Source organism: Mixophyes fleayi, chromosome 3, assembly GCF_038048845.1.
Source record: "Mixophyes fleayi isolate aMixFle1 chromosome 3, aMixFle1.hap1, whole genome shotgun sequence".
NCBI lineage: Eukaryota > Metazoa > Chordata > Amphibia > Anura > Limnodynastidae > Mixophyes > Mixophyes fleayi.
The window spans coordinates 271,102,851-271,247,029 of NC_134404.1; the positions used below are offsets into that span (position 1 = coordinate 271,102,851).

Genomic DNA, 144,179 nt, shown 5'->3' on the forward strand with positions numbered 1-144,179 from the left:
ATTTTTATCTCTAGTTCACTTGGGCCAGATTTTAGGAATTTGGTGAAAGGCTAGAGTCTAAGATGACACCTTCAACATGAAGGTGATTTGTTATAGTAATTATCTTTGAATTAATCACTTTTATATTCCCTTCATTAAGGGCCTCATTTAGGGCCTGATTCATTAAGGAAAGCAAAGCAATGAAAAGGAGTAACTTTGCACCTTGGCAAAACCATGTGACATTCAAAGGGGGGTAAATTTAAAATGTGGGGATGTAGATTTAGAGTTGAGAGATGGGCATATCCTAGCTCAACTCTAAGTTGCAATATAAAAAAATATATATAAAGTTACCCAGGATTTATATACTACATGCAAAAGCAGGAATTCTTTTTCCGGCATTTAAAATAAAAATTGCATTTACAACTTGCATGGGTTGTTCAGGTACAACTTTATATGAGTCTATAAATGAGTTACAGGATTGGAGTATAAGCTAAAGATGGCACATAGTCATTATTGGTGGTTAATTGTTTCTGGGGGATGGAATGTAGGGTAGTTTTCATACTTCTAATCAGAGCATTCAGAGAGGGAAGGGGCTGCTGAGAGAAGATTGACTGGGGTCAGAAATTTAAATCCAGGTCTGTATGTCCATTGGCATAGAATAATATTTGGATTGATACTAGAAAATTATCCCTCCTAAATAATAACAGTCTATAGCTGTGCAGGTTGGGAGTGTTCATGCTAGGTGCTTCCAAATGGACATGCTCCAAGCGTTACCCCTGCTAACTTCCCTTCCTCCCTCATTGGATTTATATTAAACAACTGTCCCAGGTCATTGTGACCTCAGATCTCATTGCTGAACAATATGCAGTGTCGCCAAATGGACTGAAGAGTTCAACTGTTAGTCTGGACACACATAAATGCAATCTGTTGTTTTTTATATATATTGCTGACAAGGACTTGAATTATTACCTTATTAGATAGCAATTGAACATTTTATTAAAAAAAACATACAAAATTAAATTGTAGTTGACTCATAAAATCATAAAATACTTTATATTATGTATTTGAAAAACAGTTATCTTGATTATTTAAAATGAATCGTTTTGCCATTTTTGTGTATAATTAAGCGGTGATTAGTGCTTAATGTTTTCATTTAACCTTAAGATTCATGCTAATAATTATATGAAATGTTCAAACATTTAAGACAATTTATAGATAAGAAAATGTTCCTAAATAAATTAACATTATGTAATATTTACAAATGTGCATTCAAAATGGAAGACTGGTAGCCTGGTTTCATCAAGCATTGTGGAACCATGTGTGGAACTAACATCTGATAATAAAAACAATAGAAGCTTACATTTAGCTAACATTTCCTTTCATGGTTTCTCCCTTTCTGTCAACTCACAGCAAGCTATGTTAGTTGCTTAAAATTGAATTACTACAGGGTTCTAGTTTAAATCTCTCTTTTATCCTTAATAAAGTTGAACAACTACAAGTATCACACAGCTCTTGAACAGTGGATAACACTAGGGGCATTGAATAGATATGTGGGACACTAAACAAGTAATCAGGGGTAGAGTGGCCATAGGCCTCACTGAGAATTTTCCCGGGAGCACCTTCAGGTCATGGGGCACTTTTTAAAAACTTTTTTAAAACTTTTTATTTCACTTACTAATCTTAGTTTCATCTTCCGAGTCCTTTAGAGCCTTCCTGCGTAAGAGCTGTACCGTGCTTGCGTCACCTGAGACCTGCTGCATCTGCCTTGCACCTAACACACATTGCCAGGCCCAAATCTCATGCCAGATTGCACCTAGGAGATCCAACCAGCTAACTCCCCCTGCTAGTCTCCTGGCTTTGATATATCACACTAACATCTACAGTGGTGCTCATGAGTTCTAACTGCACAGCTAGTGCATCTGTGTGCATGCCAGGCTTAGGCCTTCACATTCACCTAGTACTCTCAGAGGTAGAGAGACTCAGCAGCCATATTTTTCAGCCCCACATTTCAGTTTACCTTGGCCACTTATTCACAAGCCACGCTGGGCCACATAAGCACGTCATCTTGGAAATGCAACATTTAAACTCTATATTACCCCCATAAGGCATGAGTGGTGGTATTGCTGTCATGTGGCGGTAGTAGTGATATTGCTGTAGTGTGACGGTTGGTATAGCTGTAGTTCGTGGGAGTGGTGGTTGTGGTATTGCTGTAACATGTGGGAGTGGTGGTGGTATTGTTGTAGTGTGAGGGGAGATGGTATTGCTGTATTGCTGTAATATGGTGGTAAAGGGGGTATTTCTGTAGTGTGATCGGGTTGAGTGATATTGCTATAATGTAGAGACAGGTGTTTCTGTAATGCGGGGCAGGGTATTGCTGAAATCCATTTGATCTGCCTACTGACAATTTAACCACATGAGAGTGAATAGAATCTTTTTCTGGGGTACTTTAAATCCCTAATACTCCCCTGCAAACAATTTATCTAGACCAATTGTTAATATGTTGACATGTCTCTGAATGTTATATCTACAGTCCATTCACAGCTTGTAATACAATAGCAGTGTTAAACAGTCTAATTGCAGATAACCATTTATAAGACAAGGTTCATGTTCATCATGTTCCAGGGGAAATTGGACTCTATCTCTCAAACAACCTCAACCTCCTGACAAATTCAAAAACTATATTACACACTCAGACACTGTCTCACCTGCAGCCCTTTCACATGGTGGCCTCCATCTCATCCAAACCTCCAGACCTGGAGACAGAGAAGGAGGTGGGGTTGGAGTACATTTTTCCAACATTGCACATTCACACTTCTGCCAAATAACCTTTCATTCATGATCACATCTTTTGAAGTACATGCTATTTGGATTTTTAACCCATCCTCAATGCGTGTTGCTGTGATCTATCGCCCTCCGTACTACAGGGGGCAATAGAAATGTTTCATGAACATTTCTCTGCATGGCTCCTTCACTTCTTATCTTCCATCATCCCCACCATTGTCATGTGTGATTTCAAAATCATCATTGATATTTTAGGTTTCAATTTTGCTTCCAAACTACTCTCTCTAAATTCCTTCTTCAGCTTCTCCCAGTGGGCTGAATCCTCTACACTTCGGGATAGCCACTGCCTTCATCTTGTTTTATCTACACTATTCGCAGTTTCTCCTTCCCCCTCTCAGATCATCACCTTATCAGCTACAAACTTTCCCCCAATACTTTAAACTCTGCTGTCAAGCTCTACCAAGCCTTCTCATAACCATAGAAATCTTAACTCAATTAATTGTAAACATTTCTCCACCTCTTTTCAACACTTTCTCTCCCAAATATCTACATTTCCCTCTCTTGATATGGCAGTATCACACATTTTCAAAACCCTGGCAACAGCCCTTGATCAATTGACTCCAGCAACTCTTCATACTACGTGTCTACTTCATCAGTCTTTGCACACTAAAGTAACACAAAATCTTCAAAAATGTTCTCGCAAAGCAGAAAGTAAATCTTGTACCTCCAATGATTTCTTCACATATACTGCCAATCCTATCAAAATTCTCTGGACACTGCTAAAAAAACAAACTAAATCCTAACTTTCATCTCTGCTCAGGCTTCTAACCCCAAACACCTTTTTAATACATTAAAATCTTTTCTCAAACGTATCACCCCAAGCCTTCTGACTACTACCAGTGCCTAAGGTCTTACTTCCTACTTCAAGGACAAGATTAATAAGATCTGAGTTAAATGGAAGGATCATCCTCGACAAACAACCAGCTCAATTTCTTCCTGGCACCCTCTCTCACAAACGAAGATGAAGTATCTACTCTCCTCTTAACTTCCTACTCTACCTCTTGTCCTCTTGATCCTATACCCTCACAAATTGCTAGATTCCTGTCACCTGTGCTCATCCCACCCCTAACTAAAATCTGAAATCGCTCTCTCTACTGGTATCTTTCCATCATTATTCAAGCATGCAGTAATTTCTCCTATTCTGAAAATTTTTTTTAATTGTGACTCAAACTTACTCTTAATTACTCTAAACGAGCTCTCATGCCACTCCAAGCTTTCTCGAAAGAATTGCCTACACTTGCATCACAAGCTTTCTTTTCTCACACAACCTATTGGCTCCTCTTCAGTAAGGCTTTCGTTCTCTACACTTCAGAGAGACTGCATTGACTAAGGTTGTAGATGATTTGATCACTGCTAAATCTGACTGGACCAATATGAAATATGTAGCACTTTACATAATATATCAAACTCCCATTATCCCATAGATTGTAAGCATACGAGCAGAGCCCTCTTACCTCTCTGCCTGTATAACCCAGTATTGTTTTATTACTGCTTTTGTTCCCAATTGTAAAGCACTATAGAATTGCTGGTGCTATATATTGTAATGGCACAGTCGTGTATTATATTAAGGTTACATTTAATAAACAGCATTCCTCCATGTTAAACTTGTGAGAGGGGGGGCATGGTATTTGAGGGGCTACATTTTAAAAAGTATTAAAGCTATTAAGCTGAAATTTGGCATGTGACTGGAGAACCGTCCAAAGGTGCCGCATGCCAAATATCAGGAAAAAAAAAGAAAAATGCCAAATTAGGAATCAGGGGCGGATCTAAGAAATTGCTATACCCGGGGCGATTTAGGCTCCACCCCCTTTCCGACATCTAAGACTGCCGGCGGCTGCACAGTATGTGCAGGTTCGCTCGGCAGTGACAGTGTGCTGTCCCGCTGCTCTGATTGTGTTTAAAACACAATCAGAGCAGCCGGGCAGCACACTGTCACTGCTGAACGGACCTGCACAGTGTGCAGCTGTCGGCAGCAAGCCCCTGTTAGGGGGGGCGATTGCCCTTATCGCCCCCCCACCCTGGATCCGCCACTGTTAGGAATAATCTAAAACTCAAAATCTCGCCGTTTTTTTCCACTTTGTGTTTTGCAAAAGTCACAGTTTTTCAGTTTTTTGGGGAAAGCATAACTCAGTGTACAGGAGGTTTTTAGACTTGGGATTTGTTTTATTAGAAAGCTATTAGGACTTAAGAGTGCCTCTGAGGGTCTAAAATATTGAGAAACTTATAGTTTTTTACAATTTGGTAAAATATGCCCCATTTTAAAGATAGGGGATATCACAGAATGTCATAACGTCATGCGCATGTCAGATAGAGATATGTGTTGGGTGTACTCAGAGTGGCTTCACTTGCGAGTACAAATATGTCTGACCTCCCTCGCTAAGAGATTTCCTTCTGTGAGCAGGATTATCCATTAGCCATATTTGTGGGGTAAAGGGGGTCTGGTTGCGGTTTTCGGGATGCGGGGGACACACACTAGAAATTTTAGCCCTGGCACTGCTCTTATTTCAAAGTTTAATGCATTGCTAGAAGCGGCTGTTACAGAGCCCATTTTAAACCTCCCGCCCCTCATTGACATCAGTTAATTTATTCACTGCACTGAGCTGGGGGCGGGAGATTTGAAAAGTGCTCTATGTATGTTGAAGGAAAGCTTCTCTCTGTCTCTCCTGTTAAGAATCATGAAGAGTGGAAGATATAGATAATATAGTGTGTGCTCCCTCCTGTCTAATCCCAGTGTACTTTGTAGGTATGAAACCCTCTCCCTGCTGCCCAGTGTTAGTCTCTGCTGCCCCAAGACTCAGTGACAGCAGCTCAATGTAATACAACAGCATAAACATAAGCAGATAATTACCTCTAGCTGGACCGCAGCTTCTCTTGCTGATCGGATCGCTGGCAGGCTTGTGGTAATGTAGTCTTGCGCTAGCCTTTGTATCCGTTCTCTGCTAGCAGGGTCCTATGTACATAGTGTCCGATCAAAGTAATGTGCAGAGCCCAGAGCAGTGTATAGGAGGAGGAAAGAATAAAGAGATCTCTTTTTCCTGTGTTGATCAAGATTAACCTACGTGCTTCACTCACAACAATAGGCTTCTACAGGAATACAATGTTCAGTGGGGTTGTGGTTGCGCTCTTAATTTTTAAACAACTGAGATTTAAAGGTGCTCTATGCTGCACCATACCATATCTGTCCCCCCCCCCCAAATGCCCTGGGTCATCTGATCTCTCCCCCCTTTCTGCTCTGGGGGATCAACCCGGAAGTAAATTCATACAACCCAGGCACTGAGGGCACATCACCAGCTGGTGCCCAATCGGAGCCACCAGGACAACTTGAGAGGAAGCTAGTGCACAGGTGGTGATGAGACAAAAGCTGGTGAGCAGGTGGTGACATGTGAGAAAAAAGCTGGTACGAAGGTGGTGATGAACAAACAGACATACTTCACCCCATCACTGCCTACAAGAACATACGTTACATACTGCACCCCATTACTGCCTGCCAGAACATACATACTGCACCCCATCATTGCTTGCCAGAACATACCTACAATCATCCTGCACCCCATCACTGCCTGCCAGAACATACATATATTCATAGTGCACCCCATAACTGCCTGCCAGAGCATACATACTGCACCCCATCACTGCTTGCAAGAACATACATACATTCATACTGCACCCCACCCCTGCCTGTCAGAATATACATACATATATATTGCACGCCATCACTGCCTGCCAGAACATACATACACAGATGCTGCACCCCATCACTGTCTTCCAGACCATACATACATACATACTACACGCCACCACTGGCTGCCAGAAGATACATACAGACCGCACCACTTCCTGCCAGAGCAAACATACATACCCCACTACTGCCTGCCAGAACATATATACTGCACCAATGCCTGCCAAAACATACATACTGCACCCCATCACTGTCTGCCAGAACATACATACTGCACCCTATCACTGCCTGCCAGAACATACATACTGCACTCTACCACTGCCTGCCAGAACAAACATACATGTGTGACATGTGACAAAAGCTGGTGCGCAGGGGGTGACAGGTGGAATAGGCATCTAACAGAGGTGATAGAGGCTAATATAATAGAGCAATATAAACCATACTTGCCAACTTTTTTCATATGGCTTCCGGGGAGCTGCAGGAGGGAGGTGGGCGTGTAGGGGGGCGGGGCTCCGGAAATCGCGTCATTTTAGCCCCGCCCCCGTGAAATAATGACGCAAATCGCGTCATTTTACAGCTGGGGGCGGGGCCAAATGCCGCGATTCCCGGTGAATGGCGGCGTTTGAACAAAATTCTGTCCACTTCACTAGGAAGTGAAGTAAGTAAGGTCTAACTGAAAAAGAAAAAAATTAAGGTAGCTCTGACATAATTAATAAAGATTTAATTACATAAATTGATCACAATTAATTAACAAGATTAAAAACATTCAATACATAAAAAATCAGTAAACTGGTATAAAACAATTGCTTAATGATTTTATACTTATAATGTACACCTTCACTTGAGCTCAAGTGATGTAATGTCCATAAAGTCTTGATGTTAAATGGTAGATCAATATATGTCAAAACCTTCAAAGGTCAAATACATGAATCATAATGCTCTAGTGAGTAATTAGCTTCAAGAGCCGTGTAAAAGTGCACTTGATGTTTATGACCTCTCCTTGAGGGCTTCAAATGATTCCAAGGAGGCAAAGTAATAATAAAAAGGAGCAAGTATAGTTCACTGCAGTATATCAAACTTGGGGAATTTAGATTTGCTCCACTTATGTGAAATAACCACAAAGTACTTCTTTATAGTGGGTATATTCCAGAGACACAAGATCAATTTCCTCTACTGCAGATTCTTTGGTATTCATGTTTATAAGCTCCAATTACTGAAAATCTCCAATATGTCATGTGAACACTTGAAGGTATGCACTTACCTGTAGCAATGAAGAAAGCTGCCCGCGGCGTCCCAGCTTACAAATAGGCAGTGCTAAATTCTTGAAACTGAGACGTCACTAACTCGTTTCTCCACCCATATATGGCGATTTCATAAGAGGTAAAAACTTTATATTTTATTTTAATTTTTTTATAATTTATACAACATGTAGGTATAAATATGAGACACTGAAACATTTTCTTTTGTGCTATCATGTAACTGTTACTGTGGTATTTGCACATAAGTTTGCATCACTGTGTAATTGTTATATAACATGCTTGTAAGGGGATAATTAATTTCTGTGAAACAGATGATGGGTGATTTGGCATTCCTTTCAGCACCAGCCTTAGGGGTAGATTTATCAAACCCTCTATCAGTTATCTAGTACATTCTAGAAAATCACAGCTAGAATCTGGGCAACACCTTCACTTTTCCTTCTACGAAGGTTTGATAAATCTCCCCATTCAATCATAAAAGATTTTCTTATTTGAGCAAAATATTTAAATGTGCTACAAGCGAAAAGGGACAAGGGATGGAGATGCACATTTAGAGGCTCATGCTGACTTTGAATGGTTTTGCGTTCAAATTTTCAGACCTAAAAAACGCAAGTGCATGAAAATTGCAAAATCTTATAGGTCTACACTAGTAGCATATGCTACAGGCATATGTCAGATATACATACAACTGATTTTTAAAAATTTTATTTTGATAGCAAAATACGCATTCGCTATTAGGTTCCAATGCAATAAATAAATATCGTGGATACAGCAAGTATATCTCTCCTCACCGTGTATGAACAAACGTGTTTCTATGCAGGTCTGCATCTGCTCACAGGTACATAAATACACCTTTGCTGTAATTGGCCCTTCCCACCCCATCCCACTTCTGTTTTGAGGGTGTACACCCAACCCATCATTAGCCCCTTTATGTTTTTTGATATTTTGTTTACAACTGCAGGTCTCCCACTGCCGAAGGCAGGGTTGCCAGATTACACAGTGCTGTATGCACAAACTTGTGGGTTGTGGTGAGAGGGTAAAATAGTGTTAGAGTGAAGTGTGCTTCTTTCTTATTTATGGAAATCCATTACAAGGATCCATACATGCGCTGGACAGGACAATATCATAGGCTATTGTACCACCCAACAATAACCAGTATATAGTGCAAAACAGTAAAAGATACATTAGAGATTTTGAATAGCAATATAAATACATTCATTGACATTTGCACGGTGCTTAGTGGTTAGCACTTCTGACTCACAGCAATGGGGTCATGAATTCAATTCTGTGTGGAGTTTGTATGTTCTCCCCATGTTTGCGTGGGTTTCCTCCGGGTGCTCCGGTTTCCTCCCACACTCCAAAAAAAAAATACTGGTAGGTTAATTGGCTGCTATCTAAATTGACCCTTGTCTCTCTCTCTCTCTCTCTCTTCTAGTCTCTTGTGTGTGTGTGTGTGTGTGTGTGTGTGTGTATGAGTTCTCTGTACAGCGCTGCGACATCAGTGGCGCTATATAAATAAATAGTGATGATGATGATGATTTTACAAAGAGATAAAGTTATAGAGCAGAGATCAACAATTTCCGGCATGACAGTTGTAACTCAGCTGCAACTTCCATCACTGTCGTCTAGTTGAATGCATGGAGGATTTAAGGAAAAGTACTGTAGTTTAGTGGCCTAAGTATCATTGATGATTAAAAAATAATACAGTATATGGGCTATGAAAACTAGAAAATCTTAAAAAATGATGACATATTTCTATAACTGCTACATTTAAGGGTGTCATATGTATAGGTTACATGCAACATAATTCCAAAAATGTTAGGACCTCTATGGATCATATTTTGAATTAATGTTCCTTGAGCCAAGAGCTAAAGGAGTAATGCAACTGAGTGAGAAAAGAGCTGTAGCACACACCATGAATTAAGTTGTGGTCCTCTATAGCACTGAGATACAAATACTATAGTCAATATAATAATGAAGAGAAATACTGCAATATTTGCTTACAAAACCATTTAAGATGAATGCAACTTGCCCCTAGTGGACCTGCCTCAAGAATGAATGAGGGCTTAATACATGCTCATCCATTGAGGGTGCCGAGCATTGGATTGGCTGAGCGTGTATTGCCCCTACCAGGCCATTTGAGTTTATTCATTTTCATTATGGCACCTCTAGAAACAAATTATATATGACATATAGTTTTTTGTTTTCATTCCCTAAGAAGATTCCTTGTGGATTTAGATGTGTAAAAGACAGACCAGAAGATTGTAGGCATTTTATTTTAAATGAAATGTTTTTGCAATAGTGCCAGTGATATGGCTGTGCCGTGTTCCAGTGGGTCCTGGCTGCCAGAGCATAATGACATGCTACTTGCAAGCTCTGGTAGTGACTGGTAATTGTCCTAGAACCCACTGCTGTTTTTGGTTGCATTCAGCAAATTTATGTATTTATGTTAGAATTGCATATTATAAAATGTAATATGTCCCAGTGCTGATGGCATGTTGGGTAGGTGTAGTGACCTCTGTTTGTATAGAGTGTAAATTGTATAATTAGTGATCTTATCTGTTAGATAGAAATGTATCTGCCCAAAAGTAAAGTGACTCTGGAAATGTTGTCAAGTATAATATGGTAACACAATAGAAATAGAAATTTAAACCAACATGTAATTAATTAAAAATCAATTATTGTTGCTATTGTAGAATAAGTAGCATCATAGAAAAAATACACATGGAACAAAATCACATTAATAACACAATTTATTAAAAAATAATCTACAAAATGTAAATTATGTGAATTAGGATATGATTATAGAATAGAAATACAGTAGATAAAAGCAATAAAAATGACTAAAATTCATTCAAAATACAATATAAATCTCTAGGTTAGATAAATAAAACAAACAATAAGAAAAAATAAATAATCGCGCAATCATTAAAAATCATGTTCATTTCCAGTCCAAATCAATTACTAAGAACAATTTGTTGACATTTAGTACAATTCGTACAGCTGTACAACTACATCTGCAGTAGCAAATATATGAGCAGAATGAAATAAAATATACTGTAACATGTGTAATGTAAGGCAACCTAGAGGCGAAATACTCAATTCCTTTATTGCTTTAGATGATTTAAAAAGCTCAAAACATGAGCAATTAAAAAAGGCTGAAATTACTTTTGTAAGTTCACTTAAAATAAGGAAGGATAAAATTAGCAAATATATCTAGTGAAAGACTACACAAACTTACTTTTTTTAAATTAGCCTACCACCTCCTGTGACATTGGTGAGAACCACTTTGTGCAGGCCTCTGAATGGACTTAGAATTATTGCTTTCCAGAGGCACTAAGGGACTTGTCCATATGTGGTACTCTGTGAGTGAACACCAGCTCAGGTTAAAGCTCAGCTCACAGACCTACAGTCCTCATTTTCTTGTATTAGTGTGATGTGATTGTTTTTTCCTTAATAAAGGTCCTTCTTGGTTCCAAGCATAATTACACACAAAATGCTGTGTGACATCACAGGTATTTCCTTGCAGGAACAAAGGCTCTGCTATATGCTTGGGAAAACTGAATCATGCAAAATATTACTATTAGATCAGTGCAAATGTATCTATTAGTAACTGCAGTATGAATTACTATTAGTCCAATTTGTATTGGGTCTATAGCAGCTGAAAAGAGGTTAAAAAAAAAGTACAAAAAGATTAGCATAGAAAAGTAAGGGGAAAATCAGACCATTGCTCCTGTTCCAATAATTACTTTAAATCTTGAGAAAAGTTAATATCTGGGATCCTACGTACTCGGAGAACAAGGTGATACAATTGTGGGGTAATTTTTTGATGTTATGCCAATTGTCCAAAAGTAACTATGAAAAGAATTCAGGAAATGTGTTTTTGTGATATTTCCTCATCTAATGCCCATAACATACAACTATTTTAATCCAATATGATACCAAATCAAAGACCTATATCCTGTTAAAAAATACAATATAAAAGTCACAAAGCACAAAACTGCCATTAAGGTGCACTAAACCTTGTTCATAAAGAGGTATTTATGAGATTATAATTCCCTGAGTGATTTTTAGTGGTGGGGATTTTTTGATGGAGGGTTGATATTCCTACATGGGTCACAAAAGAAGGGTAAATAAATTTAAAAAAAGACTGCTTCTTTTTTTAACAACAATCTGTAATGATTTATTAGCAGTAAAACTGACGCATAGATATTGAATAGCTGGTGTGAAATCAGGCAGTTTTTAGGTCAAATCAACTAATATTGACAACATAAACTCTAGCAATGAGTGAAAATAAGCTTAAAGGTGAAACCAGGCAGTGCTATTTTCTCTAGTCCTAACCCTGCTGCCCCAAACTAGTAGGATCAATGGGGTTCTGTGTTGGGACCTGCACACTTCAAGCGATATCTATTATGCTGCTGGCTGTAGCAGGTAATTCTCCAAACTGTTAATTCTCAGTATGTTAAAGTAGAGATGTTGATAGTGTTAGGGTTAACTGCAAGGAGGCTAGTGCCTGTGCAATGGTGCTGTTGCCTGAACTTTTTGGCTGAGATATGTTCGATGCAGCAGGGGTATATGCAGTGGGGCTGATTGTGTGCACTATGAATGTCAGTATGACTGCGGCTGTGCTTTGTGCTGGTCACTGCAGATTATAATATGGGTGGTTGGAGATCACCTCTGCTTAAAGACACATGCCTGGCTTTGTGTGTGTCATAGCATCTTTGTGTATGTGCATCTAACACACTGGGCACAAAAGCAGATGTTTGTAATTTGTAAGCACTTAGCTGCCAATTTTATTGCTATATTATATGATCCTACATATGCTGTGAGCTTGTGAATCCTCTTCTTTTCATACTCACCGTTTAAACAAATAGACTTTTTTAACTATTTTCTTGTCAACTGTGTTATGTTTACTATATAATTCTTAGAACACAAACACAGGACCCAACAAAGCAAAAAATGTATTAAGAAGTTCTTCTTTTACAGTATTGCCATAATGAAGAAATAAAGCAACTGACATTCATATAACTTCCATCTTAACTCTATCTACCCAGCTCCTGTTTTAATTGTGGGTCCTACTATAGTGATCATATGGCATAAAGGAAATCAATTTTATTTGGCTGAGAAAACGTTTCCCTTATGCAATGTTAGATACTGCAAAATTTATTAAAAAATAAACAGACAATTTTAATTAGAATATAAGATCCATCAACTTTTAAATTACACAGAATATGCACTATTGTACCAGTGTTCTTCAAGAAACACACAGTGGGGGGGGAATTCAATTGACCGCGTTACTCGTGGGAATAACGTGGCCCGCTCACTATTACCGGTACAACGGTAATAGTGCGCATTATTACCGTTAGTATGGTAATGGTGCGCATTATTCTCATGAGTAACGCGGTCAACTGAATTCCCCCCCAATGAAAGCAGAAATCCAGGCAAAACCTGTTCAGCCTAAACTCCCCTTCCCCCAGCTAGAATAACTGAGGCATAGTCATCACTACATGATTATCAGTTACAGATTTTTGGTTCCCAGGCAATGGCTGGACATGTTGGGAGAGGTTCATAGTGATTATAGATAACAAAAGATCACACTATTGTATTCATTAACCAGAGTTTTGATGACTCTGTTTTCAGCTGTCAAATGAATAATGATTTATACCTTGTACAAATTAATAATGTGAAACCATTTCAATATAGTACTCTGAATAATATAAAATATGGCATTTGTAATACTTGGTAGCATTTCTTTTTTTACCTTATGGGCACCATTTAGAGCTAGAAGTAAAGCTATAAAAGGAGCAAATTGGCAACTAGGGGATAACCATGTTGCACTGCAGGGAGGGGCATGTTCTAGCTCAATTCTAAATTGCAGTGTAAAAATAAATTTGTCCAGCATTTGTGTGCTGCATGTACAAAAATTTCTAATAAATGCATTTGCACCCCTTGTATTGCAACATGGTCTGCACTTTTATTTTGCTTTCATCCTAAGCCCTCCTAATAAGGCCCTATATGGTCACACTCAACCAATTGATTATAAAAATATATCTGTATATTTGTATTGGACCACCCAAAAAATCTTATTGATTATAAATTCAAGTTAAGGCTATCAAACTATGTCATTATTTTCTCTCTTATAGCAATGCTGTTTCTTTTGTTATGCACAGGAAATAGCATGATGATGGTGGGTATGGACCAGTCCCTCAAGCCGTTTGATTATTTCATAATCCGGTAGAGCCAAGGCGTTAACATTCAGACCCAGCATACGTGACACCACTTCTCGAAAATCTACCAGCTTTAAAAAAAAATGCAGAAATAAATTGTTAATTTATTCATTCACTTTAAAATTGCTACCAGATTTTTAATGCAGTTATGAACTGACCTTGCATTAAAGACCAAATACTGCCTGTAGCAAAAGAATGGAGGAGAGGGGGGACAATCAGTGCAGTAGAAAGCAGCATGTAATTGATAGTGAGATGCTGACACTGAACACACTCTCCAAGCCCCATCAAAGTTCTCCCATCAGTTAATACAAGGTCACAGGATTCCCCCCCAACACTGTACGTTTCCAGTACTACATGGAAAACTAGGTGTTTATGGGGTTTTTTTGTTCACACGTTTGCAAATTAGTGTTATTTTTTTCTTCCATTATTGTTTACATTCTCTATTTCAAATGTAGTCAAACATTATAACATTACAGTTCAAATGGCATAGATGACATTGTTATTTAGTGAACTTTGCAGGGTGAAAATCACACACAAAAATATACACCCTGAAAATTCAGTGTCGGTAAACTTCATTGATAAATAATGATCCTAAATAGGATCGAGCAGGTCCCCAGATGTGTGCATTGATCAAGCGACAGTCTCCTCACTGCTGTCACTTGCCTGTATCAAATAGGCAGTGGTGCTGTCAATGTCCCTTCTCTGTGATGTTCCCATGTGAAAGGGAACATCATGGGGGAGGACTGACACACTGTGTTTGAAGAAAGGCCTGTCTCAGCAGGTACAAGCGTCACTGGACAGACATTGGAGCAACAAATTGGGAAGAACACTGTGCCCAAGTAATATACAGTATTATTGTTTTACTTACTGAACACCACTAATTATTAAGTATCATTTAAAAAGCAATTTTCTTTCATTTTAATTTTCTTAGGAGTTCAATTTGTTATGAAGGATATAATGAGAAAACAACATTTCTAAAGGCAACATTTAACAACACTCATTCTCTAGTTTATGTTACCATACACGCTGGAGATATATACATTTATTTAATGCTCTAAAAAACCTATCAATGGCTCTTGTCTTAGAACATACTTGTAGCATAAGGTGGTAAAACAAAAATACATGTAAATGATGAATGTTAATAATAATAATTATACAGTAAAGACACTCAATTTACCTTTCTCTGCTCACTTAAGATCTTTCCCTGAGCTACAGTCATAGTTGTGATAGCACCACAATTCCAAGAAAAAATAAAACCAGGAAATCGTTACCATGGGCTGCATTCAAGGGATCAAGTAATTCTGTCATAATAGGAACATTGGGTATATGGGATCCACGCAAAGTCAGCAGGAACTGTCAGCAAAAAGGTGACAGAAAAATTATTTCTATTTGTTCCATGTGACGCTAGCGGGCATTGTTAGCACAAAAGGGTTTAGGCGATAGTTATAGTAAAGTCTACTGCTAATGTGGGTCTTTTTGTCGTTTTCTTTCAATGTAAGTCTGAGTGTTAGTGTCTGTCAGTGTGAGTCTCTCTCACTGGGTACCTAAGCTGGCGATCCTGCTGTGTAAACAGCCTTTAGTGACATCATACTCCTTTTTTGTGTATGATATCACACACCTGTTTTTGAGAAAATACACCACTTTTTAGGGGTAGATAATTTAATCTGCAGGTCAGGACAGTGGAAACAGCATGTTTCAGCATTGTAATCTTCTAAATAAAGGAGTTGGGCTGAGGGGGTGGAGAATTAGCATTTAGGGAGGCGTCCCTCAGTTTACAGGTTTTCCTAACCATAAAAGGATTTTAATTATCCAGGTGGTGTCGGAAACAACAGACTTTGACTTGCCAATCCTACTTGCACTTTTCCTGGAAAGCGCATTTCTAGAGGCATTTTCAATGTAAAATATATATATTCAAACATACAAAAGTGACGTTTAATAAAGACAGTCCTGGGGGTACATTTACTAAACTGCGGGTTTGAAAAGGTGAAGATGTTGCCTATAGCAACCAATTAGATTCTAGCTGTCATTTTGTAGAATGTCAAAAGATAAGGTTTGAGTTCACAAGTGTGCTTCAGAAAGATTGATGCTCGACAAAATCCTATAATGACCATACATCAGTCAATAATGCACAATATAGCATACAACCAGAAGACAGGACACCAAATCAAGCGCTAACCTTTTCACATAGATTAATAGGGAATAAGAATACTTATATTATATGGTGAGTAGGAAGATTTCCACATTTCTTACAGGCGATCCACCTCATGTAAAAGACAAAACAAACAACGTACAAATAATAGTGCAATCCTATTTGTACAAGGTAAAATGTCATACATAATTAAATAAAATAGTAAAAATAACAGAATGTGAGAAAACTTTCACCACACAAAGTTGTAAGTGTGCCTTCATAAACAAATCACCCTTTATCGTGAAGTTTCCCTTTAGGTATAAGGCTTACTAGATATATGCTTAAAAATCGTATCTCTGGAGTTCTTTAAATCTTTGATAAGACCAGTACCAGGTATCCGACAACGTTCTCGAGGGTGTTTTACCAAACTAAAAAATAATAGAAAAAAAAAAAAAACACGATCTAGTGTAATATGTTTTGATTAAATTTCATCGAAAAATTTAATAATTAAAACACTAGACGAACATACTTTTTTTAAAAAAAAACGTAAAAATGAGTGCAAGTACTCCTACCGGATATTGAAAGATAACAGGCACATCATATAAAATGCTGTTTTGGTCCCGGGATCGGCCAATTCCTCTCAAAGAAATAGAGTTTTCGGAAGGTGGACCTTTAGCACATAACTTGCACTTTCCAACGTGTTTTGGCCCAAGTGTGGGTCTTTCTCAAGGTAGGCTGAGAAAGACACCTGTCCACTCGACCCTATTCCCTCCCAACTACTCCACTCCCTCTCCTGCACTGCATGCCCACCTCTAACTCACCTCTTCAACCTGTCTCTACCCACTGGCACATTTCTATCCTCCTTTAAACATGCGCTCATCTCACCTATTCTAAAGAAACCATCTCTAGATCCAGCCTCTCTCTCCAACTACTGCCCTATTTCTCTCCTCCCCTTTGCCTCCAAACTACTTGAGAGATTAGTGTACAAATGCCTGTCTCACTTTCTCTTCTCTCATTCCATTCTCGACTCTCTGCAATCAGACTTCCACCCTCAACATTACACTGAAACTGCTCGCACAAAACTGATCAATGATCTACTTACTGCAAAATATAATGGTAATTTCTCCATACTCATTCCCCTAGACCTCTCTGCTGCTTTTGATATTGTTGATCACCCTCTTCTCCTACACACACTTCACCTTCGTGACACAGTCCTTTCCTGGTTCACTTCCTATTTATCGAACTGCTCCATTAGTGTTTCTACCTCTGGCACATCCTCCCCTCCACTCACACTATCTGTTGGGGTCCCACAAGGCTTTGCTCTTGGCCTTTTACACCTCTTTTCTAAATCGCTCATTCGGCCTCCAATACCACCTCTACACTGATGACACCCAAATCTATATCTCTTCGCCTGACCTCTCTCCTTCTATACTATCTCGTGTAACCAACTGTCTTTCTGCTATCTTCACATGGATGTCTCAAAGCTCACCCAAAGCTCAACATGTCCAAAACAGAACTTATTATCGTCCCTCCTGCCAGAGTCACCACCTGCCCTCAAATCTTCCTCACTGTCAATAACACCACAATTTCATCAGTCTCCCAAGCTCGCTACCTTGGTGTCACACTTGACTCCGCCCTCTGCTTTATTCCTCACATCCAGACTCTCTCCCATTCCTGTCGACTTCACTTTAAAAACATTGCCAGAAAACTCCCTTTTCTTACTCAATATGCTACAAAAATTCTTATCTATTCTCTCATCTCCCATCTTGACTATTGCAACCTCCTGATTTCTGGCACCCATATATCCACACTTCAATCAATCCTACATGCTGCTGCAAGACTGATCTTTCTCTCTCACCGCTCCACATCTGCTGCACCACTTTGCAAAACCCTACACTGGCTCCCTGTGTCCTCCAGAATCAATTTCAAATCACTCTCCCTTACCTTGAAAGTCCTCAGCAACAACACTGCATACATCTGAAATATCATATCAAAATACTCTCCCTCCCGCTCTCTTAGATCTACCTCTGACCTGAGCCTTGTCTCATCTCAGATAACCACCTCTCACTCCCGACTACAAGACTTCTCCCGTGCTGCTCCCCACTTATGGAATTCCCTACCACGCTCAATCAGACTTTCCCACAGCCTTCAAATCTTTAGATGCTCTTTGAAAACCCATGTATTTTTTAGAGGTGACCTTATCCTCGATAACACTAATGCACCCTCACAACTATCCCAACCTCCACTCTGAGTCACACTTGCTCCTCTTGTGTCACCTGTGCCCTCTTCCCTTTAGAATGTAAGCTCGCTAATGAGCAGGGTCCTCCATACCCTTTGTTTTCATGTCTCCATTCATTTTGTCTGCCTTATCTGTTCTTGTTTTACGTATGTCCTGTTTTATGTATGTCCTTGTCTTCCCTACTGTGCAGCGCTGTGGAGCACTGTGGCACCTTACAAATCTACGATAATAATAATAATAATAATAATAATAACAATAATAATAATAATAATCGAGCACTCCTTAAATGGTACACTATTACCCCAAAGACCTATCATCTGAAGTTCCGGGACATTACAAAGAACCTCCACTCCACCCATGAGGAGTTTGTCAACCTGCTGCGGGAGTCTGCCAAGAAGTGTGAGCGTGGAGCAGGTGCCCAAACCATGGAGGAGGTAATAGATTTGATGTGCCAAGAACAGTTTCACTGCCGGTGCACATCGGAGGTGAAAGAATGAGCGCTGGACAGGAAGCCAGGCACCCTTGTAGCAGCTGCCCAGTTGGCTGATCAGTATCTGGCAGTGAGGCCACACTGGCAGAAACGCCAGGCTAACAGCCAAACCCAAAGGACTATACAACCAGGGGGACACCTCTCTTTTACTCACCCCCATAAACAAGTATCCAACCTTTCAGGTACCTTTCGCCAGCCACCACTCCACTCTGTCCCTGGTGGCTATCAGAGTCCATCGGAGCCCAGGCTGGAGAAGAAGTGTTACAGCTGTGGGAAAACCGATCACCTAAGGATGGACTGTCCCATAGCCCTACCACCCCAGACTCATGCCTCTTATCCGAGTCCTGGGGCCCAGCTAACTTGCTTAACTGGCAAAGGTGAGCCAGTAGAGACTGTTTCCACCACTGCCAGCACAAAAAGACCCCCCAAAAACATGTGGAGAAACCTGCAGCCGGTCCTGCAGGGTGAAGGACTGAGAGATTCAGGGTCCTCTATAACTGTAGTGAGCCCCAGTCTTACTGATCCTGCTGCAATATTGCATAGTTGCACTGCCAAACTTACTGTGGTAGATGGACTGGAGAAATAAGTGCCTGTAGCAAGGGTGTATCTGAACTGGGTTGATGGCCAGGAGTTGCAAGATGTTGCCGTTATGGATGGCCTCCCAACCGAAGTGATCTTGGGCAAAGATGTTGGGGGTGGAATTGTGGTCGCATTTCTCAAATCTATTACCCGGAGCCAAGCTGCCAGACTACAGTTCACGATCTACAACTGCACAACCCAGCCCAGAGGAAAGGACCACAGCTGCTAGACAACAGCCATCACCTGCAACCAGTACATCAGCCAGCCCAGAGGAAAAAATTCTCAAGCTGCTATTTCTACAGGAACCAGCCAGCTCTTTGCTTCTGAAAAGATTACATCCCCTACTAACGCAGCGGATGTTTTTTCTGGCCTATCTGATCTTGTGGGGGGCCCGGTGATGCTCGTGCCGCTAGCAGTATGCCAACTCCAGCGTTGAGTATAACTGACCACTGTGACCTCGCTTTGACTGACCCTAGTATCCCCAACATAGACCCATTGTGTAGTGTCCTGACTTAGACGATAGTGAGACTGCAGGAAAGAGTTCAGGGCAGCTAATTTCTCTTATTCCTCACTGGAAGGCATGAGGCGATAAGCAGGCGGCAGCCTTCCAGCGATGGAGGTGGGGAGTGTGACCTGTCGTAAAGGGTTCGTGTACCATGTCGCTAGGATGGTAGATCGGGATAGACCAGTCAGCAAACAAGTTCTACTGGTGGTACCATGGAGCTTTTGCGCGCAACTGATGTCAGTTGCCACAAAATCTCTAGGGCTGGACACCAGGGAAGAGACTAAACACTGAGGTGCCTGACACATGACTTTTTCTGGCCTGCAATGTCAGAAGACATCCGGGCCTACTGTAAGTCCTGAGATGTGTGCCAGCAACTTGGACGTCCCAGTGCTTGTGCTCTCCTCAGGTCCTTGCCAATAGTTGGGGAACCTATTCAGCGAGTGGCTGTTGACATTGTAGGTCCCCTGCCTGTGCCTATTAGACTGGGGAAGAGGTACATCCTCACCATGGTGGACTACGCTACCCGATATCCAGAGGCTGTGGCTCTGTCCACCATCACTGCAGAAAAGGTTGTGTACTCACTGCTAGGAGTATTTAGCAGAGTAGGGTTCCCTATTTAGATCCTAACCGATCAAGGGACCCAGTTCATGAGTGAACTGGTCCAGTGTCTCTGTGCAAAGTGCAGAGTGCGGCAATTTCGTACTGCCCCCTACCATCTTCAAACTAACGGACTGCGCGAGAGGTTCAATGGCACTCTGAATCACATATTACGGGCATTTGTAACTTTGGAGGGGGGGGACTGCCGCACCACCTGTTCGCTTATTGGGAAGTCTACCGGTTTCTCCCCCTTTGAACTACTATATAGCCGCAGAGTCCGTGGAAATCTTGAACTGTTCCTGGAGTCTTGGGAAGGGGAGCTACCCACCCAGGATGTCTCTGTGGTGGAGTACGTGTTAAAGCTCCGAGATCGGTTAGAGAATCTCATGGGACTTGGCAGGCTAACCTAGCAGAAGCGCAGGTAAAACAGAAGACACGGTATGATCAGGGCGCTCGTGCCAGAGTATTTGAGGTAGGGCAGAAGGTCCTTGTTCTGATGCCTAAGCACCAGAACATGCTCCAGGCTGCCTGGGCTAGACCGTACAAGGTCTCAAAACGTCTGAGTGACATCCCTTATGTGGTGTCATTTGATAGCGACAGTAGGTGGCAGCGGTCCTACCACGTGAATATGTTAGAGGCATACCACGAGGATGTGGAGTCGGTTGCAACGGTTTGCTGCTTACTGAGTAACCAGGAAGTGATCCAATTCCTGACCTCCTTGCGGATGCCAGAGGTGAAGGTGGTGTAGAGGAAGTGGGCTGGGATGAGCAGTTGAGTGCCCGCAAGAGGAGCAGCTTGATTCAGTGCTGTGGCACCTTTGCGACTCAGTTCAGTAGGAAGCTTGGTCGAACTTCCTTGGTGATGTATGTGGACACTGGTGAGCATAGGCCAATTAGGCAACCCGCTTATTGGGTCTCATCAGAGGCCAAGGAGTGCATATACAAGTAGGTGTGGGAGATGCTTGAGCTAGGTGTGATTCAGCCACTGCACAGTCCATCCGCTTCCTCAGTTGTATGGAGAAGGACAAGACTATGCGGTTTTGCGTATACTACCACCGGTTCAATAATGTGACCATGTCAGACGCTTACACCTTGCCATGTAATAATGCTTTTGTAGATGAGTTGGTCAGAGCTCAGGGTTATCTAGATGACATTTCCACTTTCAGTAAAACTTGGGAAGATAATCTGAAGCTGGTGTTAGGGAAAACTCTGTGGGCAGGTCTGACTGTTAGGGCAGACAAGTGGCAGATGGGGTTTTCAGAGGTGCAGTACCAGGGGCATGGTTTGGGGGTAGGAAGGGTTAGGTCAGAACTAGCTAATGTAGAGGCAATCCGAGACTGGCCCCAGCCCAAGACCCAGTTACATGTACTGGCATTCTTAACGACTACAGGGTACTACTGACATTCAGTCCCAGACTTTAGTACTGTAGCGAATTCCCTGACAGATCTTAGTTAGAGAAAATTCCCTAAAGTAGTGGACTGGACACCCACTTGTGAGCTGGCATTTTAGTCATTAGAGGAAGCCCTGGTTCGTGCTCCAGTAATGTTGTTGCCCAATTATGACAAGTATTTTATTGTGCAAACTGATGCATCGTAGTGCGGGTTGGGAGCAGTGGGGCCAGATGGGCAGAAACACCCTGTGGCATATTTGAACAGAAAATTGCTAAACCGGGAGGTGGGGTATGCCACAATTGAAAAGGAATGTTTGGCCATTGTTTGGGCAGTGAACTTCAGCCTTATTTGAATAGACGACATTTTACTGTGGTGACTGATCATAATCCTATAAAGTGGCTACAACACACATCAGATGAAAATGGCCGAATACTGCACTGGAGCCTGGCATTTGAAATTTATGACTTTCACATAATTCACAAGCAAGGAAAGGCTCACAGCAATGCGGGTGGACTGTAGCAGCAGGAAGAGCCGGATCCCCCGGGTCACCCCCGTTAACCGTAAGACACTGCGGGACCAGGAGCCAGGTCATGGGGACATGGCCCACTGGTGGCTCACATGGACAAGGGAGTGAGGCTAGATCACTTATAAATAACTTATTGTAATAAAATATTTCAATTATTAGCACAGTGTGCCAATTTATATTGTTGCAAATGTACTGATTCTTGATACTGTGTATTAGAAATGTACTTATTTTATTATATTGTGTTGTATTTCTATATAGAAAATGCATTCATTTCTGAGGTATTGATTTGTAACTTCATTATTTGGTTTTGTAACTTTGCTAGAGGAAGTCTGTTTTGCTGATAGCAGGAAATGCTAAGTAAGTCTTTTCATGTGAAGTGAAAAACATTTGCTTTTGTCTGAAAGCCCAGCAGGGGGTCGTTATCTGTGTACATTTCTTGTTAGACAGACAGGAAACCTGACAATGTAGTCAGCAAATCTGAGGAAATCAGGTTGATGTGAAAGTTAAAGTGTGTTAGATGCAAGATTAGATTATTTCCTGATATTAAATTATCTGATCAGACGTTCCAGTGCCAGCTAGAAAGGGGCAGGGTTAACTCCTGCTAACGTTTCAAAACTGTATAAAAAGACCCCTGTTTGACCATGTAATGTATTACTATTCCATTAGACCTTCTGATCACTGGTACCATAAACCAGCATGAACTGTCCTTATTAGAACACTTGAGCTAATAAACATGAATTGCTTCAAGATAATGCTTTGGCAACTTCTTCCCTGCTGTAACTTCTGTCACCTGCAGACTAGCCCCAAATCTAACCCGTTTTCCGGCTGTTCTGAGGTTGGGACCCAGCATTCCAGTACCAACACTTTGCCCGCTACCTGCAGCTCTGGCCACTGTGATAAGCCAGGGGGGAACCATCCACAGCAACCCTGATCTGAAGACAAGAGGTCAGGGGTACCTACCAGCCCAGATGTACCAGCAAGTGGGTACACTAGCATCGACAGTTAACCAGAATGACGCAGTTCTGAATGCCGCTAAGGAGTCCAGTGGTGGCAGCAGCTTAAGACCCCCCTACTGCAGTTAGAGGGCGCATTTGGGAGAAAGAAAGGGGACAGTGGCAAGGCAAGCCCAAATGGTCCCCAGCAACACAACAAACAGGGTGGCATAGGTGGTCCATCCTGTCACAGTGAAAAATATACTTTGGCATAGCTTGAAATAATAGTGAACAATACAGTAATATCAACAACATAAGACAAAAACATTAATTGTCACAACCATATGCACTGGATCAATATATCAGATGCTAACATTACATTGGGAATAATTTCAAGGGGTGAATGCATATATATTTATCTCTACAATATACTGCCAAGCACACACACACTGGCAGCCCTCAAACACACCACACAGATTGAACAATGCACTGCAAGTTGAGGCCCTTCTGTATGGATGCCAGCATGGCATAGAAGCACCATGTGACCAGTTTGCAGCTTTTAGGGGTCTTTCAATCACTTGCAGTAAGGTATAACAGTCACAGTATGCAAATCCATCTGTAGCAACAACTGTAAATTCTCAGCTTGTATCCTTGCTTACTTGTATCTTGGGATTTGTAGTTCCACAACTTTATTGCTAGTTAACTTTAGCATTGTGGTATAAGCTCAAATGCCGATTAAACAAAAAATTGGTGCAAATTTACCTGTCTACCCATCTATCCCTGACTCTTCAGCCCTTGTGGCCAGATATAGTCCAAACTCCACTTGAATTACTCAAATAGGTAAAGAAACCACAGTTACTTATATGCACCAGTGTGGGTCCCAGGATCTGGACTTGAATCCCTCTAAAATGGCTGACTTGCCAAATATCCTTCCTTAGAGGTGTATGCAAACCTCCTCCTGCAGCTTCAAACTGTGACTTCCTAGCAAGTTCTGTTCACCCCTCCTCTCTGCTCTGATATACCTCAAGTCAGTTTTCTCTGCCCAGATCACCAATCCAGTGCCCTCATGCTTAGGGTCACCTTCTTCGGACTTGTCACACAGCTCAGTCTCTCTCCCCTCTGCTCTGGAATTTTTCCAGTCTCTAAACACACAGACCCGTTTGGCTCTGCCCACTTTTCAAGGTAGCCTTGTTGGAAATGTAGTTTCCTTCTGGTAAACAACAATGTCCACCTCTTTTCATACTGATGCAAATGTGATTAGTAGCCCCTGGGTGCTCAAGTCCAACTGCAGCTTCCCCAGGGGTTACAATACTAAAAAAAATCTTATAGCTTAAACAAGATAAGTAACAGAGAGTTAGGGAACCTAAGTATAAAAACTATAGATATGGGGCCTGATTCATCTTCGTAAGTAAGACCATTTACATGCTGTATTTTGCATGAAGTAGGTCTGCGCATGCTTAGAAATGGACCTTACACCAATGACCACAATTGCATGCAATTGAAGCCCGAATGCAAATGACAAGGTTGAACATAGGCAATGTTCAGTGAGGGCTAACCGAGGCAGTGCCAATGCAGATGTGGCCAATTCAAGTCCTGGGTTTCTCTTAAGTATGTGTTTTTTAGCTGTGTCATTTGCACTAGCTACAGGTCGGGTGTAAGTGCCGATTGATAGTGATGATGGACATGGCATAGTCTTTGTATTAAAAACTACACAAATGCATGTCACTAGCTAGCACAGTATGTAAGTAAGATAGACTATAAAAAAAGCATTGTATGTACAGTAAGCATTAAGAATATTCTGATTTATGTATTTAATGTTCAAAAAAATGGAAACAAAATTCAGCATTATTAGGTCAACAATTCACATGGTGGACAGTTTTATTAGGTCGACAATTCAAATGAACTATTTTGCATTATGGTCTTGGTCTACTACCTCATGTAAGATGCTTTGTGGTCGACAGCTAGACATTTATTTGATCAACATTCAGAAAGTTAACAACATTAGGTCAAGTTTTTGTTTACAAATATTTTTATTAATGATTATAGTATTAAGAGTTGTTCATTTGTTTTGCATTCTGATGTAACCTTATAGTGCACATATGCATGTGTGTATCTTGTGGTCTGTTCTGTGTGTCTACATATGGCAAGTAACATTTAGGCAGATGCGGTGGTGGAGCTAAAACTGGGTGGAAATAAAGCCTTAAGATAGGTTGGTTTAGTGAGACACAGGGCACAGTTGAAAGATAAAAGAATAAATCTGAAGTGGAGGAATTTTTGCAAGTAACGAGTTTATTAAAAATTGCAGGTAGATCTGGCATTTCAAAGACAGGGAAGTGGGATGATATGCATAAGGTTTGCAGGATTGCGGGTACATTAAGGTGGGTGAGATTTGGGTAGGAAGGATTGATGGGAGCAGAGAGTGGAGATAAAGCAGGACCCAGGGATGTGTGAAGAGCTTATTGTAGTAAGAGGGTGAGGAGGGTGCATAGGGGGATAGAATGTATTGTGGGGACTGCGAAAGAAAGGGCAAGACATACTGTGAGATGTGGGTTACCAGAAGGGAGGGAAGGAGCGGGGAAGTATCTGATGAGGGGGTAAGTGGGATAGGGATGGAAAATATATAGGGAGCAGGGAGGAGCAGAAGGTCAAGAGATACACAAAGGGGCAGAAGATATGGAGTAGGATTAAGCCCAAGTAGATGAGCCGAGATGGTAAATAAGGAAGGGAAACCCGCAGTTTAGTAAATATACCCCCTAGTCTTTTTCATGTAAGCTTGTCTGCAAACTTAGTTGCTTTCTGTCAATTTATCATTCAGAAATCTAGTTTTTCCAGAAATCAGAGAGAGCAGTAGTAAGGAGGAAAGTGAGGTGGAGGCAGGGAACTTGACAAGTTGCGGGTGCAGAATTGCAAGGAGCAGAAGTGAGGAGGAAGTAACGGCAGGGGGGAAAATAGGATGCCCCATCTAACACAATCATTCTTATTGTGCAAGTTATCACAGAAATAACACTCTATGTGAAAATGTTGTGAATTATCTGAATGTCGATCAAATATGATTTGCAAAGCATTTAGAACAAAAAATAGAAAAAGTGAAATAAAGAGTATATTTTACTTTTGAAATAGGGGATCTTGCTCAAATGTGCTCTGTGAGTCTCACAACATGTTTCACTGGATGTAAACTAGTATAAATACAAATATTACTGTTCTATATCTGGCATCAACAACATCCAGATTTTATTGTAATATATTAAATAACATTTCATGAAATGAATCAAGTAATCATATGGTGCATTTCTCCTATTATATCGGTGCAGCTATTTCTACAGACTTCCTTGAGAAATAACTGATTGAACTGTTCTTTTTATTGTAGCTGGGTACATTTTGTTTGCCTATTTTAGTTATTTTTGCATTCACCATGTTCTCGCAATGTTTTGAAATAGTGACCGTGGATTGCAGACTCTAATTAGTAGAGTTGCTGGAACAACACAGAACATGGCAGAAAACTACCACTGCATTTCTTCCTTGCCCACCAATCCACCAGTTAATAGAAGGCAGCCACAAACAAACATAAAAACTTCATCAGTGAAACACCTTAGCAAAACAAATTTAATACAAGCAGCCAGAACTCTGGCCAGTAACTAGCCAAGAGACCATTGACCAGTAAAGTTATCTTGCTGTCTTCTGCTGTTGAGTGGCACCAATCACCATCCTCCATTCTGGACATTTCAGAGTCGATTAAGGGGGAAGTTAAAAAAGTGATTTTTTTTTTTAAACCCTGTCAAAGTGAACACACTGTATATTTCTTGTAGATGTATGCCCACATATGTTTCATAGATTGAAGCCACATGATAATAATGTGTATCAGAGCTTTGACATTCAAAAGTAATTATTGCTGAGTTGGTAAAGACCTAGGGGTATATTTACTAAACTGTTGGTTTGAAAAAGTGAAGATGTTGCCTATAGCAACCAATGAGCTTCTAGCTGTCATTTTGTAGCATGCACTAAATGATAACTAGAATCTGATTGGTTGCTATAGGCAACATCTCCAACTTTTCAAACCCGCAGTTTAGTAAATATACCCCCTAGTCTTTTTCATGTAAGCTTGTCTGCAAACTTTGTTGCTTTCTGTCAATTTATCATTCAGAAATCTAGTTTTTCCAGAAATTAGATACCTGCACCAAGCAAATAAATGTGTGTGTTTGAAATAGTCTTACTTTTCCAGTTAGAATTCTGGCTACATCTCCATGCTCTCTATCAGCCAGTGAGCAATACGCATTGTTCCTGGGTTGGTTCCTGGTTCCCATGTTGGTGTGCTTTTCCTTGCCCAGCTAAACAAAGAGTGGTGGTCCAGGTTTCTCACACAGTGTTCCTTGGTTATCACTGTTAGTTCCAGTTACTGGTGTCCTTTGTGTAGATGAATATTTTCTGTTTCTACAAAGTGGCCCAATATGAAAGCTTAAATGGAAGCAAGGTAATCAGCTGTTGGAGATGACAGAGAGGAAGGAAGAATTCTTACTAGAATGTTTGCTGCGGCTAAATTAAAATACTAAAATTTTGGTGGCTGTGGAAAAACGTCTGGCCAAACATGGACATAGTGGACACACTGGACAACCACTGCTATATCAAACTCCATAAGCACTATGTCAGCATTGCCAATAGGCATGGAGAAGAAAGGTCGAACAGTGACAGCTTATTAATGCATATTTAATGACTGCTGTCTTTGAAATTGTAGAATTCCTACCAGAACACCTTCTTCTGCCCTGTTATCATCTGTGCTCTCCTGAAGATGCTTGGTGCTGCACATCCAAGGCTCCCATGTCACCTTTGAACAGTTCCAACATGAAAATGCAGAAGAATATTGGCTGGAAATCTTGTCTGTATATGCTTTAAAGCAGGGGTGTCCAACCTTTTAGCTTCCCTGGGCCACATTGGAAGACGACGAGTTGGTTTGGGCCGCACATAAGATACACTAACAATAACGATAGCTGATCATCCAAAAAAACATAGAAAACATAGTTAACATATATATATATATGAGAAAAAAAGTGATTATATATATATATATCACTTTTTTTTCAAATCCCCCCTATACTTACCTTTCAATCGCCCTGTTCAAAAAATCCTCTCTAGTTATTATACTATAATCACTTTTTGTATTGTTTCGATGCAATATCAATAAAGTGCATTTAAGCCAGGCATTGTATATCAGGCTGCCCTGACCAGGCCTGCGGTACCTGACATATACATCACTGTGACCCCAAATTGTGACCTGTTTTGCTAATTACACCACTATGTTAGTTAAGGGATAACAACTTATAATGGGCCAAAGAGAATAATATATAATGCCCCATTAGTATTACAAGTAGAAGTATGTAGCAGGGAGATAAGGTCCATGATGCTCCAGGACCAGGTGACTTTTATTCACTGGTCAGCGTCCCTTGAAATAATAAAAAAAAAATCCCCCTTAACTTACCTTTTAATCGGCTTGTTCTCCTGTCCTCTTTTCTCCAATTCTGTGCTGCTGATTGTTCTTCTCGCACGGGTGACTCCTCTGTGCTGCGATCCGCAATGGATGTTGGGCGTGATGACATCACACCCGACATTCACTGCGAACACTGCACGGAGGAGGAGACAAGGGAGGGAGCCGGAGTACCAGCTGACGTGACCGCAAGGTAAGTATTTTATTTTCTTTTTTTTGCATGATTTTTTTTTTCCATTAACAGTGCTGCCCCCTTGCCACAACCAAAACTTCTTCTGGGCCACATTTACAGGCGTGCTGGGCCGCATGCGGCCCACGGGCCACGGGTTGGACAACCCTGATTTAAAGCTTTCAGTATGAAATATCTGCATCTGCTCTTGAGGTTTGTTTCAATGGTATCATCAAGCTGTGCACCTCTTACACTCATTGGGAAATGGGCTACAAAAATCACAGCACATAGTGGGAGCAGGTTGGAGGCATCACTCAAACTCACACTAGAATCTTTTCTGTAGCTGAGTGCTGCACAACACAACACTTCAAGGAGTGGAACAACACTTATGGAGGCCGCTGGACAGTCACAAATAAAAGCAACGATTAAAAATATTATAACTCAGGGGCGTGGCTTGGACTTCACGCTAGCAGGACGTGTTGTGCCTGAGCTCCTCGGAAATATATTTCAAAACCCAGCTTACAGGGGAAAATATAACTAATCTCTCCCTCTATCTGGCCTGTCGGTTCGGAGAGCTCCTCTGGCAAACGGGGAAAGTCGTTTTGGCCCGGTATCCTGATCGCACGGACTTAACAACCTAGTGTGGCCTTACCCCACGTGGCAAGTCGTCGGCCTGTCCTCCATACAGCTCCCCGGGACTTCCGCTGCAGTCCAAAACTATCCGCGGGACCCTGCTGACTCAGGACTGCCTGCCGGCACCAAAACCAGGAGAGCGAGAGACCCGACATCGCCCGGAGACCCTCCGCAGAAGGGAGGGCGCAGTCCCTCCAGGCCCATGAGAATAATCCTGGCCGCGGGAGACGGTCCGGACACCGTCAGTTTGAAGCGGGACCCCCGGAATCGGCCCGTTGATGTGTCAGTGCGGATACCCATCCCTTCTTGAACCCCAGGACTCTCAGCTATTTGACGGGACAACCGTGAGTAACAACAAGGTGCCGGGCCCCCGCTACCGCTCGCAAAAGTTATTATCCGTTTGTAGCCCTGCTATGTTGGGGGGGCGAGTCTTGGTCTACCAAGCCCCACAAAGCAGGGTCTGCAAATTCCCCCACTTCAAAGGCTATATTGACTTTGCTCCCTAGGCCTCTAAGGGGTTAATCTCTGTTGAATACAGCCTCTGTTGCTGCAGTTGTTTGTTGCCTGCTCTGAAGTTCCTGCATCTGCCATCTAGTGGTTGCTCTGAAAATTGCTACTATTTATCTCTCAAGCTCATTCTTGTGTGGTGTCACAGCTCCACCTGGTGCTTGCTCTCAATTCTCTGTCCTGCAGTGATCATTCAATTCAGCTCTGACCGGTTTTCAGAAAACCTCATGTAGGCTGTTTCCAGATCCTCTCAACCTGTAATGGTCACCTAGCCCACCTGGGTTGGCCCCCCGTTCATCTGTTTAATTTTCAATATCGACGAATTGTTCGCCAGGTAACCTGCATTCAACATGAATAAGTCAGCGAGCAGAGGTCGCAGGGGCGCAACGGGAGAGATAACACAACATTTTTCACGTCAGGACAAAGCATCTCCTCCTCGTTCACCACAAGGGGCTCATAGCGCTCATGATTCTCCTAATACCACCATCCCTTCCACTAAGGCGGACTTTGCTGAATTACGTAACTTAATAGTGGATCGTACCAACGCCTTCTCCACCCACCTCCAAAAGGCCATTGGAGATCTTAAAGCTGAGATGGTCATAATCTCCAAAAGGACCTCGGTCCTCGAAAACAAGATGGAGTCATCTGTCAAATTTCAAAATGAGGCATCTCATGACCTAGATTTCCTTTTAAAAGAAAACGACTTCTTTAGAGATAAGTTGGAGGACATGGAGAACAGGGAGCGTCGCAACAATCTGAGATTACGCAATATCCCTGAGTCAGTCGAGCCTAAAGACTTAGAAGACTACGTGAGCAAATTCTTCACCTCTTTGGATCCCACAGTTTCCAACCATCCAATGCAGATAGAGCAGGTGCACAGAGCCTTGAGACCTCGTCCGAAGGACACTGAGCGCCCCAGGAATGTGATTCTACGTCTTCTCTCCTTCAAGACCAAGGAACTTATATCTAACGCAGTTAGGAATTCTGCCTACACCCTCTTCGAGGGCAGCCGTATCCAAGTGTTCCAGGATTTGGCCCCGTCAACGATTGCCAAAAGGCGGGACCTCAGAGAGACCACACGAATCCTAAGAGAAAACGGTTACAAATATCGCTGGGGATTTCCTTTCCGCCTGATAATTGAAGTTGAAGGTCGTCAAGAGTCAATTCGTACCCCAAGTGAAGGGAAGGACTTGATTCATAGGCTTAACCTCTTTCGTCACGACAGGATGGCGGAGGGTGATTCTCAGAGTTCATCAGGACAACAACCCCCATGATATGTGTAACTGTATATTCCATTTAGGAGGTTCTAAATTTTCATAACTTCGTTTTTACTGTCTTCATCTCTCCTTGCTCTGTTTACAAATTGTTTAAATGTTGATTTCTTCATGTTGATTTTTTTTTTTTTTACTGCATCATTATCAGGTGCAGATGTTCCTGGTTGCCAGTTTCGTTGATATTTATTTGCATTGCTTTATATACGGATGAACGGGGGACTCTTTTTGTCCTCCTAGCCGCGCACCCACACCCATTGGGATTCATATATTTATTATATTAAGGTCCAAAAGTCTTTAGCATTCCCACACTCTGTGCCACAACATAAATTATTGTACAGGCGTACCTCGCCTGATTGTTTTTTTGTATTTTTTTCCCTTTGGTTCTTAGGCACTGACCCAGTAGGTCTCCCCTCTTCCAGTGAGGGCCGAACCTACGCCCTTTCCCCTTTACACTATATCTTCTCATCCTCCCCTTCTTTGTCTTTCCTAGCTTTTCTTTCCTAACTCTTTTTCCCTTCACTTTTATCTTCTCTGCATTACTGCCCGATAGCTTGCATACCTATACCTGGTGTTTTTTCTCAGAACATTAGACATGTCTCTCACATCTCTCTTTCTTCATGTGAAAGGGCTGAATACCCCACAAAAACGGTCTATGTTATTTCACACAGTTCATAAAGTTAAAGGAGATGTAATTTTTTTGCAGGAAACCCATTTTAAAGCTGGTGGCCATCCCTCCTTGTCCTCAAAAAGATACTCTACGGCCTACTACTCCTCTCACCCCACAAAGAAAAATGGAGTCACCATTCTTCTCCGTAACTCGGTTCCCTTTGTTACGTCAACAGTAAAGGATAATCCCGAGGGCCGGTTTCTCATGCTGACGGGAAAGATTGGGCATCTCGACATAACCTTTGCCAACATATATGCTTCTAACACAGGTCAGACTGCCTTTTTCAAACACTTTTTCTCGGAACTACACCACTCTCGTAAGGGTCTGCTCTTATTAGGAGGGGACTTCAACACTGTCATGTCCCCTCTTGTGGACAGATCAATCGCCAGACACTTCTCCCCACCATCACACACAAAAAATTTGCAACAACATGTCACTGAGGCCGGTCTCTTCGATATTTGGCGAGCGCTGTATCCCACTTCTAGGGACTTTACATTCTATTCATTTCCCCACCAATCCTATTCTCGGATAGACATGTTTATGGGGTGTTCAAACATATTCCAGCACATAAAAAAGGCTGATATTGTCCCTAACACCTGGTCTGACCCCTCCATAATATCACTTTCGGTGGACCTTCTTCAGAACCCCCGGGGCAGAACTTCTTGGAAGTTAAATGAGACCCTCCTCAAACTACCTGGGTTTAAAAACATCATAGCCGACTCCATCACAAATTATTTTGAGAATAATTGTAGTTTGGAGGTCCCGACCCCCACAATCTGGGAGGCCCATAATGCAGTTATTCGAGGTGACATTATACAATTTGCTTTCCGTAGAAAAAAAGATCGCAACGAGACACTTAACAAACTATCTCTTCAACTTAACGAGTTAGATTCGGCACAAAAGGAGTCTAACTCCCCCACAATATTACAAAACATACAAAAGATCAGAGGAGAAATTCACTCGATTCTCGTAGAAAAAACTGAACGTCAGCTAAGATGGCTTAACCAAACCTTTTATGAGAAGGGAAACAAGGCCGATACACTCTTAGCCAAAAGATTAAGGGTTAAGCGAGCTTCTCAAATGATCACTTCAATTAGAAACAAAAGCGGAAACTTGTCCTACGACCCTAGGGTCATTAATAATACTTTCCACAGCTACGATGAAAAGTTGTATAACCTTCATAAGGATCAGACTACCCCGGTAGCTCCCCCTCAAGAGATTAACTCATATTTAGACAAATGCTACCTGCCCACACTAACGCCCCATCAGGCATCATCCCTTAACGAAGTCATTACAGTGGAGGAGGTGACTTACGCGTTGAAAACCCAGAAAAAATCTAAAGCCCCCGGGCCTGACGGATTCATGATGTCATATTATAAAACGTTCTCTAAAGAGCTGGTGCCTCACATGACTCACTTATTTAACAGTATACTGTCAGGAGGTAAATTTCATGATGAATCCACTCGCTCTACCATAGTGGTGATCCCCAAACCAAATAACCTACGTGTTGTTCTAGCTACCGCCCTATTTCATTAATGCGGACATCAAACTTTTCTCTAAAATATTGGCAATTCGTTTAAACGCATATATGCCAGCTCTAGTTTTTCCTGACCAAGTGGGTTTTGTCCCTTCTAGACAAGCATTGGACAACACCAGACGTACAATAGACATAATAGCCTATGTCAACCAGAACAAGATCCCATCAGTTGTTCTGGCTCTAGACGCTGAAAAGGCCTTTGATAGGCTCTCATGGCCCTTCATGTTTCGAACTCTTAGTCATTTTGGACTGAATGGGGCCTTTTTATCGGCCATTCAGGCTTTATATCATCGCCCCTGCTCTTCTGTATTGACAAATGGCTTACTGTCACGGGCTTTCTCTTTAGGTAATGGCACAAGACAGGGTTGCCCTTTATCGCCTTTACTATATGCCTTGAGCATCGAACCATTGGCGGCCGCCATTAGACAAAACCCAGATATCACAGGAATCCGAATAGGTCCCCGTCATTTTAACATCTCGTTATTTGCCGACGACGTCCTCTTAACGCTCTCTAATCCTCTAATCTCGCTCCCAAATTTGTTTAAGGAACTCAAAGAGTACGGTTTTATGTCAGGATATAAGATAAACAACTCCAAGTCGGAGGCTCTCTCCCTACAAGTTTCTAGTGTAACTAAAACTGCACTTGAATCCTCGTTCAGATTCCAATGGCGCCCCAAGGCATTACGGTATTTGGGAGTTCAGATCACGAAGGAAGTTAGTCAGTTGTTTCATGCCAACTTTACTCCTCTTTTTGAATCCATAAAAAAAGATCTTATAAAATGGGACCCGCTTTTTATCTCCTGGTTCGGTAGGATCAGTGTCATAAAAATGAACGTTTTACCTCGAATTTTATACTTGTTTCAAACGCTGCCCATATCAATCCCAGGCACTTTTCTAGCTAACCTGGAAACAATAATTGGTAAATTCATTTGGCAAGGGAAAAAGTCGAGACTTAAGCGTTCATGTTTAGCTAAGTCCTCTCACTCGGAAGGCTTCGGGCTTCCGCTTTTTGACCGCTACTACCACGCAGTTAACCTTAGTCATGTCATTTCCTGGCAGTCTGCCACGGGGACTAAGAGGTGGGTCGACCTGGAGAATTCACTCACTCCAGATTATACATTGAATGCTCTTCCTGGGCTCCCTCAGAGTCAGAGACCGGCCTCAGTCTATGCCCACCCCTCTATTCAGTTCACCCTTAACATATGGGACAAATTGCACACTAAGTGGCAGCTCACCTCGTTCCCCTCTCCTCTCACTCCGCTGTGGCATCATCCAATCTTCCCGGCAGGGAATCACAAAGGCGTTCGCGCGCCCTTGGCAGGAGGCGGGTATCACTCAGTTTACTCATATTCTAGGAGTATATGCTCCCCAGACTTTTTCAGATTTGAGAGAAAAAAAGGGTCTTCCCTCATCCTTGCACTTTGCGTATATCCAAATACGAGGTTTTATACAATCCCTCTGTAGGACTTCTAAGTTACGTTTGCACACACCATTTGAGAGGAGTTGTATGGTCCGCTCTAGAGCCTCCGGATTGATATCTCTGATTTACCACGTCTTCCTGAACCCAGAAACTGGTATGATTGAACCATTGGAGTCGGCCTGGGAGCGGGATGCTGGCAAATCCTTGGGACAGGAGAGATGGTCCCAGCTCAGGCTCAGGATTGCCAAGATATCCATCAACACATCAATAAGAGAAAACACATTCAAAGTGTACACAAGATGGTACCTTGTTCCTTCGAGACTACATATAATCTACCCAGGCACCTCTGATCTCTGTTGGAGGGGATGTGGGGAGGTTGGTTCATTCTATCACATTTGGTGGACGTGCCCCAGCATCTCTAATCTTTGGTCCCAGGTTGCTGACCTTATCACAAAAATTCTAGAGATTGAGGTGTTGCCAGACCCTCTGGTTATGCTGCTGTGTTCTCGGGTCCGGTCCCTTAACAAACATGGAGACAAGCTTGTGCAGCATATTTGTGCAGCAACCCGTTTGCAAATAGCTAAGGAGTGGAAATCCCTTTCCCCTCCAAGTCTCCACAGCATAGTCTCCCGGGTCTGGTATATGGCCTCAATGGAATACATTACTAGTCTTCTTCACGATAAAATACCAAATTTTCATAAGGTGTGGGACTTCTGGTATTCTTTCTATCAGACTTCATTGCCTGCCACTCAGTGAATTGCGTTTTCTACTCATTTTATAGTGTGGGATCTGTTTCCTCCAGGGGGGTTGTCAAGTTATCCCTCTGTCCCTTTCCCCTCTTAACTTTTTTCTCTCTTTATCTTTCTTCCCCCTATCTCCCCCCTCTCTCCTTTTTCTTTTCAATAAAACTTATGAAAAACACAACAACATAGGGTTTCCCATTAACGGGTCTTTCCAAGGCTTACAGTTGGATCATACCATTTATGATTACTGTTTTGTTTTGTATACAGCATCCCTGTATTTTCACTTCGGATTGTTTGTAACTCGTGTTGTTGTTGAAAATAAAGAGTTAAAAATAAATAAATATTATAACTCAATAAAACTGCTACACGCATGAGTGCGAAAAAAAAAGTACAAAAGTCTAAACTTTGAAGCCCAAATTCCATAGTTATAAGTGGAATTGGAGTGCAGGAGTTCAGGGAGCATGGGACCAGCTTCCCGGAAGCTGTTGGAGTGGGCTGATAAACACAAAAAACAGTATTCTGTCTTGTTTATGATCATACAAAATGACCTGAGTCTTCAGTACATTAGAAAAACAACACAATAACCCATTACTGAGTGGTCAATAACCACAACACCGGTCAAACATTAATTAACGTGATGCGTGTTAGGTGGGTCCTGCTTACCTTGTTAAAGACCCATGCGATTATGTGTATTTGTCACCCCTGGGCGGTACATGAGGGTCCGTACAAAATTTTGTTATGTTTCCCATATAAATGTCTAGTTACACCCTGTAGTGATGCATGGCTCTATTCCAGGTTTCCCCATTATTTTTTTTAATTCAGTAACCCAGGGGTTCCCAAACCCAGTCCTCAGGGCTCCCTAACAGTGCAGGTTTTCCATATCTCCTTGCTGGAGCACAGGTGTATTCATTACTGACTGACACATTGTAACAGATCCACAGGTGGTCCTAATTATGTCACATGTGATCCAGAAAACCTACACTGTTGGGGAGCCCTGAGGACTGGGTTTGGGAAACCCTGCAGTAACCATTAAATCATCCCAGCTTTCCCAGGGAAAAACCAAAGCAGGAAAGCACCAGGTGAAATCCTGTTTCAGTCTGTACATTAATAGGTTAACATCCCACCTCCTTGCATGTGAATCATGGATCATCATCACCATTTATACAGCGCCACCAATTCCTCAGCTCTGTACAGAGGATATTTGTCATTAACATCAGTCATTGCCCTGATGAAGCTTACAGTCTAAATTCCCTAACACACACACAGACTAGGGTTAATTTTGTCATCAGCCAATTTACCTACTAGTATGTTTTTCTGGAGTGTGGGAAGAAACCGGAGCACCCAGAGAAAACCCACGCAAACACAGGGAGTACATAACGCAAACACAGAGAGAACATACAAACTCCACACAGGTAATGCCCTGTTTGTGAACCAAGCTCATGACCCCAGCAATGTGAGTCAGAAGTGCTGACTACTGAGACAATGTGCTGTCCCATGGACATGCCTGGAGCCCCTGCTGTTTGGGAGAACTCACTCCACGGGTGCTTTTTCCCTACTGACATTCATCACAAGAGGAGATACAAACAGCACTGTATTAGTTATTAACACAGCCATAGCCCTGTCCAATCAGCTCCTGTGTTAATAGAAACTAAAACTGCTAAAACTGCACTGTCTAAACAAATTATTCTGTGTTGTTAGTGCTGAAAGAAGCAGCATTAGATCTTCAGCAGTGGTGAGTTATGTCAGAAAGGATCCCAGTATGGAAATCTCTCAATTCTTGTGGAGAAGATTGCTCAAAAATAATTTTTGGGTCACTACGGTATTATCCAGTGTTCTAAATTGACATAATTACATATACCTAAGTTTATCTTTCATTGACAGTATGTTTTTGACCAAAACTATGCTGTAATGTTCAACAGGGACTAGACTTCACGCAAATCGATAAATATTATTGTAGCAATTTATTTAGTTAGTCAAACAAAGAGGTCCGACAAGCTGCTATGGTTTACTATGTATGAACACATGGTGGAAACCAGCTTACTGACAGACAGTCAATTATCCTTTCTTTAATTATTGTGTCTGTTCATGCTATTTCCTGACTTCAAAGTAGTAAAAGAACTTTTAAGGTAAACTGCAAAAAATATCCTCTCTATTCCCACCAATGTGCCAGCAGTAAAATTACAATAACGTAGATCTGGGTACACACCTATGCAAGCTTCCCTCAGATGCGATTTCACCAACGATTTAAAGTCTTGATGAGCATGCCAATTTATGCCTACACACCTACACAATTCACCCTGAGACCTTTGATCTTTAGCTTTCATAACTATCTAGCACAGTGATGGGCAAACCAGTCCTCAAGGGCCATCAACAGTTCATGTTTTAGAAGGTGGGATAACTACTGACCCAGCCAAATAGATTAACTCAGCTGTGCATGATTAAAGAAATCCTAAAAACATGAACTGGTGATGGCCCTTGAGGACTGGTTTGCCCATCACTGATCTAGCATCTAATCAGATTCTAGTTATTACTTATTTAGTACATTCTAGAAGATGACAGCAAGAATCTGATTGGTTGTCATATGCAACATCTCCATTTTTTCAAACCTGCAGTTTAGTAAATATGCCCCTTTGAGACCTATTGGGAGAAAAGTGCTATATAAGTAACATTACTATTGTTATTGTTATTCCATGTTTTGTGTGTCTTTTTCTGGCAAAAACACTTGAATCAGTCACGGTTCATGGGTTGCAAACTGCACCTTGAAATGAAAAGATTTTAGCACCACCCATTCTAAGACTCATTTACAAAAGACCAAAAAGAGGGTGACACTGCTTCTTGATCATACGCATGTCTGCCAATCACACTCACATTATTTACCCACTTTCTTTGGAAACATTTTCAGGTTGATGGGTACTCTGGAATATGAGGATAGTGAGAACAATAAAAACATCACATAATGTCCAACCTTCACAACTTTATTTTTCATGTCCTTCTCCTTAAAATACTACTCAGTATAGTCTGGTTTAAAGGTTAATCTATTTATGAGATTGAGGGAACTTCAGAAATGTGTTCAGGGGAGGGCTGGCAAATTTAGCCCGGGGAGCAAGACTCGACTCAATGGCCTATTAGGAACATTCTAAAGTTAAAAAAATGGAGGTGGCCCAGTGGCCCAGTATTGGACCGGTCCGGATCCGATGCCCTCCTGCCCGCCAGCCCAGCCTGCCTCTGACTGTGTTACATGTGTCACTACAAATTTTTTATTACATTGGTCAAAAATCCCCTAGAGTTGCTCTTTTCTGTAAAAATGTAACTGTATCGTGTAAAATGTGCCCCATAAAACGTATAGGGACAAGGTTATGTTTTCAGCACCTCTGTCAACCTGGAGAATTCAGGAGGAAAATACCAGGGACCTGTCCACCCACACCAGTAGTTTTAACTAAGCTCAACCAGCAAATGAAAGCTCATTTTTCTACGTCATTCGCACCTAATCCGCAACTAGCAAGGAACACTTCAGATCTGACCGGCTCCTCACATTGGATAGTGGAAAGTCTTCCGGCAGATGCTCCAAATCCATGTACTTACCCCTAAAACACTAATGCATCTGCACAAAACTAGGAACCTGACATTACAAAAGCCCATTTGCACTACTGAATTGCACTTTTGCACACAATGTAAATGACCCTCACTGTCACCAACATTATGTGATGTTTTAAAGACAGCAGTATAGCTTCATGGCACGGTAATATTAGAAAAATGAACAATGTAAGTTTTATTCTAGAGTTAATGTTAAAAAGCTTCAGTTGCTGTTCAAGCCAGTTGCATAACTTCTGCAAAAACACAGATAACACAGCACTGAAAAATAATTGCTCAAAACAAATTCATTTTACCATGTCCACATACTTGATTGCAGGATACAAAAGAAATAAATGGATGTAAGAAAAATATCAGATTTAAAAGATAACTCCACCCAAATCTTAAAATTCAGTTTTGGGTGGAGTTTACAAAGTTAAAAATAATAATTGAATATTATTTACCTGCTGACCAGTGTACCTTCTGCTTTGGAAGTTTGCCTATAACAGTCCAGAGATGATCTCATCGCTTTTCTGCCGCTTGCCTGTTTCAAACAGGCAGCTGTGTTGTCAGCACCCTCCCCTGGAAACGGAGGTGGGGCACCGACAGCGCAATGTTTTAAGAAAGGCAGGACCAAGGAGAGCATCATTGGACATCAGGGATCAGCTGAATCAGGGAGTACACCAGCCCCAAATAAGTAATTCTCAATATTATTGTTTGACTACATTCAAAACTGAATTCTCAGTTTGGCTGTAGCTATCCCCAAATGAATTGTAGTTCTTGGAGTAATGCAATTTTGACCGCCTTTCTAGATTGTTGTAACTTATGTAATAAGCAGTGGCGGGCTGGCCCGGGGGGCAGGGGGGCAGCGGCCCTGGTAATAAGAATCTGATTATTGCAGCTATATACCAAATATTGCTTAGTTTATAATTTACTTACTAGGTCAGAACTATCCACAGTGGGTCTGATTTATTAAGGAAAGTAAAGCAAAAAAAGGAGTAACTTTTCACCTTAGGAAAACCATGTTGTATTTGGAGGGGGTGTAAATTTAAAATGTGGGGACAGATTAATAGTTGGATAGAGCATGTCCTAGATCAACTTTAAATTTCAGTGTAAAAATATAGCTATCAAGTATTTGTGGGCTACATGAAAAAACAGCCGGTATTTAACTTATGTGCAAAATTATAAACTAATTTGCACCCCTTGTATTGTAACATGGTTTTTTTTCCAGGAGAAAACTTACTCAATTATTTGCCTTACTTTCCTTGATGAGTCAGGCCCAGTGTCATTTATTATTCATAATAAGCAAATGAGGAAAATGCTCTTGTCAATTAAATAACAGTGATTATTTGTAATGATTTAATGTCAGATTATATACATTCCACAAAGTTCATACTATGGTTCCTATTCTCTAGTGATTAACGTGACATCAATTCAAACAAGTGCAACATTTGGTTTCTTGTTGTGTCTTTGCTATACAGAAATAACACTGTACATGCATGCATGCATAAAAACATAATCATTACCTGTTTTTCCCTCTTAGAAACTTCTTCCAAGGTTTTCTTAAGTGTCTTCAATTCACTGGTGACCACATCTATAAAATTGTCTGCCTTTTCTTTTTCCTCTTTTGCCTCCCTTTCAGTAAAGTCTAACTCTGATTTGACAGACAGCAATTTCTTCTGAGTCTTGCCTTTAACTTTCTCAAGTTGGTCCAGAGACTTGTTTAGCTGTTCAATAGTTTTGTGTTGTTCTAGTGTTTTTATCTGAAATCAATGTTTGTAGTATAGAGATAATACCATGCACTGTATAATTAAATTAATAATCAAAAGGGTCATAAAACAAATAATGGTATAAATAGTTTATTTCATGTCAAATTAGATTTTTCATTTCTAGCTAAAGTAGCTCAAAAACACTTTTGTACAGTTCTAAATTAAAAATATAAAATGTCTACTTTTTGTGGGTTCCAAAAGTCACATCTTCCACATCCAGAAATAAAATATTTTTGAATAATTTGCAGCTGATCATAACATGTACATGTAGCGAAGGCGGCTGTATGGAACCTCCATAAGTGCACACCGGTTCTGCCTTTAAGGTACTCTGGGAAAACTGGCAGCTGCTCGGTGCCCTGTTTGGTCACACGTATCAGGGGTCTATTTATGACTACGTAAATTATCATCCATTAACATCCATCATAAGGGATGACGTTTCTTGCCTATTTGTCAAAACGTCATTCTGGGACAGCGCATCCAATAAGAGGCTGTCCTGGCAATGACTCTGTTAGTGACAATGGCAGGTTCTGACACAGAGTCTTTAGTTAGAGGAGGGAGGGGAGGAGCTTCCAGCCTGCTGGGGAGGGATCAGAAGATCCCTCTCCCGTAATTGTCTCTCCAGAGGATAGAGCGGCTAACACCATTTTCAGATGGTGTTAGCAATCGAGGACAAGCTTGGTTAATAGGTCCAGACCACAGGCCCCATTAAGAATAATGGGTACTGCAGTATTCTGTGGTAATTTACCTGATATAAGAGATATATACGATTTTATTAAAATGGAGAGCATTAGTAGTATCGTGAACAGCTTATTTAACATTTTTGATAAAACCTGGCTTTCCTGGCAGCAACACTACAAAGTTGAAAACATGTTCTAGTATGCTATATGGGTGTCAGACACACTTCTACCAAGATTGGCATACTCAAGTCATTCAGACATCTGCGCTGTCCATGAATCCCTTGTGTGCGCACGTTCTTAACCTACCTGATCTGGAGGAATTCACTGCCCCCTTTTTCTCCCTTTTCTACCCCCCTCCCCCTCTCATAGAGTTCCCTCTTGTAATTAACAATCCTCAGAGGTTTTGTCTTTTTTAGTCTCTGAAAATCTTGATTTTTATTTGCATCTTTCTATAGCTGGTGCTAAGGTATTTTATCGAGTAACAATACAGATCTTGCCTCAAAGTGTTTCCTTTGTATTTTTTTTAACAAATGGCAGTTTTCATGGTTTGTTACTAAAATGATGCTCCTTACAACTGCGTTCACGAGTTCGATTCCCGACCATGGCCTTATCTGTGTGGAGTTTGTATGTTCTCCCCCTGTTTGCGTGGGTTTCCTCCCACACTGCAAAATCATACTAGTAGGTTAATTGGCTGCTATTAAAGTGACCTTAGTCTCTCTCGCTCTGTGTGTGTGTATGTTAGGGAATTTAGACTGTGTGCCCCAATGGGGCAGGGACTGATGTGAGCTCTCTGTACAATCCTGCGGAATTAGTGGCGCTATATAAATAGCTGGTGATGATGATTATGCTGCTGATCCAGAATAGAATAATACTACAAGGATAGTCAACTGAAACAAGAGTTTTATCCAAGTACATTTACAGTATGCAATCCTGACCTCTAGTGTTGTATGTGTATGACTCTCACATTAGCAACAAAAACAAGAGTGTCTCCTGTTCATATAAGGCTCTATTAGCAGCCATAGCAGCTACTAATGGACAATAAAGTTATGACGAGGGGATTGACACGTCCCAGGATCAAATCAAACATATTAAATTGATTTTGTCTATTATTTTTGAACTGTATATGCAGTTTGTAGTAGTTTAAATGAAAACAAACAGGTGACTGTTTTAAAACTATTACACAAATCCTAAAATAATAACACTGAGCTCTTTTTTTATTACTACTTCTATTGTTCCCAAGTATGTGATAATTGGTAAGTGCTAGGTTTATTTAGAGGACAAAAGACATGTGTCTGCAATCCTTCTAGTAAAGGAAAATATTGATTGGGGATTTAAAGATGAAAAAAATGCACCAGCTCTACTATGACAGTGTGGATTAGAGCCAAAGAACTAACATTATTAACATTTATTTAAATAGCGCCAGCATACTCCAAATCGTATTATAACTGAGGAAAAACATTATAATAAAACAAGACTGGATATTAACAATAAGACACAGAGGTAAGAGAGCTCTTACAATCCATTTTTATTCTAAGTTGAAGATTTTAAAGTTAGTAGTTGTTTTATGTATTAATATGTATTATATGTATGCTATACATCTATGCAAAAATCTAGTTCACCATCCCCCCCCCCCCCCCCTATGAAAATCAGTTTTTTTTAAACATAAATACTATTGGGGGTTTTTTTTCAAAAAGGACTCGCACCATTTATCAATTGATTTAATTTATTGTAATGTACTTCAGTATTCATTTACTGTAGTGTTATACAGGATGGGCTATGGCTACAAGCAAAGCAAAATAAATAGTAAATATTCACCTTGGTAGAAGCATGTTGCACTGTACGTGTGGCAAATTTAAAATGTGTGGAAATATTAAGAGTTGGGCGAGGGGCTGTCCTAGCTCAACTCTAAATTACAGCTGTCCAGTATTTGTGTGCTAAATGCAAAAGCAACCAGTATTTTCCCAGCATGCAAATGAAAAAAAATGCATTTGCACCCCTTGTTTTGCAGCATGGTTTGTGCTCCTTTTTTTGCTTTGCTTCTAACTCAGGCTCAGTGTGTTCAACACAACAATATTATGTAGGTGGTAGGTAGGGATTCTAAATGGTATTCAATAAAGTAATAAAGTTACAATACACAGATACTGTAAATGCTATACTTGCCTTCAACTCATTAGTATCGGAAAGCCTGGATTTAAGTTCTGTGACGGATTCAAGAGCTGCATTTAACTCCTTCTGCAGTCTCTCCACCTTCTTCTGCAGCCGCCTAACTGTCAAGTTAGACTCGTCTCTCTCCACCGCCAAAGCTGTGCGTACTTGTTTTTCCTCCTCTAGTTGGGCAACCTTTTTCCTCAAAAGTTCCATGTGAAGTTCTTTGCTATCAAACTTTTCCTTCTGGGCTTTTAGCTATATCAATATATAATATAGTATGGTGTTATTTTTTTCACTATAGTCTAGTGGCTATTGCATCTGTCCTAAGCATCATTGGTGATTACATTAAAATATTGGGACTCTAATCTAATTGTGAGGACATCCACAATCCATGTACTGTTGGTGAGCCATAGAACAGGTTTGAAAAACAATGCACAAGCCAGTATTAGTATTTCCACCAATGATGTGTTGTGCCTGAAATTCATTCACAATGTGTTACCATGCCATCAATTGTCAGTGGAATCATTTGATCATAATGTCAGTGCAATAACTATACACACATGTCTCTTCTTTCAGGTCTAACACACCAAAAACTAAACTGGCTGATCCCTTGAACAATTAATAAAACTGCTGCTGTATACAGAGTTCATGCACTCCCTTGCAAGATCCATAAAACAGAGAGTGACTAGAGTAGAGCCATACACGACGAAGGGCATTGTCTATATACATGTAAGCCTACCTTTTGAAAACAAGCAATTTTATATAAAGACTGATGTAATGGGAAAGGACAGTCTTTGTAATAAAGGCACATCAAACAGAATTTGGATTGTGTAGCTGCAAAAGAAAGTTGAGCGAGAGCACCAATCAGAAGCCACAGTGTAAGTAACAGTGTTCTCATTGGTTCTCCCATTCACACTCCCTTCCAAAGTATCACACAGCCTTGTTGTCAGCTGGGGCTATGAAATTAACCGTGGAACCCTGTGAAAAATACTCCAGGTGGGCACTAAGCTATATGCTCCAGGTGGTACTGTAGCTTTAAATGAAGTATTAAATGTAGAAAAAGTTTTAGTCTCTTTATTGTTTGTTTAAATGTCCTCAAACAAAACAGATTTATCCTTCATCCCAATAATGTTTGGCAGCTGCTGTGAGAGCTTTGGTTGTTACAGCTGATTTTAATATTTCCCACTATTAGTGATAAAACAATAATGCAAACACATACAGTCATGTACAAGATAGAGTAATATATCTAATAGGCACTTGATTTCAATAGTATAACTGCATGTCACCCAATATTCATGAATGTCATTATGTCCTATGGAAAAGTTCAGGATAAAAAGGAAGTGACATTTACCTTTCTTTGCAATCCGTGTGCAAGTGTCTTGTTTTCAATGACAGCATTTGATTCTAATTTGACCAACTGATCTGCCCGGGCAAGGATGACATCCAGACGCATGTCATAGCCTACATCAGCAGTTATTCTTTCCAGCTTCATCTTATCAGACAGCTGCTCCAAGAACTTCATGTACTGCAAAAGGTATCAGAGGTAAAAAAGTGAAATAAGCAGAAATGAGCTAGTAAGTGTCTGGTGAAATAAAGCAGAACTTATATTGTGAGTGGTGTGTAAACAGTAGTATGCCATATCCCTTTATCTTCCAGTGATTCAAATGTACCCGATGAACATTCAGCAGATGAGGAATTTACTTAGATGGAAAAATACTATTTAACACTTCATTTATTAAAAAAATCCATTAGCTTAGCACATATGCCAAAATTGGTTTCCAATTGTTAGACACGGAGTCTGTCTGTTTAATATCTATATCATCTATCTGGATTTCATATGAGATAACTGCCATGGGATCCGTCCAAACATATGAATGATCCTAGATGAAAGACAGCCCCCATTGGTATTTGAAAATAAAGAAAAAAATTTTTTTTATGGTAATTCAGTTGCCCAGAGGTGGGGGTGGCCCAGCAACTTCCTGGGCTCTCAAAAGGCTAAACCCCACAAGAGGCACCAAAGGAACAGACAGGTTTATTGCAAGATTATTGTATTCTGAGATTATTGCAATGAGATAAATAGCAAGAGAAGGCACGTTTTCATCAGTGGTACTTGCTGTGCACGACAATCCCGCTTCACAAAATGTAATGGATTATCCACCAGCTCTGGCCGAAATCGAGTCTCATTCTATACTTTTAATGAGACATGATTGCATCTCCATCAGCCCAATGCTGTCCAGCACTGGGGCTGATGGAGAACTTGGGAAGGAACGTACAGTGCCAATTATTTATTTAATTTATTTTAAACAGTACATTGTGCATAGCGGCTGTCTTATTATAGGTGCAAATATGCATCTCTGCCAAATGGGTCCCATTAAAAGTTTAGGCAAGTCACTATCTCCACCAGGCTCACGTCCTATCCTTAGAATCTCTATAGGTTCTGAAATGTGGTCCAGCTCAAGGTGTTGTGTTTTATTACATGGATCTATTCAGCTAGGTGCATGTCCTGACCCCATTGCATATAGGGAATGAAGTCATGTGTCTACTGTGCAATTTGGAAAATCTAAATGGAGGGAGAAAATATATGCTCTAAGATACTTTAACTAGCTATTTAAAATGTCCAGATATGATAGGTTTTTACCTTCTGCTTCTCGTAACTCAGACTGTCCCTCATTACATCTCCAGAAACTAGTTCTCCTTCAGCTAATTTCAGCCGAGCCCACAGGTCTTCCAGATGGTGCTCTGACTTCTTAGCTTTAAGCATTGCTTCCTGGTGCAGATCTGCCTGGTGCTGTAGCTGCTCATTCAGGTTGCACACCCTACTTTCCAGCTGTGTTATCATCTACAGACAGTAATCAAACAGAGGACAAAATTATGTTTAAAAGGGAATAATTACTTTTTTATGCAAACATACAGGTGTACAATATGGAAGGAATACAGAAAAGCTTTCAATGTATGTGAATATTGGGAAAGGAAAAATGGTTTTGAATCTTGCTTTCATACTTCCTTCTAGATGTGGAGCATGCACACTAAATACTTGCCTATGTTGGAAAAGTAATTTTAAGGTGATTGTGCAAATAACCCCTAGGCATTGTGCGAAGAACGGCATGCCGCCAAAGGGTTCCCGTCCTTCTCTGTCCAAAGGACACGTCTAGCTCCATCCATGGGTGTATCTAGTGCCGCCCCGGGGGAGAGTCCACCAAGTAGAATCCTCCCCCCCACCATTTCCATCTAACCTTCACCCTCTCCCCCTCTTCCCCTCTCTCTATCATCCCCTCTCTTCTGTACAGCCTTCTCTCACACACTGGGGAGAAGAATAATTAATGACTAAACACAGGGCCGGATTAACCCTAGGGCTAACTGGGCTACAGCCCAGGGGCCTCGGGCATCCAGGGGGCCCTTGAAAGTGCTCAGCAGCAGTATTGATCGGTCGGGGGTGTCCCCGGCGCGATCAATGCTGCTGAGCACTTTCACTGCGGTCCTTCCCCGGCGCGCTCTAGTCTCCTTACTGAGGAGATCTTGTGAGTCTCACTCTCATGAGATCTCCTCAGTGAAGAGCGTACAGCGCGCCGGGAAAGGACTGCAATGCCAGGAGAAGGAGGTAAGTGTCTTGGGGGCGGCTCGGCTCACCGGGGGGGCCCTCACGGGGGAATGGAGGCCCCCATAGCCCAGGGGCCTCCATTCCCTTAATCTGGCCCTGACTAAACACTGTGCTGGAGAACGGCAAGCATTTTCTTGTAGAGAATAGCCACTACTCTCCACAATGCCTAGGTGGTTCCACCTACCTCAAAATGTACAGTGGCGTTTTCACCTTGATCCAAAATCTAAAGGAGATACGCAGCTGAGAGAGCCCCACTTGAGTAAGGAAGGCATTGCAGCATGTAGCACATACTTACCAACTTTGGAGATCTCGCCTCCGGGAGGGGAGATCTCCATGCTGCGTCTTGGTGGTCCCCCTGCTAAACTGAACCAAATTTGGCCTATTACAGCAGGGCGCGGGGCCAATATGCGGTGTTTAGCCCTGCCCCCACCCACTTCACTAGCGACGTTAGCAGTATACGGGAGTTTGTCCTGCTCTCCCAAAAGTCCGGGAGAACACCAAAAAAAATTGTGAGTCTCCCGGACATTCCGGGAGAGTAGGCAACTATGACGTAGCATGAAGTGGGCTGTAGATCTCTATAGCACTGTGATACAAAGACTGAACCATGGGACAGATTTAGCCGCTTACTGAGCAAATGCTGCCCATATGATTTTCAGATATTTTCACTATACTTTAAACAAACAGCAGTTTGCAAATATATGCCTCAATCCCAGTCACCTAGCAACTCTAGCAAGGCCTTGCTTCTAATAATGTCATGGCCTTACCAACTATTTTAATGAGATGTCACTTGCATCCCTAGATGCACAAGATGAACAGGGCACCCGCTTAATATATGTCATCCCCTACTTTTCTGAGTTTAAAAATCAGTACTGTAGAAATCACCAAATAAAGCTTGCTCCAGGCTTCTTAAGCAGTAGCTGTTTTATTTGCAGCACAAAACAGCAACTCGCAAACATAAATAATCCGTGGCTTCCTGACACACTGTCTCAGCCCACAGTCCCTGACTATTGTCCAGCTGCTTGTCAGCATCGGAAGCCCCGCCCACCAGTTCCCAGAACCCTTTTATACACACACACACACACACACACACACACACACACAGCAATCACACCCACTTTGTGCACCTGTGCATGTGCTCCTTTCTCTAGATACCAGCAGGATCATTAACCCTGGCTGTACCTTTCCCCGCTGGTAACCACCTATTGTGGTTACCTTTTTCACAGTACATTTGAAGAAAACAATAAAATGCCAGTATAATAAAGAAAAATTAAATCAGGGATTAAACAGTGCTTTAACCCAGGCTTTTCTTTGCGTGCATAAAAAAATTAAATTCAAAGCACCATCCAGTCACTAACTATGGCATTGTAATTATATTTGTGTGCCCATCAGCAAAATTGTTTAAGGTTCACCACAAACATGAAGCAGACAATGTGTCACCACCTCCAGCTTACTGTAGCTCCTTCTACTGATCAGTCCGTGGCTGCCTGTTAATCACATATTAATAATATAATATTGCCTATTTTTGCTAAGGCCAAATCTGAACAACAGCAGCACTGCAGCACACAAGATATATATATCATCATGCCAGGCTATGGCAAAAAAACGATATCCTTAATGTGCCATGTATAACACAGTCCAATGAAAAGTCAAATATTTTTGCCACGTGTAATATAGTTAAAAAGATCTTATATTGTGCTGTAAATGTGAATACTAACAGGAGTTTGTGGACATTAAGTTATTGTGCTGCTACCCCAAGGGCAGCGTGGTGACCAAAGGGTTAATTTAGAGTGGTGCAGAAATTGAGGGGGGGGCAGGGAACGGGCATTCAATTTACAGTAAAGGCGTGCCAAACTCAAGTGCATGCAGCCACGTCCAAAACAAGCTCTGGGCATCGCAGAGTTACTTGTTTTTATGCCGTGTCTCTTGCTCCATTTACAGGGCTATTTCAGTCTCCTGGACAAAACCATGTTACAATGCAAGTGGTGCAAATTAGTATTCTGTTCTGCACATAAGTTAAATACTGACTGTTTTTTCATGTAGCACACAAATATCAACTTTAAATTTCAGTGTACAAATAAGTTATCAAGTATTTGTGTGTTACATGAAAAAACAGTCAGTATTCAACTTATGTGCAAAACAGAATACTAATTTGCACCCCTTGCATTGTAACATGGTTTTGTCCAGGAGACTGAAATAAGAAGTTTCTTAAGTTAAGATCCTTAATGAATCAGGCCCTATATCAGTGGATTCCAAACTTTTTCAGTTCAAGGCACCCTTAGGGCCTCCACAATTTTTTTCAAGGCACCCCTAAGCCAAAATAATTACCAAATAGTCCCCTGTCTTGCTTACCACTGGCCCTGGCCGAGGCACTCTTGTTAGATCGCCGAGGCACCCCAGGGAGCCTAGGAACACAGTTTGGGAACCACTGGCCTATATTATTAAATGGTGACATTAATTTCATTCTTTTGCAAGTTTATAATCTACATAGGTATTGGACGTATCTTGCAGTGTCTTGTGTAGTAGATCAGAGCAGTCCTACACCAGAACATGTATCTTCAGATCCGTACCCTGTTGAACTCAGAAGTGCGCCGATTTATGTGGGTTTTAAAACAAACACATGCTGCACTCAGTATGCGCGCCCTGAGGAATATGTATCTCCATATAACCTATATCTTCATATAACCTGCTTGCATGTCACCACATAGCCAACATACATCCATATAGTTTCTGATGCCACAAGACAGATATATCTACCCCATATAGATGATGTGCAGTATCTCTTTATAGCCAATATGCCCCACATGCCATTAATCAATATGTACATGTACCATCACATTATTATAAAGCCAATATACTTTACCTGCCACCATGTAGCCAATGGGCCTCCATATAGGCAAGATGCCTATATAGTTTCATATTCCCCCAATATAGTATAGGGAAATTCTATGATTTAGCCTCATGTCCTTCTATCTCTTCACCCACCCCTCTCCCAGAGTACTCGCTCCCACTATTAAACTGGTGTTTCTGCTTTGTCGTATTTCCCTGCATTCCCCCTCCAGCACCTGCTCATTCAAAAGCAGAAAGTAAATGAAGCAAGAGGATGCTCGGGTGGGACGGCGGTAGTGCAGGAGTCTTGGTTTGGCCACAAGACCAGTTAGTTTAAATTTTGTCAATTTACCATTGCAGGTCAGTATTTACTATAAGTGTTATAATCATACTGCATAACTTGCTGCACAGTATGGTGAAAAGGAAAATTGGCTGTGCACAATGGCACAAAAAGGAAAATTGTGGTGAACACTGTATAATGCAGAGCCCATATTCTGGTGACCACTGTATAATGCAGAGCCCATATTCTGGTGACCACAGTATAATGCAAAGCCCATATTATGGTGACAATAGTACAATGCAGAGCAGTAATAGTTCAGTGGGTCTCTCTGTCTAATTCTCTTACTCTCGCTCTCTCTACTAACCCTACATATTAAATAAAATTAAAACAATGGTTTATTCAACTTCAAATACTTATGTTGCCACCTACTGGACACAAAAGAAAGTTGCACCTTCTGTATTTCAACAGGAAACACCACTTTCATACATATTTATAGATAGCACAGAGTAATTTATAAATATAGATATACTTTCATTCAGGTTCGACACAAGACACATTTATTTTTGACATTACATTACTATGTAGACAGGTGACTTGGCAGGTAAGTATTTACCAATAGCATTATTGCTATAAACTATACACTGCTATAGTGTAATGCATAGTGCCTATTCTGGTGACCACAGTATAATGCATAGTGCATATTCTGGTGACCACTGTATAATGCAGAGCCCATATTCTGGTGACCATAGTATAATGCATAGTGCATAGTATAATGCAAAGTGCATATTCTGGTGGCCACTGTATAATGCATAGTATAACGCAAAGTGCATATTCTGTTGGCCACTGTATAATGCAGAGGCCATATTCTGGTGACCACTGCATCATCTTATTGCTTATATCTCGCTTTCATTCTATCATAAATCTTTCAAGTTCTGTCTCATTCATCTGGCCCGCCTCTCTAATTCTCTCTCTCATTGGCTGAACCTGCTCTGTGTGTAGATTGCTAGGTGGAGCACCCTATGCAAATACTTGAGCAGGAAACCTTGCTGCTAAGAGGCAGTGTTTTGTTAGCGTGACTCCCGAAACTTAGGCAAGTCCTTGTAAAGCATAGTTGCCTACTCTCCCGGAATGTCCGGGATATTCCCAGCCTCCTGGTAGAGCAGGCAAACCTCCTGGTTCCTGGCCGACCATTAGTTTAGTGGTGGGGGCGTGGTATATGGTGCAGTTTGTGCGTCAACATGGCCCTGTCCCCTGCTGTAATTTGCTAAAACTGTGTGATGTAATTTAGGGGTGGGGCCAATTATCCAATTTCTGGAGCCCCACCCCCCAGACGCCCACCCCCACACCCTCATCTCCCGGACGCCAGCTTGCTCAAGTTTGCAAATATGTTGTAAAGTGCACACAGCTCCTGAAAACCGAACTGCTCAAGTCCAGAATGGACAAGTGGCATTCCTAGATATTAAATAAAACTATTAAAAAAATGTATTCAACCTCAGATGCTATATTGCCACCTACTGGACACTAAAGAAAATTGCACACTCTCCATATTGCAACTGGAAACACCGGATTCATACACTTCTATATACAGCACAGGCTAATTCATAAATATAGATACACTTTAATTCAGGTTGTTCACATTGCACTTCTATTTTGATGGGTTTTAATATGGCAGAATAGATCATTCAATCTCTTCAGTGCTAGGAGCAAAACAGGCCATAAATGCTAAGAAAAGTGTGGTTTATTAGCTCATTAAAATAAGAAAACCAGCCTTTAAATATAAGAATGCATATCTATAGATTGAATATAAACTTAAACAATCGTACAGAATAGGCACAAGCAAGTTGCTTTTACAGTTATGCTACGAGGAACAGGATCATTTACAGTACAGAACATTACCCTCCAGCTATTTAACAGTACACAACAGGAATCAGAATTGCAATTATTTGACAAACTCTATGTTGACGTTTGACAGAGTAGGGAACAAAAGAGATGTCATTTTGCAGAGTGCGGTTATTCTATTTCTATTCTGCAAAAGCATTGGGTCTCATCCTATAATTGTAATGCAACCTATTTATTTTATTGAAATAAGTGGTACTAATGTGGTAGCAGGTTGGACTTTCATGTGATGTTTACACTTTTATATGGTGCGTTTCTTAAGAATCTTCCACACATCTAGTTTGTGGATGCATCTGTCCAGATAGAAGTGTAATTTTAAGTGCACTGGACAGACTATCTAGGCCAGGCGTAAGCAACCTGCGGTTCTCCAGGTGTTGTGAAACTGCAAGTCCCAGCATGCTTTGCCAGGAGATAACCAGCAGATAGGTGGCAAGGCATGTTGGGATTTGTAGTTTCACAACACCTGGAGAGCCGCAGGTTGCCTACCGCTGCTCTAGGCGATCCAGTACAGTCTGCATCATAATTGTCTTGCTACGTATTCTAATGAGGAATGCCATACAAAAAATATTTTTTTCTTAAATACTTTACCTCGATTTGTAGAATTGCTTTATGCAAGAAACACCCACAAAGACACTTTCAACCACTGAGGCCTGACACCTAGGAGAAGTTTGAAAACAAACAGTACTATCTAAAGTTGGCCTTTGATAGCTGGTTGAATAGAATCAATGTTTTTTTTTAACTTAAAAGGTTTTTATTAAGTTTTTAGTAAAAGAATATGTAACAAACATGGCAGTTACAACAGAGTACAGTGCATAATGTAGATCCAATAAATCAGTCAGAACTGCCCATAAACAAACAATCAAAAAAGAAACAACAAACAATAACACAAGGAACATTCAAATACACATAAGACAAAGACTTCAAGGGGGAGGAGGAGGGAGACAGACAGGGGGGAAAGAGTCGGAGACTGGCCGTATTAAACCCAATCAACCATAAAAATACATTTTGAAAACGGGACATCTACCCTCCAGAGGGGTATACAGTATGGGAGAGTTAGGTGGCAGACATAGGTCTGTACCCTAAGAAAAATTCATACCATGTAAACCATTTAACCAGGGGTGAGGAAGCCCTTGAGGTGAAGTTAAACCCTATGGTTTCCATCTCATAGCTGTGTTGAACTTTGCTGATGATTTTTGTAAGAGATGGAACCAAAGGGAATTTCCAGCTTTGAGCTATTGCGGCTCTGGCTGAGATGAGAATGTGCCCAGCCACATAGTGATTATGACGCTAAAGATCAGGGGTATATAGGTGTAAAAGCGCCATAGCCGGGGATGGGGATAAATCATCCTTAGTGACCTTAGTAATTAGCTGGAAAATTTCAACCCAAAGTGATTGTAGTTTAGGACAGTTCCAAAAAACGTGTATAAGCGTACCAATTTCCCCACAATTTCTCCAACAGTATTTGGTTTCTGACGGCCAGATTTTATGCAGTTTGTCTGGCGTGAGATACACCCTGTGAACCATTTTAATAAGCATTTCTGAATGGTTAATACACTTTGACATTTTGTATATATTCTTATAGATTTTCGCCCAGACCTCTGGCGATATATCCAAGTCAAGATCTCTCTCCCAGATCCCCTGCACCGAGAGATCTGTGCTGTCCACAGGAACCATCAAGAGTCGATACCAAACTGAGATGCCTCCCGCATGAGAAGTGGGAGAGAGAGACGACATAATACCAGGGGGAGCCGGTTTCAAGGCTGGTGGGAATGAGGGGTGAGAGTGCGCCCAATGTCTAATTTGGAGGTACTTGTAAAAGTCGCGGGCTGGGACATCATATCTCTCCTGAATTTGGGAAAAAGAGAGAAGTGAGCCTCCCTCCATAAGGTCCTGCACCCGACTAGCCCCCTGCCTATTCCAAAAGCTAAGGCGCAGGTCTGCAATCAGTTGAGACAGTGCAATTGTAGAAAGACTAGAGGAAGGGAGATGAAATTCTGGCAAAAGAGTCAGTATCTTATCACAGACAGAGAGAGAGAGAGTCTCTAACACTTCTCAGGGCTTGGGAAGGGCTTGGTCTACTTGGCTTATCTAACCATAGCAGGTCTAGTAGTGGGAATGGGGAAAAACTATGTTGCTCAATGTCAACTCAAGGCTTCCATAGCTGGGGGGGGAGAATCAATGCTTTTTGAAAGTGGTGATGTTCAGGGGGAAACCTTATTTTGTATTAATGCATATTCTTTAAATCAATACTTGTATTTTTTATATGTTTGTGGGTTAACTGTATGAGTTTACAACAAATTATATTAATTATAGACTATATTAAAAATAAATTATCCACCTTATTATCTTTTAATTAAGCTATTTCCTTCCCTTCTTCTGATTTGCCTTTATTTCAAGGGTGAGTACCATTTACTTTAATACACTTATATCATACTAATATTATAAAACATGAGAATTTCAGGTAAAGATCAAGTAAAGTCACTATTTGAAATGAATATATATCATAAGTTGTGTATTGCTGAGCTGTATAATATACATTATTATACATATATACATAATTGGTATTTTTATACAATTTAAATATGTTCACCATCTTCTCTTTCACTCCTCTGCAGCAGGTTGCCATGTTAAGAAGAAGGTACTTGTCTAACAGAAATTCATTTAAAATGAACAAATTATTTCATATAATGGAAAATCTGCCTTACATAAACATAAACTTACATTATTTTTGTTTTCTGTCTTGCTGCATATATCACGTATTCTCTCCAAGATGGCTTCCTCTTTTGGTTTAACAGTAACAGAATTACAGCTCAGAGCTGCTGCAATTTCTTCTTTGAAAGATGCAAATCGGCTATGGACAACCTTGGCCTCCCCTAGACTGCTCTTCACAATTGTGTCCAGCTCAGTGGAGCTCTTCTTTACTTGGCTCAGCTCTTCCTTGCTGGCCTTCCAGGCCCGTTGCGATGCGCTCAGTCTGTCCTGAAGCATAACAGACTCTCTTTCCAGCGTCTGCTTGGCATCATTGGCACTTTCCAAATTCTAAATAAAGGTGGGTACAGCATGCTTACAGTATTTGTTTTTAATATAATGATCAAACAATTATAAAATATTCATAAAGAAAATTCCTGAATCATAATCTACCAATAATATATTAACATCAGCATTTTTCATCAGTTTTTGGGTTCTGTTTCTGGATGACTGTTTTCTGAACTAGTTTTAAACATATCAAAACTTGTCTTCTGGAGTATCTTCATTAAGAAGCTGGTCACTGCTAATTATAACAAAATATCAAGGCAAATACTCAAGAAATGAACTTCCCATGCTTTTAAAACAAAACTACCAAAATTCTTATTCATTTTACCATCATCTTCCGCCTAGACTACTGCAACCTATTCCTATTTGGCACCCTCCCCACCCCCACCCATATATCCCCTATCCAATCTTAAATGCTACAGCAAAACTGATCTTTTGTAGCCTCACATCTTCACATCTGCTGCATCAATCTCATCATAGCTCCCTGTGCACTCCAGAATATATTTCAGATTACTCACCCTTATCTACAGATCCTTCAACAAAAGCACCGCTTCAAATATCTGAAATCTTATCTCCACCTACTCTCCCTGTTCCCCTCTTAGATATACAGCTGTCCGTTGCCTTGTCACCGGTAACCACCAGCATTTACTCTGTCTACCTTGTATGTCCCTGTCTTATGTACGTCCTGTTTCACTGGTGTAGCAGAGCTCTGTGGCTCCTTACAAAGCAACAATAATAATAACAACCACTTGGCTGATTTTAGATATAATCTTTCCCATTGACTGAGAATCAATGAAGCGAGACACAGGAAGCAGATGTCTATCTATAGATTAAACTATGTACTGCCCCGAGTAAGGTCAAATAAAAAGATGTCACCTTACCAACTAGCACACACAGAGAGTCAGACAGAAAGACAGAGACACTGGTACACACACAGAAAGAGAGTAACACACACACACCCTGGCACATAGAGACAGATAATGAAACATAATGACACACATAGAAATATATTGCCTTGACACAGAGATGGACATTGGAAACAATGGCACACACATGAAAAAGGAGCTGCCATACACTGGCACATATAAGCAGCCATGAAAAGACACTGACACCTGTAGACACATATCTCACTCTGTGTACTAGTGTACTGTGTACTTCTATGGCCATCTCTATATACTAGTATCTCCAGCAATTTATTTCTATGCAAAACCAAAATACAAAAGAATCCATCAGAAATATTACGAATCCCTAGTTAATTCGTAGGCTGCACTTTTATTAATATTGGCTAAACCTGCAACATGACAGCGTCCACTGTGTGTATGTAGGTGCATTTTACTAGGAATTTTCCCTTAAAGTAGGTTTATAATTTATTTTTTTAAGTGGATAGAGACCCTTTGTTCTTTCATTATTCTAAGAATAACAAGGTCATACTCTACAACCTCCTTTGAACTTTATTGAGCACCCCATCCACTTACATCCTATTCTCTTTATTCTTATTTTCGTTGTATTTACCATATGAAAAAAATCTTAATTTTTCTGCTCCTGGTCTGTGGGGTTATTTCTGTAAACTCTTGTGCCCCAAAAATAAGACTAGCCTACAAATGACATACATTTCCTCTTCAACAAATTTACTGCTTTTTCCAAACACTTAAACGGGGGAAATCTACTAAAGACTTATTTTTCTTCCCTAATTTTAAATTAACCAAAATCATCATAAAACTGGCAAATAGCCAGTTTCTTTTTTTTTCTAAAAAATAAAAAAAAAAGGTAAATGCTGATTTTGTCGATTTTGATCCAAGTAAACAAATGTGATTTACCGATGTTCAAAAACCTCTCAGAGCTTCCCCCATTCATTTCAAAGGCCCTTTCATGATTTTTTTGTTTCCAGTGTATGTGCTACATATAGAAATCCCTAAAAATAATTGTTAATTATTTTTTTCCCACATCAACAGAGATTCTGTTTATTCTCTACTGATGTGGGATGAAAGAAGGGAATCCCTTTCTTGCCACTAGCCAATCACAAGCATTCAAAGTAAGAATGCACTTGTGATTGGCTGGTGGCAAAGATAGTCTGGGGTGTAAATTTGGAAAACTGGTGATTTGTAGGTTGATTTGCCCTTAACAGATTTGGTGATTAGCAAACCGACATGTAAATTATCAGTATTTCTGCAAATCAATCTTTAGTGGATCCCCCATGTCTCCTGTACATTGTAACTTCATAAGGTCAATGATAGCAATGCATTATGTTTAAGTGTACATTTATGTGATTTGTTAGTATTATAATATCCTTTTCTGTACTACATGTAACAAATCTGAGTTAACTAATATATGAGCCTGAAAATGATCTAACATACATAAAAGTCAATGCTGCATCTTGCCCTTGGTTTTAGTAATACAGCTTAATCCCATGTAATTATGTCTATTTTAGAGATTTAACACACAGACCTTGTGGAGAGAATCTATTTGTTGAATAAATGATGTGCTTTTCTTTTTCTCTCTGTTCACTTCGGAGACCAGCTTCATGATGGTTTCCCTGCTGGCTTTAGATTCCGTCTCATGGACATTAATGGTTTCCGCAAGAGTAGCAACACGGCCCTTTAGTGCAGTATTGTCTTTGTAGAGCTCACCTGCCTAAAAGGAAATAAACAATTCAGTTATAAGTTGGTAGCTCCTCATATGTGGGTATATTCATTACACTGAGTACATTCTATCAAAGTAACTGAACCGATAAGCACAGTAGGTTATTTACTGTCTATAAAGAGCTGTAAATTACTTTATTTTATCACTATTAAAAATATTGCATTCACAATGTTAACAGATATTACTTACTAGTAATTTTCAGATCTTGTATGTCACTAAGGAACTTATTATTATTATTATTATTGTTATTATTTTTATTATTATTATTATTACTACTATTATTATTAGCTTCTTTTTACAAGCCAACTAATTTACATTTCGTGGACCTTCAAAGGATAATTAAGAAAAAATTCTATCCCAATTAGAAAACATCATACGCATTAACTAGTAATATGTATAACGATTAAAAAAGATGCAACAATGAATAATAGGTGTAGTTAGTCATTATGAGAAGTCAATATACAGCATAAATTAAAATGTTTAACTAACATCAAATGTAGAATAAAAGTTTTACTCCAGCTTAAAAAGCAATATTTTAGTCAATATTAACTGTTACCATGCTAAACCTTTGATCTCTATCTAATAACATTTTATTTATTATACATATTTATTACATGCACAGAAATGAACATCATGGTTTAAAGAACCATCTAATGTTATTATTTCAATAGCCCTCTAACCTAATGATCTTCAAACATCATCAGTTCATCTAGTTTTTGATTGCAATGACACAGGTAATATATGTATATTTGTGATTGTGAGTACCTTAGAAAGCAGCAATTCTTCTAGATCTTCTTTTCCCTTGATATCGACACCAAAACAAGCAGACAGTTGAGCCACAAAATGTCCATGACCTCTACTGTATCTAGATGCCTGAGATTTGCTATCCTCCAACTGACCAACATAGGTTCTAGATAATAACAATATATATTTATATTCTTTTGGTTAGTAAAATGGCATAAACAGTTTGTAGCTAGGAAATATAGTGCATTTAAATCAATAAAACAGGTCAATAGTTAGAGTCCCATACACATCTTGTGATTTGTGTGAGACAGCACTGGATTAATCATGCTCACCAGTTAGTCTGAAACACGCAGCACTGTGGCTTAGTGGTTAGCACTTCTGCCTCACAGACTACTGGGGTCATGAGTTTGATTCCCGACTATGGCCTTATCAATGTGGAGTTTGTATGTTCTCCCTGTGTTTGCGTGGGTTTCCTCTGGGTGCTCCGGTTTCCTCCCACACTCCAAAAACATACTGGTATGTTAATTGGCTGCTATCAAAATTGATCCTAGTGTGTGTGTGTGTGTGTGTGTTAGGGAATGTAGACTGTAAGCTCCAATGGGGCAGCGACTGATGTGAAAGAGTTCCCTGTACAGCGCTGCGGAATTAGTGGCGCTATATAAATAACTGATGATTAGGATGATATTACAGGAATGAGTTTCATCACACCTGATGCAGTGAGGAATACAATCATGGCCAAAAGTTTTGAGAATGACACAAATATTATTTTTCACAAAGTCTGCTGCCTCAGTTTTTATTATGGCAATTTGTATATACTCCAGAATGTCATGAAGAGTGATCAGATGTATTGCAATTATTTCAAAGTCCCTCTTTGCCATGACAATGAACTTTCTCTCAAAAACAACATTTCCACTGCATTTAAGCCCTGCCACAAAAGCACCAGCTGACATCAGGTCAGTGATTCTCTCGTTAACACAGGTGAGAGTGTTGATGAAGACAAGGTTGGAGATCACTCTGTCATGCTGATTGAGTTAGAATAACAGAATGGAAGCTTTAAAAGGAGGGTGGCGCTTGAAACCATTGTTCTTCGTCTGTTAGCCGTGGTTAGCTGCAAGGAAACACGTGCAGTCATCTTTGCTTTGCATAAAATGGGCTTCACAGGCAAGGATATTGCTTCTAGTAAGATTGTACTTAAATCAACCATTTATCTGATCAAGAACTTCAAGGAGAGAGGTTCAATAGTTGTGAGGAAGGCTTCAGGGTGCCCAAGAACGTCCAGCAAGCACCAGGACTGTCTCATAAAGTTGATTCAACTGCGGGATCGGGCACCACCCGTGCAGAGGTTGCTCAGGAATGGCAGCAGGCAGGTGTGAGTGCATCTGCATGCACAGTGAGGAGAAGACTTTTGGAGGATGGTCTGGTGTCAAGAAGGTCAGTAAAGAAGCCACTTGTCTCCAGGACTTCAGGGACAGACTGATATTTTGCAAAAGCTACAGGGAGTGGACTGCTGAGGACTGGGGTAAAGTCATTTTCTCTGATAAATCCCCTTTCAGATTGTTTGAGGCATCTGGAAAAACAATTGTCCGGAGAAGGAAAGGCGAGCGCTACCATCAGTCCTGTGTCATGCCAACAGTAAAGCATCCTGAGACCATTCATTTATTTAGTACATTCTACAAAATGACAGCTAGAATCTGATTGGTTGCTATAGGCAACATCACCACTTTTAAAACCCGCTGGAAAACTCTCAGCTTGATACATTTACCCCTAGATGTCCTTAGGCTTACTATAAATCTTTTGTTGCTTTACTCTGGATCACCTGGAAGTTTTTGGGACTGAAGTTGAACTCAATGGAAATATCTATTTTTTAATCCAAACAACTATGTATATATGTTACACACATATACATGATATACATTATCCTGTAGTTAAAGAGTTATGGAGATCATACACAAGCCGATTCTGCTGCTCAGCCCAACATACGCATGGGCTGAGTGTCCAGATCATTCCCAGCTTTAATGGGGCCTGCTAATTTCAGCTAACTGGGATTAAATGCACTGCAATATCAGGTGAATTGCTCCAATATCACTGCTCATATGTCAGTGTGTATTGACAACAAATAGCTCTTGAATTTGTTTATAATGTTACAAACAGGACTTATTAAATTGTTTAATGTCACCTGAAAAGTACAGTGCCCATGTAGAAAATAATATAAAATTCTAAAAATTTAAAATAGGTCAAACAAAAACTATACAACAACCAATAGGATTGTATTATATTGTATTGCATCCTATTCAGATCATGTATTTCACCCCAAGGGTAAAACAAAAATGTTTCTTGCTTTCAACACCTTATGAAGTGCAGTTACTATCATGGGTCCCAAAGTCACCTTATGCTGTATGCCCCTCCCCCCACAACATCCAACCACACACACACAACCCCAAGAATGGGAGAAATGTTAATTATAATCCAGTGTTTCTTGTAAGATGTAATTTTGAAAGTAGACATATCTGCATATGATATACACAGAAGTACTGTTTATGCTGTGGAATGGATTGGATGTAACGGTGTCCAGAAAAAAACATGTATATAACAATGTGTGTGTTTGTAAAAAAAAAATGATTATATATATAGGTGACCGCAAAAAGGTAAGTTTTGGGGTTTTTTGTTTTTTTCCCCCTGGGCACCTGCCCATTGTGCCCAGTCGGAAAGAGGGGCCTGATAAAGAAAGACACATGAGTGACATTTTCTGACATATCTTTTCATAATAATACCAAATATGCAGTTGTTACACCTTTCCTTAATTCTACACAATTGACTAAGTTAATCTAGTTATAGAATTATATGTGACATATTTCTTTATAGCAGTTTGAACACCTTGGTCTGGTAAAAATTGCCCCTGAATTCTACAAGCTACCTATACATAGTTAGCTTCATACTTCATATTCAATATACTTGGATGAGTCTAGTCACTTACAGGAGAGATGCTGAAAGGACATTTTAACCCAAAAGTTAATGTTAATTTTAAGTTAACAACCTCCCTCCCCAACAAGTAGGACTGTATAGGTCCTATGTCAGAGAACCCCCTGCAACCAGCAGAGAGAAAACCCTGTGCAACGGTGGCAGGGAGAGGAGTTCTGCCAAACTGTGGTGGCCCCTAACTTTTGGGTGGAAATATCTTTTTTAACATCCGGTGTATAGACTAGCTGCTGAAGACTGTCATTCTCACAACATATAGGTTTACATGTGTTAAGAAATAATATCTCTCCTGTTTGTCTGATCTGTCAGGTGTGCACTACTGCTGCAACCATGTGTAATATCAATCCTGCAGTTCACTGATTTAGCTGGCTGCTAGGTAAACAGCAATAAGCTTCTCTTCAGCTCCCAGTCTGGCAGCTGTACTATTACTTACCACACCCATGCAGCTAATTATCTTGCAGTTTCTGATTGGTGCTGTTGACTTTATAAACCTCTTCCTGGCAGAATACCAATGCTGGTGATAGTTCCTGCTTGACCTAGTGTGCCTTGTAACCTAACCCGACCTGTTCTGTTCTCTGTATTTGACCCGGATTGTTCTAAGGATTCTGCTGTGTTCTCCACTCCTGACTCCTAGCTTTGTTAAATGGATTTGCTCTCATATCTCTACGTGCCATAACCCCTGGATTGTTTAAAGTATTTTGCTGTCTTCTCTACTCCTGATCCATGTCTTTCTGACTGAGTTCTGTCAAATACATTCTAGTTGCTCACTACCTGCTACCATGTTCTGTCTACTCCACCAGGCAAGTGCTGGATCAACAACTACTGAGCTACTACCTGAGCTAAAATCCTAGGGACAACCGAGTACTGTGTAACATCACTAGTTCCTCAGAAAGAGGGCTACTAAAGGTGAGCATCTCGTGAACAGTTGAGGATCTCACACTAATTACATGTGTAAAAAAACCTTTAATATCCTTAAATAAAAAAAGAGCTTACAAGAGTTCAAAAATGACATACCTTAACCTGGACTCCATCTCTTGGATTCTATCATTCAGGTCTCGGTTTTCCTGAAGAACTGCCTGCATGGCCAATTCTGCTCTTGTCTTGGAGGTAGCAAACAGACCAGACTCTTCCTCTGTCTCCTGCAGCCTTGCTCTTAAAGAGGTGATCATAGAGGCCTGGCGTGCATTGCTTTCTTTATAATTTTCTAATTCAGCCTTAATCTCTTGCAGAGACACTTCCTTGGAAGAGATCTTTGTCCGAAGATCCAGCAACTAAATGAAAATGAATATATAATATGGTATAAATATAATTTTCTTTAGAAGCCCAGGCTTCAAGCTCATATCTAACAGAGGTTTATAATCCTGGTGGACTTCCCAACTTCCTCATATGTTATGTGGCTCAACTGGCACAGTGTATCAAGTGCCATTCTCCGTAGCATCAGTCTGTACTCGCCCTAAAATATGCTACCCGTTGTCCACCTGGACCCACTACAACAGAATGTATGATCTAGCATCAGTTCCCTCTCCCCTGATCCATCTGTGGGGTAGGCAGGACTTTCCTGTTGCACTTATGACTTGGAGCAAGGGGAGTCTAAATTCATCAAAAATATTATAACTGAGCTTGAAATGCAAAATTGTTAGAATACTCTGCTGAAATTCTGCAAACAACATTAAATGGAAGCTGCATAACAATGTCTATAAAAATGTAACTTCAAAGTTTTCCCTTTATATTCTGCAAGGATTAAATGGAACCAGGGTCAGACTCAGACACAAGGCACTAGGAAGGTGCCCTTCGAAAATGGGGAGATTTAGGAGGTGAGCTCCTGTCTTCGTGGTGAGTGATGCCCTGCAAACCTGGTACTGGTTCGGATGGTAGTACTGGAGTATTTTTAGGGGAGGGGATGGGTTTTGGGGTAGCCTAGCACTAAAGAAACACAAGGCATGCCCCGAGAAGACGTTGCCATGTCCTCCGCATCACCCTTCTTTTCATCGAGGGTACACCCATATTAACGTTTCACTTGAAGCCCTCCGTATAGGCATGACATTGACATTGAATGGATATTATGTATCTGAAGCATCAATAAGCAAATTATTATAACAGTGTTGCAGTGGAATCAGGGTTTGACTGAACAATAACATTTCATGAGTGCTTGTTTGTTTAGATAAAAATATATAAATAATTATTTTAAATTTGCCTGACCAATACATATTTATTGTGAATGCTAAAATCATTTGTGAATTTTGACAAACTAAGCAGAGTAGGAAATCTTAAGTTCAACAGAGTTGTATCATCAAAATCATTCTTAATATTTAACATACTAGTGCATTTCCTTTCAAAGTAAGATATCAATTTCACTATATTTATTGTTTTGTTGCCATTACTGTTCAGTATACAGCATTGTTATAGCCTGATTTTGTGACTGTTTCTAATGTTATCCATGAATTGGGTTTAGTCAATAACTAAACCTAGCAAGACATACTGCCATATCATAACCAATATTGGCCATTTGGTAAGAGATCACAGCTTGTGTGGCCATAAAACTACCCAGCTAAAAACCTGATTAAACTTGATCTGTCACTATCGGACATTTTGGTAAATGCTACTGGAAGATGATAACTATAGGCTCTTGGATGCAGCATCTTTTTGCCAAACTAACAGGATCTATCAAAGCCGGGAAAAGATCCGGCTGCTCGGCTCAACAAGAACTGCCTTTGTGTGTCGTCAAACTAAACACTGAATCTGATGGTTCAGCCAAATGACAGAATCAGCACATATTGTCCAGCTTAAATCCCCTTATATATAAAAAAAAGACTGAAGGAGAATCACCACTCCGAATAATGCTCAACCAAACTGTACAATATAAGTTAAGCAAATGCATCACTATCAATATTATTTAATTTTACATGGCACTGAATATAACTGTTCTAACTGAACTTATTACTCATGAAAAAATGATAGTGTTAAGCAATATATTTAATCATCTAGAAAGACAACATGGAAATACAGTAATGTCTTTGGAAAATATATAGGATGGGGTAGAAATTAATTAATATGATTTACAAAAATAAATAACTTCATGCTAAGGACATTGTTGTTTAGATTTGCATTATCCATTGTTTTAGAAAGGAGTGCTTCATAACTAAAAAAAAATTACTTAGAATTATATTGTGATATTGAAAACACTTACCTCCGACTGTGCAGTTTCATATTTTACATGCAGGCCAGCCAGCTCACTTTGGGAATTTTCAGCAATTAGTCTGCAATGATTCATCTGTTCCCGCGAGACCGGAATGTCCACAAAGTCGTAGGCGGACTGGCATAGAAAAACAGAATACCTGTCAATGCCACCGAATGATGTTCCCAGCCTTGCAGAGCAATGCACTATGACTCACAACAGACAATAGCAGAGCTATAGTGATAATATCTATTCATCTGTTTTGCACTATGGGAAAGGCATAAGTACAAAGTACAATTGCTACCACATCAACTTTTTCAAGGCTATGGCATTTTTTTTCAAGGTATAATGAAACCTCTGAATAAAGCAACACGCGGAACTGCATTTTAAATTCTTTTTTATCTTTAAAAAGTATAAATATATTTGAAAATCTTCAATAAAGGGAAATTATACTGAAAAATACTTATATTTAAACACATATAGGAACACTAGGGGGTAAATGTATTAATCTCCGGATTTTTGAACTCCACGCCGAACTCGCGGGAGTTCAAGAATCCGGAGATTAATACATTTACCCCCTGGTCGCCCCTTGGTATTATTCATATTACCACGTGTAGTTTCAATGTACATCCTTCTGATTCAATGCTTTGTTTCGACAACACATGTTGTTATGTAAATAAAGTCATGGCAACAACAAAAGTATTGTCAGTTCTGCTGTTCTTACATATATTGCACCTGCCTGGCAATGTCAACAGGCTTGATGTAACTATTGTACAATCAAATGTTCTTTATTGTCTAAAATTATTGGTGTTGGATACACAAATTACCACTCCAGCAACCTGCAGGGTTCATTAATTAATTCACACATCAGTTTTTTAAGAGTGTCAAGCTAACTATCCATCTGCAAAAGAGCAGTTATTATTGATATTGAACAGATAATGGTATTAACACACGCTGAATAGGTCATATGAAATCTGATGACAAGGACTGATTTACTGCTTGAATTAATTATTGATTAGATATACTAACCAAGGATACTTGAGTCAGCTAAATTTTAATTTGTTTTCAATTTTGTGAGTATGAGGTCATATTTATTCTGCTCTTTTGCACGAGTGAGTGACATCTAAATACATATGTCAGTCATGTAGGTTGAGTGACACAGTGTTGTTGTACTGGGTAGACAAATTTGATAAGGCCGGAACCATATTGATGATGATTATTATTATTATTATTATTTTCACCATTGGCTCAAGAAAGGTGCAGAGGGGAAATGAACAAGGGGCCTGATTCATTAAGGATCTTAACTTGAGAAACTCCCCCCCCCCCCCCCAAAAAAAAACAAAAAAAAAAAACAGCGAGAGAGCGCCCGCGCATGCGCAGCAGCTCCGTTTCGGCAGCACTGTACTATACAGCAGCCGCGGCGCTGTCAAAGAAGCATCCACGTCATAGGTAACATCTACATCTTTTTCAAGCCCGCAGTTTAGTAAATCTAGTCCCATGTCACATTTTCATAGGTACTGCAACATAGGGTATGGCTAAATCCCACCTACATATGTATAATATTGTAAAGAGCTTTTCAATATACAAAATGAATGGGTTAAATTAAAAAAGAACCACGACAAAAATAGGTTTATGTACTTTAGAAAAAAAGTTTTCCAGATGTCCTAATTAATATGTATAAGGATCAGTTTTAAGAAAAGGACCTGGAGTCCAAAAATACATCAGTGAAACGTCACTGCTGCAGCCACAGCCCCCCATTCACAGCAGTGAATGCCATTGAAGTTCCATGCAATCTTAGTTTGTTCCAGCCAAAGGGAGGACTGTCTTCTTTTATCCATTTCCAATTCACTGCAGATAATATCATCACTCAGATAGTCCAGCAAGCGCCGGGCATCTCCTGGGGGAGGTGGATCATCTACAGATTGCTGTCCGAACAGGGTTTTTGGTCATTCATCCAGGTCAATGCTTTACAAGCAAACTATCATATGTCTGCCCTCCTTCCACTTCTCACAATTCCCAGACTCCCTATAATTACCTTGTAAGCAATTGGTCAGTAATGGTAACAAATATAAAAAATGCAAAAAAAACTATAATTTTTAAAGGTAGTTTAGATAGTATGGGCTAGATTTACTAAGCTGCGGGTTTGAAAAAGTGGGGATGTTGCCTACAGCAACCAATCAGATTCTAGCTTTCATTTATTTAGTACTTTCTACAAAATGACAGCTAGAATCTGATTGGTTGCTATAGGCAACATCCCCACTTTTTCAAACCCGCAGCTTAGTAAATCTAGCCCTATGTCTCTGAGACAACATTATGAATTATCTATAACTATTAATATCTTTGCATTTCAAGATGACTAATAGAATGGTTTATGTATGTGAGAGATTATAATCTAGAAGGTATGTGGAAAATAAATCTAAATATTTACTTATGATAACATTGAACTATATTTGCTATTTAACTGATTTCCTTCTAAGGATGTAAGTAATAATGCACTGTATTAACCACTTAGTACACATAAAACAAACCTATTACACCATACTAACACTCTTAGTAACTGGCTTGTTTATTTGAAAACAACAGTAACTACTAGTTGTAGACACTGCAGGAGGAGGAACCACCACTCATCTTGGAAACGGATCATTCACCACCAGCTTCAGAAGGGAAATTTGGAACACTGGATGGATCCGAAAAGAAGATGGTACCTGTAGCCTGTGGAGAGCCACATTGAGAACACCGTCTACTTTGGTCCAAAAAAACTTTCTGGCTAGCTACAACTATCCTGTAGTGTTTTCCACAGTCTCTGACAATCCTAATTATTTGTCTGCCAAGGGAACCCAGGAGGTGGTATATGAACTCGGAATGACCCCCGAATGGAACCTGTTGTTGATACCCCCCGTGGAGTCCTGCACCTGGTTGTTCCATGCAAGCAACTGGGACCAGTTGTATTAGGAATCCAAGAAAAGGCACCGCAGAAACTGTTTGAGGGATTGGTTGGCACGCTTCATCTGTCCAAGTCAAATTAGTAGCCCCTTGCAGAAGGACCTCCAAAACCTCACCATAAACTGAACACCTCTGTCGGATACTATCTCCAAGGGAAGTCTGTGCATCAGGAAGACCTCATTGGTGAAGAAGTTTTGTAACTTGTATATCTGAAAGTCCTTTTGTTATTTTTTTTTATATAATAAAGCATTGTGATTTTCTTTGTCATATTAAACTCTATTTGATAACATTCTGTGTTTGTGCTTTTAATGAATTCACATGTCTGATAAGTTTGACTGATTTAAACACTGCATAACTAAATACAGGTAATTATTTGTTTTAGAATACTCTCAATTACTTAAGTTGTTAAGTTACGTTGTAATGTGAGATAAGTCAGGGTGTAACTGAAAAGTTCCTCAAAGCCTCAGCTGTGGAACCAAATTTTGGTGGTGGCAAAACTGGGTAGAATAAAGTGAGTCTAAGTTATCATTTTGGGGGATTTTAGTCAATTTTGGACAGACCAGGTTGTTCTGTAATGATTAACCCTTTCACACTCACATGTCACGTCTGCAATGGTAAGTCTTGTCATGACACTCAGTATAACAGATATACACTTATATCTATATAAAATCTTGTTCAAAAGTGTTTTTAGAGTAGTGCATATATGTTTTTCATGACACTCGGCCTGTCTATAGATTTTGATTTTCTGTAGCAGTGCATAATAAGGCATATTTGTTTACTTAAGATGTGTAGAAAAATAAAGTGAAAATAGAGTCTTCTAATAAACTGACATAAATTTCATTCCAATCTTCAGATAAATCTTTAATGCATTTTTTCCTAAGGTAATGTAGTTGCTTTGCTAACTGTATTGCTTAGGGTATGATTTCATCCATCTCTCAGGGAGCCCTAACCGTACATGTTTTCCAGGTCACAAGTAAAATAATTATCATCACCCGTGGCCAGGGCCGGATTAACCATAGGGCTAACTGGGCTACAGCCCGGGGGCCTATGGCATCCAGGGGGCCCTTGAAAGTGCTCAGCAGCAGTATTGATCGGTCGGGAGCGGGGGCGCCCCCGGCGCGATCAGTGCTGCTGAGCACTTTCCCTGCAGTCCTTCTCCGGCGCGCTGTAGTCTCCTTACTGAGGAGATCTTGTGAGTCTCACTCTCACGAGATCTCCTCAGTAAAGAGAGCACAGCGCGCCGGAGAAGGAGGTAAGTGCCGGGGGGGGGGGGCGCGCGGGCAGCTCGGGCAGCTCCGATCACAGGGGGGAGGCCGCAATCAGCTCCGATCATGGGGGGGGGGTGGCCCTCACGGGGGAATGGAGGCCCCCTTAGCCCATTCCCTTAATCCGGCCCTGCCCGTGGCTTTTTTAAAATGTGTCAGTCAGTAATGAATACACCTGTGCTACAGCAAGGAGATATGGAAAAGATACACTGTTAGGGTTCCCTAAGGGCTGGATTTGGGTTTCCTGGCTTAGAATGTGCAATGACAAAAATTTAATTCACAACTTTGTTCAGGCATGATTTGTCATTGGGCAAAAAGCCTATTCTATTTGTCCAATGTATGTGTCTCTCAATTGTATGTGTATCTCACCTCTCATTCAAGTGATGTCACTCTCCTAAAAGATAGATCCACCCAAAATGTAATAACTGATAAAATTCACCTCTGGTGCAAAGATTCTTCTATGTGGCAGGCCCCTCCCCCTCCTAAAGCTTCAACAGTATAACTGTGCACTTAATTCTCCTACTAAGGTAGGCTTGTTTTAAAAAAGGCATTGTGGATGTCAATGCATGAATGCGGTGTTCCTAAGAAGGGGCATCAACTAATCAACTGCCTGCTTGACACAGTAGCACAAACGATTATAACCAATTTATTAAAGTCTACTGTTGTCATGTAAGTCAGTGGTCATCTGATTATCAGACATATAATACATTCTATTGGAACCACCACTTTTGAGGTCCCAGAGTAATGTCACGCTGCCAGAACATTGGGGTTCCAGCTGAAAAATCTTTGAGTATCACTGACTTGAGCGACACATACGCATTAAAACTTTGCCTATTTTCTATTTTTGTCCAAATTGGCTGACATGCAGGGTGTCTGAAAATCTCTAAATTGTTATTGACCAAACTCTGATCTAATTGGAAATGATCTGCCAAGCCAGAAAATCCTGTCTGTTTAGGAGTTCATCAGCATGTGTGTGCAGTCAAATAACCTCTTGAAGGAAGTTTAATTAACCAGTCTGCCAAACAACTACATCTGCCCAGTTTTGCCAAAACATATGTCACTAAAATAGGTAAATATCTGACTGGATCTGAAGACATTGCTAGCTTTAGGAACACATTGAATACAAAGAAATCAGGACTTAATTGTTCTTCCCATAGCTTTTATTACTCCAAGTAATGTGTTTTCTGTGAAACTCACACCTTCAAGCTCAATACAACGTCTCTCACCCAGCCATAGTCTTTTATATAAAATATATATTTTTACACTACTAATTTCTGTATTTGCAGCATTCACTTACCTTTAGTATTTCACCTCTGTTCTTATTTCTGAAACACAACAAAAAAACAATTAAAATGTTGAGTTCTCTTTTTGTGCCTTCTTCACTTTTGCATTTTTATGTTGATTTGGTTCAACAGCAAATAACTTTTATCTCTTTAAATATATAACAATTTTTTTTATTTGTTTTTTTCCTAGTTTTTTATGATCTGACATGAAAGACAAACATACAATTTATTCTTTACACTTTCTTAACCAGTAGATACTTTAAAGAATCAAAGAAAACTCTAATAAGTAACTGATAGTGGCAGAAATGTTAGACTCTGGATCAAACAGCAGCAGACATATCAGCTAATGTTACAGATGGAATAGTGTTTATTGTAGTGAACAGCATACCCTGACACATTGGGCTTGATTCATTTTCGAACGCAACTTGTGTTTAAACAACGAGCACGGAATTTAAGTGCATTTCCGACCGTATTCAAATTCAAGTGGATCTCAATATAAGTTTCCATTTGAATCTGTCTAAATGTTACCTGCCATATGTTAACAGACAGAACACAGTGCAGGATATGCACATGCATATTTATAATATAAAGTCACATAAGAACGCATGCAAATCTGTACAGCGCTGCGGAATCAGTGGCGCTATATAAATAAATGGTGATGAGGATGATGATGCAAAAAAAATGTTTCTAAAATAAATTAACATAATAATAATACTATAATCATTAGTACATGCATAAATTAGGATGTTTTTAATGTGTACATACAATGTATGTTTAAATTCTCTCTTACTTGCATACAAATGTTCTTTGATATCTAGTGGCACACATGCGTGTAGTTTTTAATACAGAGACTATGCAGTACCAGTTACCACTATAAGTCGGCGCTTACACCAGCCCTGTAGCTAGTGCAAATGATACGGCAAAAAAACCACAGGACTTGAATTGGCAGCATCTGCACTGGCACGTCCCTCTGCGCGGTCCTTTCTGTAGATTGCCTTCGTTTGTCCGATCCTTCCCTGCCCCGTTTTGCCCTCAGGATGTAGGCAGTTATAAGTGCGATTTGCGTTTGGACATGAATTTCATGCAATTGTGTTCATTGGCATAAAGTCCGTTTATGAGCATTCGCAGAGCTGTTTCACACAAGATACATACGACTGAACATAAATCAGGCCCTTAATGATTTTTGCAAATAACGTAAATTTCCAAAGCTACCCGGAGTTCGGTCATAAAATAGAGTACATTCTGTTCTTAATAATTTGCCATTGTACTCTGTTCACTGCAACAAAGTCTATCAGGTCCGACCCTCCCTTCACACATAGTTTAAGTGACACTTAAATGATGTGTGCTATGATACACAGTTTTAGGGAACAGTTGACTGCACTTTTCAATTACAATGCCACTATCCCTGCTAACTGCCAGCCCTCGGGCATTTGCATCTTTACTGGTTTGCTTTCCATATACTGCCTGTGTACTATACTCCCAGTCTCTATACCAATCGCTACCTGGAACCTAATCTAAATCTTTACTATGCTAAATTTAAGTCCTAGAGGCATCTGAGTACCTGTGAGAACATGACACTCTACGGGAAATGCGGCTTGCTATAGGTGAAAACTTTTCTCAGCTGTAAAAGGTACATGAAAAAGACGTCAGTGTGTAGAACCCACACACTTCCCATATAGGTCAATGATTTCCATGGTCAGACCTCTTTGAGCTGATTAAATCATGTTGTGAACATAGCTGTATGTCGATACCACCAGTGGTATAAGTTACATTCAAATTTGCCGTGGGTATGTGTCCAAAAACAAATGGTGTCCCACTTGACAGCATGATATGCTGGGAGGCATCCACATGATTCAGGTTTCAAAACAATGGTTCTCAAACCAGTCCTCAAACCGGCCACATTTTATGGGTCTCCTCACAATGGTTAGTGTGCAAACAATATGATATATCTAGGTTTGTAGGAAATCCACAAAATGTGCTATTGTGATGTCCTGAGAACCAAAGTACTAAAATGCTTAGTACAAACTATTCATGTGTACATTTATGTAGAACATTAACTAGGTGCAGAGCATGTAAATATGTTTTACAAGGCACAAATGAAATATCCACTATTCATTACTCGCAAAATGCACAAGGAGCTCTTTGCTGCAAGCATAATTGAATCCCTATGCTACTATATATGCAGGTTTTTCACATATCCATATCAGTTAGGAGTAAAACAGACTGCAAAACAAGTATTTCATAAAGAGGACTTTTCATGGCTTTTGTGATCAGTTGTTTGTTAATCCACAACATTTCTCATACCTCTTAGCACTCCTGGTTCCCACTACATCATCTATGAGTTCCATATGTCTCCTATGAGGATTGAAGTTCTCTTGCTCCTAGGAATAAACATTAAGACAATTAAAATAATAATACAGACACATAAGATACAAACTAAAATATATCAAAAGTAAAGCGTGTATGGTGCCTTTGTTTTACTTCTAGAAATAGCTTTATAGGGACGAAAAAGTGATGTATTGCTTATGGTTTGCATATAGAGCATGGTGAGTGTCTCCTTGTAGTCATACAATAGATGGCACCACAGCCTAGAAGAGACAGGGAATATTCACTGTTTCATCATGAAGTCTGCCCAAAAAGACAAATATTTGTGTTCAAGGCAGCAGCCATGAAGTTGTCTCTTCTCCAGTGCATTGATATAAGATATATTTTTAGCACTTCTTATTTTATGTTTTTATGTTCACTAATATACTTTGCAAGCGAGCAGTACAGTCTGTCTGCATTAAACTATGGTTGGTAGATTGATATTATTGTTAATATGCTGTTTATCTCTACTAAACGAGGTAGAGCAGCGTTATACATTTGGCTTAACTTTTTGCAGCCTCCACATTCTGCAACTACTCCGCATTACTGTACATATTTGGACTGCACTGTAGAAAACCACTTTTATTTATATGCATTTTACTAAAGTGAAACCATTATTTTAAACTATACATTGCAATATCCATGCTTTGACACTCATTCATGGCAGGTGGTGAATTAACAAATATGAGTAAAACCATTTAGCCACCCCCCTATATAACTATGAGGTTGTCCTCATCCAACTGGGCTGGGGGCATCTCTTCCAGTGAGGATGGCAGATTACCAGTTCAATCCCAATGGGAAGCTGACCTTCAAATGATCATAGCTGATAAGGACTGGGATCTTATTTTTCTTAATATATATTATAAGATGTCAAAATGCATTAACCATTCAGAAATGCTTCTTGAGCTTTTGCACAGAAACTACCTGACTCCTGAGAGATTCCACAGATTTTTGCCTGACGTGCCCAAGTTTTGGTGGAGGAACTGTGGTGAGGTAGGGAGCTTGCTCCACACCTTCTGATCATGTCTGAAGCTGCAAAGCTTCTGGATGGATGTTTTTCAGCTGATTAATATAGTAAGTTCCGTTGTTTTGGCCCCTTTCTCTGGAAAACTCTCTGCTGCACCTATACTCCCCTTCTCTTCAAAACCACAAGAGATATGTAACCGACCATATACTTAACAACACTAGAGCAGCTATCGCCCAATCCTAGAAGTCTCCCTTCCCCCTGCCTCTTTCAGTTGTTACTGCCAAACTCCAGAAGAGCTACGCTATAGGGACTCTGGGCCTCTCATATTCCGCATAAGCTTGTTCCCTCTGTCTTAAATGCCTTGATTGGAGCAGCACAGTTATCCTCCACTATGTAAAACCAATGTGGTTTTAATGGTTTAAAATGTATAACTCTAGCTATTGTCTGAAGTACTTGATTAATGTACCTTGAACTGCCTTCACTTTGATGTCCTTCCTCCCCCCTTACTTTCCTTGTTATTCTGTATGTTTCCTATTTTGTTTTGTTCCCTAAAATTTCAAAGATTTTACATGTTAAAAAAAAAATAAAAAAAAACATTGTTAGGATGTAGGATCTTGAACCATGTGTTTTCCACTACATTATATTAACATATCTAAAATAATTACTGTATGAGTTTGTGGCACAAAATAGTTGTGCAAAAATAGGGTCATGGGGACCTGCACTAAACAGTGCCAGTACCCAGGGGCGCACAGGCGGCCGCATCACATGACACAAGATGCGGCCGTGTCAATTATGACGTGGCCACATCACGTGTCATGTGATGCGGCCGCCTGTGCACTGTGGCGGCCGCATCGTGTGTCTCTCCCCTGCGATTCTCCGTCTGTCCACCCCTCCCCTTAGATTGTACGCTCTTCTGAGCAGGGCCATCTCTCCTCCTGTTTCCACCACTTCTAACTCTGCTCTCCAGCTACTTTGCCCTCCTCCTCAAGGGCCCTCCTCCCCCTCTGGGGGTCTCCCTGTCTTCCGCTCCCTCCTTTTGGGCCCCGTCATTCCCCCCGCCCTCACTAGCTGTGCATTGAGCTTACTGAGTTACTGTGCTTTATGTTTACTGTACTGTGCTGTCTCACCTTGTATTGTAATTCGTTTTTGTCCCTGTACGGCGCCACGGACACCTTGCGGCGCCCTATAAATAAAAATTAATAATAATAACAATAACGTGGTGCAGCCGCCTGTTCGCCGCTGGAAATATGCAGCACTTGCATCCACGGGGGGGACAGCCGGCCCAAACAGTGGTAAGACTGAGCGGCCCGGTGGGTCGATGCCCCCCTGCCCCCCGGCCCAGCCCGCCCCTGCCAGTACCCATATTTAAGATCCAGATTCACAGGTTAGAACTAATTTTAAATATCCCATTTTATGCATTAATTATTAACATGCAATTGTTGTACAATTTCACTTCTACATATTTGTGCTTAGATTTTCATTTAACATAAAGGACCATATTGTACTCATTGGTCTGTGCCAGCGAATGATTTAAAACAACAAGAAGTGGTGATGAGTTGTGTAGTAACAGCCAAGCATTCAGGAAGCATATAGGTAAGGCAGAACACTAGCTTCATAATATATAAATACCAACATAAGATAGACACCAAGGAAGAAATATATCAAGCTGGGAGATTTCCGTCAGGTTTGAAAAGTGGAGATGTTGCCTATAGCAACCAATTAGATTCTAGCTGTCATTTTGTAGAATGTACTAAATAAATGATAGCTAGAATCTGATTGTTTTTTTAAACACACCGGAAAACTCTCAGCTTGATACATTTACCCACAAATCTACACTTAGTATAATCAGATTACACTATACTAACCTTCTGTAAAAGTGTAAAATGTGACACTATTAAATGTCTTCTTAAACATTCTCGCAGTAAAGTCTAATATAAGCTGCAGGAATACAGAACTCTTTTTCTGTGTCTACAGTGCAAGTATCATGGTTACGACACTGATGATGTCAACATTTAAACACGTCTTTCAGAGCATGGATAAAGGGGTAGAAAATGTCACAGGATATATGGTAAATATAGTACAAAACGTACAAAATATTGAACACTTTCTTGGCAAAGACATTTTATACATGTACCTTTCAGTATTCACGTTAGCTACTAGCAAGCAAAAATAATAGACTAAAAAAAACAGAGTTTGCTTAAATTTGCATTAGGCTATAGCCAGAAGTGAAACTTTAAAGTGTGCAGTTCTTTGTATTAAAATAACGTTTCCTTTTGTTAATGTTTCTCTGACAAATACAGGTGCATTCATCAGATCATTTTCTGTGAGTTTTTATCGACTTAATTAGATTCTGGTGATTCTGGCTCCAGAGACCTACAGCATCTGCTTGTGATGTTGACAAATTATAGTTTATTTCCAAGTGCTACTAAGCATTTCATTCTGTGTGCCAGTTCTGTATGTAAGTAAAGGACTAATAACCATATCTTAAATCATAAAATGTTAAGATGACCTCGCAAATTTCAGATGCAGTTGCTGAGAAAACCATGGGTAAAGTAAGTGAGGCCCGATGTATTACACATATTTTAATAAAAACAAACATTTTAATAACTTTGTTTTACAAAACGATAATAGATAATAAATAAAATGTTTTAATCAACACAACTACTATCATGAGTACCTCAGCATCACCTCGTGACAGAGGCAGGGTTGGAGAGAGTGAACGAAAAGCTGCATTGCTGTTCACATCAATCTGTCTACTTCCATAGGTTGCTGCAGCTCTTGAGACGCTGGATGGAGATGGGCGATCGCTGTTATTGTTCAGGCTGCTGTTACTCATTATCAAGGGACTGGAACACAGGTTTCAGGAAAATGAATGATGAATATTCCCCTGACTCTCTCTGCTGACAACTCACAAGCAGAGCTCTGCCAGCTACACCAGTAGAGCACAATGTTACCAGGACACTTTGCTGCGTAGCAACGTGTATACACAGTTACACACAGGGGCTGTGCTTGTGGAGGAGGGGTGTGTCACACAATGTAATAAGTAGATGTAATGTAACACAGATAACAACAACAGTGCAGCTCATACTGTCAATACAGTTCATCTAATATAACAGCAAGCCAAAACTCTTGCAGCAACTTTATAAAATTGTCATTGTTATCTGAAATATACCCCATTATCAAGTGTCCATGCAGCTCATTTTTCCCCCAAATAAGCAACAAATACAGCAAATATGTGTTTTGATACTTTGTCATTCAGTTCTAGCCTAGTAAATTAAGTATGAATGACAATTTATTTAACTAAAATACATCTCATGCTCCAATTTTCTGCACAGTCAAACAAAACTTAAAATACTAAAGGGTCTCCGGCGCTAATAGGCAATAAACAAACAAATGAATATAGATAGGACATCAAGTGCAGCAAATCAAACAGAGGAAGTGCAAATCCTCTAAATAAATATAAAAACAGATAAACAGATTGCGCATAAGATGTCCTTAATAGAGAAATACAGTATAATAATAAGACCAAAACAATAATGGATATAAACTAATATTTACTAAATATACAGAGAGTTAAAACAATTTAATACATGTACCAATATAACACATGATCCAGTGCACAGGCTCAATGACCCTTTAGAAAAAAAACCACAAAATGTGTTTTATATTCCACAGAACTTCCGATGTTTCCAAGAAATGTCCTAGAACGATTAGATAAAAATTGTTGGACAAAAGATGTATACAAAGGCTTCGTAGTGTCAAATCACAACATAGCTTCAGATGACAACTTGCCACATACTGAATAAAGCGATGGGGGTGATTAATTATGCACCTCTTTGATGTTGGTTATATCGCATTCATATGGCAGCGGTAAATTGCAAGTATAAAGGGTGTATCCGTCTTGCATATCTTAATGTAGCCAAAATAGAATGAATCCAGCCATAAATAAAGGAGTCAAGCTTACCCGCCTCGATAGTCCAGATAGAAAATGTAAGTCCGCCGTCTGAGCGGCTAGGCGGTCCAAAACAAACTTGAATATTGGTGCGCACCAGTGAATCCGTCCGGACAACCACAGAGTTAAGTGGAAGGTTCCTTGAAAGAGCTTGTAACTGTAAAGAACGCCTCTGGAGACAATGTAACAAGGGTCTTCACAATAAATGAGGCCAGAGAGAAAGAGTATAATTACTCCGTAGAGCCAGCAAAACCTTGCGACGCGTTTCGTCTGTCAAAGCAGACTTTTTCAAGCAATAAGCTGACTCTCTCTTCACTTGGTATTTATTGGGTAAGAAAAGGGGGAGGGAATACCTCATCAAATTAATAGCGACCACCTGTAGATGTTTTAAGACAATATGTTCACTCATTGGTAAGGCTCACATCTTTATGTCATTGTAGCCAAATGTATTCATAGTAATATAGACACATAAGGATATTGTGTCAAACAATATAAAAATGGTTTAAAAATGAACATAAATTCACCTGCATAGGTCTATTAATGAGCCTGTGCACAAAAACATCCATGTACATTTAGGATACAAAATTTCTTCTAAAAAAGGTCAGTTATTAAACCTGTGCACATACAGAACAACAAGATTATAATAATATATATACATAATGGAAAACCATTAGTATCTTATCATCATTGTGTCATCCTAAAATACACATACAAATACAAATTAAAAAATTAATTAGTATATGATAAATTATAAAATAAAATAAAATAAAAATAAATAAATAAAAATAAAAATAAATATAAATAAAAATAAAATTAAATTAAAAATAAAAATAAATATAAATATAAATAAAAATAAAAATAAAGATAGAAATAAAAGTAAATATAAAAATAAACAAAGGATATGTGTTTATATATGCGCATAATTGTATATATGTAGATATATATAAAAAAATAGTATATATCGTAAACTCCAAAAATACATTTAATAGGAAAACATGTTTAGGATATCGTATATTATCTAATAGTATCAGAGTCCGGCATAAAAATAAATATAAAAACACAAATAAGACCTGGAGTAAAGGTAAATGTAGCTGATTACTGAATATGTCACTAACCAAAGATTCTATATCTAGCATTATGGTCTTGTGACAGAAAACAAAACCACAAAACTATAAATACCAATCATTGAATTCCATGGTTTCATTTAAGCCATCTGGAAACATGGTTTGTAGTTTGAACATCCATGAGACTTCGCTTTTACAAAGTCTCTTAAATCTATCTCCTCCTCTTTGTGTATAATCAATTTTCTCAACCCCAGTAACTAATAAGCCCTGAGGATTGTTATTGTGGTTCTCATAGAAATGTCTGGACACACTATGATTTTGTATGCCCTTAAGGATGTTTAGTCTATGTTCTCTGAACCGGCATTTCAGAGAGCGAGTAGTTCTACCTACGTACTGGAGCCCGCATGGGCACTCCAGCACATAGATGACATAGGTAGTGTCACAATTGATGAACTGAGAGATAGAATGTACAGACCCATTACTATTAGACTTAATACTAGAAGAACCTTTACTGACAAAATCACAGGTGAGACATATCTTCTTCCCACATTTAAAACAACCCAAGGGTTTCGATGGTAACCAGGATGGATCTTCAATTTTTCTCTTTTTAGTATTCAGGACACTAGGGGCCAATAGGTTCTGTAAATTACTATTTTTCTTGTATACAATTCTAGGAGTCTGTTCGAGAACATCATTTAAAATAGTATCTTGTTGCAAAATCCTATAGTTATTCTTAATGATCTTACTGATCATATAGGATTTGTTATTGAATTTAGAGATATAAATTAAGGAATTATTTGGATTGTTATCTTTCCTTTTTTCCTTACTTTCATTTCCACTTCCATTTCTGTTCTTGTTGCTATCATTATTATAAACCTTATTTACATTTTTAGATGCTTCGCCAGACTCGTTTTTATTATTATTATGTGGGGTCAACAAATCTTGTCTATCTTTCTTAAGTGCAAAATTTCGTGCCTCATTAACCAAATCTTGGGGATATCCTCTCGCTACAAAGTTGTTAGTCATCTCCTGTGATTGTGTAATAAAATCTTCATCTTTCGTACAATTACGTCTCACTCTACATAATTGCCCTTTGGGGATATTCTTTATCCATGGTTTATGATGTGCACTTTTATAGTGTAGATATGTATTTGCATCTACTGGTTTGTTGTAATTTGTACAAACAATTTTGTTATTAATCTCATCAGCTGAGAGTGTGATATCTAGGAAATTAACAGATGAATAACTAAATTGATGCGTAAAGGATAAATTATACTCATTTGTATTTAAAAATGCAACAAAATCCACCGCTAATTGTGCACCTCCTTCCCAAATAATAAACAAATCATCTATATAGCGGCCATAGAGCACCAGGTTTGCCCCGAAGGGGCCTCCCCAAATAAGCTCCTCCTCAAGTGCCCCCATATAGATGTTAGCAAAGCTCGGGGCAAACCTGGTGCCCATGGCCGTCCCCAGTGTCTGTAAATAAAAGGTGGAGTCAAATAAGAAAAAATTATGAGTCAACATAAACATAATAGAATCCGTGAGAAAGTCCAGGTGTCTCCCAGATACATCCCCTTGAGTCAGCAGTGCCTGTTTGACTGCCTGAGTACCTTTCAAATGTGGAATATGAGTATACAAGGCCTGTACATCTAGGGTGAGAAAACCCATACCAGGACGCCAAAAGAAATTCTGTATAAGATTCAAAATGTGCATTGTATCCCGGATGTAAGATCTCTGGGAGACAACACAACTCTGCAAAAAGTGATCAACATAATGTGATAAATTAGAAGTGAGGGACCCTATACCCGAAATAATGGGACGCCCTGGAGGTGCAGTGAGTGATTTGTGAATTTTCGGAAGATAATAAAAAACAGGTGTAATCGGATGTTGAATAAACAAAAAATTGAAAATATCCTTTGTTATCACACTCTCAGCTAACCCCCATTCCAAAAGGTCACGAAAGTCCTTAAGGTATACATCAGTGGGGTCCCTCTGAAGGACAGAATAGAATTTGGTATCTGTAGCTGCCTAAGGGCTTCCTTGATGTAGCTGTCCCTATCAAGAACAACCACACCTCCCCCCTTATCAGCTAGTTTAATAACAACTGATGGATCATTTTGTAAAGCAATAAGTGCTCTCCTCTCATTCAGTGATAAATTATTTTTACCCAAATCCCTCTTAGGGTTCCTATTACATAACACCCTAAATTCTTCCATAGTACTCTTATAGAACAGTTGAATTGCCGGACTCCTATGGTTGATAGGATAAAATTCAGATTTTAATTTGAATTTACCCATATTTTGTTGAGTATTAATATCAAAGAAAATTTCAGAATCTTGAGTCATATCTGTCGTACAATCACTCTCTAATAGCAATTCTTCCAAAATCATTAAACCTTTTTCATCTCCTGTATCTAAAAAAACAGGGGAGCCTTCAATATCCCTCCTCTTCAGATTTTTAGATGCAAAGTAACGCTGCCTGCATAATCCTCTAACGTATCTATTTAGTTTGGTGTACAGGTCAAATAAGTTCGGATTTACACTAGGTGAAAAGGTCATGCCTTTAGATAAAAGTTGTAATTGTCCACTATCTAGTTCTTTTTGGGACAAATTAAAAATACCTCCTATGTTCTCTGATATCTTTTGGGATTTGTTTCTATCGCCACCTCCTCTCTTCCCTCGTGTCTCTTTGACGCTTTGGGGTCCTTGGGGCTAGAGCACTGAATCGATTGGGGTGCCGAAAGGACTCCCATGTATCTCTTCTTTCTAAAAAATCAGCACCAGACAGATTTTCATTGTAGTGCATTTTGGGTCTAGCTCCTAGACCTCTTCTATTTTGGCTACATTAAGATATGCAAGACGGATACACCCTTTATACTTGCAATTTACCGCTGCCATATGAATGCGATATAACCAACATCAAAGAGGTGCATAATTAATCACCCCCATCGCTTTATTCAGTATGTGGCAAGTTGTCATCTGAAGCTATGTTGTGATTTGACACTACGGAGCCTTTGTATACCTCTTTTGTCCAACAATTTTTATCTAATCGTTCTAGGACATTTCTTGGAAACATCGGAAGTTCTGTGGAATATAAAACACATTTTGTGGTTTTTTTTCTAAAGGGTCATTGAGCCTGTGCACTGGATCATGTGTTATATTGGTACATGTATTAAATTGTTTTAACTCTCTGTATATTTAGTAAATATTAGTTTATATCCATTATTGTTTTGGTCTTATTATTATACTGTATTTCTCTATTAAGGACATCTTATGCGCAATCTGTTTATCTGTTCAAACAAAACTTAAGGCAAAACTATGTTATAATAAAATAAATCTAGAATTATCAATATGTGTAAAATTACAAAGATTTGTGCTTTGCTATTTGTTTCACAAGCAGAAAAATGTACTTTCTATTAAATTGTTTTTATGTTGTCCTTCCTCTTTAGTATATTGGCAAGGCTATGAAAATATGCCTTTTACGGTGCATTTATGATGCATTTTAGATACATGTATGCCTTTTTCGATGCATTGAATACGGTTATAGGTACTCTCTGCGTATACGGCACTTGCTGTATTGAGACACACACAATACACTGCAGCATACATACAATATATGAAGTTCCAGAAAAATGCACAGAAGCTAGTGAAATAAGTATTGATATAGATATATATTGTGGCCTAGTCATTTGTGAAAAAACATTTTAATAAAAGTTTTGTTTTTTTTCATTCCACCATGAAATCCATTTATCGGGATGTTAACTCTTGATTGCAAACACATGCAGCTGGTGCAAGTGATACAGCTGAAAAAGCACATACCTTTCAGATGCCCAAAGCTTGAATCTGATGCTAAGCTTGGCACACTCTTACTGTATTTTGACTACGTGCATACGCCCATGCCCCTCCCCATTCCACCCCTGAAAGCATAGGCTGCAGTAAGGGTCCTTGCACTCGAAGATGAATTGGATGCATTCTCTGGCGTATTCTCCAGTTCTGGGCATGCGTATAGAGATTTTACCCAAAATACACAACATTTCGGCATTTGCGCTCCTTAATGTATCTGTACTTATATACTGTTACATGCAATGTAAAAAGTTTCTATATGCCATTTGACAGTAAATTACAGGTGCTTATTTCCTAAGGGCTATTTCATATGGGTTGTTAATTCACTGGTGCTGATTTACATTTTACTTCTTCTAGATCAAGGGTGGCCAATCAGTCAGAGCCCAATAGAGAATAAATATCTATAGGAAGCGAAAAGAGTCAACTTTACCTTTTATATGTGTGTGCATATACATATATCCAGTATAAACACCCATATACATACCATATACATTGAAAATATAACATCATTTACAATATCCGGCTAATGCAATAAAATCTCCCCACATACCTCTTACATGCACATCAGTTTCCCCACATGTAATCAGACCTCCCCACATGCTATTATACCTCTCCACATGCAATTTAGATATCCCCACATGCAATTAGACCTCGCCAAATGCCCCTTGCATGCCATCAGACCTTCCCACATGCAAATCAGACATCCTCATATGCAACCAGATTTCACCACATGCCGTTTACATGACATCAGACCTCCCCACATGCAACCAAATCTCACCACATACCCATTAAATGCCATCAGACCTCACCACATGCCCATTACATGCCATCAACATCCCCATATGCCATTATATCTGCTCAAAGTCCTCATTCTGCCATAAGATATTCCCAAATGCCCTCACATCAACCTACATGCCCATTAGCCTGTTCACATGCCATTGGATTTCACACGCCAAATAATAGTCTGCACAGAGGAAGGAGGAAGAGCACACTGCACTCTCTCCTCCTCCTTCTTTGATTTGATTGTCTGTGCATTTTGCAGAGGAGGTCACAAGACACGGTTAGTCAAGTAGCTGAATGTTTTCCAATCTGCCCCAGCCGACACCTGGAACATTATACTTCATTGATGCTCCCAGCTAGGAGCCATATTTTAAAGCACAAGGAGCCGCATGTGGCTATAGAGCCACAGATAGGCCACCACTGTTCGAGATGGTGAAGGGATGGAGGAAAGGTACAAGCACACAATTTGTATGATCACTATTAAAAAATTTTCATGCACACATGCTCAAATAATGCAGGGTGAAGAATGGACATCAAGAGAAAGAACATGTTTTATTTGTAATGATACCAACCAAAAGCATTGGGATTATTTATATTATTTAGTAATTCATTATAATGTGCTTTGAGATTTTAAACTCTGTATTATAGATGAACAAAATGATTTAAATTTGCTCAGTGGAATATTCACCATATTCTGGATTTGGGCATGGAATTTGCACATTGTTTCTCTGAATTCCTCCTGTTACTTTTGTTTTTTTCCCAGACCTCTCCCTCATTATAATCCACCCACACTACACAGTACAAACAATTTACACTGACAACATCCAGCTCTATTTATATACTACAAATTCAGAAAAATGCATAATTTACAGATACGTTGCAGAATGGTCATTCTGCAGAATAGCAAAGCAAAATTGCAACTTGAAGGTAGGTATCACCAGAACTTTGCAAGCTGGCCTGTTCTGACAACTTTGCTCACCTGTACTATATATACAATGGTATACTAAATATAAAGGCAAAAATGATACAAGTGCAATTCTACTTTCACAATGTACATGTTTAAGGTGCCCATAGATATTGTTACCCAGTTGTTCAGTTTAGGACCTTTTAAACCAGATCATTGAGTAATTTAGATCTTTAATGGTCTTTTGGGGTAGCACAAGGAAAAGCCTTTCACCTTTGAACAATTTTTTGGGTTGGTCGTCTTCTTTATTTGACCTCTTTCCAGAAAAAACATTTGCACATTTGTTTGCTTGATTAGAGGAATAGACTGAAAGTTGATTTCCAAAATATTTAAAGGAAAAAATTAGCTTGCATAATGTAACCATAGTGTCAGTGAGAGGTTTAAATTTTGTACATAGTGTGGCAAAGAGGCATATTTGCCACAGTTCCCCTATAAGGGAACTGTTAAAAACACAGCCAGTCTGCAGCAGCAGGCTGCAGACATGGTTAAGGGTTGCCTAGGTTCCTCTTTGAGCATACACACACAGGTGTACCACATGGGTGTGATTGGTTTGCTGTGATTTGTTTGTAGTGCTTGGGGTGGAGGATAAAGACACTGTATGTGTGGGTGGGACCACCGATGCCAGTAAGTGACCGGCTTGCAGACAGGGAAGTAATGTCTAGCCAGATGTAGGTGGTGGGGATTTTTTGTGTACTGTTCCTGATATGATTGCTGAACCAGCGTTGGAACTGTTTTACCATCCTGACAACTGCCAATAAACAGTTAAATGGTTCAGCATACCTGTGTCGGATTCCTGTGAATGCTGTACTTTCTCACAACAGGTACTGTTTAAGCTTAGACCTGATCATTCTGGAAATATATCCAGGACATATGATAGATTCAGGAATAATGTAAAGGAGAGGATAGGAACATCAGGATACCACTAGTGAACAATGTGCGTTTATGCTCATGTTCTCCAGTTGAGAATAAGTAATTCCATGTCATGGAGCTGAAGGCTTTGTCAATGTCTGGTCACATAAATATAGCCTGTCTACGTCCATCACCATCTCAATAGAATCATATCAGGGATATTAAGTCTACCTAGGTATAGATTCCGCCTGGTGTTTTTGGCTACATTGGTCTAAAAAATGAGTGACTCGTTACCTCTAATCCACTCTGTGTCCTTGGATTAATTACTACTATATTTGTCTTGTTCTTAATCACAAATTGTTTACCATTTATTGCTGTTACCATTCTGCTCTCCAGTCACTGGGCCTCCGCTACCTTATTTAAACCTGTGTCTATATTACAATACAGATTGTTACATTTTATCAACTCCTGTACTCGTGACACTACATGTGACAACAATAATACACAGAAATGTAACAGTATGATCTGACCAAACTTTAAGCCCGCTGAAGGATTCTCTGTTCCTTCCTCTGTGCTACAATTTCCCATCAGAGTCCACTGAAACCATTTCTACCCCAGATGTTATCAAACAGCCTATTACTGCAGACTTTGCAGCTTTATATGACACTGCTGTGCTCCTAACTTGCACAGTTCTCAACATTATTGCCTGCAATTGATAAAGAATCCCTCATTCTTTGCTTTGGCAACTGCCACTTCAAGTTCTGCTTCCTGCTTCATGAACACATCATCTCTTGGAAACTCTCACCCAGCAGATGAAAGCTGGGCTCCATTATAGCCTCTTGTTCCTCATTTTGTGGTTGAGGTCTTAGTTACGTGGGTATCCAAATATTTCATGGTCCACCTCTCTGTCTAAAACAGGAATAACGCTAAAGGAGCTACAACCTGTCTATACTGTGCCAGCTCTGAGCATTTCCTACAGCAATGTCCACTTCAAAAGCCAATATGTTCTATTAAGCACTCCATAGCTTCTCTAGTTTTCAGGTTGTGAATTACCCTTGTACCAGCTCCTGAGGGAGTCTCATCTCCCGATCCTGCTTCAGATGGGGTCTCACCTCCAATACCTGCCCGCGTGGCAGTTCTGCCTACAACTCCTGCTCCATAGATGGTTCTGTTCCTCAAACTTAGTCCAAAGAGGATTTCCTCTCTCCAACTAGCTTCACAGAGCGTTCCATCTCTCTAACCTGCCCCAGTGAGTGGTTCTTCCTTCCAATTAAATCCAGAATGGGTCCAGGCTTCTACAATCATTCAGAAGGAGGAGCTGCCAATTCGGGGCTCATTCTGGACTCTCAGGGAGGATTTCCCATTTGGGGTTCCCAGGGAGTATTCGGTACCTTTATTCCACTGTTGTCCTTGGACTACTATTTCCATCATCCATGACTACCTTTTCTGTTCATTGCTACTATATTTGTCCTGTTTCTCCAACAAAGATTGTTTTAAACCTGTATGTCTATGCTACAATTGTAAAGCGCTACTGGATATGCTGGCGCTATATAAATAAATTAGAATGATGATAAAGATTGTCACATATTATCAACCCCTGTATTCGTGTCACTATTTGTGACATTAGTAGTACACAGAGTTGTGACCAGGGGCGGGCTGGGCGCTCAGAATCACGGCTGTTAGGGCCGCCCGCTCCCCGGAAGTAATATCAATATCATTGATGACGCGGCCGCATCACGTGTCATGTGATGCGGCCGCCTGTGCGGCGTGTGCCCCCCGGGCTGACGTTCGTCAGCCCGCGCCTGGTTGTGACACTATTCTTATAGCCTCTAATCACTATACCTTCAGACAAGTTAAATGTATTGAAGTGTAAATGTTGTTCTGAAACTTACTAATACATTATCTTCCTGCCATCTTTCCATGTTTTTCAACAAGACCCTTATATCGGCAGAGTTAGTTGACCTTTTTTGTTTCAGTTGTCCAAGGATACGATACAGCTCTGCTGTCTTCTTTTCATCGAATAGAACTATGTATAGTATCTAAAGACAATAAAATAAACCACTCTTGCTAATTATAAAAATGCATGGATTGGATGAAAAACATAAGTAATCCAGAAAGAAAAAGCAATGTAGTTAGTAAAAGTGAGATATTAGACATAAACATACAAACCAATAAAGTTATATGATAAAGGTAGAAAGTCATTTTAAATATCAGTTATTTGTTATTTCTAGTTGTAGCAATGGCTTGACAAATTAGGTGTGTTTTTAACATAAAGCACTGTAGCAGGCTATAAGAAGAATCTTGGAAATTAACATTTTTACTTTGTTTCTTCAGGTTGCTATATATGATTTACAATTCTGCACAGTGTCTTGTGACTACCATGGCAACCACAGTCACATGACACATGATAATGGATAGAGAAGCTTTGAAACATCCCTCTGAGCTCTGTCTGCAATGCCGTCTGTAAAATCCACCCTGTAACTATCCTACTCACCACATCCATAATTTGGATTTTACTGTAAGGGGCTAAACAGAGTTTCAGTAATCCACCCTGTACTCACCTATTACACAGATTACAGATCTAGCCGAATCACACCCCAAAGCAGTGCTCTCACATACATAACAACTTAAATGCTGCCTACACCTATTGTATTAGATCAATAGAACCCGGAAACTTTGCTACAGAAATGTACATACTAGCAAACAGTAAGCTATTTGTTAGTCAAAAGGTTACTCTTTCCCACACAAGCATTTAAAGGGTTAACACAGCCAAGCAATATTTATCTTCTTAAAAAGCTTATGAATTTTTTAGAGCAGCAAGGACAAACTTATTACATTTTGAGATTTTATATAAGAAGGTACAGTGCACTGATTTCAGTTAGTTACAGTTATTTTTGCCTGTTATTGTGACTGGCTTCAGTTTGTTATAAGTGCTTGGTTTGCCATCTGCACTGACTCCAAATTGCTACATGAATTCTGGCGCTTGCACTGTCTTCAGATTGTTACAGTTCATCCTGCCTATTACACTGACTTCTGCTTCGCTATAACTTAGTTCACTTGACATGTGTATGTAGTGCAGTTTCTAGTCTGCTGTTTAGTATTATCAGGGCTTCATATTCTATATTTCCTTGTATGTACCAGTGTGTAGATATAAAACTATACTATTACACAAGACCTGGGGGCAACTGAATACCGGTGAGCATATCCAACTCTACAGGTGAAGAACGGAACTTCAGGTGTATAGGTTTATTTAATAGCTGGTAGCATATATTACACCACCTACTTCTCCTTCATCTGCCTTCACATGACATACCGAGAGCTGAAAGTCTGTTTATGTGTGACCGGCAGCCATACTGAACTCCCCTCTAGAGAGACTTTGAAAAGGAGACAATGATTTGTAGGGAACCATTTAAAAAAAACAAATCTATCTGGGATTGCTGCTTCAAATTAAATGTGATACAAGTTCTATATTTAATTAATTTTCGCTAAACAAATTTGCTGAAATTAGAAAGTACATTGTATCTAATGTTATTGTCTCCCTGCAAATCAAACAGAAAGAAAGGACAAAATGCTGGACTTTAGTCTGCAACAAAAATTGTAAAATGCGATTATCCCACAAACTATTAAGAAGGAATTTAATCATCACAAAAGATGTAGAGCAGGGTAGAGAGAAGTACCACATGTTAAATAGCATGCATTACATTTCCCAGCTCTTTAAATGTTCATAAAATGTTTAATCCTATAGTACTAATAGTAGTTATCGTGATCATCATCAACATTTATTTATATAGCGCTAGCAGATTCCGTCGCGCTTTACAATTGGAAGCAAACAGTACTAAAACAATACTGGGTGATACATACAGAGAGGTAAGAGGGGCCCTGCTCGCAAGCTTACAATCTATGGATTATATAATGGTCTATTAATCAAAAATGCACAGAGCATTACAGAAACTCATGAGTTCACAAATCAATTATTTAGAGCCTCCAGATACCATATATATATATATATATATATATACTGTGGTGGAGTATTACAGGGGATGGGATGGGAGTAACTTTACTATCCCCTGGCTTGTCTCTTTGATACCTTGATTTACTGTGCTGAATATCTTCTGTGAATGCTTCACACATTCATTAATAGCTTTTATTTTCATTTCAGGATTGTAATGTCTGAATGAAAAAAACATAACAAGCTGCAATAAAAATCCCACAGGCCTTATTATCCAAAAGTAGATATCCGACATTCTGTAGAAATTCTCTAGAGGTCTGAAACGTACCCACTCTGTATAAAACCAAAATGTTTTTATGAGTTCTTCTTTACTGAACTGGCAAACAGTTAGGAGCTAGCTGTAATCTGAGATGACAATTTCTGACATTTTAGCTAGCATATATCGTCATATACCACTTTTAATAAATGCTCCAGCCTTTTGCAAAGTAATACATTAATTTACTAATAAAAATTAACTTAAATTATTAAAATGAACTAACAGCAGTGAACCTTGTCACTTTGGAAATAAAGAGAGGAAACATTTGGCCTCACATGTTTTTTAGGGGTTAGAGTTATGAGACCAGCGACGCAGCAATATAAACACACTACAGATTTAAAAAAACAAAACACAATTGAGACAGTGTTGGTTTATTTATCTACTCATTGCTTGAAAATATTGCTTACTGTTCATTAATTCAATTAATATCAGTCCTCTAACGCTAATGTCTATATTTACAGACTAAGACATTGATTCTATGCACTCACCAAATGCGTTATTGCTACTTCCAGCTGTACATTGTATTAAAAACAGGGAATGTAAGTTCCACATATTACAATACATGTTAAGCTGTCTAGCTTACACCAAATCTTCCCCATCTGACCTCACCTACACTAAATATAAACACGATATGAATTTTAACATGAATATCTGTCAATAAACTGTAAGTCATTTAGACAGACTGAGCAGCTAAGAAATCTAGAATATTTTCTTTAAAAATCTTTTTTTTCTTAGAGAGCAATTTCAAGATCCATGACACATTACACAAAACTGCCAAGCTCACTCCACTTAGACTAAAGCTGACCAAACATGCATTAATATTGCAGCCAATAACTGACCCGGTATTGCAACATTTGTGGTCTGAAAAGGACATCCATGACTGATAATAATATGATTGAAATCTATTGTTTCATTACAGGCATGTTAGTAAATGCAATGGCTGATCTTTCAATTTGATGCAATACAATGAACATTTGGTGATGGGGCTTCCTTTCTTTTTACCTAATACACAGTTGGCAATAATGCCAGAAAGAACCCCTGTTGGCAGTAAGTTGTGCATGTGGCAGTCTTTTTAACAAGTATCACAGCAGGAATTTTATCACTTCAATACCTGTACCATTATCACCATCTCATAATGGTAATAAAAGATTATAAAATCATTTAGATATGCTTATTTCTTTGAAGTAATAATAATAAATAAAAAATAGAAGAACTATACAGCGATTATAAAAACAGTATTGCACAAGAATGATCAATAAGGTAAGATAATAAGCAGATAATACAATAAAATGAAAAAAAATATTGAGATAATAAATTATGTTAATGAGAAAAACAATGTCATAATGTATAGCTCAATGTGTGGTGTTTGTATGTTCTCCCTGTGTTTGCGTGGGCTTCCTCCGGGTGCTCCTGTTTCCTCCAGCACTTTAAAAACATACTAGTAGGTTAATTTGCTGCTATCAAATTAACCAAAATATCTGTGTGTGTGTGTGTGTGTATATGTTAGGGAATTTAGACTGTAAGCTCCAATGAGGCAGGGACTGATGTGAGTTCTCTGTACAGTGCTGCTATCAAATTGACCCTAGTATCTCTCTCTGTCTGTGTGCGTGTATGTTAGGGAATTTAGACTGTAAGCTCTATTGGCTCAGGGACTGATGTGACTGCGTTCTCTGTACAGCGCTGTGGAATTAGTGGCGCTATATATATATATATATATATAAATAAATGATAGTGATGATGATGAATTAGTGGTGCTATAGAAATAACTGATGATGATGAATTTAGGGTAGTAATCTAGTGCAGACGGTGTATGTACTATTGATGTCAGCAATCCAAGGGGTCTTTTATATTTACAATCCGTCTTTAATTATGTCAGTGTCTAGATTCTCGGTACATGTGGTAGACGGCTAATTCCTCTCAGCCCATATGAATTTTGAGTTAGAGGATAGTAGAAAGTAGAATGTGTATTATAACAAGAATACAAGCAAATGCTGGAAACAGTAGTGCTGCAAAGAATTGTTCTTATATAGAGAAAACATACAACGACAAAAAATTATAAACACGATACAAATTGTGATAAAAGAAAACAGAATTAATTAATTTATTGAATTCAACCTAACATAATGGTTACACTGTCTAATAAAAAACAGAGATGCTGATAATTGAGCAAAAGAGCAATTTCTATATACTTTTCTAATTAATTAGAGCTGTTCTCTCATTCAAAGAAAGCATAGGCATTACAGTGCACCCTACTTACCAACCATTGTTTTTAATCGGCTTAGTTCTATTTTTAACAATATCTTGGAATAAGCAATATCTGGGAAACATCGCAAAAACAGAAATCATACTCTTAAGCTTGGACACTGCCAACCAAACTAGATCACATTTTTCAGCATCTTTTAATATTTAAATTTCCCATCAAGGGATTATATAGTTGATTCTCGCATGACATGTTCCAGATGGAAAGCAACACAAGGAAAAACAATCAGAAAATACACCAAGCATGCATTTGATATTCACATTTTTAATAGATTTCAGACCAAGGGGTATATTTACTAAACTGCGGGTTTGAAAAAGTGGAGATGTTGCCTATAGCAACCAATCAGATTTTAGCTATGATTTATTTAGTACATTCTACAAAATGACAGCTAGAATCTGATTGGTTGCCATAGGCAACATCTCCACTTTTTCAAACCGCAGTTTAGTAAATATACCCCCAAATCTGAAAAATAGCTCATACATGATTTTCAGGCATGTTGAACTGACCTGCATTTATTTGTGTACAGAACACATGTGGTGGTGCAGGGATCAATGGTTACCATGCCTGCAGTATTTTCTTAGTGATTATTTTTTTGTTTTGTGTGTCGCATGATGTGCCCTAAAGCTTATTCTCTCCTCACCTCTTTCCTCCATGAACAGGATCTAAATACACCTTTTAGCCTTTTTTCTCATTTTAAGACTAAAGATACCATTTTTGAACTGCAGTTTATTTGTAGCTGTAGTTTTTGTTTTGTCTTAATAGTACAGTGTTGCACATATCTCCCTTTATTACAGGTACATTTATTGGAATTATTTAAAATTATAAGGGTTAGAAGTCAATCTTAGATTTGTCCTAACAAGAAATATGAACAGTGCCTATTCTCACCTGGCCATTAGTTAAGTTGTTTAGGGTCGGATCGCCTGTTGTTAGTTAGTGCAGTTGTGTGGGTGTACATACTAGCCTCTCTGGTAGAGGGAGGCTGTCTTGTGTTTGTCGTCCACAGGTAACGGAGAGGAGCAGGAGAGCAGGGACCGGAAGTTGGAGTGCCCGGTGAGTAAAACGCTTGGTATGAATCAAGACACAGATTGGGTTGGGTACGGTTTTTCAGTTCTATTCCTCTGAATTTAAAGCGGCAATGTCGGGCCCTCTTAGCTAAAGTGCTTAAACACTTAACTCGACATTGCCGCTTTAAATTCAGAGGAATAGTTGTCACGATGACAGGAAACAGGAGTGCCAGACAGCTCTTCAGTCAAAATCAGTTGCGGTCAGAATTTTCCCTCATCGGTGATCTTCAAAGTCGCATTAAAGGTAAGTCTATTAATATTGCCTTCGCTTTTTAACTCTTTCAGTTTTTATTTGTAGGTAAAGTGGGTGTCGTAACGGTGGTAATCATATTAACAATTACCACCTGTGATCACAGGGGTTTATATATGTCAGTTTGCGTAGAGTTTCTTTAGTAAAGTTGCTATACACATGCCAAGAAAGCGGGCACAAGCATTTGCTCCTCTGCAGACTTGCGTGTTTCTGGGACTTTTTCCTATCTGCACCCGAAGAGTCTGGGCAGGGTGATTGAAGGGACATGCAAATTCAGGCCAAGTACACCAAAGAGATGTTCACGGAAATGCGTCTCTTGCAGACCTGCAGAAACACACCTATAGGTCGGTATACAGTACATTATAGTTTACCAGGCAATATGTTATAAGATGTGACTCTCAGAAGTGAGTTGACAGTTTAAATCAAAGAAATATATTATCCCATTATGTCACTAAGTTACTTCTATATTGTATTAATCCTTTATTTATGTATACATGTAACTATAGTGATCCGTTACATCATTAAAACCATGGACAAGTGAAGTGAATAACATTGATTGTCTTCTTACATTGACATATGTCAAAGGGTGGGTTACATTAAGCAGCAAGTGAACAGTAAGTAATTGAAGTTGAAAAGAAGGAAAAATGGATGTAAGGATCTGAGCGACTTTAACAAGGGTCAAGTTATGATGGCTAGATGACTGGGTCAGAGCATCTCCAAAACAGCAGGTCTTGTGGGGTATTACCAGTATGCAGTGGTTAGTATTTACCAAAAGTGGTCCAAGGAAGGACAACCGGTAAACTGGTGACAGTCATGGGTGCCCATGGCTCATTGACGCGAATGGTGAGCGAAGACTAGCCTGTCTGGTCCAATCCCACAGAAAAGCTGCTGTAGCATAAATTGCTGAAAAAGTTCATGCTGGCTATGATAGAAAGGTGTCTCATAGCGCCTACAATGGGCATGTGAGCACCAGAATTGGACCATGGAGCAATGAAAAAAGGTGGCCTGGTTTGATGAATTATGTTTTCTTTTACATCATATGGATGGTCTGGTGCGTGTTCGTTGTTTACCTGGGGAAGAGATGGTACCAGGATGCACTTGGGCAGAAGACAAGGAGGCAGAGGTAGTGTGATGCTCTAGGCAATGGTCAGCTGGGAAAATATAGATCCTGGCACTCATGTGGATGTTACTTTGACACATATCACTTACCTAAACATTGTTGCAGACCAAGTACATCTCTTCATGGCAACAGTATTCCCTTATGGCAGTGGAATCTTTCAGCAAGATAATGCGCCATGCCGCAATGTAAAAATTGTTCATGAAAGGCTTTGCAACATGACAAAGAGTTCAAAGTGTTGACCTGGCCTCCAAGTCCGATTGAGCATCTATGGGATGTGCTAGGGAAACAAATCCGCGCCATAGAGGCCAAACCTCTCAACTTACAGGACTTAAAGGATCTGCTGCTAACATCTTGGTGCAAGATACCACAGGACAAAGTCAGAGGTCTTGTGGAGTCCATGCCCCGATGGGTCAGAGCTGTTTTGGCGACACAAGGCGGATCTACATTATATTATATGTGTGTAGGTATAAACATAGATATAATGTGTGTTTGTGTATGTGTGTTATCAATCAATTTTATCAATTAATCAATCAATTGTATCAATTTTGGTTTAATAGTGAAAGTATGTTATATATTAACAGCTGCAGCTAATACTTATTTTATGAATTAATGTATACATTATTGGAGATAACGGATATTTATAGTATAATTGTTTTATAACTTCTTGTGAATAATAAATATCGCTATTTAAATTTTATTTATTACAATGATTATGGGTTCTTTTAATTTATTTTGATATTATAGGATATACAAATAGTAAAACACTCCCCACAGAACCTGTTTTGTGCTGTATACACCATATTTTGTTTTATTTATTTTATTGTAGTATCAGTCTTTCCTCTGTGTACACATGTCTCTATGTTTATGTTGAGAAAGGGAGAGAACAAGCATAAGTGCATGTGAGGAGAGGGAGCATGAGTGAGGATGAGAGAGTGTGTTGTACAAGAAATTGTGTGTGCAAGCATGTGTTTGAGGAGTATAATGTTTTAGGAGTGTGTGTGTGTGTGTGTCTGTGTGAAGAGATAGTTGCCAGAACAGCTTCTATTACAGGATACATAGGGTTAATATAAAATCATATTGCAGGGGTTAAACAGACAGTATTGAAGAATTAGGATAATCGTATTACAAATATTATTTTATTGCAACGGATAGCATGGGGTAAATCGTACATGGCTAATAGTATAAGGTTAACAAACAGTATATCGAAAAACAGTGTATTGCAGCAGAACAGATAGAACAATAGATTGCAGAGTTAGTAGCTGCCTGTAGCCCATCGTTGCTCTAAGGGGCCCTGACCAAATCATGAAAAACAGTCCCAGATCATAATTCTTCCTTCACCAAACTTTAAAGTTGGCAATATGCATTTGGGCAGGAAGCATTCTCCTGGCATCCACCAAACTCAGATTTGGCCTGAGACTGCCAAATGATGAAGCGTGTTTTGTCACACTACATTAGTTGAAGTTTGGCATTGCGTATAGTGATCTGAGGCTTGTTTGCAGAAGCTCTGTCATGGAAATCTAATCCATGAAACTCCTGGTGAAAAGTTTTTGGGCTGACGTTGCTTCCAGAGGCAACTTGGAGCTTGGTATCGATCATTACAACTGAGGACAGATGATTTTTATGTGCTATAAGCTTCAGCACATGGCAGTCCTGTTCTGTGAGCTTGTATGGCTGACTGCTTCGTGGCTAAGCTGTTGTTGCTCATAGACATTTCGTCTTCTCAATAATATGACTTACAGGCATCTCTAGCATGGCATACTTCTTGAAAGGATGGCTCACTGAGGTCTTCATCCCATTCTACTGTTAATGTGTGACTGCGGAGATTGCATGGCTGTATGCTTGATTTTATGCAATGGGTATAGCTGATTTGGCCAAACACGCTAATTAAAAGGGTGTCCACATACCATGTAGAGTATGTTACTTCCTATGTGTCTAAGTAAATAACATTAAAAGATACTCTAATGAACAGATTGACACCCTTTTGGACCTTAGGCCTCTTATAGTCCAGAATGTGTCTCTACTATTAGTCAATTCTATTTGTTATAAGTAATGTAATGTTTTTTGGTTTAATCACTTTAGTTTAAAGTTCTCTGAAAAAGAGTTTTTGCAGGTAAATGTTCACATGGACAGGATTGTAAAGTTGGTGAGCTCGCTAAATGTATGAGGTCATGGGGCTAGGTATGCTGGGAAGTTCCTGTTCTCTGTTCTACATTCTTGTTATGTATGTTATACTGAGTAAACACGTTAGGCATGACTTAGGCTCCGGGGGGGGAGGGGAATCTCCGGAACAACCTCACCAATACACTCCCATATTTTATTCCAGAAAGTATATACCCCCTGACATTTCCAAAACAGATGCCAGAAATCACATCCTGACAACCCACACTTAGGGGGGTATTCAATTGTTCCTCCGGGCGCCGCTGGAACGAGCGTGTTAAAACTATTACCGTTTATACGGTAAACTTGCGCGTAAAAAACGTTAATACGGTAGTTTACTCGCTGAATTTCATCTTGCGAGATGAAATTCAGCGAGTAATTACCGTATAAACGGTAATAGTTTTAACGCGCTCATTCCGGCGGCGCCCAGAGGAACAATTGAATACCCCCCTTAGAGCATTCTGCGGTCTGTCTCCCACCAATTGCAGCCAATGACATAGGAGTATGATATACCCTGTGTAGAATATAAAAATTAATTTGTTGTAAACTGACACAAGAAGTGGAGAGTTATATACTTTTTAGGATATGAAACCACTCCTCCTCTACCATTATACTAATATTAGATTTCCACTTAACTGTAAGAGGTAATAAGCTATTACTATCTTGATGATAGTTAAGTTCCGTGTACACCGATAAAATTACTCTATGTCCTCTCATACTCTCTAGCAGTGTTCTAATTGGGGAAGTTAACAGTATGGGGGAGTGTGTTGCCAAATTGGGACAGGATAACATGCCTAATTTGCAAATAACAAAAGAATGCCCTCTGAGGGATCTGAAAGTCTCTTTGAAATTGCTCAAAAGACTTAAACAGGCTTGTTTCATAGAGGTGACCCAACGAGGACACCCCTAGGTGACACCAAAAGCAATCCCCACTCAGTTTATTCAGTTCAGGTAGAGTATCATTATACCAGATCAGGGTGTCTGCATCCAGCCCACTGCCCCCAAGGATTTTATGTACCATATTCCAAACCCTAATTGCTTGAGCAATGATAGAAGCATCTGATCTACGAGATCAACCCATCAAAAGCACCTGCAATGGAGTAAGCTGAGGCCCCGCCCGCTCACCAACAAAGCCCAACAAGGAACCATTACCACAGCCACTTAACCATTCAATTAAATGTGATAGGGCAGCACGGTGGCTAAGTGGTTAGCACTTCTGCCTCACATCGCTGGGGTCATGAGTTCAATTCCCGACCATGGCCTTATCTGTGTGGAGTTTGTATGTTCTCCCTGTGTTTTTGCGTGAGTTTCCTCCGGGTGCTCCATTTTCCTCCCACACTCTAAAATCATACTAGTAGGTTAATTGGCTGCTATCAAAATAGACCCTAGTCTCTCTCTGTCTGTGTGTGTGTGTGTGTGTGTATGTTAGGGAATTTAGACTGTAAACTCCAATGGGGCAGGGACTGATGTGAATGAGTTCTCTGCCCATGCGCTGCGGAATCAGTGGCGCTTTACAAATAAATGGTGATGATGATGATGACTGAGCCGCCATATAATATAGCTTAAGATTAGGTAGTGCTAGACCGCCTTCAAACCGAGATTTACACAGAGTGCTTAATTTTATCCTAGCCCTTTTATCACCCCACCCCATTTTATCCTAGCCCTTTTATCACGCCACCCCATTTCTTCCTTTGTGTGGAAGGAAGAAAGTATGGAATTTATGAGCTAGAAGGTTCTATTGGGAAATAAATGGGAGAATGCTGTAATACATATAGGTATTTAGGCTGCACTATCATTTGAAAGAGGTTAATCCTTCCAGTCACAGTCAATAGAAGACATTTCAAGGTGTGAGATATAAGTTTGAAATAATCAGTGATCGTATCAACATTTAGTTTAACATAGTCTGCTGTCCTAGGGGAGATCCATATACCGAGGTACTTGAAACGGAGCGTCCATTTAAGAGGGTGACCAGGTGAGCACTGAGTTGGGAGAGTGCCGTGGACAGGAAAAATATTAGATTTATACCAGTTAATTTTAACTCCAGAATAATGCCCAAAATTATCAACAGTCTCGAAAAGGTTATTGAGGGACCTATCTGCCTCTGACAGAAACAATAGCATATCGTCCGCGTATAAGGCAATAGTGTCTATAACCTCGCCAGCAGGAAGGCCCCGTATACTCGGATGAGAGTGAATCAGATATGCCAACAGGGGCGAACGCAGGGTTTAGAAGGGGGGGTTTCCGCCCCCCCAGGAAAAAAAAAAATAGAGCGAGAGAGATTCCATTTCAGCGAGGCTGAATTCTACAGCAGCCGCGGCGCTGTCAAGAAGCATCCGCGGCAGTGCTGTATTATACTACAATACAGCACTGCCGCGGGCGCTTCTTTGACAGCGCCGCGGCTGCTGTACAGCATCATTGGTTCCCGGAGGGGAGGGGTTTCTGGAGAACCAGAAACTCCCCCCTGCGTGCACCACTGGCCAATGGTGCAATGGCAATGCCAAATAATGCTGGAGATAAAGGGCAATCCTGACAAGTACTAATACCCAAATCAAACGGGTTTGAGGTATATCCATTCATACATACTCAAGCCACAGGAGCACGGTACAACAGCTGGAGCCAGTGGATGAATGCCGGACCAAAGCCAAACCTACGCAACACCTCCCACAAGTAAACCCACTCCACCAAATCAAAGGCCTTGGTGGCATCAAGAGATACCACCGCAGCCCCAGGCTCAACAAGATGGGTCATCGACAGGTGCATAAACGCCGCAAATTAATGGTAGTGGATTTGCCCGGCATGAATCCCGTCTGGTCTGGGTAAATAATTTGGGTAATGACCGAATTAAGTCATGTGGCCACAATTTTAGCTAGGATTTTGACATCAGAGCCCAGCAGAGAAATTGGGCGATAAGAATCTGAGTACAAAGGATATTTCCCGGGCTTGGGCAATACAACAATTAGGGCCTCTGACATTGTAGTAGGCATCACATCCGAGTCCAGTATTCTAGCATAGTGTGTATGTAGCTGTGGGACAAAAAAACGTATCAAATTTTTTATACAGTTCCACTGGAATATTGTCCGAGCTTGGGGACTTCCCACTAGGGAGGGATTTAATTGCCAACTCCACTTCTAAAATTATGAGAAGGGCATCCAACAAAGCAACAGAATCACTAGTCAAACTAGGGAATTGGATAGAGTCTAAATACGAGTGGAGTTGTGCATCCGCGAAGGACACCCTAGAGGCATAAAGTTCTTTATAATAACACAAAAAAGAATTGGCAATATCCACCCCTGCATGTTTCACACCATTTTGTCAAGAATAGCTGTAATCACCTTGTTAGCCCCTTCCTCCCGAGATAAACAGGCCAAGTAACTACTATCCATATCAGCTACCGAATACTGTGAGTGCCTAGCGAATAATAACCTCCTTTTTGATTTATCCAATAAAAAATTTGACCACTTACGCTGTGCAACCAGCCACTGAACTCTATCCTCCAATGATCGTGATATCAAATATGTTGCCTCTAAGTTTCTACATGACTGTTCCAGTTCCACCTCCCTAGAGCGATTGAACTTTTTAGTATCTGCCACTTTCTTTATGAGTGTTCCCCTCACAAAGGCCTTGAAGGCATCCCATAGCAAAGCTGGATTAGCATAAGAATTATTCCCGAAATAGCCTTCCCAAAGTGCTATAAGATCAGCTCCGCCTGCCATCGGCTGCAGCCAGGCTGGATGCAATTTCCAGAAATGAGTTCCCTTATCTACCATAGTGGTCTGATATACCTCTCGACAGATATTAAATCTTAAGACACCAGAGGCAACAGGATAGGGGATAGAAGGATAAGATCTATCCAGGAAAGTGTATTATATTGTTAGGAACCCCTCCAGCCGGCACAACACAACCCGGAGTCTACTCTGCCAGTCAGGTGTTCACTGGAGCCCCTGATAGTGGGGACAGACTGGACTGCAGACTGACAGAGGGTCGTGAAGTGTGTACCGGCTGGGGAGAACCCAGGCAAGAAGAGTCAGGTCCACGCAGAGGTCAAAGGCCGGCAGCAGGTAACCGTAACAATGAACAAGCTGAGGTCAGAGGTCACAGGCAAAGTAGCAGAACGGGTAAACGAGCCAAGGATCAGGGTCACAGGAAACACAAGCGAAGTCCAATACAAAGCCAATAAGCGAAGTCCAATACAAAGGGTCATACACGGGAAGTCAAAACGTAGATACAGGATACAGGAACTGGAACAAGCAGGTCAGCAGACTGGAGCACAGAAGCTATAACCGGCAATGAGGCAGCAGGCTCATTGCCGTAAATACAGACATAGACCAATCAGGACTTGTACACACACCTGCAGAGTAATTACAGGTACAGAGCAGTACCAATCAAGGCTTGTCCCTAAACACACACAGTTGCAGGCTAACGCCTGATAATCAGCCCTAACGACTGACACTTAATGCGCATGCGCCCAGCTACCAGCACCGCCGGGACGCAGCGCTAATGAAGTAGCGTCCGGCCGTTGCCATGGTGACGGCCGAACAGGAGGAGGAAATGACGTCCCGGTCGTCAAGGTGACGGCCAGGACGCTGTGGCGCATGGGAAGCGAGCCGCGGCGGCTGTGAGTACCGCCGCGGCTCGTGACAGTACCCCCCCCCTTGAGGAGGGGTCAAGTAACCCCGACACCCAGATTTTCTTGGAAATTTCTTGAAGAACTCCTTCAGCTGTTTAGGAGCATGAAGTTGTCTCCGAGGGATCCAAGAGCGTTCTTCTAACCCGCGATTCCTCCACTGCGCTAAGAAGTGCACTTGCCCTTGCACCTTTTTAGAATCCAGGATTTTCTGAACCACGTATCTTCGTGGCTTGCTTGCATTTCTCCCAGACAAACTCGAAGACTGGAGTTGATTTGGATAAAGTACTGGTTTCAATAGAGAACAATGAAACGTGTTGGGGATTCTCAAGGAACGTGGAATTTTTAGCCTGAATGCAACCGAATTGACCTGCTTAATGATGAAAAACGGCCCGATGAACTTAGGGCCCAACTTCTTGCAAGGTTGCTTCAGCCTGATATTTTTCGTAGACAGCCAGACTTTCTGGCCAACCTTAAGAGAGCAGGTGATACGGTGCCGGTCCGAAAAAATATTTGCAACAAGTGAGGCTTGTCTTAAAGATGAGTGCACTTTCTTCCAGATAACTCTAAGATCCCTGGCAGTGGAACGGATTTCCTGGATACCAACGGACTGGAGAGAATACAAAGAGTTCGATCTGGGGTGAAAACCATAATTGCAAAAAAACGGAGAGGTTTTGGTGGACGAGTGGCAGAAGTTGTTACAGGCAAATTCCGCCCAGGGCAATAAGGAGGACCAGTTGTCATGGAACTCCGACGTGTAGCATCGCAAGAACTTCTCCAAGGACTGGTTAACCCTTTCAGTCTGCCCATTTGACTGAGGGTGGTACGCTTATGACAAACTAATCTTGATTCCCAGGAAGGTACAGAATGATCTCCAGAACTGCGCTATGAACTGAGAACCCCGATCAGAGACGATGTCCGTAGGGAGTCCATGGAGGCGGAAAATGTGTTGGATGAATAGGACGGCCAAATCTCGAGCAGTAGGAAGCCTGACTAGTGGAATGAAATGCGCCATCTTGCTGAACCGATCAACCACGACCCAAATGGTATTGTGTCCCGCAGAGGGTGGTAGATCAACTATAAAGTCCATGGACAGATGTGTCCAAGGTTTAGCAGGGGCGGCTTACGGAACTAACTGCCCTACCGGGCGAGTCCTGGGAACTTTGTTCCTGGCACAAACTTCACAAGACAGGACGTGACTTTTAACGTCAGCAGATAGAGACGGCCACCATACGGTACGGGAAAGTATCTCTAGTGTTTTGTAGATGCCAGGATGTCCAGCAGTCCGACTGTTGTGTGCCTCAGCAAGAACTGTCTTCCTTAGATGAACTGGGACAAACAAACGTCCTACCGGAGTGTTATCAGGAGCCAACCTCTGGAACCTTTGTAAGGTACAGCTCAGATCTTGAGTTAATCCGGCATGGACCATTGACACAGGAACAATAGGCTCTGGGTTAGTGACTGGAGGATGATATGCCAGAAAACTTCTGGACAGGGCATCCGCTTGAATATTTTTAGAACCAGGACGATAAGTAATAATGAAGTTAAATCGGGTGAAGAACAGTGACCACCGAGCCTGACGGGGGTTTAGACGTTTAGCTGACTGAATATACTGCAGATTCTTATGATCCGTTATAACGGAGATCTGGTGTGCAGCGCCTTCCAACCAGTGTCGCTATTCCTCAAAGGCCCATTTAATTGCTAGCAATTCTCGATTTCCCATGTCATAGTTGGTCTCCGCTGAGAATTGGCGGGAAAAAAAGGCACATGGATGCAAGTGGTGAGTCTGAGGATCTTTTTGTGACAAGATAGCTCCAGCACCGACGTCAGAAGCATCTACCTCGAGAATAAACGGTACCTTCGGGTCCGGGTGTCTGAGGACCTGAGCGGACACAAAAGCTTTCTTTAGGGTTTTGAATGCATTTATTGCTTGTTGTGACCAAACAGCCGGATCACCTCCTTTGCGAGTCAAGGAGATGATAGGAGCCACGATGTCAGCAAAACCGCCAATAAATCTCCTGTAATAATTGGCGAATCCTAGGAATCTCTGGACCGCCTTGAGGTTATTGGGTTGTACCCAATCCAGGATTGCCTGGACCTTGGTTGGCTCCATGGAGAAACCCTCTGAAGAGATTATATAGCCAAGAAAGGATACCTTCTTAACCTCAAACTCACATTTTTCGAGTTTAGCGTAAAGATGATGTTCCCGTAGTTTCTGTAGGACTTGTCTGATATGACTCTGATGTTCCGGCAATGAATTGGAATATATGAGAATGTCATCTAAGTAGACAACAACAAAGTGTCCCAGGAACTCACGTAACACCTCATTAATCAAATCCTGGAACACAGCAGGAGCGTCACTAAGGCCAAACGGCATGACCAAGTATTCGTAGTGGCCCGAGAGCGTGTTGAACGCCGTCTTCCACTCATCACCTGCTCTAATGCGTATGAGGTTATAAGCACCACGAAGGTCAATTTTTGTGAAGACAGTTGCTCCTCTTAACTGATCAAAGAGTACAGAGATGAGAGGAAGAGGATAGGTGTTTTTAACCGTAATCATATTCAGTCCCCGATAATCGATACAGGGTCTGAGTCCACCGTCCTTCTTGGACACAAAGAAGCACCCAGCCCCTACTGGAGACTTGGATGGCCTGATGAAGCCTTTCTCCAGATTTTCATCAATGTACTCCTGCATGGATTTGGTCTCTGGACCGGAGAGAGAGTACAAACGTCCCTTGGGTAGTTTAGTACCTGGAATTAACTCGATGGCACAGTCGAACTCCCGGTGCGGTGGTAGAGTATCAGCAGCCTTTTTAGAGAAGACATCCCAGAAGTCATGATACTGGGAGGGAAGCTGCTCCGGAATGGACCGAACCACACGTCAAACAGAACTGTGAACAATGAGAACTCCACTGGACAATCTCTCCTTTTGCCCAATCTATGACAGGGTTATGACGGGATAGCCAGGGGTGACCTAGAATCAAAGGCACTGACGGGCATTCGATGAGACGAAAGGCTATAGATTCGGAGTGGAGAGCCCCAATCCTAAATTGTAGTAGCGGAGTCTCCCAGGTAACCTTACCGCCTGGCAATGGAGCACCATCTAGGCCACATACCGTGATGGCGGATTTGAGTTTAACCCGCGGAATTCCAGCAGAATTAACTCGTGACATATATGTGGTAGAATGACAAGAAAATTGTCGCACATCTGGATAACGAGCTCGCCAAACATCCACAAGCCCCATCCCCTGGAGTTTAGAGAATGCCGTTGGATGTGAGGAGTTTAAGGGTGTTGTAATAGGAGTCTCTCTCAATCTGTCAATCCTGGGATCAGGCACATTATTAAAGTCCCCCATGCAGATAACAGGAGTATATGGAGATTTGGATATGAAGGACGTCACCTTTCCAAGCACCTCGGTACCAAATGGTGGAGGAATATATATTGCAAGAATTATTACTAGAGAGGAATCAATTATTGCTCTTATAAAAATGTACCTACCATAAGGGTCTAATTGCAGACATTCTAGAGTAAAGTGCAGGTTTTTCTTTATTAAGAGAGAAACCCCCCCTGGAACTTGGAGTGTGTACAGAGTAGTATGCCCACCCCACCCACAGTTTTTTAAGTGTCATTACATTACCACCATACAAATGCATTTCCACCAAGCAAACAATGTCAGGTGTGTATTTTTCAGGATGGAAAAGCACTAAATTACGCTTAACCCTGTCATTTAAGCCCCTTACATTCCAGATGAGCAGGCAGACCCCCCCCCCCCCCCCTCCCACCACATGGCTAACCCCTACCATAACATATCAGGTTACATATATCTGACGATAGCGGGACCACACTGGTGCAATCACCATACAGTTGAGGCATATCATGTACACAACAAATATACATCATTACATTATGCATTTAAATACAGTTTGAACCTGCCCCACATTAATCCCACAGAGCACCTTTATCAAAGCATAACAAAGAATTCCACGGCTGACATTCAAGAATGAAAAAAACAAAATACATATATATATATATATATATATATATATATATATATAAAATAAACAGATCAAACCATTCCTTTCCACCCCGCATACTCAGCGAAACAATAACAGCTAGAGTACACTTAGATCCCTAAACTATTAAAGATTACCCCTAAATAACCTAACTGTCTATCTAAATACAAACGTTGGGAGCTATTACTAGCATGAGGTCTCCTGTATTTTAAATCCTCCAATTCTGCCTGAATGAACCCTCTACCAAGAAGCCAATTTATAATTGTAGTGAGAGAATCTAAGCAGTATTAGAAAACATCAAGTATTAAACAGAAAAAAAAAAAGAGACTTAAAACTTAAGCCATCAGCTGTCCAAGTCATCAGTCGGCAATCTGCAATCCAACAGCATCTTTAGGCGACGTGAAGTAAAGTTTCCTCCCATCTGCTGATACGCGAACTGGGATTTGGACTTGAGCGAACTGGGATCTGGACTTTTGTACATCCAAGGCGAAGTCAGGGAATACTGAAACAATATGGTTGTTTTACTTAAGGGGGCCTTGTTGTCGCATCAAACAGAGAACAGCATCTCTGTCCTTGAAATGTAAGATCTTTGCAATAAATGTACGAGGTGAAGCTCCAGGCAGAGCCCTTTCGACCGAGAAATGAGGGGAAAAGGCTTCTTTCCCAAATTCTTGAATCAGCCAATTCTTTAGAAATGCTTCAGGGTTAGAACCCTCAAATTTTTCTGGAAGACCCACAAATCTCAGGTTACTACGCCACAGTCGCCCTTCCATATCTGAGAATTTTTGTTTACATTGATTTATCTGAGTCGCTAAATCCGCAATCTGACTCTGTATAGGAGCGCCAGCATCCTCCAATGAAGAGATTCTATGCTCTGCTTCTCCCACTCGTTCTCGCATTTTTTGAAGATCGTGTCGGATAAGGGAGAGGTCGGGCTGCACCTCACCTATCCTATCTGTGACCTTTTCACTAGTTTTGATAGCCTGAAGTATCTGCTGCAAGGATGGAGAGGTCTCAGTGAGCTGTGGACTCAAAGTGGGTGGGTTATCTGATGCTGTAGCTGGATGACCATCATCTTTAGGAGCAGTTAATGTACACTGACCAGCATAACGCTCCAGTTTAGCCACTGCGGCTGTTGCAGGGTTATGTTTTCCCATATCGCTGCGGCAATAGTATATCAGAGTATACAGCAATGAACACCCAGGGTTTTTCTCCCATTTTCTTCCTTCACCTGAGACAATAATACAGAATACTGTTGAGAAGTCACTGACCCACAGAGAGTATCCCACTGTAACTCTCTTACAAATTATTAGCCTCAACTGAGTTTACTGAGTTAAAAGTGTCTTACAGCAGATCCTCCCTGCCTGACCTACACACACCAACCGTTCCATCTCTGTGCACATTGCTCTTCTAGTCCTTCTCATTTTGCTTGCAAGTGTTGCTCATAGCAGATCAAATTTGTCTTGTGGACGTTTTTGAGACATAAAATGGTTTGCACACTTTACCATCTTTACTGCGCACCACTTTGCTCGAGATTACCGACCCTTTTTTTCCCCTCTTTTGACCACCTTGTGGCTGTGTTGGTACTTCTGTGATGTCCAGGCTGTCTAGTGTCAGTTGGCTGGCATATATAGGTGTATCATGTTGCTCTGCCATATCAGAGATTACTGCTTCAGAGAGGACAGCAGGCTGTGTAATGAAAAATAAAAGTAAAGTAGTGAGTATAAAATTACATGCATGTACCAATTTAACATTTAAACAATCTTCGTCTTTCAGTTTCCTGCAACGGTAGAGCAATGGTTAAGTTATTGAAGATTTTTGAAAGTCTTTGGAATCTTCCAAACTGTGGTATTGTCATTGATGGCAAATTATGCCACTCTCAAAAAGTGGATCCTATTATTACAACTATAAAGAATTCTTCAGCATTATTCTAATGGCTATCGTGGATGCCAACTATGAATTCCTATTTGTGGACATTGGAAAAAATGGGATGGTGTCAGATGGAGGCGCATTGGAGCAGACTCCTTTCCATGACAAACTTAAAAACAATGAATTTAATTTACCATCACAGTGACATAAAACTTGGACTAAATTGTTTAACTTGTAGTTCTACAATCACCAGCATGCCCAGACTGTTAATGGCAGTTCGGACTGGCTGGGACTTGTAGTTTCACAAACTAAAATGGTGTTATCTTATTTTTCTTAAACTTTTTTTTGCCTTACTTTACACCCACTGCCCCAGAGGTGTTGGAAGAGCACCCCCCCAGCACATTTTTCACAATTTCCCTAGGGATTCAGCCCAGTTCTGAATAGCCTGGGGCTGGTTGTCCTTATGGCAGGTGGACCCCTATCTCGTGTCCCCCTGCTATAGTGCCATCTACCCAGGCTGGTTGCGATGAAATCTGGGGGACACCACACATTTTTTTCCAGTTTTCGCTGCAACCAGCAGTAGGCTGGCAGTGCTAAGGTTAATAGTGTTTATCTGGGGATATCTCACACTTTTTTTTTCCATTCCAATTTTTTACATTATACAGCCGGCAGGTCCTGCAGCTATATAGCCACTGGACCAGCTCGCATTGCCTCCTTAATGTTAACAGTTTCAGTGTCATCAATCACACTGTCTGAATTTCTTATATATATAGATATTTCTGGTGTCGGGATTTATTCACTGTCACTGTTTCAAACGATATTTCTTACCTGACATTACTTTAAGTCGGCATTTTACTGTCACTGTTATTTGTGTCTGCATTTTTGTCATAGGAAATATGACTACCACCGACTCAAATAAATATGTGTTACAACAGTGGCATGCACAAAAGCATCTCTGAATACACAGCACGTTGAGTCTTGAAGTGGGTGGGCTATAGTAGCAGAAGACCACACTGGGTTCCACTCCTATCAACTACAAACGGGAAACTGAGGCTATAGTGAGCACAGGTGAAGATTGGGAAAATGTTGCGCTGTCTGATAAATCTAAATTTCTGCTACAAAATGCAGATGGTATGGTTAGAATTTGGCATAAACAACATGAATACATGCTGCCTTGTCTCAACGATGTAGGTAGTAAGAGCAATTATCAAGAAGCAGAATTATGGATTCTAATACCAATTGGGAATCATTTAAATGCCATAGGCTACCCGTGTATCGTTGCTGACCATGTGCAGCCCTTTGTGGCCATACTCTACCCATATTCTAATAACTACTTATGCAGGATAACACTCAATGTCACAAAGCACACGTCATGACAATGACTGTTCAGCAATGGCCTGTAGTCACCAGGGGGTAAATGTATCATACCCCGGTTTTTTCAACTCGCCGGGAATCGGCGAGTTGACAGCTAAAATTTAAAGCGGCGCTGGCTTGTAAAGGCAGCGCTTGCCTTTACAAGCCAGCGCCGCTTTAAATTTTAGCTGTATGATCTCAAACCAATAGAGCACCTTTGTGATGTGGTGAAACTGGAGATTCACATTATGAATGTGCTACCAACAAATCTGCAGTAACTGTGTGATCCTATCATGTCAACATGGACCAAAATCTCTAAGGAATGTTTCTAGTACATTGTTGTAATCATACCACAAAGAATTCATGCTGTTCTGGGGGCAGAGGGGGTAAAGGGTGTCCTACCCAGAACATACATGTTCTTATATCAGAAAACTCAGGACATACACTCCTGAACGCTTTTATGCGTTAAGTTGCTGCCACATAATTGGCTGATTAGATATTTCTATTATCAAGCAGGTCTACTTAATAAAGGGGGCTCAGAGTGTATATATCACTGGTTAATATGTATTCTACAAAATATGTATATTATTCAGAAACATGATGGGCCAGAGTCATTAAGGAGAGCAAAGCAAAAAAAAAGGAGTAAATTTTCTCCTGGACAAACCATGTTAAAATGCAAGGGATACAAATGAGTTTATTATTTTGCACATAAGTTAAATACTGGCTACTTTTTTATCTAGCACACAAATACTTGAGACCTTTATTTTTATACTGAAATTTTAAGTTGATCTAGGACATGCCCTATTCCAACTATATCTCTGTCCCCGCATTTTAAATATATCTCCCCCTCCAATGCAACATGGTTTTGCCCAGATGCTAAGTTACTTATTCTTTATGCTTTGCTCTCCTTAATGACTCAGGCCCGATGAGTTCTGAAATCTTCACTTTAAGCCAATGGTTTCACCTGTGACGTACCTTAAAAATTGCATTAATACATTAACCTAAATATGTTATGTATTACAAACTTTCATGCCCTATGTCAAATAACAGAAACAAAATATTTATTTTACAACACTGCAAAACAAACAAAATGTGAACTATGTGTAAAATGTTATTTAGGAAACATTAAGATGTTTGATATCAAGAACCAATTGAAAAGTTCTACTTGTAGTTTTGAGAAGACATATCCTAGTAATTCTAGATTTACCAAGCAATGAAACAAATATGCTACTACCTTTTATTCTTACATTATACAGTTGAGCATAAATACTGTTAAAAGATGTAGCTTGTTTTAGTAAAAAGCTATTTATTGTGCACAGTGACATTTGGATACTAAGGAAAACGTGTGTGATAAAGAAAGTTATATCGGAACAAAAGTAAACTTATTTTGGTAGAATCAAAAAGTGGATAAGAACCTGGTGCATTATAATACGAATGTGCTACGAGATGCGATTATCGTATTGGTTGTCTTTATTATTCAACAATTATTTTTTTGACGTGACCCTTGTTGTGGTTGGCCAAATTCAGCCATGAAACTCTGTCATAAGCCAATAAAGAAGACACCATGAGCTGTGCGCTTTGCTTTCCTTTCTACAGGAGCGGCCTGAAACATGAAGCTCAGCGGGAGGAGACCGAGATGGCGGCGGTGGCGGGGCCGTGGTGTGGGCAGCCTCCCTCGCCAGAGGAAACGAGACATACACACTTTGCAGAGGGGGAGGGGAAGGCGACTCTCGCCTCAGACTCCCGGCGGGAGAGCTTTGCAAGCTTCACTGCACGACTGCCCCCCGCTGCCGGTCATGTGACCTTAACGTAACCGGACAGGAAAACACCGACGGTTTTTTTTCCCTCTATTACTCCCCTCCTCTCGGAGAGGAAGAGAAGACGACGACGACGGAGGAGGTGGTAGCAGTCACGGAGCACGGGCTCTGGCATTCGCACCATACGTAAAGCGGAGGTGAGTGCACTTCATCGGCTGTTCTTGCTACCACCACGTGCATGCTTTTATTGGGGTCTACTGGGCCGCATGGGGACGGTTTGACTATCGCATATAAACGCGTGTTCTCCACACCGAGTGGCCCCGACCGGAGCCCTGCAGACCCGGTAACGAGTATTACGTGGTTTTTGCCTACGGTAACATGAAATGATCTTTCGTATGTAGTGACGCGGACAGGCCTGGTCGGCCCTGGCTGCCCGTACATGGTGCGGCAGAGAACATGCGCCTGGCGGCCTTAGAACGGGCAGAGTTCTGTGTAACGTTCTAGAACGCGCAGGGGGTCCGGACAGACAAAGAGCGGCCGCTCTCGGCGGCCATGGCCCTCCCTTCCCCCACCACACTCTGTCTCTGCCGCCGCCATGTGTGCGCTAGCTCCACCACACCCCGCCTCTTCCCCACCGCTCAGGCGACAACACAAGCTGGAGCCATCTTTGTTCGTTATGTATTTCACCTTCCCCCCAATTCAGTCGCTCTCCTCCTCCTCACAGCTGCGCGGAAGTGGCTGCGCCCACTGGCTCCTCCCCCTCGGCTCTCCACACTGCTCGGTGTATCCGGCCGGATAGGACGTGTGAGGCTGGGGCTGCTCGTAGTGTACATATACTGGGATCACCCTCTCCTACAGTGGGTGACTACACCCCTGGATGTGTACGGGGTGTGTACATGGTAGAGGTCATAGCTTGGGCTCTGCTGTCACTTCTGTAAGATGTGGCTGCAACTAAAACTCACTTTATTAGTATCAACGTGAGCCAATTCCTCATTGCAAAAATGGGGTTGTCATGAGCTATCTACAGTAATTTAGGTGGTATTAAACTACTGTTAAAACATTTAGTTACACATTTACAGTTAGGTGAAATATTCAGGTAGTCGTGGAGCTCACAATGAAGCTTTGTACTAAACTATTAATTTTGTGAATTAACTTTAACCACTGTTTTCCAAATTAGTTAAATTTCACAGCAATGTTTTTAAGTGTTCTATTTAAGGCCTTCATTACATCGATATTGGAAAGTGTTTTTAAAAACACATGTTGCACTTCATTCAAATGAATGGTATAAAACCAGAAAACTGAGCATGTTCTGTTCAATGAAGCATTGAGATTGAAGAATGCAATAATGTTATCTGCACTGTTGAAAGTCCTTTTACTCTATACATCAACTTCTTAAATGCACTTGGCTGTGAATCAATTTCTACATATTATAAACTCATAATAATGTAACATCGCCAGTTTTTTGTTTTTTTTTAAGGTGCACAAGTACATTGAGATAAGCTGTTGGTAAGGTCGCTGCTGGTGGGGTCATTTAATTTCGCATCTAAAATCTCTGGAACTCTAATTCACCCCCACCTTTTATCTAATGTAAATAAACAATTCTCATAATAGCCTGTTTGTGGTACTCGTTAATCAGCAGATTTAACATTATTTCTTTACTTCTCCATAGTGCTTTAATCTTCCTCCTGTCAGTATTAGGCTAATGTAACAGTGATTTTCTGTGCATGATTTTTCTACACATAGTAAGCAGCTTGCGTGCAGAATTTCTATCACATGAGCAGGTATAGCCTCTTATGCAACCTATGTGCTGCAAAATGAGCATGTAAGTACCAAGTTCCTTGGGTTAATATATGTGGGTGCAGAAAGACTTGTCATTAGCCTTAATCTTTTCACAATACAATTGCTTGGGGGTGTGACAAGTTATGGGAATTTGCATTGTAAGTTTTGCTGTCCTCTTGTGGCAGAGAGCAGGCAAAGCGGTGGTAGGCTTCAGTCCGTAAATCAGCTTATCGCATGCACATATCAATAGTATTTATTTTTAATATATGTTTTTCCCTGTACTAGAGATATTTAAACTAAGAAGTTTGAACAACTTTCAATGCATTTAGCAAGTAAAGTTCTATAGAAAATATGGAAATGGTGGGTAAATGGTCCTACATTTCCAAAGTTGCCACTGCTTCTATAATCACTTTGAGATGTCTCCTGAATGTCAGCATCTGAGCAGACATCTGTCCTTTATTCAGACTAAACAGTTGATATGTAAAGGCTGTCTTATTTCAGCACTTTGAAAATACAACCTTTTTCCTGACCACTTCGCTGCCAACTGCAAGTTATAGTTTATATGTGGTTTCTCTAATAGGTTGCATACCTGTTCACATGTTTTTATTAGCGTTTATAAGAAGATGAGAATTTTTTTTTATTTTTTTTTTAGAGCCAGTTGGTGAGTTCTGAAACTTTTGGTTTAGAATTTGAAACTCTTAATAAAACAATTATTATTCTTGTTCTTCTCACTATAGCCAACTCAATTCATTAAGGAGAAAAACCAGCACTGACCTCTGGCAACAGAAATGTTATGTTGAACATGCCATATGCCATATGTGTATAATAAACAATGGCTATAATGAATAGTGTTAAAATTATGCTGACATCATTGGATACGTACCCCGATTAATGTCAAAATGAACTTTGATGGTATTTGTCCCTTAGTTGTAAATGTTATGGTGATGGCTTTTGTAGCAGTTCACTTTTTGGCTCCTAATTTCCTGTTATGTGCTCCAAAAAGATAATCTTTTGAAGACTACTCTGAAAACTGGGGTTTGGTTAGATGTTTGTATTTTAGGTAACATATACAGTACATGAAATAAAAGACAAAACAACAAAACATTTTCTAGGTATTTTGAATGGAGCCATTTTTTAGAAAATATGGTGCCAGACTTTAAAATGTAAAGCCGTATGAGTTGGGCACAGAATTATGATGGCCCCAAGAATACCTCAAATTTACAATATGTAGTAACAGCATAAGCCCTGCTCACACCCTTTCCCAAGGTCAAGAAAATACTCTGAAAACATATTCTGGTTACAAGAGCTAACTATTCAGGTGCATATGTAAAAAGTATACCCTGTTATAAGACATCAAGAACACCTAGTTGGATGCACAATTTTGCAGTGTTCTGCTGTTTTATTTTGTTTTTCTTATGACCTTTTACCATTTGGGCCTATTGAAAACCATAGAAAAGGGGGCTCCATAAGATTACATTTGCCCACAATAATATCCTCACAAGTACTTAAGCATGTAAAATAATAGTGCATAGGGCCAGACATTATACATTCACTGTACCTGCTCAAGAGTTGAGTCCACCAGTGACCCAATGCACATAAAGACCTTCTACCAGGTTTTGACAGCTGAATTAGTTTAATCGGGAACTCAATTTGGAGGAGAAATATTGAGAGCAATCTGTGCAGCCAATTCAACTTTTTTCCTCATGGCTTGCTTTGTAATTGTTGTATTCCGGATCAAGATGTTCTCTTTAAGCTACTTCAGAGACCGTTTTATTTCTCCAATATATGCTGTGTATATATAAATATCTTGCATTCCGGCAATATATTAGTGAAATGGGATGTATTCCCTAGCCAGTCATGCACATGCCTAAATATGGTAGCTATATTCAAATATCTGGTAAATTTGCTTCTGCTTGGGATCTGTGTAGCTGTTCCTTTCATTAACGAAATCTTCAGCTGGCGGCCCTTCCATATAAGTTTAGCTCTATTTATTTTGGGAATGCTCTTGTTTTCAAGCAGCAGAGGAAGAGTTTGTAGGGGCTACAGAAGCCTAGCAAAACTAACCTGTTCTTGTACAATCGGTAGGAAGGGTATTAAAGTTAAGATCAGAAATAGAAAGCCTGCCTTGAAATTTTAATATCCATGTAAATAATTTTGTGGCTGTTGCTGCGCCAATGTCCTTATTCCGAGCCCTGTCTCCTGTAGTTCAGTTGGATGACAGTGAATCAGGTTCAGTTTATGGAAAAACCTGGAAAATAACTGATCTGTACTATGCTAAAAGACCACTGGGACTTTGGCTCAGGCATAAATAATATCATTGTGAAAGAGGACTATGCCAACAATACCTATTTAATCTCAAAACATATGAGACACCGAAGACTCGCCAAAAAGTTCTCTATGGCAATATTAAATCAAGGGGAAAGTGGGCAGCCCTCCCTCATCCCCCCCCCCCCCACTTTTTTTTTTCTTTCTGGTGTGTGGAGTTCAATCGATTGGGAAAAATGTACCAGGAGTGAGTATCTGGACCATGTGGATATCAGTGGGCATCTGTGGACCTCATAACAGCATGACACAATTTATTGGACTTGAGGTCCACAAGTAGTCTTGTAATATTAGTGATCACTGACTGCTTCTAACAAAGACTGCTTGGTTTGTTGTATTAATGGCATTGTAAATCCCACTAAACTGTCTTATAAAAATCTTAATTATAGTGTACAAAGAATTGTACCAGTATTTATTATTGAAAGACTGAAGCTCAATTTAGTCGGTAACATCTTTTTTTTGTAAAATAGCTTTTTATTGAAAGTCATTTTATATAGCATACAAAACAATAAGTGGATGTAACAGTTGTATCTAACTTTCTTTTATACAGTGAATATTTATCAGATTATTTGAGGTGCTACTACCAAATTGGATTAATTATAAAAGTTTCAGAGTAGAATTTTGTATTTTATGACCTCCTCACCCATACTTGCCATTCCTATAGATTTCACTTTACTTTTAATTTACATGTATCAGAAGGGCCAATGTTGGTACTGTTTGTTTAGAGTGACTTAAATCCTTATCTCCTAATAAAGTGAGGAAATACTTAATCTAAATGGATTTGTGTTAGCAGTATACAATTATTGCATAACTTACTCAAAATAATGGGTTTTGCTTTTTTTTTTTTTTTTACAGGCACCATTGAGAAAAGATGGATTTGGCCAACCATGGACTTATACTTTTGCAGCAATTAAATGCCCAGAGAGAGTTTGGCTTCCTATGTGACTGCACAGTCGCTATTGGAGATGTCTACTTTAAGGCACACAAGTCAGTCCTTGCATCGTTTTCCAACTATTTCAAGATGCTCTTTGTACACCAGACGAGGTAATGAAAGTATTTCATAATTTATTATATTTTATTTTAAATGTGCAATTAACATACTTGAAGCATTTAATAAAGGGCAGTTGTAATCCTCTAACCAGGCATTTTGCATAGGTTATTGTTTCCTGGGATTTATGTAGTTTTACCATATTTTTTTGTAATGAGCATCCTTTTATAAGCTTGGGTGATTACTTTGCAGCCAGTTAACCATTAACAATGTATGAGCATTGTTAAGCTAGCTTTAAGTGAGAACTGTTATGCAGTTTGGGAATTTGGAAATTGCGCCGGTCAATTTAAAATAAGTAATCTAGAAGACGTTTCTTAAGCTTACTACTTTTAATTTAAGTTGGTTGTATTGCATCTGTTGTGGCCTAAAAATGTCACTTAATTTTTATTCCGGAGCCACCCCCCCTCCCATCCTCCCTCCAAGTGACTTCACAAGCATGGATGATGTGTATACTGGTATGTCCCATACAGCTCAGGCATTGATGTGGATTATTAAAAGTGTAAAATGTTCTAATGTATGTTAACTGTATTAGAAGTACTTTGTGTATAGGACCACTAAACCTAAAATAGAAGTTAAGCCCTATGTCGGGCTAGTAATTTTGAATGGATGTGTATGTCAAGGCATTAAGAGCTTATCAGAATGGGAGACTTTTCAGATAAGGTTGGGAGACCTTTTCTTTGGCTGGGTACACACTATCTAAAATTTCTCCCGATGCGATATCCTTAACTTTCACCAACAGTCCTGAATAGCATGCTGATTCATGTGTACACACTAAACACATTTTCCTCGATTTACATTCAGATCTGTGCTCTTCATCTGTCATAACCATCGGCTAAAAATATTGTGTGATTCTATGGACGCTGGTGGTCGTGAGTGCATACACACTTCATAATTGGAACAATATATTTAGTCTGTATGCTGCAATGTTTAGATCTTTAAACCACACTAATGTGTATTGGGCCAAACTGTCATTTATCATTTCATTGGCCCTATCGGCTGAAAACCCTCCGGTGTGTACCCAGCCTTTCAGTTGACATTGAAGGACACTGCAGGCAGTCCCCTTTGATCCTATAATGATTAAGAACACAGAATAATAGATTCAATTTACATTTTATGTGCACATGGATGCAATGTCCAATATCTCATTTTGTTAAGGTATGGGAATCTTTACATTTATATTTCTGAGTGTTCGTAGTTTTGGGGGGGGGGGTTCAAATTTAGGTTAGTAATTTGTTAGGTTGGTAATTTTAAAAACCTATATATGCTTTCTTATATTTTGCTCCCCCTCCCATTAATGCCTCCTTATGATGATATTTTCTTTACCTACAGTGAATGTGTTCGCTTGAAATCAACAGACATCCAGCCGGATATCTTCAGCTATCTCTTACACCTGATGTACACTGGAAAGATGGCACCTCAACTGATCGATCCTGTACGCCTTGAGCAAGGAATAAAGTTTCTGCATGCCTTTCCGCTTATCCAGGAGGCCAGCCTTGCAAGTCATGGTGGGTTTTCTCACCCAGATCAGGTTTTCCCACTTGCATCTTCTCTTTATGGGATTCAGATAGCAGATCATCAGATAAGGCCACCACCAAAAGTCACCCCAGCAGCTGAGAAGTCTACACGTGAGGCTCGACCTCAGACATCCAGGTTGAATCAGGATACATCATCAGATAATGTGCAGTTAACTCAACTCCCATCTTCACTGCCTGCAGCAAACAGGACAAATTTAACTTTCTCTGAACCTGTACATGCTCCTTTGTCTCCTGAGCCATCTTCTTCTGTTCTTCCTGCAGCTTCTCTGGAAGAAAACAGCATGGAAGAATCGCCAAATGAGGAGCAGAACACATCCCTGACAATTGCTCATGTCAAGCCAAGCATCATGAAGAGGAATGGAAGCTTCCCTAAATACTATGCTTGTCACTTGTGTGGTCGTCGCTTTAACTTGAGGAGTAGCCTTCGTGAACACCTTCAGCTTCACACAGGAATGCCATTTAGCTCCACGACTGGGCAGGCAGACACCAGCATTTCCCCTTCCTTCTGCAACAATGGATCAGAGATGGGTAAAGAATCCATGGAGACAGCTGAGACTGGCATAATCAGTGACAGTGATATGCCGCAGATCTCGGACTCTCCAATAATTGATGGGCAGCAGCAAGCTGAGACACCACCACCTACAGATATTGCGGACATAGATAATTTAGAGCAAGCTGATCAGGAAAGAGAAGTGAAAAGGAGGAAGTACGAGTGCACTATTTGTGGGCGTAAATTTATCCAGAAAAGCCATTGGAGGGAGCATATGTACATCCACACAGGCAAGCCGTTCAAGTGCAGCACCTGCGACAAGAGCTTCTGCAGGGCAAACCAAGCCGCTAGGCATGTGTGTCTAAAGAGCTCTGATACCTACACAGTGGTGGATAAGCAGACTCTGGAGCTGTGTTCGTTTGATGAAGGCAGCCAAATGGACAACATGCTAGTTCAAACAAATAAACGTTACAAGTGCAACCTCTGCGACAAAACATTCTCAACGCCCAATGAGGTAGTCAAACATACGTGCCAAGGCCAAAACTCAGATGTCTTTGCTCTTGAAGAGGAAGGGAAGTCCATCCTGTTGAGTAGTGGGGACTCTGAACCTGCAGAAAATGAGCACTCTATGCTAACGACCATTAAAAAAGAGCAAGAAACTGCGCTAGATTAGTTTTGATAGCTACATATATTCTTCTTAATTTCCTACTATGTACTAATTTTTTTATTTTTATTTTTTCCCCCTTAAAAAAACAAAAACAAACTAATTTCTGTTTCTTCCGTCCTTTTTAACTTTCTTCTGCAGTGTAGGATTTGGAATATAATGCAAAACCCTGGGGACTTGTTTGGCAAACAATGCAAAAATCCATTTTATCCAGGGCAATATGCATATATCCACTTTTTTCCTTCCTTCTTTCTTTTTTTTTTTTTTTTTTTTTTTTTGTTTTTGTTTGTCTTAAGAAAACTGGAACAATGAAATGGCCTCTGTAATGTCAGTAGAACTACTGAAATTTAGATGGAATGCATTTTGTAGATGAGAAATGTTTAAAATGTATTTGTGCATATTTGGGAAGCGAGTATTTTGGGTAAGAGAAATTTAAATAAATATAAATGCATACATGTTTAATATATCATGTTTGTTTTCCTCACAGTGCATGTCCTTGATAATGGGATGCGGGGCATTGACTGACACATATCAATAGATGATCAAGGGTCATGTGATAAACAAGTAGGGTAGATCTCTTGAGGTATTTTTATTTTACTGCTTCGATAGATTTACTTTAATACAGTTTGGCACCATTTAGAACTTTAATGTGATTTTTTTTTTTAATTTTTTTTTTTATTATTTATTTATTTTTCTCTCTCTTCATTTGACACAAATAAGATGGAAAAACAACTGTTTCTCCTGTTTTGGGTGAGACAATTAAGCAGGATTAATAGTAAGATGCCTATTTGAACTACTTTTCCAGCCTACTTCCGATCATAGTGGTGTAAAATTGTATTCAATGTAGTTGAACCATTAACGTGTTGAGAAATACTAAAATCAGCAGGTATTGATTGGTAATAAAGTAAAATCCATAATATGAAGAATCTGTACTGCCAACGAGTAACAATCATGAAATAGGGTATATAATTTAAAATACAAGATCAAACCGGTCAACTCCCCTATAGAAGTTGCATCTTGACTACTATATTTTTGTTTTGGGTGACTTTTTTTTTGGGTGTTTTAACAATAACAAACTCAAGAATTAAAAGTAAGTTTCATATGTTCATTTTTATCCCCCCAATTATTTTGGTATACAATAAAATTCAAATAGCAACCTGCTGTGCCTTACTGCTTACATAGGTGATGATCCCCAAGATATACTTCAGATACAGTTAACTTAATTTAAACCTGAATAGAGATGGTCTTGGCCCATATCTTAACTGTGATTTGCAGAAATATTTTCCCTCTTCCTAAACAATTGACCTTTACGTACAATTTAGAGCACAACAATCTTTATATGCCAGTATGTTTAAATATATGCTACATTTGTGCTTTGTAATAGCTGAAATAAAAACATTTCCTTTACACACAGTGTTATCTAGCAATATGTGTGGAAAAGGTATTTTATAATGAATACAGATAAAGCCTGAGGGAGATAAAGTGGATTTTTTTAAAATTTTGTTTATTCCCCTTATTCGATTTCTTTTATGTTGTGCTTTGGTTACTTGCACAGTTCTGCTAGATTTGTTTTTGCAGTCATCATCTGCAGCACAGATTCTTGCTTTGCCTGTAACTTTATCATGTCTCCTTTTTTTGTTTGAACATTTTATTTCAAGGAAGTCTTTAAAGCAGCAGTTCTAGAAAGTGGCTTCAGATAGCCTGTTGGGTGATATCCGTTGTCACATATAAACTTTATTTTCTTCAAAATAAAGCAATCCTTTTTTTTCCAAAAAGTGATGTTTTGTGATTTGTTTAGCAGTTTCTTCCCTCATCTGTTCTGGGTATCTGTCATCCAAAAAATGTCTTTACTGTCATTCTAAAATGTTTTTTAAATCTGCTGATAATTACTTCTGAGATATTTCAAGTACTGGGTTGTCTTGGATTGAGCCAACACTGCCATTGATCAAAGCATGGTAGCACATCCCAGTCAGGTTTAATGGGACCATCGCACCTAAAATGGCAAAATGTTTGTGAATTAGACATTTGAGGGTGAAGCTGTGATGATATTATACTTTTATTTGCACACCAGGCTTCCTCGTAAGACTGTTGAATGTATACGGCTGGAGTTGGTAGTGGTAAAAGTGCAATTGGCTTCATAGGAAGGGTATTTACGTGCATGTGGCTATATCTTGAGAAAACGTTAATTGTGTGCATGTGTAAATATATATATATTATATTATATTTTTTATTTTTTTTAGCGTAAGCCAGCGGTTCCCAAACTGTGCGCCGCGGCTCCCAGGGGTGCCGCGCGCCAGCCATAAAACAAACAAACAGAAACACTTACCAATCCGCCGGGCGCCGGGACCCAGCATCCTCCTCTCTCACGCAGCCTGTCATATCAGTGACAGGCTGCGTGAGAGAGGAGGATGCTGGGTCCCGGTGCCTGGCGGATTGGTAAGTGTTTCTTTTTGTTTGTTTTATGGCTGGCGCGCGGCAGAGAGGGCAGAGGAGAGTGACAGCGTCAGAGGAGGGGGACAGAGGAGAGTGACAGCGTGACAGGAGGGGGACAGAGGAGAGTGACAGCGTGACAGGAGGGGGACAGAGGAGAGTGACAGCATGACAGGAGGGGGACAGAGGAGAGGGACAGCGTGACAGGAGGGGGACAGAGGAGAGGGACAGCGTGACAGGAGGGGGACAGAGGAGAGTGACAGGAGGGGGATAGAGGAGAGTGACAGGAGGGGGACAGAGGAGAGTGACAGCGTCGTGACAGGAGGGGGACAGCGTGAGAGAGGGCAGAGTGTCTGGATGCAGAGGGGGCATTTTTGCATACAACTAAATAAGCATTTCTGTCCTGACCTAAATACTTATTACAATTTTTTGACCCAACTACTTCTAAAACAGGACTGCTCAGTAATTATTTTGGAGGGGTGCCTTAAAAAATTATGGAGTCTCTAAGGGTGCCGCAAACTGCAAAAGTTTTGGGAACCACTGGCGTAAGCTCAATGTGTATTTCAGACTTTTAATGAAGAGCACTTCATTGTTGATGGGGTACTTGCATATGTAGCAATTTAAAAGTCCCATCTGGCAAAATCACATTTTGATTCTGAAAAAACTAAAATACTTTCTACAATTTTGATATTAAATTTTCTCCTTTTTTTTTTTTTTAAAATAATCTAGACTATTAGTGCACCTCTACAGCTTATTTCCTGACAGTGTTAAAGGCAGAGTAGAGGGTGACTGGAATGTTGTCTGTTATTTACCTTAATTTAAATTTCAGAGCAGTAATTATAGATGTCCCATGACGTCACCGTTTCGTGTAATTTAGTTTTCTTTACACCACATTTAAAATTAAGGTACATCGCATATGTGCTAAACTGTACTTAACATTCATAAATTATATTGTTAAATATGACCTTTTAGATTGCCTATTATTAATATCAAATTTGCTGTTTTGACTGAGGCAGTCCTCAGTGCTTATATACTATCTGACACCTAGCTGACATAGATATATGCCCTGCAAAGATAGTCCCCTTTCTTGTTCTCTTCCCACTAGAACTGTGCTGTTTCCAGGAGCAATTTCATTGAATTCAGTTATTTTCCTACGTCGAACGTCACACAAAAAAAAAAAATCCATCAGTCCTGGACGAGAAAAATAACGTATTTATGAACTTTGTTTCATTTAAAGGTGTTTAACCTCATACATTTTCTTCATCAGTTGGTAGAGAACAAGAATACTAATAATACATCACTTATACTGTCCTTTCCAGCATTTATCTCTATGGCTCCCTTATTACCTCTGTTCCCCTCCTCACTCCATGACACTACATCAATGGTACTTGGCTATACTTTATTTAACAGGGAAAGGGCAGATTAGACACTAATGCTGATGAAACAACAAGCATATTTGAAGGTTTGAGTGATATGTGAAGCCTGGTAGAGGCACATTTACATATATCTATTTAGACATCCATGCTTACATTACTTCTGCAAGCAAAATTGTTTTTTGTTAAAACTGTTTTATTGTCTCTATAATGTTCAACTCCTTTGTTTTATATAACTTCACGCCCTGGCATAACTTATATCTGGAGTGATAGCATGTGCTTAGGATGTTTGCTGCAATTATATGCTTATAAATTGGCTTGCAGAGGATTGGACAGAGTGAAAGAGGAAATGTATATTGAAATAGCTGTGATTTTTACTGTACAAATCTGTTTATTTACAGTAGTTGGGTTCTGATAAATTGTCTACTCCTTCACTTTCATACCCATTCAGTGGCTACTGGTGTAGTCTATTACTAGAGATGCTCACTGACCCCCGTGTCTTGGTTTTGGATCTGGATTACCTTCAGGTTTTTGTTTTGGTTTTGCCAAAACTACCCTCGCGTGTTTTGGTTTTGTTTTGCTTTTTCTAAAAAAAATGCCACTTTTTGGGTGAAAATGACATAATTTAGCTATTTTGTACCTACATTATTATTAACCTCAATAACACTAATTTCCAGTCAATTTTTAGCACCTTACAGGTCACAATATGATTTTCATATACTTTTGCCCAAAAGACTGTCATAGCTCACCCCCCAAATAGTTGCCAGTGTTCAGTGCTTCAACAGAAGTAATCGGCCTTGAATTTATTTATCAAAGTCTCCACTCGCATTGTATTGTGCCATAGCATTATTAATAGGCCTGGCAGTGTTCTTTAAAGAGTACTGACATTGTACTGTGCCATCAATATGGATTCACATCAGTCAAGAACAGACCAGGAGCACCAAGCAGCTGCTGGCACCAGTCCTGATGATGGGCTTTAGCAGATGCCATACAGGCATTCCTGTGTTAAAGACTGAGGTGCATAGTGTTTTTAAAGTGAGGGAAACCAAAATGTAAAAAAACACAAATTTCCTTGGTAAATTAAAAAACAGGTGTGATCAAGTCAAAGTTAAATGGGGTAGGGATTGATGTGAGCTAACATAAATTATAAGTATATCTTATAATTATCTACATAACGAACATAACTTGTGGTTTCTGCGTAGTTCTCATCTGCTCTATACAGCGCAGCACAATTACTGGCGCTATTTAATTAGCTGCTGCTGAGGATGATAACGGACGTGCAGGAGATGTTGTCTGTGGCTGGAAAAATTTCTGGACTTTACCGCCATTCTCCAACAGCATGTAGGAGATTGCAGCAGCATGTACCCAAGCACGGCACATTTTTCCGAAGTAGGCTACGCTGTGTATCAGCGGCTTCCCTAAGAGACATCCAGCTGACAATCTGTTACAAAAAGAAAGGGATGTCATTGCAACATAGCTAATCCTGCTTGGACTCTCCAGAGGATGTGATTTCTGATAACGACACAAATATTGTTAGAGCACTGCAGCGGGGGAGGGGGGATTCCATAACATTTCTTGTTTTGCTGACACAATCAACTTGGTGTTACAGAACTTTAAAGAAAAAAAAAATGAAAATGTCATGCAGGAGATGCTGTTTGTGTCTTGAAAAAGTTAGGGACATTTTCGGGATTCTGCAACAGCATGTAGGAGAATGCAGCAGCTGCAAGAAGACTAGCATTTGAGGGGAATGTACTTTAGTCCAGCGAAGTAGTCACCTGTGAAGAGAGTGCAGACACGGTTAGCTTGAGTCAAGTGATTGCCTTAATTATACTTTTTGAGAAGCAGCTAGAGAAATTTTACGGATGAAATAAAACTAAGTAAATCTTCTAACTATATTGTAATTGTAGATTAAGTACTTAATTCTCTTTGCCAGGATCCAAGAGCTATCAACATCTTGTAATGACGTCTCCTCCTTCAGTTTCTCTGGCAACTGCTTCTCGGAAAAACTTAGCTTTCCCAAGACACCCAGTGGTGATGCAGATGAGTCAGCACAACATTTTGATATTTTCTCTGCTCTAAAAGAATTGCCCAAAAATCGTGACGGCTCTACCATAAAATGAACTACAAATTCCATGAGGAAGGCCATTATCGGCAATTACATCAAAGTACACAGACTTCTATGAGGGTGGATTCCAGCGGGGATGAATTAGTATTGTTTGAGGAAGATGTACACAATGATGAGGGTGATTATGATGACAGCTAGATTTCAGCCCCTACTGCAATCTACACTAAGAGAAGGGAGCTACCTGATGCTGGTATGCCTGGTAATATTTTGGGTAGAATGGCATGTTGGCAATTTTATGTTTTCTACAGTAAACTTTTTTAGAGTTTTTTTTTTCTTTAAAAAGTTATAAACTTTTTCTTTACCTTTTTTTTTTTCCCTGACTTAAAAACAATATGCACTTTAACATAGACTTTAGTACATGTGGTAGAAGGAATAGTATCATCATCACTGAGACTGGAGAGTGACAAGAACAATGCCACCCCTCCTGTTTCTGTATGAGCTATGGTACACTAAAATGTAACTGCAGATTTAGACCAAGCCAGGCAGGCCTATAATTTCTATTTCAGCAATTAAAATGAGCAATGGAGCTTTTCTCTTTGGGTGTTCTCTATTTAACGCAGTAGAATTTGCCTGCAAATTCTACAGACAAGCCTGCTTGTCTTCCTCTTCATAACTGACTTTTAGCAATTGAGCACTCGTCTTTGGGTGTATATTAGACTCTACATTGTGTAGTGCAAATTCAGAAAAAAGAGTGCTATATTAGGATTTTAGCACTCAGAAAATTCAGCTCTTCTATAACGGTGTATATGAGACCCCAAACCCTTTGTAGTGCAAATTCAGAAAAATTACCACCCTCCTATTTCTACTCTATCACTTTGCCTGCTCTATACTGTGACCCGTGTTGCCTCATTTTGGAATCCGAATAGGCGTGATAGTACTGAGCCGATACTCAGTACTCTGAACCCCAAAGTTCGGGTGGGTTCGGTTTCAAGGAAACCGAGCCCGCTTATCTCTATTAGTAACTAATCAACAGTGGACAAAAATGTGTGTTTGAATGAGGGGTAATATCACAGCTGTACTAGTAAGTGGCCAAAAGACAAGGTGCTGTGAATGACATGGCATTGTGTGCTAGCACTACTATACAGAAAGGATGATGCTGCTGAAGGCGATAAACCTACCCAGTGCTCTATCGCGGTTATAGTCTTTTGTGTGACCAGTACTCCTTGTCCACATATCTGTACTTAAGCGGGTACAATGGCATTTTCTAGGGACGGAATGACTTAACCTCCTGGTACACAGCTGAGAAATTACTGGTTAGGTGAAATGTAATAGAGATGGAATTTGGTAGCATTGACATATGACCTAAACCCTGATGCAGTGATACCGGAAATTGGTCGCACATCCAGTGATAAACTCTGCCACAGGGTGCTGGCTGTCATACTTTGTTCCTCTTGAAAATAATGGTTTCACAGTCAATTGTTGTTAAAAACTATGCTTAGTCTTTGAGATCCCCTTCTGTATAGACGTTTCATCCCAGAAGGTTAATTGGCTGCTATTAAATTGCCCTTAGTCTCTCTCAGTCTGTGTGTGGGTGTAAGTTAGGGGATTTAGATTGTAAGCTCTAAGGGGGGCGGGGACTGATGTCAGTGAGTTCTCTGTACAGCGCTGCGTAATTAGTGGTGCTATATAAATAAATGATGATCCCCAGTAGCTGCAGCCCTAGTGCTCAAGGCTTCTTGGTAGTCATGGATTGCTTTACTGGAGTCAGTGAAGATTTGAAAACTGGATGCCTGACTACATACTAATAATAATGAGGAGATTGAAGATGAAAGTCTTAATGGTGAAGATTGCATGAGGTGCTATTCCTTCTGCTGGTACCTGATGTTCCTGCTTTTTATAAACCATTTGAATAAACTCCCTGCAAATGACTTAACAGGGAGGGGCTACAGCTGCCTTGATAAATGTCTGGGTTGGGATAAATATATTTCTACATGCAAGAGGCATATTCTTTTTGGTCTCTTACCCAGACATGACAGTGTGCTCATCATGGGCATGAGGCGCTACAACTAGTGGTGCTTTACTTGGACAATCATCATCCTCATTATCTTCTTGAAGTCCAACACATTCACCATTGTCAGATTATTAAAGTAATTCTATCGTTTCCAAATAAGCATTGCACAAGCGATTGTGTTTTCAAAGCACAAAGTAATTTATTTTAGCAGATGCAATAATTTAACAATTTATTACATGATTATAATACAGTACAGCCAATACCAAAAAGAGATAAATACATACCGCGCTTGCGTTCCCACAGGTACCAGTGGACAGTATTTCACTCTAGAATACTGTGGTTAGAGTAGACTGAGGCTAGTGGGAGCACAGCTATGATTATATACATTCAGTGTTACAGAGAGAACAATGCAGATGACGTGGCTTGTTTCTATAGGTCCAGACTTCAGATGGGTCCAGTGTAAACAGGTCATAGGCTAGTTCAAACAACCCCCTCAAAGGCTGAGGGTCAACATTCCAGATGATTCTCCCGCCCAGAGACCAGTTACAACTAGTCCATTAGCATTTTACAGTTTGGTATCACTCTGACTATTTATTCCCTATCATCAATAACTAGAGTATGCAATATGCGATCTCTTTGGCGAATGAACCGGACAGCTGCTGATGAATAGGGGATTAAAATGATATCAGACATGACACATTTCCTATAACCTGAACCTTAAATAACACTGAAGTGTACATACAATCATAATATATAAACTAATAATAAACTAAATACTATCTGCTCATAAATCACTGTGGAATGAAATCCATATAAATATGAAATATATAAATAACTAAATGTTGTAATGCGAGTGTATGCGTGCATATTTTACCGTGCGATTGCAGTATGCCACGTGTAGCGTGGCATACTGAGTGCAATCGCACAATAAAACAATATTAACCAATATACTTTCGTTCATCCAATTATACGACTTCGACAAGATCCACATTTACCCCACTAATAATATTGCACATTGGTAAGTTTCATAGTAAAATATTCAATTTCTGTGTCTAAATCATGATGATTACTACTCCTCACATTTACAAATGAGTGAGGAATTTTGGAAGTAGACTGCCCTATAATTAGTGTCAGAATCTGAAATGTCAGACTTGTGTATATAGCACTCATAGGGGCATATTCAATCAGGATTTGCGTCCGTGATTACGCGCAGTTGCACAGGTGCTGGTACCGCAACATCACCCCTATGGGGTGCTCACGGATATCAAGTTACAATTTGCATACACCAGAACTTAGAATTTTGAGGACTTGATAAATCTGAAAGTCAGATAAATCAGATTCCATCTGTACTGCAATTAATGGTTTTTTTTAGTTTTCCTGTTTTAGTATTTTAATGTATATGAATTTTGTCTAAGCTTAGCGCTCTAAGTTGTTTTGTTTTTTTTCACTAATGAATTGAATTTGTAGGTTACAGGCAAACACTGTTTTTTTTAAAAGGTTATCTAGCACCCATTTTATTGTGTCTTTTTTAATGAAAATTTAGACTCTGCTCCACAATATTCAAATTAATTACACCGTGCCATGGCTCTTGGCTACTGATTAGTACAGATATAATACTGCCCCTCTTTCAAATTTCACAGTCAAACACTTGGGGGTAAATTTATCAAACCGACGGTTTGAAAAAGTGGTGATGTTGCCTATAGCAACCAATCAGACTCTAGCTATCTTTTTGTAGAATGTACTAAATAAATCATAATTATAATATGGTTGCCTTAGGTAACACATCTCTACATTTTCAATCCAACAGCTTGATAAATTTACAGTTTGGAGTTTTAAGTTAAAGAACATTTTTTTTTGTTTTCATTTTTTTTTGGGGGGGGAGGGGGTAGTTGTTGCTTAGAGTCAAACCCAGGCAAGCTACTCTCGATTGCTGGCTTCGCTAAGAAGCATATTGGTGTCACTCTGTTGGAAAAAAACTCAGAAGTGTCACAGCAAACTGGCTCACCCTGCTGAGCCTCTTTCTCTGGATTTCTCAGTGCCGATAATCGAACGAACATTGTGTGTGTGCATTATGACTGGGTGAAATTTAACACGTACCATGCTACATATATTAAGCATGTGCAGAATTTCTTACAAAATGCGAGGTTGTTACAGAAGAAGCCTGCTGTGAAATTCAAAGTATCTGGGTATTTTCTACATTACCACATGTAGAACATTGCAGCAGCTACACAAAAAAAATTTAGGTGCAGAATTAAACGGAAAAAGATGAGATTCACATGTTGTAGACAAGTGTAGATTTTTACTGAGTACCGGACAATGAAGAATGGTAGGAGTACCCGGGGTCCCATACTTTGTCATGGAGGAGACGGTAATATATTCCATTGAGGCCATGTATCAGACACAAGACACTATGCTTTGGAGGTCTGGAGGGTGGGGAGACTTCCAGTCTTTAGCTATCTGAATACTTGCCTCTGCACAAACATGTACTAGCTTTCTACTGTGTTTAGTAAAGGATTTGACTGGGGAGCACAACAGCATGACCATTGCATCCGGGCTTACCTCTATGCCCAAAATTGTGATGAGAGCAGAAATTTGGATCCATAAATTGGAAATGCTGGGGCAAAGCCACTGTGGAAGTCAAATAATTGGATGAAGTAAACTAAATTGATTAATATTGTTTTACTGTGCAATTGCGATTAGTGCGCCCCGTGTAATGATGCAATCACATGTATTAATAACACACATTTACATTCGCACATTCATTAAGGTTCCAATCCACATTTATTATAAGTAAAATGTATTAGAGATTATACATAGATATTATTAAAGTTAAGGTATTCATGTTTCAGGTAAAGAGTTTGGTCTCATATTAAACCTTATTTCATCAACATGAACTGGTTTCGACAACTTGCGACCACTAGATGCGATCACTACGCTATGAGCAATATGAGATTAATACTCAAAAGTACTTTGTTTATGGGTCAGTTTAATCTGGTTATTCGGCAGGAAGACATGTAGGTAACAGTTAGAGTAACTTGTTCTGACCCATGACCAGCAGAAAACTGGATCATCGTTAAACCTGGACTAATGAAGACCTCTCTTGGTGTTATCTGTATTTATCTGTATTTTATCTGTGTATATTCGTGACCTCATCACTGTTTTTGTTAACTGAAACTGCATATAAGCGCCCTGGAACAGTGTCTTTTTTTTTTCTCTTTTCCTTACAACAGACAACATGATTGTATCTGAAACTGGGCCCAGGATGCGCTTTATGAAAATATAATGTATTCGGGTTTATACTTTCCTGTTTATTGTTATATCTGTTATGCTCCAGTATGGCTTGCTATAAATCCTGCTATATTTTGCTATTAAATCTCTTTGTGTGTTGGAACCACAATAATCGCATTGGAAAATGTTTAGTGGTAGTGATAAAACAAACATCAAACACCACCAAATATGAAAAAAGACCCCCACACTCCCACAGGCTCTCCAGCACAGATCCAATGTCCCCGGATAAATTTTGGCTAGTCTTGTTGGTACCATTTACCACTTTGTAAGTGTTTTCTCTAATCACAGTGTTAATGGAGATCCTAAATCTGAGCTGGGAACATCCCTCTTGCTCCAGATTTTCTGGGTGTCAATTTCCCATGCGGCCTCAAATGGTTCAATGGTATCAACTTCATATTTTAGGAAGGCGTGGTAAACAAGGGATATCATTCCTGGTATATACAACTCCTCTCAAAAACTGTTTGTTTACGCAGTTTAGTCATCGTACATTGGGTTTGTATAAAGCCCCGTATTTGATTAGAAGCGAAGTACAAAGATGAAGAAAGGTCTGTTTCAAAGTCAAATAATTGGATGAAGTAAACCAAATGAATTAATATTGTTTTACCGTGCGATTGCGATTAATATGACACGTGTTGTGATGCAATCGCACGGGTTCATTTAAATTTCATTACATTTACATAAACACACTCATTTACATTTGCACTTACACTTGTAAATAATACACATTTATTAAGGTTCCAATCCACATTTATTTATTAATAAAATGTATTAGATTGTTTATGCATAGATAATACTATAGTAAAGGTATTTATGGTTCAGGTGTTTTAAAAGGTAACGAGTTTGGTCTCATATTAAAGCTTATTTCACCAGCATTAACCCGGTGTGGACAGATTAGCGATCGCAAGATACAAGCAATATGAGATTAATACTCAAAAGTACTTTTTGTGTGGGTCAGTTTGAACTGGTTATTCAAAGTGAAAACGTGGACAATAGTTGGGGGAAGTTGCCCCTCACCCTTTGAAAGGATCAAATGAACTGACCTATAACCAGCAGGGAACTGGAATATCATTAACCCTGGACCAATGAAGACCTCACTAAGTGTTATCTGTATACTACATATAAGCATGCTGGCCATTGTTTTCTCTCTCTCTCTCTTTGATCTCACTACATGTGACCATTACTGGGTGAAGCACTTTAAGGAAAATGTAATGTATTCAGGTTTTTTTTATACTTTCCTGCTTTATTGTAACATCTTTAATGCGTAAAAATGGCTTCCTGTAAATCCTGCTATATTTTGCAATTAAATATCTTTGTGCTTTGGAACCACAACAATCGCATTGGGCAATGTTTTATTGGTAAGCGATAAAATAACTTTAACAATTTGGGGAAAGCATTTTTCTGCACAGAAAACAAGGGTGTATGTGAATTGTGGGATTGTGAAAGTACTGGTTAAGGCAAATGTTCTGTTGAGAAAACAGGGTATAAAAATTGACCGTTGGAGAGGTTCTGTTGAGAAGACGTATAAAAATTGACGTTGTGGTAGTGTACGGTGAATTAAGGTAGTATACAAGGTATGTGGTGAAAACAGGTAGTCCCAATTGCAATCGTAGAGCCTGCAGATAGCTTAGTATCTGTAAGCTGCGAACGGACCGCACGATTGTTCCAATTGTAGACAGTGAGAAGAAATTCGCTGGAAAGGCTGATATTCTTCAATACTCGGTTCTCCCAGTTCTAGAGTACTAAACAGGTGCAGGAAATTGCAGTGTTGATATTTCCGTCAGTCCAGTAGAAAGTGCCTCCTTTAGGGACCTTATTGCGTACACCTGCAGTCGCATGTGTTGCTTAGTGATACGCAGTGGAGAAGAAGTGAGTGGACACCACAAATCTCACACAGGAGTTTTGCACTGCGAAGCGTTAGAAAATTCTGTTTTCATGTGGGTGCTGAACAAATGTGTGAGATGGCCGATATGCCCGACATACAGGTCAAAGTAGGCCCGATAGGGTCAGTTTGTGAGTAGATATTGTAAGGTAAGTATACAGTAAGATTAAGTATACAGTATACCTTGGTATACTGTGATCAGTGGGTCAAGGTTACCAATGAATTTATGAAACCTTTTTCCCATAATGCTTTGTAATATTTATCAAGAGGTACTGAATAAGGTTAGTGATAAAAATATTTGTGAAAATTGAGAATTAAGCTGTTTATAACAAATAGCAAATGTAACTGATAATCTGTATTAAGTGTAACTATTCAGGTTTAAAGCTGAGTTACTTAAATGTATATTTTTTGTGTGTGTGTTTGTGTATGGTGTGTGTTATTGAAATTAAGGAAAACACCCTGCAATAGAAAAAAAGGCCGGTTTTTCAAACAGTCTGAAGAAACTTTTGTTTTTATTCCATGCATAAATTGCAGCCAGGGAAAAGAAGTGTACAAAAGAAATTTGTTGTGTCTATGCAATGGCTTATATTCAGTAATCCTAGAAGAAGAAAAAAAAAAATCAAGATTCACATGTATGTGCTATTCAGTAGGTGAGAAATATCCATTGTGTCCAGACAAATGCTCTTACTTAATTGACCCTGACTGCAATGAAGCTATATAGCCTTAGAACAATAGAAGGTTTGTAGATAACCGTTGCTAGGGAATTTTCCAGGTCACCAAGGAATGAAAGCAGACAGTTTTTTATTGTTTGTTTTGTTTTTTTTTGTTTGTTTTCTGTTGTCTTGTGTTTACTTACCTGTCGCTGGTCGATGATAAGAATTGGAAGTAAAAGAAATATAATGTTTGTTTTTCTCTGTTATTTGATGCTAACTTTGTGTTGTTCTTTTCTTCTGTAGATAAGGACAGACAAAGAAAAATATATATATTTAGTAATTAAGGGGATTGCAGGAGAGGTACAAAGCTTTCCCTTAAAAGACAAATTAACAATGGTTCATTGTAACACTCTTCTAATTGCAGTGGCACATGATAATTTATTTGTTTGAGATTCATTAATTAAAATGAAGTGTGTACATACTCTGCTATAATGTTGTTTTATGTATTCCAGGAAGACACACATGGTGGGATACAGAGTGTGCGTCACAAAGGGTTAATTTTGCACTTCTCTATTATAGTCATGAAGTCTATTGCAAAGGTATATAGTTGTTATAAACATAAGATACCAAGTTCCATAGGAGCTAAAGATTGACAACACTGGATTGGATGGGTGACGTAAAATCCCTGTTAAACTTGATAAGAATAGGGAGGGGTCATAGTTTAGTGAATAGCTAAGGGGATTAGTGGAATAGTAGAACCATTTTCCCATAGTGTCCAATCCAGCTGTCATTCTGCTGTAAAATCTCCTTTTCTGTTTGTCTGCAAAACCTTTTGTTGTTATTATACTTTGCTCTCCTATTTTTCATGCTTTACATCTCCATCAGTATCATTCTTTTCTTATAATGAGATACAAAAACACGTAGGGCCTGATTCATTAAGGAACTTAAATTAAGAAGTTTCTTATTTAAGTCTGGACAAAACCATGTTACAATGCAAGGGGTGAAAATTAGTTTTCTGTTTTGCACATAAGTTAAATACTGACTGTTTTTTCATGTAGCACACAAATACTTGATAGCTTATTTGTACACTGAAATTTAAAGTTGATATTTGTGTGCTACATGAAAAACAGTCAGTATTTAACTTATGTGCAAAACAGAAAACTAATTTTCACCCCTTGCATTGCACCATGGTTTTGTTCAGGAGACTTAAATAAGAAACTTATTAATTTAATTTCCTTAATGAAACAGGCCCGTAGACATGATCTCACTCATGGGGCAAAGACATTTGTGTCACCGGACAGAATCAGGGTTACACACACTACACTGACATAGTCACGGAAGTAGCTAAGGGTTTGTTTTTATTTTTATAGAAGCTGCTGATTTTTAAGCAGGAGTTTCTGTTGTAGAAATATGATTCATGTTTTATAGATTGCACAGAATACAAAAAGGAAGATACCACATGCAAAGTGTGCCTTTATATGCACAAAGGGCGGAAGGAGACAGGAGACTCTCGCTGAAGGTAAATTAGGTAGACATACAGATATACATCTCTGTGTAGAACATTGGAGTAAGATTTTTTCCACAAGACTTGACAGAAGTGAAACCCTAGAAAATGTTAAATTTTCATGTTTTATATTTTTCACCGTTTGACAGACATGTACTGGATATTGTTATAATTGACAAATTGATGAACGTGTTATAGAAATGGACCCCTTTGCCTCCCTCACTTAGCCAAGTAGCTGAACGTGTGGGATTGAAAATGGCATGTGAATTGGCAGAGGGCAAATCAACTGATATACATTGGTCTTCAGTATTTTTCTAGTATAGGGGGCGACTGAAGAACTTTTATGACAATGGCAGTACATAAGTTAAACACTCACATTACATGTAGGACTTGTGACAGTGACACAGTTACCAACTGAAGTAGCTGTTATTTAAGTTAACACTTACACACGACTGTCCATGATTTTCACAACAGGGCGGACATAGTTGTCAAATTGGCAGCAGGATTTTACATGACAACCGACAGATCAATGTTTTGTTTTTCTTTGTATTGTTTTAAATTGTACACACACATAAATTAGTTAATAGATTTGTGTTAACTGAAGAATAAACAGTCTGGAAGGCGAAGGGATGTGGTCAGGAGTCTGCTGGACCCTGGAGAGATGAACAAGGTAGGCCTGTGGCTCCCAGAGTGTATCTTACAGGCCTAGCTGAAGCAGCACCTGGTCTGAATAAAGAAGGTATGTGCAAGCGGGTAAGAGCATACTGGTATGCATCAGACGTTCTTCTTAAGCTTGTAGGAAGGCAATGTCCTGCCTTACTTGATTGAGAGAAAATGTCAGGAAGTCAATACCAATAGAGCCATCCCATACCCCTCCTTCAGATGGACTTTCTCCAGGTAAAACAAATCCACTTCATCCAATTACCACCTTGCAGGATTCTCAAGTATGTACTGGTGTACCGATGAAATTTATCTGGGTAAAGGGTTATTGAAATGTTTTTAATGCATTGCTGTGTTATACTCAGGGTTTTTGTTAGTAGATGTGGTATTCTTAGAGTTATAGAAAGTGATAGGGGTATTCATTTTATTGATAATAACTTTATAATGTATGAGCAGTGATAGTAAGTTACCTACTTTTGATCAGCCACAAACCAGTGGAAAAATAGAGTAGCGGTACTAGCTAGAACGAATTGAATAGAATGAGGGTTGAAACTTGATTGTAGTGGCTGGTAGCTTCGGCCACTAGTCCTCCCCACTATCAAAATCACTCCTAAACTGCCTCTTAACCTGTCATCTTTTGAAATGTTTTTTACTTTTCTTGCGATGAGTTTGTAATGGAGAGACTATACTAGATCTTGAAAGGAAAAGCAAATAATGAGACAGCAACAAAGAACGTTCAAATCACTGTCTCCTGAGGTGTTACGCTAACTGTTATTATATTGGACTGTGAGAGTATGTTGTGGAACTGTAATTTCCTACGCTCAGGTTGTTAGAGACAGGTACCAAGTGTTGACCACCAGCATCAGGTCCTTAGGGGTAGCAGAGACACACTGGTACCCATTCCATCCACTGCAGAGGAGTCAACACATGGAGAAGGTTCCAATTACACTCATGAATCTGTTCTGGGAGATCCCGATTGCAGTTAACAACACCTGAGCCAAGGACTTTGCAAAGACTGTTATCCAGCATGAAGTAGCAGTTTTTCCTGTTTTTCCCTGTCCAGTGTTTCTCTTATCTCATTCTCTTTTCAGGACAGTCAATTCTTTCATTTGTGAATAAGTGACAGAGGTTGGTTCAGATAATGATATTGAGGAGCTGGGGATGAAGGAGAAGTTGTTAGCAAAATTGGTCCAGCCAATTACTCTATTGAATTCATGGGTAAAGGAAAATTCGCTAACCTTGGAGCTCGGAGACAGTGTAAAGGGCTATTGTCTGAGGAGTATTGCACCCGTAAGTACGTTGACCCCATAGTTGGAGAGGTGCATCCAGAGATGCCAGTCCAGTAATATTCGGACTTGAGCAGGCATCCTTGAGAATGATTCATTCTTGGGTGGGTAAGGTCTTAGGCCAAACTAAGTGCTGGGTGTGCTCTCGCGTGCCTCAGAGGTTATATTAAGTAGGACTATTTCTCTTTTCACTAAATATTCCTGAGGTACCCAAATTATGGGGTGGGAGGTCACTAGGGGAAGGTAATACAGCTAGGTCACTTAGTTTGGAGTCTCCCAATATTCGGCAGGCCGATCACTGTTTCATGTACAAAGAAACTTGAGTATTGGGAGACTGGGAAGGATGAACAGATAATAGCCCATCCCACAAGTGTTGATGTAAAACCCGTTGATATTATTAGAGTGTATTTACTAACACAGGTTGAAGGATAAAGGACATTGTTGATAGACATAGGATGATGTTATTGATGAACATGTGTTATTTAAATGTCATCTAAGCTAATTGACATGCTTCGGACAGATGAACATGCTAGGCATGAAGAACTGTAGTAGAATATTCTATAATGATGTTACACATTCCTCGTATCTTGTATCCTTCCAGATAATGTATTACATGTCTGGGTGAAGGGCATACAAAAGGTTATCTCCAAGCTCCAAAGGTATATGTTCCATAGGAAAAGAAAATTATTTCTAGGATTGTGACTCTCTTTTATGTTAACCTGACTGCTAACCACAGACAGTGTGGTCATACGTAAAGGGGGGCATACATTACAGAACAATGAAACATACTACGGAGATCCTGCAATAAAATTGTTAAGGTGAGAGTGTTAGGTGTACTCTCAAAGAGTGGGGCTGTCAAAGTCAAATAATTATATGAAGTAAACCAAAATTAATTAATATTGTTTCAGCGTTCGCTTGCGATTAATATGCCACGTGTTATACAATCGGGATATTCACCCAGTATGTGGGTGAACTGAGTAATGCCAGCTTTCTGCCACAGTGTTGAGTATGAGGTAGAATTACCTTCCGGGAAATCTGGCTGGTACCATAGCAGCGTAAGGGGGAAGGACAATGTTGTGAGTTTTCATATTTTGTGAAGCGTGTCCCATATATCCAGTGTAAATTGAATAGTGAGGTGAGAGTAAACCGTGGCCGGTCTTTGATTCTGGGGAAGCCAGTGGAGAAATTTCAGAGTGTGAGCTGGTGTAAGTCCGTTTTCTAGGTTGTCCCATCTCTTAGTCCCCGGGGCTGACTGCGAGGAGATAATATGTCTGAGGCTGACCGCTTGATAGTAGCATTCAAAGAGCTGTAATCCATTACCCCCAGCTTGTGAAGACTTAGCTAGAGAGGATCGTGTGAGCCTCGATTTTTTTGTCCCCTGCCAAATAAATCTACCACAGATTGATTGCAAATTTGCCAGAAAAGGACCTGGGACGGGGATTGGTAGTTTTTGAAATAAGTATAAGACACGGGATAAGACGTTCATCTTAATGACACTAATCATATCGAATCAGGAGATACTTAAGTTCTCATTTATTGATTCAAGAAGAGAGTTCTCATTTATAGATTCAAGAAGAGGGGTATAGTTTGCCTGAAACAGCTGTTTGTACTCTTTAGCAATCTGGACCCCTAGATAACACAGGGCTTTAGGCTCCATTGAAAAGTGAACAACAATTCTAGCGCAGCCTTAACTGAACTAGAGACTTGAAGTGACAGGGCCTCTGATTTGAAGTTGTTGATTTTGTAATCTGACAGGGAACCATATTCCGCCAATTCCATGAGCAAAGAACGACTGTGGGGATTTTGTGTTGGTTAACATGTGCTATAATGACTATTGTACGTCTAGTTTGTCCAGAGCTTGTCTGGTAGGGACAAAACCCACTTTGTCTGGAAGAACCAGGGGTGACATTTAGGTATTTAGATGGGTCGCCAAAATGTTGGCTAAAAGTTTTACATCAGCGTTGATTAATGAGATGGGATGATAGCACAGCAAGTTGGGTCTTTGTTAGTTTTGGGGATAACCACTATAGTGGATCTGGTGGATTCATCATGGAACTTCCCTCCATATAATATATTGTGAAACATGTGGGTCAAATGGGGCACTAGTTCTTTGGAAAATGTTTTGTAATATAACTTCCTAAAGCCGTCCAGGCCTGGGGCTTTAGAGCTTTTCTGTGATTCAAATGTAACTTCTTCGCCTATTGATATCACGGAAGGGAAGAAATCTGTTGGGAGGAAAGTGTGGGTAAATAACATTTCTCCAAGTATGTATGCGCTTTGTCCCTCATGGAGTTTGTATAGGTTCTCCTAGTAGTTACATAACGTGTCATTAATGACCCTAGGATCGTGGGACATATTACCTTTTTTACTCCCTGTGATGTTAATACTTTCCTGTCAAAAAAAGACAAAAGTATTATAGGAGTGATAGCTTTATTGGCTAACCCCAAAAATTATTATTATTATATTTGCTAGCTTTCAAAGCACAGAGGCCCCTTCATCAGGCAACTTTACAAATTAATGACTAAGAAACAGGCACAACATTTAACAGCTGTTACATCAAGATATTTGTACAGAGGGAAGGGGGGATATATCATTAAGATAAGCTAAAGTAATGAAACTGAGGTTTTTGTTACAGATGGAAGCGCAAAGTCCTATGAGTTCAGAGATCTGGAGTCACTTTACTGGGGAGTGTGAAGTGTGTCCAAGTAGTGGGTCATAAATCCAGGTGTTAGATTGAGTCCTTGTGTCAATGACTGGAATGTTCTTATTAGCTTAAATTCCCAAATATTTCTCTCCCTGTCATTTTTAAACAGACCTTTCAGTATTAGGATTTTTAAATCTGTCATACTATGTCCTGGTCCAGAGAAGTGTTACCCACAGGGGTGTCCAGACTATTCTTTATTGTGGGTCTATGTAGATTCATCTTGGATTGTAGTTTCTGCTTGGTCTCTCCAATGTAAATTCCCTCAGGGCACCTTGTACACTGTATCACGTACACCAGATTGGAAGATGTACTTGTGAATGTGTCAGTGATTTTATAGTCCCATTGTGTGTTGGGTATGTGGACTGTGTTTGTTGGTAGGACATGGGTGCAGGTTTTGAATTTTTTGTTTTTGCAAGAGAAGGTACCAGTCTCTGATGGTGATGAGAGGGCACTTCTAACGAGGAGATTTCTTAAATTTGGAGGCTGTTTGTATGAAAGGAGAGGTAAATCTGGGAATATTTCCATCAGTCTATTGTCTTTCTGAAATATGAGTTGAATGTCAGCAGAAATTTTCCCCACGATGTTCATGTGGCGATTGAAAGTGACCACTAGGGGCACCCTGCTGTTAACCTCCTTCTGTTAGTAATACAGGAAGCTACTCCTTGGGATCGTTGTGGCCCTGTGGATCTGTTCATCTATAACTATTGGATGGTATCCTTGTTGTAGGAATGTACTCCTCAATGATAGCAGGTGTTTTCTGTCTTCACTGTCTGAACAAATCCAAATGTATCTCAGAGCTTGGCTGTAATTGATGGACTTCTTTATGTGTCCTAGATGAAAGCTGTTCCATCTCAAATACGCTGGGCAGCCTGTAGGTTTATGATAGACTGATGTTTGTGTAGTATTGTTTTTATTGTATAGGGAGATCATGTCCAGGAAATGTATCTGAGATTGTGAGTAGTTAAGAGTGAGTCTAATGGTTGGGTGAAATTTGTTGACATTTTTATGGAAAGTCAGCAGCTCATCTTCAGAGCCAGTCCAGATTAGTAGCAAATCATCAATATAACGGAAGTATGCTAGAGGCTTCATTGTGCAAGTTGATAAGAATTCCTCCTCTAGTTTAGCTATGAGAAGATTAGCATACTGAAGTGACATCTTACTACCCATGGCACTTATAACATCACCTAATCACCAATAAGGAAAAGAAACTCAACAGACTAAGGATGAAAGCTGGTCTCAATGTGCCAGACAAAAAGCAAAATTCACATAACAATTTGGCTACATCGTCATCTGTCGTGAACCTCTCACAATATGAGCCAAGCACAGTGGAAAAGAGTGTTTTATCCAGAAGACTTACATTCCGTCCCACAAAACCACTCACCATGGCTCATTTTTGCAGTGATGTGAAAGAATTCTTCTAAAGATTGCAGCTGCTGATTTTCCATAACAACTTCAACATATTTCACACAACCATTAGACTCACACTTAATTACTCACGATCTCAGATACATTTCCTGGACATGACCCTATACAATAAAAACAATACTATACAATCAGTCTATCATAAACCTACAGGCCAGCCAGCATATTTGAGATGGAACAGCTTTCACCTAGGACACAAATTCGTCCATCATTTACAGCCAAGCTGTGAGATAAGTTCGGATTTGTTTAGACAGTGAAGACAGAAAACAACACCTGCTATCCCTGAGAAATACATTCCTACAACAAGCATACCATCCAATAGTTATAGATGAACAGATTCACAGGGCCACAAGGATCCCAAGGAGTAGCCTCCTGGATTACAAACAGAAGGAGGTTAACAGCAGGGTGCCCCTAGTGGTCACTTACAATCCCCACATGAACATCTTGGGGAAAATTGCTGCTGACCTTCAACTCATATTTCAGAAAGACAATAGACTGATGGAAATATTCCCAGATTTGCCTACTCCTTTCATACAAACAGCCTCCAAATTTAAGAAATATCCTTGTTAGAAGTGTCCTCTCATCACCATCAGAGACTGGCACTTTCCCTTGCAAAAACAAAAAATGCAAAACCTGCACCCATGTCCTACCAACAAACACAGTCCACATACCAAACACAACAGAACTATTAAATCACTGACACACATGTACATCCTCCAATGTGGTGTACGTGATACAGTGTACAAGGTGCCCTGAGGAAATTTACATTGGGGAGACCAAGCAGAAATTACAATCCAGGATGAATCTACACAGACACACAATAAAGAAGAGTCTGGACACCCAAGTGGGTAAACACTTCTCTGGACCAGGACACAGTATGACAGATTTAAAAGTCCTAATACCGAAAGGTCTTTTTAAAAATTACAGGGAGAGAAAAATCTGGGAATTTAAGCTGATAAGAACATTCCAGTCATTGACACAAGGGCTCAATCTAACACCTGCATTTATGACCCACTACTTGGACACACTTCACACTCCACAGCAAAGTGACTCCAGATCTCTGAACTAATAGGACTTTACGCTTCCATCTGTAACAAAAATTTCAGTTTTATTACTTTAGCTTATCTTAATGATATATTCCCCCCCTCTGTACAAATTTCCTGATGTAACAGCTGTTAAGTATGTCTGTTTCTTAGTCATTCATTTGTAAAGTTGCCTGATGAAGGGGCCTCTGTGCTCTGAAAACTAGCAAATATTATAATATTTTTTTGAGTTAGCCAATAAAGGTATCACTCCTATAATACTTTTGTCTTTTTTGACAGGAAAGTATTCAACACCACATATATTTTTCTGGCTAACATGGTACTGCAATAATAATTTGTAAAAATATTTTTTTTTGCTACACATTTTTTTAGTCCCTGAGAGGTGATTGAGTAGCCAGTTTCGCTCTCAGTCTATTGGTCAAAATTGTACTGCCTGTATGTTTTAAAGGTGTCCTTTTACTTTACTGCTATCCTAGCTGCCACTCCTGTACTACTATGTTTCTTACATTGATATCACATTTTTTTTTTAAACTGAAATGTTTTTGTGGCACTGCCCTGTCACTAATTTTAGCCAGCCAGCTTTCTGCAGCCTTTGGGCGATCGTGGTGAAAATAAGGGCAGTTGTGAGGTGATCTTTTAGACTATAAAAGAATGTTAATTATGAAATTAATGTTATAAATATTAATATAGGGGATAAACAGGTCAAATGACATGATTTTATCAGTTTTTCACTTTTTTTTTGTTTTATTATTATTATTATTATTATTATTATTATTATTAATAATTTTTATTTATAGGGCGCCACTAGGTGTCCGTAGCGCCGTACAGGGACAAACAAAATTACAATACGAGGAGAGACAGCACAGTACAGTAAACAATAATCACAGTAACTCCTTGAGCTCAAAGCAGTTTTAAAGAAATCCTTAGCCAAAATGAAAAGAAGAAGATGCTTTTAGAACCAAAACTTGGGGGTCTGCGCATATCTTTAGTTTTTACTTAAATTTCCAGTATCACACCTAAAATATACAAAACTGCATTTTTAAATTTCACCTGCTTTCCCAGTACCATCGATTGCGTAGTTTTGTAGTGCTCCTCACAGTGACTGTCTCTTTATGATTATGTATGACCTCATCATCAAGAGTAGGCACTCAATGGGAGGCGAAAGTAGCAGCACTTGTCAAAATGGTAATCTATTGATTAATATGAGGATCGCAGCAGCTGTACATGCATAAGTGGAAGATAGTATCTCCTCGCGGACAGCTCCATTCTAGAGAGGTCAGGGCACAAGGATTTCACCTCAATCCCTCCTGTGTTTCCTGCTGCTGACATTGCATTAGCAGAACCTAGAGGTTAGCCCACAGTGCAGATTTCCTTTGACAGCTGTTAAAAAAGCTAAATGCTAGCTGAAAACCCAGCTCCAGAGAAAAAGTGCTTCATAGTTCTTTTTGTTTTGTTTCTCTACATCTCGTAAGTGATTAAACAGCTGCTGAAAAATTGTCTGGATACTATTGTATCTATTTGCCAGCAGGAAAAGGCTCAAACTGCTTCTGTCAAGCAGCTTTTTTGCTGTGTGAAAAGCACTTGTGTGACACTACTGTATGCAGAAGCAGTTATATATATATGCATGTAGTATGTTACTTTGTTTTCATTCAATGCGCTAAATACAATTTATTTTTTATTTAACACAACAAATACCAGATGGCGGAAAATAATAAGCTTCAAACGGCATATTTTATATCTACCAGCTGTGTACATTGGTTCATGTCCCTATTCCATATTCTGATGTTCAAACGCCCACTATTGGTTCATAAAGAAAGTGTTAGGTCTGCAAAAGGAAAAAGGTATTTGCAAAGTACTGTCTGCGTGCACATAAGAAGAACCCCCTTTAATTGACACAATAATTTAAACATTAATGTCTAATTACTGTCATATGTTTAACTTTTATTTTACATTTGTGTCCCTTTGATCGTAGTGGCCAACTGCCTGGTATGCCTACATCCAAGGTGGTGTAATAATGCGGCTATTTTGGACAGCACAGGCAACAATGGGGACAAATGTGCACTCTCCACTGTTGAAAGTTCAATAAAATGTCTCATGTTTTTCCTTCTGTATGGACACAGAATAATGGGTAAAATCCTTGGGGTAAATGTATCAAGCTGAGTGTTTTCCGGCGGGTTTGAAAAGTGGAGAAAAATCCCAAGAAATTGTAAGATAATGTATGGGATGTAGAGAAATGTATGTTCCAAGCAAAACAAAAGCAAACAAAAATAAAAATGGAAATAATAATAAAAATGGGTGTACATAAAAAAAAATATATAAATGGAAAAATAATTTGTATAAAAGGAAATATAAAAAGGAAAGTAAATGTAAAAATAAAAATATAAGAATTAAAAATTTAAATATAAAACTGAAAATTAATATATAAAGGAATAAAGGAAAAAAATAAAATAAATATAAATTAAATTGAAGAGAATACAAGCAATCATTTTTTGTATCTGTCACCCCCTCTCTCAGCAATTCTAATATGTTCCACTCCCACAAAAGACAAAAATGTAGGATCTGGATTACGAACCTCAGAAAAGTGCCTGGAAACACTATGTAGTTGATATCTATTGAGAGATCTTCAACTGCTTGTGGCATCCTTTAAGCCAGCAGGTGATCACCTATTACTAATGCTCTTGAGTAATGAATGTCTGAGTGATTATTTATGTGTTATAGGAGCTAGACATTTTTTGTGCTGCATCTTTGTTTTTGTATTTCCAAAGGCAAATAGCAGCTCCTTTCGTCTAAATATCCACACCCAAAATGGAATAATCTAGGATCAAAAAACATGGGAAGAAAGGGCGCTCATGGTTTAGTAATTAATGTACAATCAATGAAACTACAGAATAAAAGCAGCGTACATTTTTGAAATGAAGATAAAGCTTATCTGTGAAATACTCAATAGATGTACTACATACAGAATCCTCAGCTCTCACTTGGAATCTCCTCATTATTTGTGAAGGAAATACACATTGAGAAGACAACCGTCCATGTGTGAAATTCTTTAAAACAGACAATTTGTATTTTATACAAGGTTACAGACCCCTACAAAAGGTAGCATAAAACATTGCTTATCTGAATCCAGGGTGAAGTTGATAGCAACTGTGATGTTGAAGCTGTCTGGATCAGCAGGTGTAACTGCTCCACAAATATCGCACTGGCAGTAAAAAAAAAATAACTAAAAAATAAAAATATTGTGAGTACAAAACCCTGCATGTTTCGTTCTCTCAAACTTCATCAGGGGTATAAATTGTCCCCACAGCCTTCAGTTTAAAACACAAAGGATATTTTATGAACCAATCATATGTCACTTACTCAACTGCTGTTACCCTACAGGTTTCACTAATAGACTTCTCTCACCCACATTTACATCAGATGTTCTGTCCCAATTTGTAAGAATTAAGTCTGATATTGTGTCTTTGCAAGTGGGCTCCCTCACCAATTGAGGGATGCTCTTTGCAAGGAATTCAGAATGTCCCAACTCCTAGGGAAACTTGCAAAAGACCCCTCCCAGTTCACGTCTGATAAATTAAAGTCTCCCATGATTATTACCTTGTCCTTTTAATCCTATTTTAGTGATGTCCTGCAATAGGTTCCTGTCCAGATCCTCTTCCTGCTCTGGTGGTCTATAGATCACCCTCAGTATGAAGAATAACCTTGTCCCCTGTTTCTATGGTCACCCAAAGGGCCTAAAGTTGTTCTTCAATGCTTATTCTTTTTTTCACCTACATTGCTTCCCTTCCTCTGATTCTTCCCACTCTGTCCTTCCTAAAAAAATTATTATATCGGTATAGCTATGTCCCAATCATGATTTTCATTGCACCATGACTCCTAATAGCCACAATA

General features: G+C 39.8%; 2 protein-coding genes across 3 annotated transcripts; one reads left to right on the forward strand and one right to left on the reverse strand.

The window, feature by feature from the left end:
• Positions 1-13,728: 13,728 nt before the first annotated feature.
• CCDC170 (coiled-coil domain containing 170) lies at positions 13,729-76,841 on the reverse strand. Its single transcript, XM_075200714.1, has 13 exons — positions 76,626-76,841; positions 72,922-72,998; positions 70,632-70,659; positions 65,139-65,264; positions 62,966-63,222; positions 58,997-59,141; positions 58,037-58,222; positions 55,280-55,597; positions 46,597-46,797; positions 45,310-45,483; positions 43,971-44,213; positions 40,891-41,127; positions 13,729-14,053 (listed from the first exon to the last, which is right to left on the reverse strand). Exons 1-13 carry the CDS (start codon positions 76,782-76,784, stop codon positions 13,916-13,918), a joined length of 2,289 nt encoding a protein of 762 aa, XP_075056815.1. The 5' UTR covers positions 76,785-76,841; the 3' UTR covers positions 13,729-13,915.
• A 33,367-nt stretch (positions 76,842-110,208) lies between these two features.
• On the forward strand, positions 110,209-118,247 carry ZBTB2 (zinc finger and BTB domain containing 2). 2 transcript variants are annotated; one of them, XM_075203584.1, is made up of 3 exons: positions 110,209-110,332; positions 115,092-115,280; positions 116,614-118,247. In XM_075203584.1, the coding sequence occupies exons 2-3, from the start codon at positions 115,108-115,110 to the stop codon at positions 117,980-117,982; spliced, it is 1,542 nt and encodes a 513-aa protein (XP_075059685.1). In that variant the 5' UTR covers positions 110,209-110,332; positions 115,092-115,107; the 3' UTR covers positions 117,983-118,247. The 2 variants fall into 2 exon arrangements, with proteins under 2 accessions (XP_075059685.1, XP_075059686.1); XM_075203585.1 differs by lacking the exon at positions 110,209-110,332 and adding an exon at positions 110,926-111,023.
• Positions 118,248-144,179: the final 25,932 nt, after the last annotated feature.

Coding starts and splice junctions, on each gene's coding strand:
- CCDC170 (XM_075200714.1), bottom strand. CDS start 76,784: ATGAGTAACAGCAGCCTGAACAATAACAGCGATCGCCCATCTCCATCC. Junction 63,223..65,138: donor ATGAAACTGCACAGTCGGAG/GTAAGTGTTTTC, acceptor ATTTTCATTTAG/TTGCTGGATCTTCGGACAAA. Junction 45,484..46,596: donor TGAGTTACGAGAAGCAGAAG/GTAAAAACCTAT, acceptor TACCTTTTGCAG/TACATGAAGTTCTTGGAGCA.
- ZBTB2 (XM_075203584.1), top strand. CDS start 115,108: ATGGATTTGGCCAACCATGGACTTATACTTTTGCAGCAATTAAATGCC. Junction 115,281..116,613: donor CTCTTTGTACACCAGACGAG/GTAATGAAAGTA, acceptor CTTTACCTACAG/TGAATGTGTTCGCTTGAAAT.